Here is a 114,770-nt window from a genome sequence, read left to right on the forward strand (position 1 = left end):
GGATGCCGTGCAGTATAATTTTTAACACATTCTATGGTTATAAGTTAGTTATAAGTCCACTCAGATTCAAGAAGAGGGGACACGTACCCTACCGTCTGATAAATGTCAGGGTCCAATGGCAGAGGAGCACGTGGTGTAGATGTTGTTAAGGCTGCATTTGGAAAATGAAATCTCCTACACCTGGTTAGTTGGTAAAAACAGATTGTGTGAAGTCACTGTAAAGTGTACAGGTCAGCATCCCATGGAGAGATAAAGAAAGGAGGCAGAAACTGCAGAATGTCTTCATTCTTGCATTCACAAGAACAAAAGGATCCAAGAAACAGACATCAAGTCTGGGTAACTTTTAATTGTCTTTATTCTGCATTCTACACTCCAGGTTTGCTTGCTATGATGATCTCATAGTAATTCATCCATCATTTCACAAACTTTTGAGTGCCCGCTACATGTGCCAGAGGCTATTCTAGGCTCTTGGTGTCTATCAGTACATAAGTGTAACAAAAAGCCCACCATCAAGGAGAGTGTATTCTAATGGAGTCATGATATTAAAATAAGCAATGCGAATTAAGTAAATGGCAATTGGAGGCAAGGCCTCATGTGGTCTAAAACTAGTTCCACCCTGAAGGATGTTCTGGACTGAAGTTTTCCCAGGTGATTGTGCAACAGACCAAGTGGTGGGATCTTTGGGAAAGACATTTATAGTTAAAAGGGCTAATTTGTCCCAGGAGTTTAAGAAGGCTTCCGGATACCGCAAACTTCTTGCTTCTCCCAAATCATGTTGTCTCACATCCAACTGGTAACCTCTGTTCTACTTGTTGGCATCACTGTCCAACACCCCTAGGAGCCCCAGTAATTCACCCCACCCTGTATACACACCCTTTGCCATCTACTTCAGAGTTGCATAAAGACACCCTGCATTTTTCACGTGATTTGCCAATAGATTAAGGCGGGTAAAAATGTGTCAGTTTTAAGACCAGATCTAAAGAAGTCTTGCACGGGTTCACCTGGGCTCTTGCCCTGCTGCCACCGCCATGCAGGCATGCTGGGGTTGGCTGCAGGGTGAGAGACAGACATGTGAACCAGAGCCCAGCTGCACCGATTTCCCCAAGCAACAGCCAGCCCACCCCCAGACACATGAACGAGCCCAGCCAAGATCCCAGATGCATGAACAGTAAACTTACTGTTACAGGCTACAAGATTTTGTGGTTGCCTGCTATGCAGCATTTTGGGGCAACGGGTGGGGGGTTGACACAACTGAGAAAAGGCAGAGCTCCTTCTCGTGGAGACCTGCTTACTGGTCTTACTTTTTTTTTTTTTTTCTTTTTTGAAGTCAGTGAGCACAAGTCCCTGTCGTTGCTGCTGGTGTTACCCTGGTGCTGGGATTCGTGAAAGGAGTCAAAAGGAGCAGAGTAGCCTCTAGATGCATGACAGAGGGGAGGTGTGGAGGAATGAAGTGGAATACGGCTTCATTCCTGCCTGTGAAAGTGCATTTTAGGTCTCCTTGTGTGAAGGAACAAAAGTCACTCCAGTTTACCACCATTGAGGGATGAGGAAGAAATCCAGAAGAGAAACATTCCAGTTGCTCCTTTGATATGCTTAACCCATCAAGCTCCCTGCCTAAAAGTGGCCTTAGCTTTTTGTTTGTTTGTTTTTGTTTTTAATTGTAATTCAAAACAAACCTGTTTTGGCAGAATTATAGGAGGAGGGAGGCCACAGCATCCCCTACTTGGCTATCAATCCCGGCAGGAATCTCGCCAAACAGAGCTCCTTTTCCAGAATGCTTCGAGCAAGGATGGAGGGGCAGGCTATTTAATCTCTACTTCCAAATCATTGTGACAATTACCACTTTTGAGGAAAAAACTGCCTCCAAACAGAACTAGCCTTTCAGGTAAATGGAACAGTTGCTCTCTCCACCAAGCGTCAGAAACTTTTCCACGAGTCACTTATTCTTTCGTGTTTCACACAACAAATACCCCTGGGAGAGATGACCTCTTTGGCCTTCACTTGTCAACACTTTGGGAATGGAAGAATTATTTTAAAACAGCTGAGCAAAAGAAAGGCAACTTTTTTTGTGTGTAATTGTTCATTTTCTGTCTTTCTCAGTGGACGGCAGGGTCCAAGAGGTGTAGGACCCTGTCTGCTTTGTTTATCCATCTAGTTCCAGAGTCCAGGACACATATGAGACTCTCAATAACGCCTGAGGAAGGAAAGCAGCAGGGAAAAACAGGAGAAGGGAGGAAGGAGATAACTAAGGACCCGCAGAAAAGGGTAAAAATGCTGAATTAAAATTCGCACGCAGCATTTGCCCTTATATTCAGTTAATGACTTACGATGCATGCATGGGAGGGAGGGGTCTCTAGAGTAGGAGAAAGACAGAGCCGCCACCCTCTTACCTTAACCTGGTGTGGTTCTCTGCATTTTTACTCCTGTGTACTCCAAGAAGAACATGACAACCAAGGCCAAGAAAGTTTCCCTATGGGGCTTTCCACCGATTCCGTGCTTGAAACGTGATGTACTCAAAGCCCTCAGCCTTTGGGATGGAAACATTCAGAATGAGAACTCCAAAGTGACCAAAATGAGAAAACAAGTTTCTGGAGGGCTCTCCGTTTTTTCCTAGCCAACTCCCCCCCGCCTCCCCTACCTCGCCCCAGTTCAGTGGCTTCTCAACCTTTAATGTGCATGTGAATCACCTGGGGATCTTGCTAAATATGCTGATTTTGATTCGATAGCTTTGGAGCGAAGTCTGAGCTGCTGCGTTTTTAACACTCTCCCAGGTGATGCTGATCGGCTGACTCGAGGACCACACTTTGAGTGTAGTGTACTAGGGACTCGAGGTCTTCACCTCTAGCGTCAGGTGTGTGTGTGCCGAGCCTCAGCTTTCCGGATCGGTGTCCCGCACGTCCCCGGCCTTCCGCCGGGAAGGGAGGAGCCGGGGGCGGAGCGGGAGGAGTGGCGCGGGCCCCGCGTGGGTCCTGCCGGAGATCACCTCGGCCCCTTGGAGAGGCGGCCGAGCTGCGGCGGCGCAGGAGGGGGCGGGTTCGGCGAGGGCGCGGCCTCTCGGAGGGGGGCGTACGACGCGCGTCCCCAGCGCCCGCCTGGGCCACTCGGGAGCTTCCCGGCAGCCCGGTCCCCCACTTGGCAATCCGCTCCGTGCTTCTTCCTCGCGCCCGCCTCCTCTTGTCACCTCCCGTCTCAGCCTCCCTGCTCCATCCCCGCCGCATCAACCGCCGGCCGAGTGCCTCCGAGAGCGAGAGGTGGTGCGCGGGGCTGCAGGGCGCGCCCTCACGCGGACCCCGGCCCGGCTTTGGGGCACGGGCAGCAGCATGGACACCAAGCGCTGCTTCGCCAACCGCTTCGATGACTACCAGGGCAGTCTGCTGGCGGGCCAGTGCGAGGAGGCGGTGGCGCCCTTGGTCACCGCCACCATCGAGCGCATCCTTCAGGAGCTGCCCCCGCTCGGGGGCGGCGCTGAGGCCCGGGGGGCGGCGGCCGCGGCCAGCAGCTGCCAGGGCGGGCTGTACGGCGGCGTGGCCGGGGTGGCCTACATGCTCTACCACGTCTCGCAGAGCCCGCTCTTTGCCGGGGCCCGGGAGCGCTACCTGCGCTCGGCCAAGCGCCTCATAGACGCGTGCGCCCGCGCCGAGGAGTGGGGCGAACCGGACGCCGACACCCGCGCTGCCTTCCTGCTCGGGGGAGCGGGCGTGTACGCCGTCGCCACGCTCGTGTACCACGCCCTGGGCCGGTCCGACTACGTGCAGCCGCTGGGCAAGTTCCGGGCTCTGTGCGCCGTCTGCGCGCCGGTGTCCTTCCTGGAGTGCGGCTCCGACGAGCTGTTCGTGGGCCGCGCGGGCTACCTGTGCGCCGCGCTGGTGCTCAAGCAGAAACTCGCCCAGGAGGTAAGAGGCAGCCCCGGCCGCGGGGGGGCGCTCGCCGCCTGCCCGGCCCTTTCCCCGGAGTCCCGGCTGCGGGAGCAGCGCACCCCTACCCCCGTCCTCCGCACGCCTTGCTACTCTGGCGCTGTCGTTTCCTCAGTCTCCAGAGGTTCATCTGTTTTTGTCCGTCTACCACCCCCCCTTTTTCAGTCTCTCAATTGTTGGGATTCCGCGTCTTGGCGCTTTGTTCTTGTTTTACGCCGAACGTGGCATCTCCCCAGATGCCTCCTTGCCCAACAGCTTCCTGGAGGCCCTTTGGGGCGGGGGGAACTCCTCGAAAATGAAAGGGATTTCCCTTCTTTTGACCCTCCTGTCGAAAAGCTGAAGCACCCTCGAATGTCAAGACTGCTGGCAAAGTATTGGAAGTTTGGGGGGCTGCTTAGGTTTTCATGGTTTCCGTGGCTAACGTGGAGGTAAATGGCTTTGACGACAGCCCAGCCCCCTCCCTCCCGCCGGTCCCCCGCGCCGCTGTCTGTAACCCAGAATTACGGCCCAGCTGCGGGTCTGATGGGCTGACTGTGGTTGCTTACTATTCAGTTAATCTCAGGGCTCTTTTAAAATGCCTGTCTAATGGGGGTGTCCTCTTTGAGACGCATTAAAGGAGACAGAAGTTCACCCCATTGTAACCGAATGTGCATTTTTCATTCTAAAACACGTAGTTAGGATTGTCAAGATGACGACGTACTTAACAGGGCAGGTTTTCTTAATGAATAGCTTTCCAGTGGCTCCTTGAGGGTGAATTGGATTTCACAACTACATATTTTTTTTTCTGGATTCACTTTGAATACAGCATGTGACCATTAGAGGAGAATGTGCCAGTTCCTGTGGAGTAAGGGGGGAAAATCCTCCAAAGGATCATAGTAACTAGAACTGAGAGAGAGGCATTTTCATTCATAACCCAGTGGAGCCAATATTGTTCTAGGGAGGAAGTGACACATTCAACATGACTTTATTTGGGTGAAAGAGGCGTTTGAAGAAAAATTAAAGGTACACAGTGTTTTTAAAGTGTAATTAACTTAGATAACTTCTAAGATAACAGAGGCAGACTTGATTTTTTTTATTTATAGAAGGTGAGGTTGATACAAGTGAGAAAAAAATCAGTAAAGACTGTGCACTGTGCTAGCACGGTAGCAAAGATCTGTGTGACAACGTTGTCTTGAAATAGTTCACTCTGCTTCTGAGTCACTGTTATCTGCTAGCAGTTCCCCAAGGGCCCTTCCAGTTGTAGAAAACCTTTCAGAAGGCCACAGGGCTATTTACATATCATTTGCATTTCATTTGCATCTGCTCCTCAGACCTTGCAGTCTGGTGGTAGGCGATTTTCAAATTCAGGGCTTTTTTGGCCTGCTTTCCCTTTGTGTGCCTTGGGGTCTTCTCTCCAGATTGGGGTGGTGAAGAGTGGGAGACCCATTAGGTCATACAGATGGACACAGACCTCAAGGACTCATTGCCCCAAAACTGGTGGCCCAGGGCCAGTCTGCAACCCTGATCCAAACAGACATTTATTAAGACCTCTCTGCTGCCCTCCTGCCAAACCAAATCTGTCTTTTTATACTAATCAATTTGAGGTTCTTTGGCCCCTACTCCCAGGAGACAGAACAAGTTCTGAGGGTTGTTCAGCCTCTCCCCCAGCCGCCGCCGCCACCACCACCACCACCAAAACCAGCTCTTAACCTGAGCAAATACGCTAGTCTCCCTGCCAGCCTCAGCTGCAGTAATCTGAGAAATTCAGGCTTGAAAAGTGCAGGGCAGGGGCTAAGCACGCCTGGCTGGAAGCCCTTCTGAGGGGAAAATATGTCCCCTGCGCCATCCCCACTCCTGCACCCTAGCCAGCATATGGCTTTGCCCTCAGTAGATGATCCATAAACGTTGATTAAATTGAGTTGCCAACTTCTGTCATTTCTCTATAAATAATCTGTTATTATGTCCTGGGTTTCTTTCCTTCCAATGTCATTTATATTCACTTTGCTCTGGCAATTCCTTCAGTTATCACCCTAGTCTGTATCCTCCCCACACTACTTGGCACAGCTTTGGCACCTAATAAATAGTTGAATGAATGAAGCCCCATTTACTGGGATTAGTGCAATATACTCAGCTGAATTCTCTCAAGCCATTACATGTACCTCTTAGAAACCAATCTTAGAAGCACTTCATTATGCCATTTCCCCCACTCAGCATCCTGCAGTGGCTCCCTATTACCTTCTCTCCAGGGACTTCTCATCTTTCTCAGAGCTCAGATCCTTAAAATGGCCGACAAGGCCCCACATGATTTGGCCCCCCTGCAAACCTATTGCTCTTCTGCTCACTCTGCTTCAACCACACTGGCCTTCTTGCTGTGCCAGGCATTTCTTGTCTCGGGGTATTTGTACTCGCTGTTCCCTCTGCTTGGAATACTCTTCCCCTAGCTATTTTTATAGCTAGCTCTTTGACCTTGTATAGGTCGCTGCCTCATCAGTGAAGCCTTCCTTCCCTGTTCACCCTCTATGAAACTGCAACCTTGTCCCCTGACTTGATGCCCTTTACTTGTTTCATTTTACTTGTTTATGTCTTTTCCAATTAGCAGGTAAGCTCCATACGTGTAGAGAGGTTTTCTTTTATCGTTATAGTCTCATCATTAAGAGGGTACCTGGGACATATTCAAGTTCTCCCCTTTTCCTTTGGGATTATTGCAAATACTGTTTATGGCTTGCTTTGCCACTCATTCTGAATGGTGAATATGTCCTATTGGTCGGAATCCTTTCTTACCACCAAGGTCTCAGTAAATATGTGTTGCCCGAATAAGTGAATACCAGTTTCTTGGAAGTTTTGCCTGAGATCAAGCTTAACCTTGAGATCGGCGTTTGTTAAACTTGAACGTTCATGGGAATCACCTGCAGATCTTGTCAATAGAATACAGACCGATTCAGCAGGCCTGGCATTAGGCCTGAGATTCTGCATTTCTAGCAAGTTCCCAGGTGATGCTGCTGGTCCAGGGACCATGCTTTGAAGGAGCAAGGCGATGCAGTGCGGCACAGGATTGGGCATACCAGTCATGTCTGTTGAGCTTTGCTATAAGACACCATTCTTTGAAGCTTGATATATTTTTTTATAAGGTTGTCGTTGAGAATACTGATCACTCTATCCTATCATGCTTTCATTATAAGGTCCCACAAGGGGAATTTCTCTCAGTACTTAGAGTACAGAAATGGTTGTGCTCTTCCTGGAAATTGATTGAATTTTTTAATCTTCAGAATATGTCACGTAACTGACATGTTTCTCACTTGATGCTGGTTACTAGGAAGCCTGTGGCCAAAATTGCCCACATATCTGATTATAAAGTGCCTTATGTACTTACATATACTAGCATTTAATTTGGGTTAAATTTTTTTCTTCCTTAGTCTACACTTTTTTGACTTCCTTCCCTCTGATTTTATTATTTGTATCGATAAGATTCAGAGATGAGAAAAAACGTGTGTCGATGTATGTACAGAGACAGCGACAGGAAGAGTCGCTCTAACCAGGTAATATATTTTTGTTCAATTTGGCTCTCCTGGAAATACTCAAGGGAAGTAGCTTTGACGGTTTGTTAAGCAGATATCCTTGAGCAACGGGGCACTGAAGTCCTATGAAATCACACCATAAAAACTTATATTGGGTCCATTCTGCTTTCCAGATTGGGGGAAATGTAGCTGGGAAAAGTTAGAAATGGTGGAGGGATAAAGGGGAGGCCTAGGGACCACAGTTAAAATAATAGCTTTACCACTGGGTGACATTGGACAAATAATTTTATATCTCTGAGCCTCAATTTCCTCACTTCTAAAATGGATGAATGATAGCTTCCTTTTCACTTAATTCTGTCATTTATTCCTTCATTCCATGAATGTCAGGTTTTTACATGTACCAGGCCCCTTGCTAGATGCCAGGAGTTAGTAGTGAGCAAAAATCAATATAATTATGTTGTGGCAAGTGCTCTGAGGGAAGTAAACAGGAAATACCTGGGGGCAGGGCAGGACAGAACAGGAGAGGGGTGGGATGCTCCCTGGCAGAGGATAGCCAGGAAGACTGCTCTGTGGAGGTGATGTCCTGGCTCATCATTGAAGCCTGCTGCTTTAAGAGTAGGCATTCCAGACAGCAGAGACCAGAAGGATGAAGCCCCCAAGGTGCAAATCTGCTTGTAGATTTCAAAGAAGTGGAAGGCCGCCCAAGTAATGAGAGCAGAATGAGCCAGGGCTAGAAGGATGAGAGAGCCCTCAACCGACTGCGTAGGAGCTGTGAGCCGGCTCAAACAAGATCCTGCAGGGCCAGGTCAGTCAGGAGTTGAGGCTTGTCTCTGGTTTTAATGGTCATGTCTTCATCTTACTTACCTTTAAAAAGATCACCCTGGTTTTCTGCATGGACAGTGAATTGAACAGTCACAAGGGGGGCTAGTTTCATGGGGTCCAAACCCCTTTTGTGCCAAGGATCCCTTTGTAAATTTGGTGAAGCCATCGCTAGATCTTTTTCCTTTCGTTCCTTTTTTTTTTTTTTTTTTTTTTTTTTTAAGATTTATTTATTTGAGAGACAGGGAGACTGAGAGAGAAAGAAAGCACGAGCAGAGCAGAGGGAGAGGGAGCAGCAGGCCCCGGGCTGAGCAAGGACCCCGCCCAACATGGGGCTCGGTCCCAGGACTCTGGGATCATGACCTGAGCTGAAGGCAGCCACTTAACCGACTGAGCCACCCAGGCGCCTCCCATCAATACCTCCTAGAATAACATTTTTAGGTGCATAAAATCAAACACTTAGGGTTACAGAGGAAGCCAGTTATATCAACATTCAGTTAACAAAACGTTTGAAAAATTGTGATGCAGTAGCCTGTGTGTTTCTTTATTAACACGTTAAATAACAAGATTTCGCAGCAAGCCTACGGATTATGGTACCTTTGAAAGAGTGATGAGGGTCAGTGATATTTCGAGCTGTCTTCAACAACTGCAGTGTGATAGGAATATAGCTGTGATTTCTATAGGTGGCAAAGTCACAAGTACTTGAGTGGTTCGTGGTCTGCATTTGTAATGAAAGTAAATGTGAAATTGTTTAAATGAGATTTGAGGAAATACAGATGTGATTTTATTTCCCCAGCCAAAGGGGGCTGGTCTGGAAGTTGCTGTGGTGACTCACTTTAGATCAAGTGCCTTTGCTTGGCCCACAGTAGCTGCATAATGGAATCAGAGTTGTTCCCTTTTGCATCCATGAACAGAAAATCAAAAGTGATTCTGAACATCATATAGAAAATCACACCAGATACCAGGAATATATCTTCCTTCCATAATTATATATATCTATTGCTAGATTGTTAATTGGGTCCTTGGCTCATTCCTAAGGCAGGTGGTTGGCAGCTGTGTAAGTGGTGATGCTTTTAGCCGCAAATAGTAGACTGTCCAATAAAAAGTGATCTGAATAATGGGAACATCTAGTACCTCACTTTCTAAGGGGTGTAGAGCTAGGCCATTACAGATTGGCCCAGCAACTTGAGAAGGTCATCCGAACCCAAGCCCTTTCCAGCATTTTTCTCTGCAATTTTCAGTGTAGGAGTGTCCTACTCTCTAGGGTTGCAAGATGGCCACTGTCATTCCAGACATGATGCTCCCATTCAACTAAAGTAGAAAGGAAGAGTCTGAGGCTTTTTTCTTGCTTCTTTTAAAAAATCATGTAAAACATTTATACTTGAAGAATTTCCCTTCTGCCTCATTGTCCAGCACTTAGTCACTGGCCACTTCTGGTTTCAGGGGAGGCTGGGAAGATTATGTCCTTCATTTTTAACCTGGATCATTGAATGCAGGCTCTGACAAAAAAGAGGAAAGGAGAAGGAAAAAGCTGTTGCATGGATACCAAAATGTCTGCCTCCTGATGTCCCTTGGCAAGGTCTGTCTTATGACCTCCCACTTCCTTGGCTGTTGTGAATAATGTTGCCATGAACATGGGCATCCATGCATCTCTTTGAGATCCTGTTTTCATTTCCTTTGGATCAATATCTACAAGTGGAATTGCTGGGTCATAGGGTAATTCTTGTCTCTCTGATGACAGCCGTTCTAACAGGGGTGAAGTAAGACCCTATAGTGGTTCTGATTTCCATTTTCCTGGTGGCTAATGATGTTGAACACCTTTGCCGTTACCCATTGGCCATGGGTATGTCTTCTTCGGAAAAATGTACAGTTCTTCTGCCCATCTTTAAATCAAGTTGTTTATTTTGCTATTGAGCTGTATGGAGATGTTTATATATTTTTGATATTAACCTCCTATTCAAGTAGAGTTTGCATATATTTTCTTCTATTCCATAGGTTGCCTTTTCATTTTGTTCATGGTTTCCTTTGCTGTGCAGAAGCTTTTTAGTTTGATGTCATCCCATTTACTGATTTCTGCTTTTGTTCCTTGTGCTTTTGGGGTCCTATCCAGAAAATCATTGCTAAGACCATGTCAAGGGGCGTTTTTTTTTTTTTTTTAATTTTTCAAGATTTTATTTATTTATTTGACAGACAGAGATCACAAGTAGGCAGAAAGGCAGGCAAAGAGAGAGAGGAGGCAGAGTCCCTGCTGAGCAGAGAACTTGATGTGGGGCTCCATCCCAGGACTCAGAGATCATGACCTGAGCCGAAGGTAGAGGCTTAACCCACTGAGCCACCCAGGTGCCTCAAGGGGTGTTTTCTTTGCTTTCTTCATATTTCACAGTTTCAGGTCTTATGTTTAAGTCTTTAATCCGTTTTGAAATAATTTTTGTGAGTGGTGTAAGATAGGAGTTCAGTTTCATTTTTCTGCATGTGGTTATTCCGTTTTTCCAGCACCACTTACTGAAGAACTAGCTTTTCTCCATTGATTTGTCTTGGCTCCCATGTCAGATGTTAGTTGACCATATATGTGTGGATTTATTTCTGGACTCCTGATTTTTTTCATTGGTCTATATGTCTGTTTTTATGCTGGTACCATACCGTTTTTATTACTATAGCTTTGTGATATAGTTGAGAATCAGAAAGTGTGATGCCTTGAACTGTACAGTTCTGCCTTAGAATTGCTTTGGCTATTCAGGGTCTTTTGTGGTTTCATGTCTTTTAGGATTTTTCCTAGTACTATGTTGACTAGGTGTGGTGAGTGTGGGCACCTTTGTGTCTTGATCCTGATCTTGGAGGAAGAGTGGTCAACCTTTTATCATTGAGTATGATGTTTGTTAGCTGTGGGCTTCTCTTATATGGCCTTGATCATGTTGAGGTGTGTTCTTTCTATATCCAATTTGTTGAGAGTTTTTATCATAATTGGGTGTTGAATGTAGTCAAATGATTTTTCTGTATGTCTTGAGGTAATCCTATGATTTTTTTTGTCTTCTATTAATGTGCTCTATCACATTTAATAGCATATGCTGAACCATTCTTACATCACAGGGATGAATCCAATTTGGTCATGTTGTATGATCCTTTAATGTGTTGTTGAATGTGGTTTGCTAGTATTTTGTTGCAAATGTTTGCATCTTTATTCATTAGGGGTATTGGCCTATCTATAGTGCTTTTATCTGGCTTTGGTGTCAGGGTAATAATGGTCTCATAAAATGAATTGGAAGTGTCCCCTCCTTTTCAGTTCTTTGGGAGGAATTTGAGGATTGACATTCTTTTTTAACTGCTTGGTAGATTCCTTCAGAACCTGTGGGTCCTGGTCTGTCTCTGATGACAGGTTTTTGGTTACTGATTCCATCTCCTTACTCCTTATTGGTCTGTTTAGATTTTCTATTTCTTTTCTTTTTTTTTTTTTTTTTAAGATTTATTTGTTTGACAGATCACAGGTAGGTAGAGAGACAGGCAGAGAGAGAGAGGAAGGGAAGCAGGCTCCCTACTGAGCAGAGAGCCTGACATAGGGCACAATCCCAGGACACTGGGATCATGACCTGAGCTGAAGGCAGAGGCTTTAACCCACTGAGCCACCCGGGTGCCCCGATTTTCTATTCTTAATTTTTTTAAAAAAAGGTTTTATTTATTTGTGTGACAGAGCACAAGTAGGGGGAACAGCAGACGGAGAGGGAGAAGCAGACTCCTTGCTGAGCAGGGAGCTCGATGCAGGCCTCTATTCCAGGACTCTGGGATCCTGACCAAAGGCAAAGGCAGACGCTTAGCCAACTGAGCCACCCAGGCACCTCAGTTTTCTATTTTGTCATGATTCGATCTTGATAGATTGTGTGTTTCTATGAACTCATCCATTTCTTCTAGATTGTTCAATTTGTTGGTAGTATATAATTGTTCACAGTAGTCTCATACCCTTTGTATTGGGGTGGTGTCATTTACTATGTCTCTTTATTTCTGATTTTATTTGAGTCTGTTTTCTTTTATTCTAACTACAGGTTTGTCAGTTTTGTTTATCATTTCTAAGAATCAATTCTTAGTTAGTCTTTTCTATTGTGTTCCTGGTCTGTATTTTATTTCTGCTCTGTATAATGTTAGGTTGTTTGAGATTTTTTTCCCCCTAGTTTTTCTTAAAAATTATTACTGCCCTCATACTCAACGGGTAAAGCCAAACAATGAGAAGACACAGAAAGGTACATAACAGAATGTCTTTGAACATATTATCATTAATTTATCTTTTTAAGAAACATTCCATGTAAATTGCCTATATCTTTATCCATCTATGGAAATGATCATATTATATGTATTCTATAGTTTTCTTGCACATGACTGCATAGAAAGAGGTCTCATTCTTTATATTGGTTTGATTTAATGGCTATAGCACAATTTAACCATTAATGATTGATATTAAATTCAAGTGTTTTTCTTTTTTTCTGTCAAAACCGTGCTGTAAAGAATTCACACTTATACATATAACATGCATATATACATATGCAATACTTACATGTAATGTGTACAGACATATACATGTCTTTTAATGTATGTTTATGTATCTTCACCTTCTGTTACAAGTATGTATATGTAGGATAACTTTTTAAATTTATTTTTTAAGATTTTATTTATTTGCCAGAGAAAGAGCACATGCACCATCACAAGCAGGGGGAGTGGCAGGCAGAGGGAGAAGCAGGCTCCCTGCTGAGCAAGGGTGGTGACCCGAGTAGAAGGCAGGCAGAGGATTTACCTCTTAACTGACTGAGCCACCCCGGCGTCCCGAGGGTAAATTTAAAACACAACTGCTCCTTCAAAGTTTATAGATCGTTTCCATTTGATAGAGATGATCAAAACTGCTTTCCAGGAAGATTTTATCAATTTCCTTTCCCTCCATGTGTGTTGGGGAGTGCTGATGTTTCTACATTTTCAGTGATGGGTTTCATCAGACTTTTTAGTAGATGAGAAACTGATAGGTAGAAAATGAGGACGGAAGTTTCTAGGGCAGAAAATGAGTTTCTGTTGTTTCCTTCGACACTCAGCGAACAGAATGCATAGGCAGGGTTTCACTCATTCTGGGTTTGAGTGGTCTCTCCAAGCAGCTGTGTGTTATGCACTGCTTATGAAAACCCCACAACTTTGGCTTGAAATGACAGCAGGTTGGAGAGTGTGTTTTTTTGTAGGCCGAGTCCAGTTCCTCGTTGCCTGCTTACAGACCCACCCACAAGCGGGGCACATCTATGAGCTACAGCTTACATCCTCTGTTACTGTTGAGCCAGAACCCTGTGATTGCTAGAAGGATGTAGGGACAAACTTTATAAGTTTGATAAGCACTTTACATATTTTGTGTCCTTTAATACTACCAGCAACCTTATGACTCAGGCGCCATTGCTATCTCCATCGTACCCAGTGAGGGAACTGAGGTGCCCAGAAGCTAGGGAACTTCTTCCAGGTTACACCCCTAGTCAGTGGTAGAAATTGGGTTCTGCCCCTGCAGGCTGGTTGTCAAGTCTGTGCTTTCTGTTAGTGCTCCTTATACTTAACTGTGCGCACAGATCTCCTGGGGATCTTGTTAAAAACCAAGTTTTGATTCAGTAGGTCTAGGTTAAGGCCCAAGATGCGGCATCCCTAGCAAGTTCCCAGGTGATGTTGTGGCTACTGCTACTGGTTCACTGAGCAGACTTGAGAGTAAAAAGCTCTAAATCACTATTTTTCTTCCAATTTTATGGGATTGCCTATCAACAGATTTGATGGATTCCCCCCAAACTTCATGATTTTCATCATTTGTCCTTTGTGCTGAAAATGATTTCTTCCATAAATGCCAGACTATTAGCTCTTCAGGTCATAGTTAATGCTGAAGGAAAGATTCACTGCCTGGCACATCTCCTTGCAGGTTTAAGAACTCTGTTAACAATCTGTGAATGAATGTGTGGATTCCTTTTTTTTTTTTTCCTGATAAATATAATTTTGTACTATATATACAAGGTTTCTTTTTTTGGAGGGGAGCAGGGTGGGGGGTTTGGGTGAGCCTGGTGGTGGGTATTTAGGAGGGCACGTATTGCATAGAGCCCTGGGTGTGGTGCATAAACAATGAATTTTGGAACACTGAAAAAAAATAAAATTAAAAAAAGGAAAAATAAAATAATTTCTTTAAAGGCCCAAATACACCAAGTTCCAGCAGTTTTAAATTAGTTCATAATAATAGAAGAGACATGTCATTACATTTCCAGATCAGATAGAAAACATGATTTTGATGCTCATAGAACCCCTCTCATTTTAGAATCTTTTAATTAAATCTACCTGTGTGATATAAAGTAGTGCTGCCCCCACTCTAAATTAATTTAAATGGAAAACGCTTAGACCTTTTCCTTTTTATTTTTTATGGTACAGTGATTTAAAAAATCTACCCAGTAGGGGCACCTGAGTGGTTCAGTGGGTTAAAACCTCTGCCTTTGGCTCAGGTTACGATCTTAGCAGGGAGCCTGCTTCCTCCTCTCTCTCTGCCTGCCTCTCTGCCTACCTGTGATCTCTGTCTGTCAGATAAATAAATAAAATCTTTTAAAAAAATGTACCCAGTAATGCAGATTTCCTTAGAATTTATTTATACCTTCTCATCTGTTAAATACATTGCACCAAAATCTAAGCTTATTGTTGGCATTGTAATCATTTGGCGAGAACATGGTTTATAATTTTCTTTTTTTTTCCATAAACATATAATGTATTTTTAGCCCCAGGGGTACAGGTCTGTGAATCACCAGGTTTACACACTTCACAGCACTCACCATAGCACATACCCTCCCCAATGTCCATAACCCCACCACCCTCTCCCTACCCCTTCCCCCCAGCAATCCTCAGTTTGTTTTGTGACAGTAAGAGTGTCTTATGTTTTGTCTCCCGATCCCATCTTGTTTCATTTATTCTTTTCCTACCCCTCAAACCCCTCACGTTGCATCTTCTCTTCCTCATATCAGAGAGATCATATTATAGTTCTTTCTCCGATTGACTTAGTTTGCTCAGCATAATACCCTCTAGTTCCATCCACGTCGTTGCAAATGGCAAGATTTCATTTCTTTTGATGGCTACATAGTATTCCGTTGTATATATATACCACTTCTTTTTTTTTTTTAAAGATTTTATTTATTTATTTGACAGAGAGAGATCACAAGTAGGCAGAGAGAGAGAGGAGGAAGCAGGCTCCCTGCTGAGCAGAGAGCCTGATGCGGGACTCGATCCCAGGACCCTGAGATCATGACCTGAGCCAAAGGCAGCGGCTTAACCCACTGAGCCACCCAGGCGCCCCATACCACTTCTTCTTTATCCATTCATCTGTTGATGGACATCTAGGTTCTTTCCATAGTTTGGCTATTGTGGACATTGCCGCAATAAACATTCGGGTACATGTGCCCCTTCAGATCACTACATTTGTATCTTTAGGGCAAATACCCAGTAGTGCAATTGCTGGGTCATAGGGCAGTTCTATTTTCAACATTTTGAGGAACCTCCATGCTGTTTTCCAGAGTGGTTGCACCAGCTTGCATTCCCACCAACAGTGTAGGAGGGTTCCCCTTTCTCCACATCCTCGCCAGCATCTGTCATTTCCTGACTTGTTAATTTTAGCCATTCTGACTGGTGTGAGGTGGTATCTCATTGTGGTTTTGATTTGTATTTCCCTGATGCCGAGTGATATGGAGCACTTTTTCATGTGTCTGTTGGCCATCTGGATGTCTTCTTTGCAGAAATGTCTGTTCATGTCATCTGCCCGTTTCTTGATTGGATTATTCTTTGGATGTTGAGTTTGCTAAACTCTTTATAGATTTTGGACACTGGCCCTTTATCTGATATGTCATTTGCAAATATCTTCTCCCATTCTGTCAGTTGTCTTTTGGCTTTGTTAACTGTTTCCTTTACTGTGCAAAAGCTTTTGCTCTTGATGAAATTCCAATAGTTCATTTTTGCCTTGCCTTTGGCGATGTTCCTAGGAAGAAGTTGCAGTGGCTGAGGTTGAAGAGGTTGCTGCCTGTGTTCTCCTCAAGGATTTTGATGGATTCCTTTCTCACATTGAGGTCCTTCATCCATTTTGAGTCTATTTTTGTGTGTGGTATAAGGAAATGGTCCAATTTCATTTTTCTGCATGTGGCTGTCCAATTTCCCCAACACCATTTATTGAAGAGGCTGTCTTTTTTTCCATTGGACATTCTTTCCTGCTTTGTCGAAGATTAGTTGACCATAGAGTTGAGGGTCTATTTCTGGGCTCTCTATTCTGTTCCATTGATCTATGTGTCTGTTTTTATGCCAGTACCATACTGTCTTGATGATGACAGCTTTGTAATAGAGCTTGAAGTCCGGAATTGTCATGCCACCAACTTTGGCTTTCTTTTTCAATATTTCTTTGGCTATTCAAGGTCTTTTCTGGTTCCAGATAATTTTAGGATTATTTGTTCCATTTCTTTGGGAAAAAAAAAAGGATGGGATTTTGATAGGGATTGCACTAAATGTGTAGAATGCTTTAGGTAACATAGACATTTTCACAATATTTGTTCTTCCAATCCAGGAGCATGGACATTTTTCCATTTCTTTGTGTCTTCCTCAATTTCTTTCATGAGTACTTTATAGTTTTCTGAGTTTGCCTCTTTGGTTAGGTTTATTCCTAGGTATCTTATGGTTTGGGGTGCAATTGTAAATTGTAAATTGACTCCTTAATTTCTCTTTCTTCTGTCTTGTTGTTGGTGTAGAGAAATGCAACTGATTTCTGTGCATTGATTTTATATCCTGACACTGTACTGAATTCCTGTACAAGTTCTAGCAGATTTGGAGTGGAATCTTTTGGGTTTTCCACATGTAGTATCATATCATCTGCGAAGAGTGATAGTTTGACTTCTTCTTTGCTGATTTGGATGCCTTTAATTTCTTTTTGTTGTCTGATTGCTGAGGCTAGGACTTCTAGTACTATGTTGAATAGCAGCGGTGATAATGGACATCCCTGCCGTGTTCCTGACCTTAGCAGAAAAGCTCTCAGTTTTTCTCCATTGAGAGTGATATTTGCGGTGGGTTTTTCATAGATGGTTTTGATAATATTGAGGTATGTGCCCTCTATCCCTACACTTTGAAGAGTTTTGATCAGGAAGGGATGCTGTACTTTGTCAAATGCTTTTTTAGCATCTATTGAGAGTATCATATGGTTCTTGTTCTTCCCTTTATTAATGTATTGGTTTGTAATTTTCTTATTACTGATTAAATTGGAGGAAAATGTGCATAGTAAAAATTCTTTTAAATGGATTGAATTATTTTGCCAATAATTTAACCTCCCAGTGCTCTAAAAGAGGTTGTTTTAATGAAATTATACTGTATTTATTGACCTCTAAATGTGAATATGATAGATTGTATTAATTTTTTATTAACTTGGCTGTTTTCATTTTTGCTGGTTAATGAGTGATGTTCATCATATGACAGGCCCCTACAAAACACATGGTAGATTTCCTCTATGTGGCAGGGAGGTCCTTTAATAACCCCACATGGTGATGGTCTCTTGGTAAACTGGCCAGCAATCCATGGTGTGGTCCACTAAGTGTTTTTCTTCATGATTGGCTTTCACTGATTGATCTCTGACCTATATTCAGTAATTAAGAACAATACCTTGGATGTTTGGTTTGTCCCAAAGAAAAACATGTTGTTTTCATGCATTATTTATATCTAAGTACCACTTATCTTTGCCTCATTGTTTTCTTTGTGGATTGAGTTACTAGGGAAACCCACCAAGTTAACAGACTCATTATTCTTGGGGTGCTAGCCCCTTGGACAAATTAAATTTTCAAGAAGTCATTTGATCCATCTTCTTGAAAGCTGAACAAGGAAGTGCTTTTTTTAAGATCAGGTTTTCTTTTCTGAACAGCTTTATCCATTCAACAACCCAGACAAACGAATGACTTTGACACATTGAAGTGTGAGTGTTGTTACCTGGCCCATAAAGAAGCTTTTTCTCTGAAGAGAGACAGTCTTACAGACTTGATGGGTGAGAACATCATCTAAATTAGAGGTGGCAAAACAAATATTGGTCATAGCACTATATGCAGTTAGCTGTCACTGTGCCCATCTGCTGGCTCCATTGCTTTGCATGGAATGGATTTCCTGTGCTCAGTGGTGTGTTGAAATCTGGTGTCCATGGCAACCAGAACATCACCAATCTCAAAGCACTCACTGTGGGGACCAGCTGAATGTTCACTTATACAATGACTTTAGGAGGGAACCACGTTCCTAACAGACTTTATAGCTCTCGAAGGCTGAAGAGATCCAGTGCTCAGCCAGAAAGTAAGTATTATCCTCATGCACATTTCAGTAACATAATCTTACTATCTGAAATGTTCTTTCCTTGTGAGGCAAAGAGAATTACACACACATCACAAATCCCACCTGTTGAAATAGGTTGGACTCTCAATGAAGACATGAAAGCACTATGTTTAAGAGGAGAACTTACGGAGTCCGATAGCTTGGGGTTTGGATCCTGGCTCTACCACAATCATTGGTTGAGCTTTGCCAAGTTTCTTAGCATCTTGGAAGCTGAATTTCCTCGTGTGTGAAATGCAGTACTAGCAGCATTCACCCTGTAGGCGTAGGTGTGTTACGAAGATCCACTGAAAATGGGCCCGGAATGTGCTTAGCAGGGGGTCTGTCAGGCACAGGGTAAAGGCACCAAGTCAGCCATTATTAGCATTTTAAGTATGATAAGTATGATTTTCATTAATGCAAAGTGACACCCGGCGTTGGCTAAACATAGGTATGCTTTTTGGACATTGAGCCCGTCTGTCTAATGTTCTCCGCAGTGACATTCAGAGCTGCTCTGGCCCTGATCCCAACAGCAGAGCTCTGAGCTCTTCACACAGGCCATGCAGGAGATGAAGCTGAGCAGCTCAGAGAGCGCGTGTGAAAGCAAATGGAGTGGCCGGTCATCACCTCTGAAACACGAACCTATGCATGCTGCCCTCTGCACTTTGCTTTCTCTGGCAGGAGGGCTGTTTCTTTTTCGAAAATTTCAGGTCCTTTGCGGACTTATTCTAGGAATTGGCTTTCCTGAGTCTCTGATTTGTACTCCTCAGAGTAAATCACCTAATTGGCTTACAGCGGCAGGAAGTTGCTATTGCCAAGTGACGGTGGAATATTCCTTGGTCCATTCCCCCAGAATCTGGATGGCACATTGAACAAACTCTCTCTTGCTCTCAAGTTCTCATCTTTGCTTCTAAAGATCATTTGCTTGCATGGCACAAATTCAGAATTGGAGCGAAATTTCAATAGCTGTATCTCTGGTGAAGTGACAACATCAAATGAGTTTTCCTCAGCACATGTTCTGGATCATGTATACGTGGTAGCTTGTTTCAGAAAAGGATGAATACCAATTAAGGATCCTTTCCCGTGTTCCTTAGGCTTCTGGGCTCAGAAATGATGGTTTTTCTTGCATTAATGCACTTTTCTATTTGTGTTCCAAGACTGTGTGGTATAAGCTCACTGTCAGTTGCACAAACTTAAATCAACATTTTACTCTTTAGGTCCTAACTCCTATTTGTATTCATTTATATATTTATCTGGTTCTAATAATAAAAGTATAATTATGACTTCCTCCTATCCCTAATCATTGAGTGGTTATGTATATCCATTAGTTCTGCTTACAGTCTGCAATGCCATAGCAACTGGCTTTGGGTCTTGGCCTTTTTCTTTATGGGGGTCTGTTCTGTTTGTCTCTGACCTGTGGCCTTAGGTCGGTATTTCTCACATGCGAGCACACATTAGAATCCCTTAAAGGGCTTGTTATAACACAGGTGGCTGGGCTCCATTCCCAGAGTTTCTGATTCAGTAGGTCTGGAGTGGGGCCGGAGACTTTGCACTATTAACAACTTCCAGATGCTGCTGCTCATTTGGAGATGACATTTTTAGAACCACTGCCTGAGACTATTCCCTTAACCTTGAGCAAACATCTCAGAAATGGTGGGAACTAGAAGAAGGCATAGGGGGCTAATACCACAAACTTGTTACCACCACTGGAAAATAACTCAAAAGACAGGACTTACTATACGACAGGCACTCTGATAAGCATATTATATAACCTATTATGACTCAGAGGCTGCTTTTCATCACACAGCTGGCAAAGTTGCTTAACCCATGTTTGTCTGACTATAGAACTGCTTCACTTGTAGGGCTTTAAGTAAGGTCTGATTTCTGCATGTTTTTCTACTAACGTTTACCCTGCTAAGAGGAGAGTGAGTTGTACCCAAGACATCTGGAAGAGTAGACACTCTGAAGCTGAAGGTGTCACTGAAGTGTAACTTAGAATTGAATAAAAATGGCAGTTCAGGAGCTCGTTCTGCAATTGTCACAAACATCTGGAAGCCTCGGCTTCCTGGAACACTAGGAAGGTTCAGGAATGGGAGGTTCTCAAAACCCATGGTAGTACAGGAGCTTGAGCTTTCTGAATATAGTAGAACCAGTTGTAAGCTTGATAGAGTGATTAGACATCTAGAGCCTTTCCCAAACCCAAGCAACTAGATGATGGTCTCAGGCTAGTTCTCCAAAAGCCGTTTCTGGGCTGTAGACTGATGGGCAAGTGCTTCATTAAGAAAGGGCTTCTAAGGGACACCTGGATGGCTCAGTGGGTTAAGCGTCTGCCTTTGGCTCAGGTTGTGATCTCAGGGTCCTGCAGGGAGTCCCTCCCCCCACCTTTTCTCCGCCTCCCCCTGCTTGTTTCTCTCTCTCTCTCTCTCTCAAATAAATAAAATCTTTTTTTAAAAAGTGCTTCTTGGCGAAACCAGTATGGGAGGAGTGGGGGCAAGAGTAAAGGGCAGGAAGTCAAGCAAAAGTGAGATTTGGGCTAAGTCCCAGCTCTGTCTCATCCTGTAGGGGAGCTCTGGATTGTAAGTTACATCACAGGGTTTGTCCTGACCAGAGGCACACTCTTGCCCCAGTGAGTCACTACAGCTGGGGGTGCGGGCTGTCATCTCCACAGGTATGTCTGTTCTGTTGGCATGTGTCCAATGTGGCTCTTGTAGCCTAAAAGTTAGACCCTGGAAGAAGGCTACAGGTGAGGGTTGTTAGAAGCAAAACATATAGACACAGTCAGGGCTGGGGGGTGGGGGGCAGAGGTGGATTCACAGACTCCGTGGAAAGGATTTGAGGGGATCAAGTAGGAATACCCAGTTTCTGTATAGGGGCCCTCCGGACCTTAGGAGAACCTTGATCATCACTTTCTTGACAGACTGAATTAGAGAAGCTCTGAGCTTTGAGGCCCAGGTCACAGTCAAGGGCAGAGATGAGATACTTTGCTGAAAATAGCAACATTACATGCTGAATGGTGAGACCCCCCCCCCCAACACACACACACATACACCGTGCCCCCCCCACCCCGATCCAGGCAACATATTACAGGCCTAGCTTCTCAACTCGGCCCCCAGAACACTGGCAGACACACTCACCCCCCAGAAGTGGGCAGGCTAAAGGAGGGTCTGTGGTTGTCAAATAGATTCAACAAAAGCAACCACAAATACTGACATCTGTAGGTGTATCCCCTCCCAATGACAAAGCAGTTACACTGCCTTGTCACCCTATAGTCAGTGCCACCAATTGGCTAGCACTCTTCTTCGCCACCCCGGGTTCCCACTGAGCTTTTTAGGTTGAGACTTTTAAATAGGGCCTGTCAGAAGACATTTGAAGAAAGCATCTGATGTGAAGGACAGTGATCACAACATATAGGAAAGCCAAACTTGGAATAAACAGTTAATACTGGGAGCAGAAAACTTCCTGAGTGCCCAAATCTATAATTAATATTACCAGAGAGGAAAGCGATCACATATATGAAGTAAAGGCAGGATGTTATTGAAAGCAATATTCAGAGGACAGAAAAAGAACTCTTCGGAATTAAAAATATGATGGCAAGTAAAAATAATTTAGTAGAAGGTTTAGAATATTAAATCGAGGAAATGTCCCTGAAAGTTTAGCCAAAAGACAATGAGATTGATAAAGAGAAAAGACTGGGACGTCTGCGTAGCTCAGTCATTGAGCGTCTGCCTTCAGCTCTGGTCGTGATCCGGGGGTCCTGGGATCGAGTCCCACGTTGGGCTCCCTGCTCGGTGGGGGGCCTGCTTCTCCCTCTTCCACTCCTTCTGCTTGTGTTCCCTCTCTCGCTGTGCCTCTGTCAAATAAATAAATAAAATCTTTTAAAAAGAGAGAGAAAAGACTAGTTAGAGGAACTAGTAGTCAGTTCATCTAGTAGTCAGTCCCAATAAACTAGACCAAAGTATATGAAAAGACCAAAAAAATGACTCAAAAATATTTTTCACAGGTGCAAGGCTTGAGTTGTCAGCTTTCAGAGGCCCATCAACATGTTGCATGGAAAAAGAATAAAGAGATGTAAAGGCTTCCAAGGAGAAAAGCAAAACTGGTTCCATAAAAGGATTAGCACCAGGCTTTGAATAGCAACTTGGGAAGCTGCAAGACAATGGAGCAAGGCCTCCAAAATACACAGAGAAAATTACTTATCAACCAGAATTCTATAGCAACCGAAATGATCAAGTGTGAGAGTAGGAAAAAAAAATAACCTTGCAAGGTCTCAAAAGAACAATTAAAACTTTTTTTTTTTTCTTTCAAAAGCAGACATTCTTTTTTTCTTTCAAAAGTGTGAGACAGAAATAATCTAGCCTTGCAGGACATGTGTTAAAAGAGCTTAGAGGCCAGAGGTTGTAAATAAAGCAGCCACCATCTGGAACTCTGCAACAACTTTATAACTGGCTATATATCCATTGTAAAGGGGGGACTGGACCAAGGAATAGGAAACTACGGGAATCTCAAAATCTGGAACCCCAGTGCAGGTGAAATGATAGGAAACTTCCAGAGTGATGGTAGAGACAGCCCCAAATGACAGCTGGGTATCCAGGCTTGAAGGCAGCCAGTGAGTACTGAAGCAGAGCTACAGCTGGGATGTTGCCAAGATGGGGAAAAAAAAAAAAAATTGAAAGCTTACCTGATGTGTTTGGATATACCTAAGGGAGTTTTGTAGGTCAGTTGGAAAGTCTGGGCATGCATTTATTACAGACAGAAAACCAAACAATATGAAAAGAGAAGACAGTTATTAACCCTGTGGTGGGATAAACTAGGAGAAAGAAAATGGTGATTCATTGTACCTGGTTTTGCTGAGTATTAATTTAACCTAATGTTGTTTTGGTAAAAGATGTAATATAACTAGGGTGTTTGAGAAAGGGAATGTATGTATGGAGAGAGAATAAGAGAGCTAAATCTTCATCTTCCATGTTAGGAGATTAGTAGCACCTAAAATCGAAAAGCCAGGATATAGCTGTATAAGAAGAAATATGAAGAGAAGTAGCAAAAAGACAAGTGTTTTAAGTTTTTTTTTTTTTAATTTTTATTTTTTGACAGGGAGACGGACACATGCAGGGGGAGTGGGAGAGGGAGAAGCAGGCTTCCTGCTGAGTGGAGAGCCCCACGTGGGGCCCGATCCCAGGACCATGGGATCATGAGCCGAGCAAAGGCAAAGGCTTAATGACTGAGCCACCCAGGCACCCCTTAAGTTTTTGCCACAAAGGAACAGAAAGTGGATGGAGAGGGGTGGAGGGCAGGATCCCAATATTATCTTAAGGAACTCTGGTGTTTTTTTAAATTATTTTTATTAACATATAATGTATTATTAGCCCCAGGGGTACAGGTCTGTGAATCGCCAGGTTTACACACTTCACAGCACTCACCATAGCACATACCCTCCCCAATGTCCATACCCCAAAGGAACTGTTTTTTAAGCTATGCACATGTATTTTTTTGAGAAATACGAATACAAAGAAAATAACATTTTTAAAAATTAACCTTACTCGTGCTTTTTAGGTGTGACTTCTCCACAGTCTGTTCTGTTCTTCGTGTTTATGCTGTTCCTGCTCAGTGATGCAGGAATGTTCTGAGAGAACATCTATGGAATGTTACCTAGTAATGAAACAACGTGGTCATTTATAGGTCAAGTTTGTCAATAAATACTTCCTCATCAAAAATATGGCTTGATGTATCCTTTATAACCTTAGAAGACATACTAAATTAGGCTATAATGGTATTTTACTAGTTTGAATGATTGAATGGCTTTGTGTCAATTAAAATTTTCATATGGTTCAATTTTGCGTGCCCTCCTTAATAAAGGATTGAGGAAAATGAGGATCAGAGCTACATTTAAGCTTCTACCCCAGAAGAAGAGAGAACCCAGTTAAAATAATTAAAAGTGAAAAGATGATTAGAATACAGTAACGACTGATAAAACCATTTATGTAAAGTAGAGCAGGAATAACATTTTTTTCATGGCAGTGCCTCTAAGATGCTCCAAGATCCTAAAATGCTTCCAAGACATTGCAACCAGTAGTAACTAATAATTATATAGAACATTAAGTCTGCTCAGTACTTTTCACATAAACTGTTCCGTTTAATCCTCATAGTATCTTTTCAAGTTAGATATTATTACTACTTCCATTTTCAGAATAGAAAATAGAAAAGGTTGCAGAGAGGTTAAGTAACTTTCCCAAGGAGATTAGGGTTGATAAGTAGGATAAAGATAACGTTTTCAAGCATGATACTTTTGATAGGAACTAACCAGTTGGAAAGAGACGAGAGATCTAATTAGACTTTACCTATGGGACTTACCGTTCCCAGGTGATAAGGGACTGAATCTAGTCTAGAACTCAAGTTCTTCTCCAAGGTCCTGATCTTTCTGCTGCCCTGGGCTGGTGATACCATTCGTGTTAAAGTAAATTCTCCATTCCCTAAATATACAGATAAATGTTCACCGAACGGCAGATAATTGTTGGTGTTCATGGAGAGAACCCTTGAGGGAGTTGGCAGAGCCTCAAAATCCATCCTGGGGATCCAGGACTGAACTGGTTGTTCACTCTCACCACCCCCAACCCCGCCCCACCAATTCCTCACAGTAGCTAGAAAACTCAAAGAGAGGAGGTATCTGGAAGGCTTTTCAGGTACAGGTGTGCAGTGTCCAAAGAGAGCACGATCAACTGGTAGTGTGATGCCACCGAAGACCAGCACGGATGCTAACGCGTGAGGATCCAAGGTAGATGGCAAATTGTGAGATAAATAATTCTAAGCAGAAAGTTTCTAATACCACATTTGTTATTTTTCTGAGTTTCTTTTGTTATTTTTTCATAAGCCTTTTTTCTTAATCGAACCCTCCCGCAACCCCTCCCCCCGGCATCTCTGGCTGCGCTTCTGGGTGTTACGTTCACTGCACATTTCATGTTTGTTTTCATCCTACACGTTTCCGAGGGAACCTTTCCTGCAGCATACCTGGGCCAACTCCGAGCTGCTCATCTCCACTCCTTTCTTACTACTACTGAGTTGAATAATAAGCACATGCCTGGCAAACAGAAGATTCTTAGAACTTACTGAAGGAAAGGAGGAATGCAGATGGAATGCTTTTAATTTTATGAAAGTAAATAACCCCCTTTATTCGAGGCTCCAGAAGGAGCAACCCACATTGTGAAAGCAGCTCTTACCTTAATGCATTGTAGCTTTTATGGGTCTGACAGCAGAGCCACTTAGGATTAAGTATTTGATGGGCAGGATACTTGGTTAGTCATGAATTTTGTCATATTTTCACTCACAGCTTTGTGACAGCCAAAGGATGCTAAAATTCTACCACTTGCACATTACACTTAGGCATTTCTGGGCTGACACACAGACCTCTCTGATTGTTAACATTAAAGATAGCTTTCGGGAAACTGTAATTTTGGACTTGTATAATACCTGACATCTAAAAAGCTTTCTGTTTTGCTTTTTAAAAATAATCTATTATTTTATATTCACGTGGGTGATAAAGGTTGGAAAACATACAGAACGTTTTATCTTCTTCTGTTTAAAGTTTGCATTCGTGCTTTATAAACATTGACAGATGTAGACACTTAACCATTAGATGGCCTTCCCCCAATTTTTCTGGATTGTTTTGAAAGACTCAAGTTTTCCTGTAAAGAAGAAAATAACTTACTGTAGACAACTGTCAGTTTAATCGCATATTAAAATACTATCCTTCAAACAGTTGTTAAATATTTATGAACCATGTATGAATAGGAGGAGAAGAGTCAAAGGCAGTTTTCAGTTAAGTACACTTCCACAGCGAAGGAATGAATACCTCATCAAATCCTCCCCATAGCAAATAAACAGATATCTGAAGAGATAATTAAATCTAAGAAATGAGAAGGAAATAGGAAACTGAATTTTGATACGGCATACTATGACTTAATATTTCTCTTCATCTTAGCATGAGTTTTTAAAAGATTTTATTTATTTATTTGACAGATCACAAGTAGGCACAGAGGCAGGCGGGGGGGGGGGTGGGGGGAGCGGAGCAGGCTCCCCGCTGAGCAGAGAGCCCTGTGTAGGGCTCCATCCATGGACGCTGACATTATGACCTAAGCTGAAGGCAGAGGCTTAACCCACTGAGCCACCCAGGTGCCCCTTAACGTGAGCTTTTAATGAGCAAGGTGGTACCCGGAATGGTAGAGCCGTTTCTGATTTCTGCCATTGCGTATTGATCAACATGTAAATAACTCCCCATCAGCATTTGCAGCCGGAAACAATTCCCAGTTCTTCCTCTTGGTGCCGGGGACTTCTTAGAGATTCTAAGTAAGATGAATGTGTCAAATGGCTTTTAACATTTGGCCTTGAAGCTTAAAGCATTCTGTGCTTTCCATCAGGCAAGCTGTGTTCCCGTCCAAATGTTAATCAAAGGCAGAACAATACTCTTTGATTTCTGTTACTGCCTGGCGTTTTGTTTTTGTTTTTGTTTTGTTTTTTCTAGATTTCAGGCCAAACATGGTACCTTCTGAATAGGCCCTTGTTCTAAAGTTCTGTTCCCTGGCAGTTAATGCTATGGTGCTTTCAATGTGTTCACAGTTACCTCTGGATATCGACTGTCAGGGATTTCTTTGTTTTGGGCTTTCTGTAGTTTCACCATCATGTGTCGAGGAGTAGATTTCACTGTAATCCCACTACTTGTTTCTGTTGGGCTGCTTGTATTTGTGGATTCTTGTCTTTAATCAGTTCTGGAAAATTCTTAGCTGTTGTCCTTCAAATATCACTTCTCCATTTTTAAACAATTTTATTGAGATAGAATCCACACACCATACTATTCACACATGTGCAGTACACAGTTAATTGGTTTTAATATGTTCACAGGGTTGTGCTGCTGTTGTTGGGTCCCCCAAAAATGGGTACCCCAATAATGGGTCCGTGATTAAAGGAACGAGACTGATACAAAGCAAAAGTCAAGCAAAGCTTTATTTCGCACCAAGCATCAAGAATCAGACCGACCATCAAACAGACTGGTTGGGGCTGCCCCTTACAGAGAGGACGACCCCTCCCTGCTTTCCAGACTAACTTTTATAGAGCAAAGGCCATGTGGTTGGGCCTGGCCACACACAGGTGGCTAATTGAATTACAATTCACCCCACAGTAGCCATGGAAACTAGCACATCACCTTGGCAGCTAGGAGACAGTATGCGCCCCCACTGATTGAATACCTCCACCTGGCCTGACCCACTCTTGTACTTGGACTTTGTTACCAGGGACTGGTTTCCGGGACTTGTTTTTAAGTAAGTTTCCCTGGAGGAGGGTGACAAAGTCAATTTAAGTTTTACAACAAAATGGCAGTTCAACCAGGGTGGGGCTGCTCTGGCTGAATAGGCCCTTACAGCTGTCACCATGATCGATTTTAGAAGATTTTTTAAAAAAGATTTTATTTATTTACTTGGCAGAGAGAGACAGCGACAGAGGGAACACAGGCAGGGGCAGTGGGAGAGGGAGAACCAGGCTTCCCACCGAAAAGGAAGCCTAATATGGGGCTGGATCCCAGGACCCTGGAATCAAAAGCAGACACTTAATGACAAAACCACCCAGATGTCACTATTTTAGAACATTTTTATCACCCCAAAAGGAGACCCTGAAGCCAATTAGCACTCACTCCTCCATTATCTCCATTTCTTCCTCCTAGCCCACTGCCTTAGGCAACAATTACTCATTTTTTTTTCTTTATGGATTTGCCTTTTCTGAACATTCCATACAAATGGAATAGTAGAGTATGTGGCCTTTTGTGACTGGCTTCTTTCACTTAGAAAAATATTTTGGGGGCACCTGGGTGGCTCAGTGGGTTAAGCCTCTGCCTTCGGCTCAGGTCATGATCTCAGGGTCCCTGCATTGGGTTCTCTGCTTAGCAGGGAGCCTGCTTCCTCCTCTCTCTCTGCCTGCCTCTCTGCCTACTTGTGATTTCTCTGTCAAATAAATAAATAAAATCTTTTTAAAAAAATCTTTTCAAGGTCCATCCGTGTTCTGGCATGTATCAGTCCTTCATTCCTTTCTACTGCCAAATAATTTTTCCATTCTATAGATACATCACATTTTATTTGTCCTGTCATCAGCGGATGGTCATTCGAGTTATTTACAGTTACTGACTGTTGTGAATAATGCCTCTGAACATTCTTACGCAAGCTTTTTCGGGGACCTACGTTTTCATTTCTCTTGGGTATATACTTAAGAATAAAATTGCTCAGTCAAATGGTAACTTCGTTTTTAACATTTTAAGAAACTGACAGCCTGTTTTTCCAAAGCAGCTACACAATTTTTCCGTGACATCAGCAATGTAAGAGGGTTCTAGGTTCTGTACCATCTCGTTAAAACTTGTTATTACCAGGGGCGCCTGGGTGGCTCAGTGGTTAAGCCTCTGCCTTCAGCTCAAGTCATGGTCTTGGGGTCCTGGGATCGAGCCCCACATCGGGCTCTCTGCTCAGCAGGAGCCTGCTTCCCCCTCTCTCTCTCTGCCTGCCTCTCTGACTACTTGTGATCTCTGTAAAATAAATAAATAAAATCTTAAAAAAAAAACTTGTTATTACCAGACTTTTTGCTTATAGCCATGTGAAGTGGTACAGAATTGTGGATTTGATATGTATTTCCCTGATGACTATGGTTTTGAACATCTTTTCATGTGCTTATTGGCCATTTGCCCATCCTTGGAGAAATGTCCTTTTCATCCTTTGCCTATTTTTAATTACTTGGTTTTTATTACTGATTTGCAGAAGTTGTTTGCATATTTTGAATACAAGTCCCTTCCTTATCAGAAATAGGAATTGCAAATATGGTCTCCCATTGTGTGTCTTTTACCTGTATCGATGTAGCACAAAATTTTAATTTTTATGACGCCCAATTTATCTTTTTCATTTGTCCCTTGTGCTTTTGGTTTTATGTCTAAGAAGACTGCCTACCTCAAGTTTATGATGTTCCCCATTTTCCATACCAGGGCTTCTGTACCTTGGGTGCACATCAGAATCACCTGGGGAGATCTAAATACACCTGCCGCTCAGGTGGTGCTCTAGAACCATGAACTCAATCTGCTGGAGTGGGACCTAGGCAGCAGTAGTTTTATAGATCCCACAGGTGACTCCAATATGCAGCCAAGGTAGAGAACCAGGGCTCTATATCTCTCTGGGATCCAAATGGACCTTTTATTATCACTTCCTGCTGCTTCTCCTCGCTTTCACATTTGCCATTCCCTTGTTTTTGTGTGCTGCATTCTAGGTCGCCTCTTCACATCTCTCTTCTAGTTCACCAGTTCTCTCCTGAGCATTATTTCACCTGCCGTTTAACCAATCCATGCATTGAGTTTTTTGTCATTTTTTTTCTTTTCTGTACGTTCCAGGTGAGCCTTTCTCAAGCTTTTGTATTGCTTATGAAGTTTCGTAAATTTTACCCTTTTTTGGAGCATTTAATGCATCTGTTGGGAATAGAGGATCTGTTAATTTAAATATTGGAAATCCTTGGTGATCTAACTTCCTTGTTTGCTGTTCCTGCATATGGTCACTCATGGTGGCTTATTTCCTTGGGTCTTTGGTCTTTCACAGGGCACATGCATTCGGTTGACTTTAATATGTGGTGCCTAAATAGAGGATGCTTCTCTTTTTTTGTTGCTTTTCTTTTGACGATTTTATTTATTCACTTATTTGACAGATCACAAATAGGCAGAGGCAGGAAGAGAGAGAAGGGGAAGCAGGCTCCCTGCTGAGCAGAGAGCCCAATGCGGAGCTCCATCCCAGGACCCTGAGATCATGACCTGAGCCAAAGGCAGAGGCTTAACCCCCTGACCACCCAGGCACTAGAGGATGCTTCTTTACAGAGATTTGTGTTTGCTCTGTCTGGGATTCAGGAGTACTGGTGGCCTGGAACCACTTTGGCCTTTCTCCTGGGCCCCCAGCTTAATACAGGAGATACCAGCGTTAGCCCTCAGGACAACCTTCCGTGCTTATCACATATACTTCGGCTCAAGTTTTTGGTTTTACTTTTTTTTAGGGGAACATGAGGCTTCCCTTACTGTATTTGAGTCTCACTATGTACCGGCAAGTAAGCCTTGTGAAGGATATGGGGAATTTCATCAGTTACAAGATTTTGTCCTTTACAAGATGCATTTTGCTCATGTACCAATGAGAAAGAGAAAAACCAGTCCATTAAACGGACACAATACTTTTTATCAGTGAGGATTTTACACTTCCTGAAAGAGCTCTCTTTAGAGTTATTTAAACATGGACTTTTATCATAGATCATGCTGGTGGATACCTAAAAGGAAAATATAAGCAAAATAAATTTGTTATGATATTCATAAAACTTTCTCACATTCACACTTCAACAGGTCTGAGTTACTTTCTCCTTTGAGCCACTGATGGTCTGTGATTTTCCACAATATAGAGTCTCCTGTGCCATCGAAGGCACTGTGATGCAGCATTTCTTAAGAGAGTGTTCTACTTTGTCTCTTGCATTTTTTTCCAAGTCGTTGACACCCATTTGGGACATCCATACATAGACCATAAGAGCAAAATCCTGCTGCCTCCAGACAGATCGTGATTTTGAGATACATTTTAATTTCAGAGATGTTAAAATGTAGAAAATAGGTGCATCTTAGAATCGATAAGTCCGTTGTCAAAGGGAAAGGCCTTTATCTTTGTCTTGACCAGTGCTACTCACAATGTAGCTTGCAGGCCAGTACCATTCTGCACACTTGTTATTGGGCTAAAAGGATGTAAATGCAGAAATTGAGAGTAAGCACTTCATAACTTTTCAAGTAATTATACCAAATAATTTTTGTCAATCGGATCTAATAATTTTAAAAATGGGACTTGTATTTAATATGCATTAGAATTTAATTTTCCTGGCAATGTATCAGTATGTTATTTTAGAAATAAAAGAGACAAAGTTGTCCTTGACCAGTGATAGTTTGACTACCATTGATCCTAATGGTGCCCAAAGTTTAGCTTCCAGCAGAATCATCTGCAGAGCTTGGGGTGGGATTTGAGAATTTGCATTCCAGGTGATGCTGATGCTGCTGTTCTAGGAACCACACTTCCAGAACCACTGCCTTAGCCCACCACATTGCTAGAAGCAGGAATCTTATTTCCAAGAACTTCTGGCTTGGTTTGTAGGACAAGGAATCGCGATGCTCTCTTGGAAAGTTCATGCTTCCAGTGATCTTCATGAATTTAAAGTAAGTTCTTTGAACTTCACTTTCATGTCCTTTCCTAGGTGCACTGTTGAGAACACCACCAGTTTCAGGCCTGGCACGATCAATGTAGGCTACAGGGTAGATATGATCTTATTACATTAGATGTTCACACTCTTAGAAGAGCAAAAGATGCATTTTATTGTTTAAGTGAAGTGATTCCGTGATTTGGACGTAAATAAGATCCCAGTTCTCTTTGGTAATACCATGGACGATCTGTTAAAGCATTCTAGGGTCTGACAAAGTAGCACAAATGCCCAAGATAACCCTTTGCAGTGGCAGAGTGGCATAAACCAGACAGCATACCAGACTTCTGGGACATTCCTGTTGCTTTGTTGAAGTGACAGGAGGAAACATTTTATGAAAAATGTGTCTTGCATATCCATAGCATAGTTCCCAGCAACAAGTGTTGTTATCATTGTCATCTTGAAGAATATATGTTAACCTTAGAGACCTTGATAAATGACCTTTTAGGGGGAAATTAATATCTTTAGACCAGTTGAATATATTAATCATTGGTGGCATTGGCAGAGTAAATTTTCCTCCTGCTGCTGTGGCATATGCTGTAAGTCCTTGCAGTGTCCACAGGCAATGTTTATGGCCCTCCAAATATTAGACTATGCCTGCCATTTGCTGGGGTGGGAATAATTTACAAATCCTGCTTTCTCTTAAAGATCTAGGATGGGGGCCTGTGAGTCTGCATTTCTGAGAAGTTCCTGGGCAATGTCGCTGTTCCTGGTATGAGGACCACACATGGAGTGGCAAGATGCTAAACACTTTTGAACCACTTGCTTCCAGGGGGGTACCCCTTCTTTCAAACTAGCAAGTGGGGTGCTGGCATAGCCCTTCACCCAGAAGCTTAGCATGCTCCCCCGGAGTAGTCACTGCCCGCATCGCTTGGTTCCACTTAGGAAGAACATTCTGCTTACTCTGTGGACGGTATTTTCATCAGAAACCACTCCTTTTATGCCTGTGTCCTTTAAGATCTTTTCGCTTTGCTCATTAAAAATGTCAACTTTATTCTCGTGGAAAAATGTTGTCGAGGGAAGAGTTGTAATGAATGTCACATTGAAGGTGATCACATGGCATCGTATCAGAGGAAGAAAACCCCAAATCCCAAGGACAGTCCCATGATGCAGGCTTGTGCTGTGCCACTTAATAACGTCCTCAGAAGGCCAATAGCTTTCACTTTGCAAACCCAGCTTGAGGTCAGTGGTGCGTGAGGGTGAGTACTGCTTTAATAAAATAGTTTAATTGCTTGCTTTGGTCCTGGGTGAAATAGGATTGATGAGGGAGATGATGAGAGCCTGTGTGCAGCCATCACTCACTGTGAGGCCTCATGTGCTCCTATTCCCGAGGAGCAAAGTACAATATTCTAGCAGGGACTTCTGCAAACAATGAAATCAGCTCAGATCTGGGTGTGAAATCTGGACTCCTTTCCTACCGGAATGTATCAGTTAGTGACGCTTTTAGCAATAAGTGGTAGAAAGGCTGACTTACAGTGGCTTAAGCCAATAGGGTTATTATTTTAACATGAAAAGAAGTCTGCAGTCAGGTGTCTGCTGGCATTTGTTCAATGAGCTGAGCTGATGCTGTACTTTTTTTTGCCTTTCCCGTCTGAAGGTTGCAGAATCTGTGTGGAAGCTCCAGCCAGAATGTCTGTGTTCAAGGCAGGAAGAAGAGGGAAGGCCATACTGTGTCCGGATTTATCAGGGAAGCAATATCTGACTACGAGATCTCTAGCAAATTTCTTCTTCTGTCTGTTGACCCAGACTGTTGGGTGGCCACAGAGAGGAGCCTGGGAAAGCTTGAATTTATCTGGGCCACCTTGAAAACTGTCGGGGTTCTATCAGGTAGAAAAAGATATTGGGTAGACAACTAATCGTATGCCATACCAAAGGTAACTAGAAGTAAAATTTTTCCACCTTCTTTGACTTAAACTTAGGTGTCTTCTTAACAGAATCCAATATTCCTTATTAGGAAATAGAATATATGCTAGGGAGAGGTTTAGTAGAGGGAAGAATCAGGGGTCAAACAGCCTTTCAGCACCCAAACTTTATTTCTTTTGACTGAGATACATATATCTATATGTATCTCTCTCTCTCTATATATATATATACACACGTTGGGTTTTGAAGGCACAAATTACAGCTAAAATTGAGAAGAATGGTAAATGGACATTGTGCACACAAGGTAGCTTGGAGGTTCAACAACAATTTCCAATGTCATAAATATGGCGGCACCCCTTATCCTACAGTTTTATTAGAAAGTTCAAGCATTAAACAGCTTGTGTTGTCAGCTTAATGAATCCCTAATGATTCTGAAAGAAAAGCTTGTACTATTAATTATAATTAGAATGCCTCTTGGGACACTTCAAGATTCACTTCTTGATAAGGAGCAATCAATAAAGTCTTTCGATAAAGAATGAAACAACATGGAATGTGAAAATCAAGGGAGTATTATGTTCCTTTTAAAAATGTTCTTTGGACATTTATTCTTAAAATAATAGGTTTCCAGTGATGTTACTGTAGGTTTGCTGTTGATTTTTAGACATTTTACATCAAGTAGAGTTAATTAGACCTGTGTGAGATTATGATTTTCCACACTGTTGAGCTGGGTAACTGCTTTCCCCCCTCTTCTTTTTCATTTAACCTTATTAAAATAATTTAGTTGCTAGGAGTTAACTCTTCTTTTGAAGATGACGAAAAATGCAATTTTGAGGAGAGAGGGTGACGTATTTCTCTTGATTAAAAACACAGTGCGTATGGTCAAGATCAGGCTTTTCAGCTTGGCTTTGTAACATTTTGAAGGTGATTGCCTTATTTAATCCCCTTTCTCTGTGCTTTCTGGCTCTGAATTCACTCAAAACTTTTTATCTCTAGCCTGGTCACTGGATGTAAGGGAATGATGATTTCTGTGTTGTGCAGATTTTAGAATTTGGAGGAGAACAGTGAGATAAAAGACAACTTTTAATTTCCTTTCATTCATCTAGAGGAAATAGAAGTGTTTCACGGGTTCCCATAGAAAGTCTGGTAGGAGATGGTGATTGGGAAAAGATATGGGTGGGCCTCCTTTGATCTCTCTCAAATCAGGAGATTAGTTCTTACAGAGAATTCCCTTTCCTGCTTCCAAAACAGTGTAAAATAGCTCGAGTCCAGGTGTAAAGGATGGGCAGAGTCCTGGTAGGATTGTGTGGCAGAGAAACGACAACATAGAATCTCAGGGTTTTTTGTGTATCCCTTTGAGTGAATGAATGGGACTCATGCTCCCTGGGAGATGTGAACATTGGCGTGCTGGGCTCTAACTTCATGTTGGTTCCTCTGCCCTTTGGAAATACTTGTAAGCGTTATAGACTCTTTTGTGTTTGCACAGAGCTTAGAAACTGCTTCCACCACTGCCCTTGGCACTTTAAGTCCTGAGCTGAGTGCTCCTTGTGGGCGGACCCAAGAACTCAACCTCCAGAGGGCAGGGAGTATGTCCTGTCTTGTTTTCCATCATCGTTGGTACCAAATAAATGGATGCATGTGTGTGGAACCCGACTGCAACTCTATGTCCTTTTGTGATCCTCATTTTCATTGGAATGTTGTGCCTGCTTTCACTGTACTATTCAGCTTGTTTTGAGAGGCTTTTTGATATGACTTTGAGGGGTACTTGAAATATCTTGACCTTTTCTTTTCAGAGTACATTGATTAGAGGGGATACCTTGCGCAGCAGTAAAGCAAAAAAGAAAGTGTGGGAGGGAGTTGAAGAGGATGTGAGGAACGTTGAGGTTGACAGGCACAGACCTATTCAGATTTTGAATTAACCTTACATGTTGCTGCCTAAGAAACAAACAGTAAAATGGGCATCTCTGTTGTTTTTAGGAGATGAAAATATTCTCTTGGCTCCACGCAGCGTGGCTGTGATCTTGAAACACTGCCAGCCTCCCTGCTGGGCAGCCTGCCCACGCTTCGCCCAGGCACAGAGTTCTTTCTCAGCTGCTCTGGCATCTGTGCCCTTCCTGCTGTTCCCCACTTTGCCAAAGGCCAGCCTCCCTGAGCCATATGAGAATCTGCCCTTTGTTGTACTTGAGCAGAGGTTGTTTCCAACATTTCAATTGCTCTTCTCCTTGTGAGCCAGAGAGATAGAGAGAGAGAGAGAGAGAGAGAGACGCAGCATGACAGCTGTTCGATTCTTCAGCCAAAATGTAAGGGCTGTTACGAAGTGAAGCATCCCATCCTGGAAGCCCGTGGCCTCCCTCCAAGTCCTTCTGGCTTTAAAGTGGTAGTCAGGCCTGCCTTTGTGCAAAGAGCTACCGTGAGAGATTCTGCGGTGCTCTGAGCTCTGGAGCTCCTGTGAGGAGTCACCTGGAGAATTTTTTTTGGAGACACTCAATCTCGGTCAGTTACTGCTGCAAAACAAAACGACCTCACAACTTAGCGGTTCATGTTTTGTTTGTTATCGCTCACCAGTCCGTCTGATGGTAGATCTGGGCCAGGATTGCTCATATTTCTGCAGTTGGCTAAAAGGTCAGCCACAGCTGGTTGATGCAGGACGGTCCCATCTATGTGCCTTTCAGCAGGCTGGCTGTTGGCTGGAGTGATAGGGGTCCCGGCTTTCCAAGAGCGGGAACAGAAGCAGGCAAGGCCTCTTGAGGCATAGATTCAGAAGTGGTATTTCATCACTTCTGCTGCATGTTGACTAAAACAAGCGACATGACCGGCCCAGTTTTGAAGGACGGACTGTTGGACTCCACCCCTCGCTGAGAGGAACTACAAGGTAAAATTGCAAGGGCATGGATGCAGACAGGGAAAGGCTTGGTGGCAGGCTTTGCAATCTGTCCCAGTGTGTGGTATCAGAGACATCAGGATGTAGTGTGTTGGGCATGCACATGTGGATATGTCTTCTCAGGGTCCTAGATTTCTTTCTTTTTTTTTTTTTAAGATTTTATTTATTTGTTTGACACACAGAGAAAGATCACAAGTAGGCAGAGAGGCAGGCAGAGAGAGAGAGAGGAGGAAGCACGCTTCCTGCTGAGCAGAGAGCCCAATGTGGGGCTCTATCCCAGGACCCCAGGATCATGACCTAAGCCAAAGGCAGAGGCTTAACCCACTGAGCCACCCAGGCACCCCTCAGGGTTCTAGATTTCTGGGAGGTATGGGGCGATGTGTGTGTGCCCAAAAAGTTATGGGCAGGTTCTGAGTTTTCCACACTCCTGTCTCCCCTTTTCCCTCAACATATCTCATTAGGGCTGCCACAAATAATCTGAAATACCTTTCTTCACCTTGCAGGTATCACACCATTCCTCCCACAGCCCCTCCACATGGCCAATGCTAGGTATTAAATCTATGTAAGTGCAAGGTATGGCCAGAATGATTAGGTGGTATTCAGTGATGTGCTTTTGCTGTTTGCTCACATGAAAAGAAAAAAAAAAAAGATGGTGATGATTAATCCCAATTATTAAGCTATTATGTGGGTGTTTTAGACAGAATTCTTGACTTTAGTTTGAAATACAATGACTCAACACCTGAGATTTTCCTTCTCAGAGCAATACAGAATTTCATCTTATCAAGTATGCACATCTATGGTGTATCTAATTTTGTGTATTTCATTTTTGTTTCTGATGACTCTCATGGTGGCCTACAAGGCCCTGTAGGAGGGGCATCCTCCCTTCCTGGCCTCAGTTCATTGACCTCCTCTCCTACCTAGCTCCCCTTGGCTCTCATCACTCCAGGCACACCAGCCTCCTTCCTGCTCTTCAGACACATGGGCACCTGCTCTACATTTTCCTCTTGGCATCGATCACCTTCTAGTATACCAGATAATTTAGTCATTTATAGTATTAATTGCATATAGACCGAACCTCGTCCTCCTCCTGTGTGTTGGGGGGTCCCCAAGACCACCCCAGGATCGATGATTCTGTAGGAAAACCCAAAGCACTCAGGATGTAGTCATAACCATGGTTATGATTTATTGCAGCCAAAGGACACAAAGTCAAATCATCAAAGAGAAAAGGGGCTTGGAGTGAAGTCTGGGGAGGAGCTGGATGCAAGCTTCCAAAGATCGTCTCCCAGTGGAGTCCAAAAGTACGAGCTTAATTCTCCTAGCAGGGAGTTGCGACAGCACGTGGGAAATGTTGCCCATCACGGCAGCCCATTAGAGACTGAGTGCCCCAGGTTTGAGTCACATAGGGGGCTGGTCAAGGAGGCACCTTCTACGTGGTATGTACCCAAATTCCGGTCTCCCAGAAGGAAAGCAGGTGCTCACAAATAAACACTATTATTCACGCAAACCGTATAGGCATAGCGAGGCACACTTACTAGTCCTGGGAATGGCTGTCTAGAAATCCAAGTTCCAAAACTCCTGCTGAGGGCCAGCCTCGGAAGCAGACTTTTCTAAGGATGGCAGTGTCAAGCCTGCTGCGATGACTGTTTTCTCCATGCCACGCAACAATATAAGCTCCTTGAGGCCCGAGATCTTTGTTTTGTTCCATGATGGAGTTATCCCCTGGAACAGTGTTTGATGCATAGTAAGTGCTCAATAAATATTTACTGAATGAAGAACTGGAACCCAGACCCTTGAGTGGACTTTCTTTGTGGCAGAAATACTATGTGAAGGAGATAGAATCTAATGACTTACACCTCTGAGGCTTTGCCTGAACCATCCAGACAACTCTGTGTCCAGGGGGGCTTGAAATGAACTGAGCTTCTGCATCCTGATCTGATCCTCTGTTTCACCTGTAAGTCCCATCTCCACAAAGGGCCATTCTCATGATGGACTCATGCAGTGTGGGAGCCTGCAAGGACCTTCTCCCACATGAGTCCACTTGCCCAGAACAATGTGTGCAGAGGAACCTGGTTGGTTGCTTAGTGAGGACACTGATCTCTGGGTTTTTTTTTTTTTTTTAAGATTTTTATTTATTTATTTGACAGACAGAGATCACAAGTAGGCAGAGAGGCAAGCAGAGAGAGAGAAAGGGAAGCAGGCTCCCTGCTGAGCAGGGAACCTGATGAGGAGCTCAATCCCAGGACCCTGAGATCATGACCTGAGCCGAAGGCAGAGGCTTAACCCACTGAGCCACCCAGGTGCCCCCTGATCTCTTGATCTTGTTTTTCCCCTTTACCACATCTTTTTGTTTGTTTGTTTGTTTTTGTTTTTTGTTTTGTTTTGTTTTGTTTTTCCCATCCCACAGAGCCTAGCACAGTGCTAAGGAAATGTTATGTTTTCTTTAAACATCACTAGCTGCGAAGTGGTCTGGGTCACCAATTGACTCGTGTCCAGTTGTGACATTTATGCAGGCAATGTCTTAGTTTTTTTCTCTTAATGTTTATCTTTAAAGGCAAGTATACCACATTAAAGGAACTCCCCCCACCCCAAAACCATATACATATCCTTGTTTTTCTTGGTTTCCAGATCCTGAAACCATTTTTCACTGTGACCATGTAAGCTCTTTAGTTGAGTTGCCCTATTGTCACTGACTCTTCAGGTAAAAACCTCATATTTCATGTCCCACTCCCTCAGTATCAGAAGGATTAAGCTAATTTCAAAACTACTTGTATCAGGATTTCATTTCACCTGGAAAGTCTATTCATTTCATCAGAGCCTTGCTTGTCACAGTCTCAAGTTTGACAAATGGGCAGAATGAGTCATGTGCTGCAATTCGACAAGAAGCGCCCTGCCCACCTTCTATGTCTCTACTTAGGCTTGGTCTCAGCTCCAAAATACTGAGTTGAATTTATCAGCAGGAAAAATGAAAGGTCTTCAAATGCAGTATCATAGTACCATTTTAGAATACAAATGCTACGTAGCATTTGCTATCAAAATTAAGTTTTAATGTTTTTGCAAGAATGTGTTGAAACATCATTCTTAACAAGAGAATATCCTCATTTGGCATCTTAATAACAGTCCTAACGAATGCTGAGTCACTTCTGAACAGGGAAAATATTCTTCTGAATGGAAGGGGAATTGTGAATCTATTTTTAGCACAAATAAAAAATAATTGCTCATCAAGATTCCTGGACTGATCAGATGAATTAATATTTCTGGCCAAGAAATGATAAATTCTGAGGGAGATAAACTGTCAGGGAGCATTCACCAGCAACTTTAACAAATGGCTTGGTCTTGACAGAAACGTTGTAAATACAGCTTCTAACTGTTTAAAGTATTTAACCATTTTGACAAGATTGAGTTAGCCTTTCCTGAAAAGCTGACATGAAAAAACATGAATCATATGCCAATATATTAACTTGGCTAGTGCTCTTGAAGGTAGTGACTTTGTTACTTTCTAGAAGTAGTAAGGACCTAAGAGAAGTTCTGTCTCAAGGTTGTCTTTCTGTAGATGAGAAAACTGAGGTCCAGAGAGGTGCACTGTTTTGAAGAAGGCCACACAGTAAACTAATAGAGCACAAAACGGACCTTTCAGTTTCAGCTCACTGGACCATTCTGATCCAGTTTTGTTTTGTGCTTTGTCTTATTTTTTTAAGATTTTACTTATCCATTTGAGAGAGAGTGAGAGTAAGGGAGCATGAGCGGAGGGTTGGCAAAGGTAGAAGGAGAAGCAGGCTCCCTGAATGGGGGCTCAATCCTCCATCTCAGGACCTCGGAATCTCGACTTGAGCTGAAGGCAGGCACTTAACCCGCTTGACTGACTGAGCACCCAGGCACCGTATTCTGATCCAGTTTTATGCTCTAAGGCAGGGGTTCTCACAGTCCAGCCAGCATCAGGATCCCCTGGAGGGCTTGTTCATACACACATTGCTGGCCCCTACTGCCAAGTTCGTTTCGATAGATCTAGGATAGGGACATGGAATTTGCATTTTTATTAAGTTCTCAGGTAATGCTTGAGGGTCCTGATCCAGTGACCATACTTGGAGAACCACTGGGTTAAGGGTTGGAGGGAATGTCAGGAAACTGAGAATAAACGTGTAATTTTCTTGAGGGGGAAGAAGAAAGACTGATTTTAGCTAGTCCTGAGTATCTTTGTGCTGAGAGAATAGGTCTGTTAGTTATTTTACCTTTCCCATTGCACTTGAATTTTTTGTTAAGTGAGGGCTGTACTCTTTGCACAAATACCTGGTAAATGTCTTACCTGATTCAGATTATGACCCACTGGGTGGTTGGATAATGGGTGAAGGGGACCATAGCAAATCAAGATTAAGGAAGAGAAAATCCTTGAGAGCTACCTTCAAATATGGAATGATGGCTAACTGCAAACACCTTTTCAGAACCTAACCCCCCCAACCAGGAAATCATCAAATTGCCTTTATTCATCGTGAATATTTACATTAACATAGGAAAAAGGAGATCTAGAAGTGATGGCTGGAAACAAACAAACAAAAACCAGGCAATCGAGGTGACAAAGGGAATTAAAGTTAAAGGAGGAATTGGATTAAATTGCCAGAATTGTGCTTTCTCTTTTCCTTGGTGCTATAGAATTTTTAGCACTCAGTATTAAGGTTAAATCTAAAAACTAAATTCTCTCATAGATTCTAAACACATCTTTTCATTAACATAAGGTTTCTTATTTCCTGTTTTTATCTTTTTGTCCATATTCATTGGCTAGATTAAAATGGATGCCTTATAATATACTGAGACAACATCAAAATTGGTGGTAGCATCCTTTCTCCCCACCTCCTTCCAGAAACCTGCCTGCCTGCTTAAAAGAAACCCATATTTGTCTGCTCAGAGTCCCTCTTTGTTATCCCTTTCACCGTTCTAGAGTGGGCAGAAATGATTCCTTGCTGACCTAGAGGCTAAATCAAGGTTTTGGGAGAAGGGAAGAGATAACAGGGAAGGAAAGAAAAGAACCCAAGTAGATTCTGGGGCCAGAGAAATCATTTGTGTGTAAATGAAGCAGCTGTGAAGGACAAAGGGATTGGAGAATGGGGAAGGGGTTTGAGGAAGTGTTACTATGGGTTATGAATAGATTTATTGTACTTTGAAAGACAAGAAAAGAAAGGAGCTGCTCTCTGATGATCTGTAATTGCCAAAAGAGACTTTGCTCCAGGATTGGACCACATGGCTGCTTGGATTTATTAAGTTTACCCAAAGTACCTCAGACTCACTCTCTGCTCTAATAAAATTTGCAAGATGGAATTGAGGGAATCCATGGAAAATTAGGTTTCCAGGGAAACCGGCCTGGATGGGATAAGAGGAACACTATACCTATCTATCAATTAATAAATATTTACAGTCACGTGAAAGCTCGTGCTGTTGGCAAGATGGGAAACTTTCCTTGCTGCTCTAGCAGAACCAGTGGAAGAGGTAGGGCTGTGGAGGTCCAGGAGAGCGCTGATCCAGCTCTTTGCTCAGCAGGGAGCTTGCTCCCCCTCCACACCCCACCCCACCCCACTCCACCCCCGCCTGCCTCTCTGCCTACTTGTGATCTCTGTCTGTCAAATAAACAAATGAAATCTTAAAAAAAGGGGGGGGGGTGGAATACACTTTGGCTTCCAAAAGACGGTTTTGGTAAAAACTCTGAGTCCACTTTCCGTTCTTGGGAAACTGAGTGTATCAATTACCTACTGCTGCCTAACACACTGCCTCAAGAAACTGAGTAGTTCAGAATAAAAATAATTAATTTGGGTCAAAAATCTGAGATCTAGGTAGGGTTCATCTCAGGAGAGATGGCTTGTTTCTTGTCCTTCTGTGATCAACCGGGAAGGCTCAACTTGGGGGTAGGGGAACGATTTTCAAGATGGCTCACTCAGAAGGGTAGCAAGTTGGGGCTTGTTGTCTACTGGGAGCTCACCCGGGGTTGGGAGCCTTGGTTCCTCTCTGCACTGAACTTACCATGGAATGCTTGGGCTTTCTTCCAGTGTGGTGGCTGGATTAAGTGAGCATCCTGAGAATATGGTGGAAGTGCATGGCTCTTCGTGTCCCAGCCATGGATGTCATACAGTGTCGCTTCTGAAGTACGCTGTTGGCCAGAGCAGTCAGGATGGCTGTCGAAGATCAAGGGACAGGGGAATGCAAAGGAAAAGTCTGTGGATGGGCTATTGTGGACATTTTTGGTTAATGTAACCTGCCACGTAGGGAAACCTAAGGCACGTCTTGGGCTTTGAATTAACGTCTCCGTATTTGTCAACCTTGTTCCCTTTCCTTTTATCCATGCAGACAGAATGGTTGGCCCTTACAAATAGTCTAATCTCAGAAACAGCCCCATTTTTTTTTTTTGCTTGCATCTTTAAGAAGCCAATTTGGGCCATTTTTAAGCATTTCAGGCTAAAAACCTGGGAAGGAGAGATTAAAAAAGAATTCAGTAAGAGAATCAGAAGCTCCCCGTGTTAATCAGTGGCTTTCCCAGCTAGCAGCAGCCCTCCTGACGCACTAAGAGATTCATCAATTTTAGAACTTGACGTGTAGTAGCCACTATGTTCATTGTAGGTGCTTCCTGTCTTAGTTCGGGTTCCCCTAAAGTACACTCAGAGACAAGGTTTTGGAAGTGACTAGTTTACGGGGCAGGTGACCCCAGGAAGCACAGTGTGGGAGTCGAAAGTGAGGTAAAGAGGGGAAGAAAGCCCACGGAGGGCGATGATGATGAACACGATCTCCCAGATGATCCCGCTGCTTCAGTCCAAGACAGAGAGGCAGAGTGCTGAATGCCAATTATTTCCCTTATCTCTCACCACACCGCACTCCCGTGCTTTGTCCATCTGCTCCATGGCTGTGGCCGTTTCTTCTCTGTCTCCCATCCCAAACCATGGTTTAAGGTGCCTTTGCTTACCTACCTTGCCATGATTTGTATTCTGTTCCATCCTTCTCCTGGGTATAGCCCTAGTCGTCATGTTAACCGCAAGGATAAGGGCCCGCAGTCCCCTTCTGTTGTGGGAAATGGGAACGTTCCCTGAGTATCAGCAGTTATAGACGGTGTAAGAATTGAAGGGAAAGACTGCTGTAGGCCAGTGTGCCTACAGTGGTGCCGGCAGACGCCCGGCATCACTGGCGTGCTTGGCGTCAGTCCCTACAGGATGACAACGCACGGAGGTACCTGAGCATGTAGGCTTTGGATCCCGAATGCCTGCGTTGGGATCTCCGAGCTCTGCACTTGTGCATTCCCAGGCAAATTACCTGAACCTTCTGTGTCTCGTTTTCCTCATCTGTAAAGTGTGTCATGTGATTATACTGCGGATCAGCTGAGGTAGGAGATGCATCGGGAACGTTACATTGAGAGTTACTGAGCATTCTGTAATGTTTCGTTATTCTTGCTTATGTCTGACCTAGTGAGTCATAATCTCTGAGGACAGAGCCTGGAAACCGGCATTTCTAACCAGCCACTGCAGTTTGAACACCGCTGCTCCAGGCTGAGAGGCAAAGGCAGAGAGAGATCAGGTGATGTCAAGACAAGATTGATTTGCACGGTAACACCTCATTTCCTTAGCAACTTTGGGAAATGAGGAGTTTTCCTGTGAGTTCTCCAGATCCAGATGGCTGACACTTTTGTCTTGTTTTAAACATTCAATCTTTTTTTTTTTTCTTCTCTTTTTTGAAGAGAGAGGATGGGGGCAGGGGAAGGAGCAGAGGAAGAGAGAGACTCTTTTTTTTTTTTTTTTTTTAAAGATTTTAGTTATTTATTTGACAGAGATCACAAGTAGGCAGAGAGAGAAAGGGAAGCAGGCTTCCCACTGAGCAGAGAGCCCTCCATCCCAGGACCCTGGGACCACGACCCGAGCCGAAGGCAGAGGCTTTAGCCCCCTGAGCCACCCAGGTGCCCCAAGAGAGAGACTCTTGAGCAGGCTCCATGCCCAGTGTGGAACACGAGGCAGGGCTCAGTCTCACGACCCTGAGATCATGACCGGAACCAAAATCAAGAGTCAGATGCTTAACCAACTGAGCTACCCTGATGCCCCTGAACACTCAATCTTAAAAGCTAAAACTTGATGTATTATTCATTCTGAATTATAAATTCTATTACATGCTGACACGGAGAATTCTGGAAATAGTAGTGTTGTAGCAATATTTTCGAGGTGACTCAACATCAGAGAGCCAAACAAATAGTAAATATTTATTTACTCCCTTGCCTGTGTCCCCTCATGGTAGTCGGTGCTGGGGATACAATGAAAAACAGGACCAAATCTCTGCCTGCAAGATACTGTCTAGTGGGGAGAAGGCAGGAAGTGGAGATGACATGGCAAGAGAAGTGATAGAACAGAAGGCTGTTTTGCACTTCGTCATGGGGATGTCCTAATGAGGCTAATGAGGCGGGAAGGTATGTGGCCTTCGTGCTGGGTCGTTGGAGTGCTCAGGCCTGCTAGCTTATAGCTTCTGCATCCTTCCCTTGTTTTCATTGGACACTCTTTGTTTTGTCAATTTATCTGCCTTCAAACGACATTGCCATCCTCATGTAATGCACTGCCTCTAATCTGCTATGGGCTGGAAACCAGGTGCCTTAAGCTTGCTGGAACGGTGCCCTCTCAGAGAGGCCTTCTCTGACTTTGCCATCTGAAACAGCGTGGCTCATTCCCCCCAGGCCCCCTCCCCATACATTACAGCCCCATCCTCTACTTGATTTTTCTTCATGGCATTAATCACAATCGCAACCTCGTGATGACCTATTACATGTATTTCTTTATGTTCCATGCCGTATATTTTCATTAGAATATAAGTGCCAAGAGGGCAAGGGCTCTGTTGGTTTAGTACACCCTCTCTCTTCAGTACCTAACGCATGGCCAGGCTCAGGGTAGACCTTCAATAAATACTTACTGAGTGAACAATAATTGCAAATACACTTCTTTTTCTCTATTTTATTTTGAGGTATACCTTGCCTCCGGTCAAGTGCACCATCTGAAATATTCAGCTCAGTGACTGGAGTATGTATGTGCACATGTTATTACACCACCTGGACCAGGATGCAGAGCATTTCCAGAACCCACCCAGCAGGCCTCCTCAGGCTCTTCCCAGTTGGTCCCTCCACTGAGAGAGACCTGCTCTACCGACTGCTCTCACCACTGATTGGTTTTGCTCATTCCTGAGTTTCAGACACATGTAATAATGTAGTTTGTGCTCTTATGTCTGCCTTTCCAATGTGATCTGTGAGATTTTTCCGTGCTGAGTGTACCTGCAGCCCACACTTTATTTCGTCACTTGCAATGGTCACAGTAAATTTATTGCCATACGTTTAACCCATTCTGCTCGCATGCAGGTTGTTTCCAGGTTTGGCTGATAGGGAAGATGAGTCTGGGGGATGGCCCTTGCAAAGCTTTGAGTAAAGGCCATAGGTCAGTTCTACATTTCTGGGTCTGTCCCCTTTCTTTCTGCTACTTCCGGGTTCTGATTTATGCTGGACCTGTGATGAATGTCTGAAACTATCACATTTATAAAATCCCTAGATGGCCTGGTGGAGAATAAAAGCCACATTTCTGCTGGTTTATCCCATGACATAGAAGCAGAATGCTGATTAGCCATCCCAATTCTGGTATCCTTCCCTTCTCTTCCTCTTTTGCCCTTGATTCTTGTTCGCTTTCTGCTAATTCCCTCCAGTAACTGGGGGCACCTTTGGGCCTAATGTGTGTGTTTTTTTTTTAAAGATTTTATTTATTTATTTGACAGAGAGAGATCACAGTAGACAGAGAGGCAGGCAGAGAGAGAGAGAGGGAAGCAGGCTCCCTGCTGAGCAGAGAGCCCGATGCGGGACTCGATCCCAGGACCCTGAGATCATGACTTGAGCCGAAGGCAGCAGCTTAACCCACTGAGCCACCCAGGCGCCCGGGCCTAATGTGTTTTATAGCAGTGTTTCTCAACCATGGCTGCACATTATAATCACTCGGGGAACTTTAAGAATAATACCCATGCCTGAGCTTTACTCTAAAGCAATTAAATCTGTATCTCTGCCAGTGGGGCCTGGGTATTAGTGTTTTGGAAGAGTGCTCCAGATGATTCGAATAGGCAGCCAAGTTTAAGAACCATTGCAGGACACACCTTGGAAAGAGTGTAGATGTATAGAACCAAGTAACAACTAAGCCCTTTCCCCCCAAAACGAGCAAAATCAACTTGTTTCCACATAATTTACTTGATAGAGGTCTTTTGAATGCTGTCCACTTTATAAATTTCAAGGAGCGATATATGAAAACTGCTTGAAAATGAGGGAGCCAAGGAATGTGGCTTTTTACCCACACCATATTAGTCACTTTATGGCGTCTCGAGCAGTGTTAACTCAAGCTGGGCTCATGAATTATAGTTTAGATCCATCATTCAAAATCCAGGCTGTGGCATGGACACCTTGACTACAGCTGAGTGGGTGCCTCAGAAAGACCGTTACTGTGATGGCTTTTTTTTTTAAGATTTTATTTATTTATTTGACAGAGATCACAAATAGGCAGAGAAGCAGGCAGAGAGAGAGGAAGAAACAGGTTCCCTGCTGAGCAGAAAGCCCGATGTGGGGCTCGATCCCAGGACTCTGGGATCATGACCTGAGCCGAAGGCAGAGGCTTTAACCCACTGAGCCACCCAGGTGCCCTGTGATGGCTTTTTTTTAATGGGCATTGTGTGTAAGCAGAATTAGCACCAATGGGTCCTAAGTGTCATGAGGTCAGGGTCTATTTTTTTTTTCCTATTTATTTTTTTATTATTATTTTTTTAAAGATTTTATTTATTTATTTGACAGAGAGAGATCACAAGTAGGCAGAGAGGCAGGCAGAGAGAGAGAGGAGGAAGCAGGCTCCCTGATGAGGAGAGAGCCTGATGTGGGACTCGATCCCAGGACCCCGAGATCATGACCTGAGCCGAAGGCAGCAGCTTAACCCACTGAGCCACCCAGGCGCCCTCCTATTTATTTTTTAAGTAGGCTCCATGCCCAGCATGGAGCCCAATGCGGGGCTTGAACTCACAACTCTGAGATCAAGACCTGAGCTGAGGTCAAGAATCAGATGCCTAACCAACTGAGTCACCCAGACACCCTGGTCAAGGTCTATATTTATTTTTTTATTTTTTTAAACTTTATTTATTTGATCAACACACAGTGAAGAGAGAGCATGAGAGGGAGGTCAGAGGGGGAAGCAGACTCCCCTTGAAGCTGGGAGCCCGATGGCAAGACTCGATCCTGAGACTCCGGGATCATGATCCCAGCCGAAGGCAGTCGCCCAACCAACTGAGCCACCCAGATTCCCAAGGGTCGATTTTTAAATCAACTTTCCTGACAACACCCAACAGTGTTTTGTCCACTGCAGCTAATATCTACCAAGTACTTTGTTCATTTACTGAACTCCGCATTTACAACTCATTAATCTGTTAATCCTCACTATAATAGCAGTCTTACTGAATACTTATGTGCTATGCCCTTTTATAAGCTCTTCACATGTTTATTCATTTGCTCTTTTCAACACTAAGTCAAGTTTTTATTATCATCCCCATTTTATGGGTTAAGAAATGGAGGCACAATTTAAGGAGTCAGAGACAGTAACTAGTAGAGCTAGGATTCAGGTAGTTTGGGCTCAAGAGACATTTTTTTCTTTTTTTTCGTTGTTTGTTTAATATATATTTATAAATTTTGTCTGTAAACATGGATTAGAGAAAAAATTACATTAAGAAGGACTTTTGGAAAGTCAGCTTGGGATTTAGAGGGGTTTAAACTTATTTTAATTCCAGTGCAGTTAACATACAGTGCAATACTAGTTTCAGGTGTACAATATAGTGATTCAACACTTCCATACATCCCCCAGTGCTCATCATACCAAATGCCTTCCCTACTCCCCATCACCTGTTTCACCCATCCCCCTGTCCACCTCCCCTCTCGTAACCATCAGTTTGTTCTCTAGAGTTAAGAGTGTGTTTCTTGGTTTATCTGTCTGTCTGTCTGTCTGTATTTGTCTCTTTCTCCCACCCCCTGCCTTGTTCATTTGTTTTTCTTAAGTACCACATAGGAGTGAAATCATATGGTATTTGTCTTTCTCTGACTTAGCATTATATTGTGACTTCATGTCATTGCAAATGACAAGGTTTCATTCATTTTTATGGCTGAGTAATATTTCATTGTATATATATATATACACCACATCTTTATCCATTCATCAGTTGATGGACACTTGGGTTGCTTCCATAATTTGGCTATTGCAAATAATGCTGCTATAGATATGGGGGTGCACGCATGCTTTTGAAATCAGTGTTTTTGTATCCTTTGGGTGATACCTAGTAGTACAATTGCTGGGTCATAGGGTCATTCTATTTTTAACTTTTTGAGCAATGTCCATGCTGTTTTCCAGAATGGCTGCACCAGTTTGCATTCCCACCAACAGTGCATAAGAGTTCCTTTTTCTTCATGTCCTCACCAACACTTGTTTCTTATGTTGTTGATTTTAGCCATTCTGACAGGTATGAGGTGATATCTCATTGTAGTTTTGATTTCCATTTCCCTAATGATGTGTGATGTGGAGCAAACAATCTTAAAATTTACATGGAACCACAAAAGACCCCAAATCTCCAAAGCAGTTTGGAAAAAGAAAAACAAAGCTGGAGGTATCACAATTGTAGGCCTCAAGTTATATTACAAAGCTGTAGTCATCAAAACATTATGGTATTGGCACAAAAATAGACACACAGAGGAGTAGAACAGGATAGAAAACCCAGGAACAAACTCACAATTACATAGTTAATTAATCTTCAACAGAACAGGAAAGAATGTCCAATGGGAAAAAGACAAATCTCTTCAAATGGTATTGGGAAGAGTTGTCAGCTACATGCAGAAGAATGAAACTGGACCACCTTATATCATACACAAAAATAGACTCAAAATGGATGAAAGACCTAAATGTGGGACCTGAAACCATAAAAATTCTAGAAGAGAGCACAGGCGGAAATGTCTCAGACATCAGCCTTAGCAACAATTTTCTAGATAAGTCTCCTTTTCTTTTTTCTTTTTTTTAAAGATTTTATTTATTTTATTTGACAGAGATCACAAGCAGGCAGAGGCAGGCAGAGAGAGAGGAAGAGAAAGCAGGCTTCCTGCTGAGCAGAGAGCCCGATGCGGGGGCTCGATCCCAGGGTCCTGGGATCACGACCCTGGGATCACGACCTGAGCCGAAGGCAGAGGCCTTAACCCACTGAGCCACCCAGGAGCCCCCTAGATAAGTCTCCTGAGGCAAGGGAAACAAAAACAAAAAGAAACTATTGGGGTTACATCAAAATAGCTTCCAGACGGTGAAGGAAACAGTCAACAAAACTATCAGATGACCGAGGGAATACGAGAGGATACTTGCAAAGGACATATCCAGTAAGAGTTAATATCCAAAATATATAAAGAACTGATATAACTCCACATCCAAAAACCCAACAATCCAATTAAAAATTGGGCAGAAGACATGAACAGACCATTTCTCAAGAGACTCTGTTCTTACATATCCAGTGCTTGTCAAATTTTACCATGCATAGAAATCACCTGGGGATCTTGCTAAAGGGCAAATTCTGCAGGTCTCATAAGAACCTGGGTGGTGTTGATGCTCCAGGTTCATGGTCCACACTGTGAGGAACCAGGACATACTCTATGAGATAACTTCTATTACTGTCTCCATTTTCAGGTGATTACTCTGGGGCTCGGAGAGGGTAGTGTTTTCACCAGCAGATCCCCACTGTAAAGTCAGAAATTGGAATGTATTAAATAGAGCCCACACCATTTATCTTTCATTGGTACTTTTTAAACCTTGGAAGTGAATCTCCTATCAGCTTTTATCTTCATCACGTTTTCTTCTTATGTCCTAAATAGGTCGTTTCACCCTTGCTGTTAACAGAGAACAAAGAGGAAACAACTCAGCAAATTTTCACTGGGGATGTCTTTCTGTGGGTTTTTTTTTTTTTTTTTTAAACCATTGCCTTCGCTTTTGAAAAAGTGGCACAGACCTGGCATCCTACTGCTAGTACTTCTTGTTAAAATCTCTAAACAACATTCAGAAATTATGCTGCTGTCAAAAACTAATGATGTACTATATGATGACTAACATAATAAAAAATTATAAAAAAAGAAATGCTGCTACTTAAGGTTTGGTCATCAGCAAAGAGATTAATCTCTAGTTTTTGGGTGAAAGGAAATATTTCCTCTCGTGGCCTTGGCCCCCACACTATCCTAATACCATAGATTGCCTTCTTCCTGAGTGGCCTCCCTCAGAACAAGGCCCATCAGAAACAAAATAAGAATCCAATTTAATGTTCCTTGCAACAATTCAACCATTACAGGTTCCGGGAAGAGCTCTCTGTGTACTCCCACCACTCTGGGTAATGTTTTCTAACCAGATAATGCACGTATGTGACAAAGAGTTTTTGCCTGGAGGAAAATTTATTTACTTACTAGATTATTTTAAGTGGTACTTCTTGGCTCAGAGAACCAGAGGGAACAATGTGTATAATAAAAAATTCGTAACTCATAAAAATATGTGACTTCATGCAACAGGAATCAGGCGTGAAATCATAGTGTCTCTACATTGTAACGGGGTCCACTGTTAAGAAAAGGGCTCTTGGCTGCATCTTATTCACTCGAATTCTGAAACGGTGCAGAAATATCAGTTGAGGCAGTGGCTTGTGCCATATTTACCACTGTTGGGGAGAAGAAGAAACCACACCTGAAGTCTAGGGGCTGTATTCACGTCACTCATTCATTCCATTCAGATACCCAGTGAAGATCCTGGAGGGCTACTGGGCGAGGTGGCCTGGAGGTACCAAGGGGCATGAAATATGGTTCCTGACCTCCAGGAGTTCACAAAATCACTGGGGATACAAAACAATAAGGAAAGAGGTTAACGGAGGTGGTGTGTGACAAGGATTATAGAAATGGTGCCCTGTGTCTTATAGCAGCGTTTCCTCAGAGGGACCCTGCACGGTGCACCTGCATCATCTGAGAATTTTCTGAGATACATATTCTTGAGCTCTATCCCAGAACCACTGAATCAGATGCTCAGTGGTTGGGGCCAGGGATCTCCACTTCTAATGAGATCATAACACAGTTTGTATACACATTAAAGTTTTAGAAGCATTTTTAACACTTAACATTTCTAATCATCAGTGAGATGCTAATCAAAACCACACTGAGCTATCACCTCACACCTGTCAGAAGGGCTAGAATCAAAAAGGCAAGAGACAAGTGTTGAGAAAGATGTGGAGAAAAAGGAAACCTTGTGCACTGTTGGTGGGAATGTAAATTGGTGTAGCCACTGTAGTCCTTTCAAAAAATTAAAAGTAGAACTACCATATGATCCAGTAATTCCACTACTGGGTATATACCCAAAGAAAACAAACACTAATTTGAAAAGGCTACATGCACCCCTGTGTTTATTGCAGCATTATTTACAAAAGCCAAGATACAGAAACGACCCAGGTGACCACTGATCCATGAATGGATAAAGAAGATGTGGGGAGTATGTGTGTAGTGAAACACTACGCAGCCATAAGTAACCGTGAGATCTTGCCATTTGCAACAGCGTGGATGGGTGTAGAGGATATAATGCTGAGTGAAGTCAGTCAGACTGAGAAAGACAAATATGATTTTGCTTGTATGTGGAATCTAAACAAAACAAATGAATAAACAAAGAGCAGAAATAAGTACAGAGAACAAACTGGTGGTTGCTGGATGGGAGGGGTGGGAACTAAGCAAAATGGTTGAATGCGAGTGGGAGGTCCAGGCTTCCAGTTAGGGAATGAGTAAGTCACAGGGAGGAAAGGCACAGCATAAGCAGTATAGTCAATTGTACTGTAATAGCACTGTAGGCTGACAGATGGTAGCTACCCTTGTGGGGAACGTAGCGTAATATAGAGTCTTGTCAAATCGCTACGTTGTACACATGAAACTAATGTTACATTATCAAGTATACATCAATTAAAAAATTTAAAAGCACTGTTTTAAAAAAGATCACTTCTATCAGAGGAAGAACACAGGAAGGTCTTGTCCTCATGGGACTGTCATTTAAAAGAAAAATGAAATTTAAATATGAATTATCAAATGTGATAAGGAACATTAACAGCTATGACTGGAGGTACAAAGAAGATGGAAGTAAAGAGAGGAAAATTTTGTCTGCTTTGCAGGTGGGGATATCTTTGAATGTTCCCTGGAAGGGGCCTTGGAGGATGGGAAATGTATCAGTGAGGCGTGCATTTGACTGTAACAGAAAACTTAATTGGCAGTGAATTGAAGAGGGGGTTCTTTCTTATACAAGTAGTCAGGGGCTAGGTGACCTCCAGTGCTGATTCGGGTGTTCAAGGATGTCAGGGTTCTGGGTCAGTGTCTCTGCAGCTCTCTCTCTCTCTCTCTCTTAAGGGATCAGGGGTGCCTGGGTGGCTCAGTGGGTTGAGCCGCTGCCTTCGGCTCGGGTCATGATCTCAGGGTCCTGGGATGGAGTCCCGCATCGGGCTCTCTGCTCGGCGGGGAGCCTGCTTCCTCCTCTCTCTCTCTCTGCCTGCCTCTCTGCCTACTTGGGATCTCTGTCTGTCAAATAAATAAATAAAATCTTTAAAAAAATAAATTAAGGGATCATTGCCATACAACATCGTATTAGTTTTAGGTGTAGAATGTGAAGCTCTAAATATGTATATATTGCAAAATGATCATGGTTTCTTTCCATCATCATACATAGTTTTTTTTTTTCTTGTGATGATTAAGATTTACTCTATTAGCAAAGCTTTCAGTATGCAATACAGGATTATTACCTATAATCCCCATGCTGTATATTACATCTGCGTGACGTGCTTTATAACTGGAAGTTTGTACCTTTGACCCCCTTCACCCATTTTGCCCATCTCCTTCCTCCCACCTCTGATGATCACTATTCTGTCTCTGTACCTATGAGCTTGATTTTTTGTTGTTGTTTGCGGAGGGGGAGGTTAAAGATTCTGTATGTAAGTGAGATCATACAGTACTGTCCAGTCTTATTTCATTTAACATATTACCTTCAAGGTCCATGTTGCAAATGTGTAGTATGCCTCTCCCCTACCCCCTTACAATCACAAGATGGTTGTTGTAGCTCTGAGAATCACATCCTCATTCAACTATATTCATAGGCAAGAAGAGGATTGGAAGCGGGACATGTGGGACAAAGAATTCTGCTTTCTTATCAAGTAGGCAACCCTTTCCTAGCTGCCTCCCAGCAAACCTCCCCTTTGTCTCAATGACTAGAATTTGGGCATATAACCATCCACATGGGGAGCTGGTCTACTTTCTATGGCTTCTAAGAATTCTAGCCCAAGTAGAATTGGACTTCTTTTTGCAGGGAACAAGTATTTTTAAGTGGTAAAAAGACTATGGCACAGCAGGACTGTAGTTGGTGGAATCAAGAGAAAGGGCATTCCCAGGAGAGGGAAAGACATTAAGTATTTACATTAAGTGGATACACATTAAGTGGAGAGTGTATGAAGAATGATTACTAGATGAGGTTGACTGAAGCCAGGGGTCTTACAAAGGAGTGTCGAGGCATTTGTCTTTAATCTGGGGAACCCTTCATTTAATTGGAATCGGATGTGGAAATCCTTTTCAGAAAGGAGAGAAAAGCATAGCTGCTGTGGTCAGAAGGAAGATGGGAGCCCTGGAGCCAGCCTGCTCAGCCTCCGACCTGCTTCAGCTGAGAGGGCATCTTGGGGTTTTCGTTTTGGTTTTTTGTTGGTTCTGTTTTTTAACTAAGATGTAATTGACAATACAGTACTATATAAGTTTAAGGTATACAGATAATGAATTGACTTAAATGTGTTGTGGAATGATTAGTGGAGAGAGTTTAGTTGACATCCATCATCTCACGTAGATACCAAAAAAAGGAAGAATGTTTTTGTCCTTGCAGTGAGAACTTTTAGGATCTATTCTCTTAGCAACTTTCAAATATACCATATAGCAGTGTTAACTGCAGTGATCATGTAGTCCTAAAAGGGCATTCTTGAAGGTCAAACTGAAGAGACAGTGCACTGCTACTTTGACCCTGCCACCCCCAAGGTTCTCAGGGGCCTTCTGTGTCCTTGTAGGAGGAGGCAGTGAGGCATCTGGCAAGGTCACCCACTTGGCCTCAAGTTGGAACTTCATAGGTATCTCTGGACAACACAGTCACCCAGGCTGGGTATGTGTATTTGGTTTTAGGATATTGCTTTTTGTAAATACCACGTGTGGCCCTGCAGCTCTTAATCCTGTTCCTGACCTTGAACTGCTAAAAACTAGAGAGTGAGGGGGACATCATGGGGGAACACCCAGAGGAAGGGGAGCTCTGTTCCTTGCAAGAAATGGTGCTGTTCCTTACCTCTTGCCCTTACCACTCTCTGTTAGTTTCCTAGGGCTGTTGTAACAAAGTGCCATGAACTTGGTTTTATAAACAATAGGAATTTATTAGCTCATAGTTCTAGAGGACAGAGTCCAAGATGGGGGTATGAGGGCCCTGAGGTAGGATCTGTTCCATGCCTTTCCCCAAGCTTCTACTGTTTTGCTGTGGCATCACTTGCCTTGTGGATCTCTGCCTTCATCTTCCCATGGCGTGCTCTATGCCTTCATGTTGTCCTCCCTGTGTGCATGCCTGTGTCCAAACTTCTACTTTTTGTGAGAACACAAGTCCTATCAGATCAAGGCCCACCCCAGTGACCTCAACTTAATCATTAATTTCTTTTTTTTTTTCTTAAAGATTTTATTCATTTTATTTGACAGGTAGAGATCACAAGTAGGCAGAGAGGCAGGCAGAGAGAGAGAGGGAGGAGGAAGCAGGCTCCCTGCCAAGCAGAGAGCCTGATGGCGGGGCTCAATCCCAGGACCCTGGGATCTTGACCTGAGCCGAAGGCAGAGGCTTTATTTAACCCACTGAGCCACCCAGACGCCCCAATCATCAATTTCTAAATAAGGTCACATTCATAGGTACTGGAGATTAAGACTTCAACATGTCTTTTTGGATGGATACACTTTGACCCATAACACATCCCATATTGGAGACCTCCACTTCTCTTTCTCTGGGGCCTTCCCTCCCATTCTTGATCCCAGTGATGATGCCACAGGCCAGTCCATTAATTCTTATGCCAATGCCAATGCAATTTACTAGGGAAGGTGGGTTATTCCAAGGAATGTTTCACCCTCACTCTTCTGTTTGAAGACATAATTGTGTAGACGACTGTATGAAAAGACATGTGGGGCTAAGTTATATACCTATATGCAATCTTTTGCATGGGATCCTAAGTTCGAATTCAAAAAAGTAGAACCAAAAGACTGACTAATTATAGTCATTGCCACTGTTATCATCTGTATAGCACTTTCACACGGATTCTTGTTTAGAAGTATATTCCTTTCTGCTAGTAATCAGAACCCCTTTTTCCCATCCACTTTACTCCATAATAAATTCTCCTTGAAGGTGTGTTCTAATAGGATTATCTGACAAAAGTCCTTTACTTAGAGATGTAACTGGACCTTCCCAAATTTAGTAGAGTTCGTGGAACACTGAGCTGAAGTCCAAGTAAGGGGAGATGGAGAGAGATAGTAAACAAGACAGACAGTGAAGAAATACAAAGCGGAATTAAAAAAAACATTTTTTTTTTTGTAAGGGCACTGACAAAGGGAGTTAAAATTTGGTTGAGCCATTTTAAAATTATATGGCTCTATTTGGTGGCATATATTATTATTAAACTTTGAAACTTGCTAATTAAATACTACTTACTAGTGAGAAAATCTGCCCTTGATCAAGAGAGAAAAAGAAGTTACTCTGCAGACTGTGGTCTCGGCACTTTCTTGCATTCAACCGTGTCATCGGATGCTCTGACCATTTCCTCTTACACAGTGGAAATTTCCTGTCATTCCATTTTCCCTGCAAATGGAAGATAGCTGAACAGAACTTCCATTTACCCCTCCCTGTACTCAGACGCTCATTATGTCATCAAGTCTTCTCTCTCTTTTATCTCAGTCTATCAATAAGCTCCCTTCATTTCTCTTCTTCAGAGTGCTTGAAGCATGACACTTGGCCATTGCTCACAGTGTCACTCCTATCTAGAATGCTCTTTCCTCTTTGTTTTCTGCTAAAATACATCCCTTCCAACTTCGAGACTTAGCCAAGGTGAGAGCTCTGGGGCACATACAAAAAGGCATAAAATGGGGATGCCCCCAGAAGGGCTGTAAGCAGATCCTCAGGTGACACAGTTTAGTCTCCTTCTGTGTTTCTCTGCAGCCCTCTTACTCTGCCATGCCTGAAGTGCTCATCTTATTGACCAGTTGGAGTTTTCTGGAACTCTGCTCTCCTAAGATCTCCATAACTGGTCTGGTGAAATAGAGAGCATGGAAGTCTCCAGAGAAAGATGGCCTAAAGGCAAAAGAGCAGGTGACTCTTGGGGTCTCAGACGTGGAAAAACAACCAGGACCAACAGGGCTACATGTAGATTTACGTACCATTTCGGCTGCGGGAGGATGGAACACTTCCTAAAAAAAGAGAAGGAGGCAGATATTTGGGCCTGTGATGGAGTCAGTGAATTTCATCTCCCCACTTCCCATCAGGTCTAGGGGAACGGAGACTAGGTACAGAGACCTTGTGGTCTCATAGAAGGTAGGACACATTGATCTGGCCTGGCCCGTTGCAGATCTTAATTGCTGGTGACCCCACTTCCGGAACCAGAAATCCTAGCATTCCTTTGGCAGTCTTACTTCCCAGGGTCACAGAGAATTTGCAAGTGGGGTGAAGATTATAGGACTAACTGTGGCTAGGATGGAAAGATTTAACTATATTCCCAATACCTTTAGTCCAGTGATAACAGCTGTTGGAAACTGATAAGGTGTTGTATCCAGAGCAATCCTTTGGATCCTTGGTTATTCTTGAACATTGAACCCCACATGCCTGACTTAAAGGAGTATCCTTACTAAAGCTGAGAGGCCCTTGCTATCACCTGAACTCTTCTGGTACATTCCTGGAATTACCCAAAGGGCTAGGGAAGTGGCGGCAGACTCCTAGCACACAACTCCTTAATACTGATCCCCACAGATCACAGCCTTGTTTCTGTCACATCAATAGCTCCCCCATCTCATTTAAATCCAGATTAAGGAAAGCATTTAATACGAGATTTCAGCCTTTCTAAATTAGACCAAGCTGGCTTTGGAGATCTCGGTAACAAGCACCTTTGTATTATTCCTTCCATTATTCTGCTCCTCAGACAGTGTCTGCAGCTCTGGTGGGTGTATGTGTAGCTCTCAGTCTCTGAGGTCATGCACTGTGTCTTTTTTTTTTTTTTAAGATTTTATTTATTTATTTGACAGAGAGATCACAAGTAGGCAGAGAGGCAGGCAGAGAGAGAGGAGGAGAAGCAGGCTCCCTGCTGAGCAGAGAGCCCGATGTGGGGCTCCATCACAGGATCCTGGGATCATGACCTGGGCTGAAGGCAGAGGCTTAACCCACTGAGCCACCCAGGTGCCCCATGCACGGTGTCTTTTATTCTGTAGACTCTATACAGAGTTTGACACAGTACTTGCAAAATATACACATACTATTGCTTGATAAATAAATTTAAGATATTTGGTTAGTTCTGAAGATCACTTCTGTAGTCTTTCTCTAGCTATAGGTAGTGAGTTCTACAAAATTCCTTTGTTGAAGGCAATTCCAGTTGAAGGGGTCATCTTTATGGCAGAGTAAGTATGGATGGATCAAAAGCAGCCCATAAGAAATATTTTCACATTCACTGACATGTGACCTTACAAGCAGCTTTCCAAAAAAGGAGAATACCAATAATATCTTATCACCTTAAATTAGTATTTGGTGATTTTTTTTTCTTTATCTTTTCCTCAGTTCCCTTGAGAGTTCTATCTTTCTTCCCCCCAGTTTCAATAAAATGATATGTTGTGATATGTTGTGGAAGATAGATTTTCATTTGTTAAGACTTTTGACTGTGTCTAGTCCTGTCCAGGATCTCAGTCTTTCTGATTTTGTGACTTGAAATTGTTGACTTTGACCGCCCAAGTGGTCTACCTTAGTGAACCACTATACTCCAGGGATGGGGAGGCAGGCCCTGGGGGACTTGAGGTGGGAAAAGTGATGTTGGTGTGAATCCAGCTCAACTCCTGTCCCCAAACCTTCCCCCCGACCAACTGGTATCCCCTTGGCCCAGCACCCAGAGTTCAGGCCAAAGCAATACCATCCGCTTTTCTCACACACACCTCTCAGGTGCCTCCTGAGGATGGTTTACGGTACAGACGCGTAGGCCAACTTCTCCTCTTCCTTTGTCGTTCCCAAGACATCATTGCCAGAGCTTCTGTTCCTCTTTACCATCTGTTTTCCTTCCTGCTTCTCAGCTCCCTCTTCATCTGAGGAGCCTTACAGCACTGCCCTCCCACTTAGTATTTCCTAGTATCACACTTCTTAGAGTAGTGGAGAGGTGTCAGAATTCTATGTATGGGAGAGGAACTCCAGTTGGAGGGAAACTTGTGGAGTCATAGAAGAGAATTCCCAGGTTTTCTTTCATGTCAACAATTTAGCTCTTTTTATACCTCACAGCTTGTAGACCTTGTGTAAGTCCTCACCCTACTTCCTTAGTCTGGAAGCAGGAGAGGTTCCCTGTTGCCTCCCTGGCATTTCCCAAAAGGAGTTGTGAGATTAGGGATTATGCAAAAAGAGGGACCTTTGGTCAAATATTTTCTTTGCAAACTCTGACCCACTGTACTGAGAAATCACATGTTGTGTGTGTGTGGGGGGGGAATCTTTTTAAACCTAATATTTAGGTTATCTCAAATATTTAACCACAAGGACATGTGGTTAATGGTTTCCCCATTCTCCCAGTCATCCATCATCACGTGGTAAGACAGAATTTTGTAAGTACATGGATAACACATGAATTGCACTCTTCTTCATGGCTTCCAAGCCTGCCGCAAAGTGGACTGAATTTCTCTGTTCAACCTGAATGTTCTCTCTCTCTTTCACAACATGGTGTGCTATTCCACTAGTTTCTATTTTCTCAATTTGCTGGTAGTCCACCTCTGGGCCTTTGCTCATGCTGTTTTACCTCCCCGGGTACTCTTAACTTTAGGCACAGATCCCCGGTGAAGCCTCCTCAGGCTTCTCCTTCCTCCAAATGCCAGTAACTTGGTCTTCAGTACTGCATCGATTAAAACCAAAAGCTGTCCCCAACAACAAAACTATACGTTCCCCTAAGGCATGACCATATCATGTCCAGCTGCAATATTTCCCCTGAGTTGCTCTTGAGGATATAAGAAATGCGCTAAACAAACCTCTTCATTGATTGACAGGTAACAAGACTATTCATTCGACCATAGAAGTGGTACCTTTTGAAAGGCAGCTTTTCGTGGTTTTGTTTTCTTTTGTTTTGTTTCATTTGCATTGAGTACCAAAGTATAGCACAGCTACTCTGTGTTTACCCACATAAAAGCCCAACACGCTTATTTCCATTGTACTTTAAGGAGAGAATAATTGTTGTGGAGGTTTTTTTTTTTTTCTCCCAATTTGACTGAAGTGATTGCTTTCAAATTTCATAATGGCTCAATGTCTCAGAAACACTTTAATCCTCCTGGACCAGTCCCGGCATAGGTGTAACTGGAGGGTCTTGTCCATTTGGCCTCTCTGCAGTGGAAGATGAGCCATGAAGATAATGCAGACATTATCTTTCGTGTGTCCTCAGAGTTATGTAAATAGCCATACCTCCCTTCCTGACCGAGAAGCTGTCATTAGTTTGCTTTTCAGGTCATTCTCCGTCTACTGAATGAAATTCAATAGTCCTTGAAAAGTCAGCCTTCCACAGCCTAATCACTAGATCATTGTTAAAAAAAAAAAAAAAAAGTTATCCTTTTAAAAGCATTGATTTTTCTAAAGTAATAGGAAGGCTATTAGGCTTTCTTTTTGTTTTTCTGTACACCTTTAGGGACTATTCAATTTTTCTATTTATTCGTATTAATTAGATTTCCATTTTAAAAAAGACTGCGTGCTTTTGGTACACACACACACCCCCAGGTGTGCAAGGGGATATATCAAATAAGAGATCAGTGTTCCTCTCATCTCAGACTGACATTCTCTAGTTCTCATCCCCCAAAGCAGACAATTTGACCTGTTTCTTGCGAATTTTCCCAGAAATATTCTAGGCATGCCCACACACAGGCATGTGCGAGCAGAGCAGGTTACAGACGCTGCCGTGTACCCTACTTTTTGAATCCGACCCTGTCTGTCGAAGAACTCATCATGTTAACAAGTACAGATCTACTTTGTACAATTCGTGGCTGGACAGTATCGCATTGTCCAGGTGGTACCACAGTTCATTTAACCATACCCTCTTAATGGGCATTCTGGTTGTTTCTAGTGTTTTGCCATTGCTTATAACGCTGTCATGTATCAGACATACATCTGTGTATGCCTATAGCTAAGACAGTTGTTTCCCCAGTTTTTTTTCCAGTCTTTTTTTTTTATATAATTGACACCCATCACGGATAAGTTAAGGATATGCAGCACAATGGTTTGATTTACATATATTGTGAAACGATTATCAGTGTTTAGTTAACATCCATCATCTCATATTGATACAATAAAAAGAAAAAGCAGAAAAAGGAAAAAAATTTTGTCATAAGAACTTTTTTGTTGTTGTTATAAGAGTAATTAAGGATTTATTCTCTTAACAACTGTCCAGAAATCCTACAGCAGCCTTAGCTATGGTTGTTATGCTGCACATTATATCCCTACTACCTACTTGTAACTGGAAGCTTGTACCTTTGGACTCCCTTCCTCCAGGTCCTCCTTCCCTCCGCCTCCCACCTCTGGTAACCACAAATCTGCTCTCTTTTTCTATGGAGTTTTGTTTTGTTTTGTTCTGATATTCCACATGTAAGTGAGATCACACAGCATTTGTCTGACTTGTTCCCTTTGCATAATGGTCTCAGGATCCATCCATGTTGTCACAAATGGCAGGATTTCCTCCTTTTTTATGACTGAATAATATTCCATTGTATATACCAGATACCACAATTCTTTATCCATTCATCTGTCAGTGGTTTCTTATATCGTTTCCATGTGCTCAGCGTTTGATCAGTGTTGCCAAATGGCCTTTCAAAGAGGAAGTTTCTATTTACCCCCACCCCAAATAGTGTGTGAGATTGCTTGTTGCCCCACCAGTTACCTGTGCTATAAATTGCACTCACCTGTTTCTGCCACACTGCTAGATTAAAAATGGTATCTCATTTTCATTTATATTTTTCTAGTTTGAAGATAATTTTTGCCAAAGTTTGAAGTCTTTTGCATATCATTATGTGCAGATTCCTTTTTTATGTCCTTTTCTGTTTCTCCTTTGAACTGTTACTTTCTCTTGGTTTGTAAAATTTAAAACACTAATATTGGGGCACCTGGGTGGTTCAGTGGGTTGAAGCCTCTGCCTTTGGCTCGGGTCACGATCTCAGGGTTCTTGGATCAAGCCCCGCATCTGACTCTCTGCTCGGCAGGGAGCCTGCTTCCCCCCCCCCCCCTCTCTCTGCCTGCTTCTCTGCCTACTTGTAATCTCTGTCTTCCAAATAAACAAATAAAATCTTAAAACACTAACATTGTCTGTCACATATTTGGCAGCATATATAAAATCATCCCTGTGTGTTTTCTTCTACAACTTGTGTGATTGCTTTTTAAGTGTTTAAGTATTTTATTCATCTGGAAATCGTTTTATTATGGGAAATCATCACAAAAACAATACTACTTACATCATTATAAGTTTCAGGAGAACAGAGGCAGAGTTTTTTATTAATACCAGCTGTGGCCACAATATAACGGGTAGCACATTTCTGGCGATTTTTGTTTGTTTGTATCGACTTGTTCTCAAAAGATTCTATCACCTGAAGTTTGGGAGAGTAAGTGGTCATAACACACTTTATTGAGATGGCAGCAATTAGGCAACAGTAGCGGAGGTGATGGTGGCAGTTAAGGAGTCATTCTCAACGTCATCTCCATTGCTTCCCCCTCACAGTGCTCAGGGCTTTTGGCACCATAACAAATGTATCAACCCACATAGAACAACTTTCTGGTACTCCCATGTGAGAATTCGTCCCCTTTGAACTGCCTCTGAGTAGAGGAGCCCCACACTATTGTATAGCAGTCAAACTGAGGGCACCAGGGAAAGGGGGAGAGGGGAATGTCCTAGAAAATTCTTTGGAATCCTCTTAGTAGCTACCAGGCAGTACCATGTGCAGGTTCCCCTGGTTAGTTAACAGGTTGAACCTCTCCTCTACCACTAGTTTAGAATCTGTACTTGATAGACAGCTAGGGCTAGGTAAATTTCTTTTTTTTTCCCCAAGATTAAAAGGGTCTTCTTTTGATTTCGATGAAGTCCTAAAAGTTTATTTTCACTTTTGTTTCCTTTGCCTTTGGAGACATATCTTGAAAGAAGTTGCTGTGGCTGATACCGAAGAGATTACTGCCTATGTTCTCCTCTAGGATTCTGATGGATTCCTGTCTCATGTTGAGGTCTTTTATCCATTTTGAGTTTATCTTTGTGTACGGTGTAAGAGAATGGTCGAGTTTCATTCTTCTACATATAGTTGTCCAGTTTTCCCAGCACCATTTATTGAAGAGACTGTCTTTTTTACACTGTATACTTTTTCCTGTTTTGTCGAAGATTAATTGACCATAGAGTTGAGGGTCCATATCTGGGCTCTCTACTCTGTTCCACTGGTCTATGTGTCTGTTTTTATGCCAGTACCATGCTGTCTTGGTGACCACAGCTTTGTAGTAAAGCTTGAAATCAGGTAACGTGATGCCCCCAGTTTTAGTTTTGTTTTTCGGCATTTCCTTAGCGATTCAGGGTCTCTTCTGGTTCCATACAAATTTTTGGATTATTTGCTCCAGCTCTTTGAAAAATACCAGTGGAATTTTGATCGGAATGGCATTAAAAGTATAGAATGCTCTAGGCAGTATAGACATTTTAATAATGTTTATTTTTCCGATCCAAAAGCATGGAATGGTCTTCCATCTTTTTGTGTCTTTTTCAATTTTGCCTCCATCAGAAAGGATGAATACCCAACTTTTGTAGCAACATGGACAGGACTGGAAGAGATTATGCTGAGTGAAATAAGCAGAGAGAGTCAATTATCATATGGTTTCACTTATTTGTGGAGCATAACAAATAGCATGGAGGACAAGGGGAGTTAGAGAGGAGAAGGGAGTTGAGGGAAATTGGAAAGGGAGGTGAACCATGAGAGACTATGGACTCTAAAAAACAATCTGAGGGGTTTGAAGCGGCAGCGGGTGGGAGATTGGGGGAACCAGGTGGTGGGTATTAGAGAGGGCACGGATTGCATGAGGAACTGGGTGTGGTGCAAAAACAATGAATACTGTTATGCTGAAAATAAATTTTAAAAAAAGGTCTTCTTTTATTTTTGGTACATTTTTAATAGTATTTTTAAAAAACTTTTTAATTTTTTTAATAAACATATAATGTATTTTTATCCCCAGGGGTACAGGTCTGTGAATCGCCACATTCACACACTTCACAGCACTCACCATAGCACATACCCTCCCCAAGTCCATAACCCCACCCCCCTCTCCCTCCCCTCCTCCCCCCAGCAACCCTCAGTTTGTTTTGTGACAGTAAGAGTTTCTTATGGTTTGTCTCCTTCCCGATCCCATCTTGTTTCATTGATTCTTTTCCTACCTCCCAAACCCCCTACATTGCATCTCCACTTCCTCATATCAGGGAGATCATAGGATAGTTGTCTTTCTCCGATTGACTTATTCCGTTCAGCATAATACCCTCTAGTTCCATCCACATTGTCACAAATGGCAAGATTTCATTTCTTTTGATGGCTGCATAGTATTCCATCGTGTATATATACCACATTTTCTTGATCCATTCATCTGTTGAGGGACATCTAGGTTCTTTCCATAGTTTGGCTATTGTGGACATTGCTGCTATAAACATTCGGGTGCACGTGCCCCTTCAGATCACTACGTTTGTATCTTTAGGTAGATATCTAGTAGTGCAATTGCTGGGTCATAGGGTAGCTCTATTTTGAGGAACCTCCATGCTGTTTTCCAGAGTGGTTGCAACTTTTTTTAATTTTTTTATTTTTTAAGGGGCTGGGTAAATTTCAAAACATGGTTGCTATTATTTCAAAATACATAACAAACACCTTTAAATCTCAGTGGCTTGCAACAACAAACTTTTACTTGTACCTCGCTCATGGGGTAGCTCTGTGTGGGTTCAGGTCAGCTCCATGTATGTCCTCATTCCTATAGGGTTCTCGGTTAGCTGGAGGGTAATCTCATGGCAAGTGCAGAAGTACAAAAGGACAAGCCAAATCATACCATCATACTGAGCTCACCAAGGTCAAACTGAAGGAACTTCCAAGTGGTTCTACCTACTTATGATAGAACACAACCTAACACAACCTTGGGGTAATAAGAATAATGAACTTCGGAGCCTGACAACAATGGGATGGCAGATACTGTTAAATAGCCATTCAAAACCCTTTCTCTCTTTCTTCCAGGGTGGGGGACCCTAGTCCCCACAGTAGAGAATCATAATGCCAAATACTTTTCCAGCCTCACTTGTAGCATAGGTAGCCGAGTTACATGTTTCTGGCCAATGAGACATTGGAAGGACTCTGTGAGGTGCCTCTGGGAAATTACTTTCCTGTTTGAGTATGCCATTTACATTTTTTAAAAAAGATTTTATTTATTTATTTGATGGAGAGAGATCACAAGTAGGCAGAGAGAGAGGGGGAAACAGGCACCCCACTGAGCAGAGAGCCCGATGTGGGGCTCGATCCCAGGGCCCTGAGATCATGATCTGAGCCGAAGGCAGAGGCTTAACCCACTGAGCCACCCAGGAACCCCAAGTACGCCATTTAAATGCCCCAGTAGTCTCATCTACAAGTTGGGGCGAGGTATACCTCACAGAGTTGTATTAGTCAAATTTACTCTGTATCAAACAATCCCAAACCTCTGGCTTACAAGGACAGGCACTGGTTTTCCTCGCTGATCGTTTGCAGGTCATCTGGAGGTGGAGTGGCTCTGCTTCGGGCTACAGGTAGGGATCAGCCCAATTCCATGTATTTCAGGACAAGGCAAACTACACAGGCGTGTTTTAAGCATCTACTGTGGGGTCTCCTGCCTGGCTCAGGAAAGCATGAGACCCTCGATTTCAGGGTCATGGGTTCAAGCCCTTGGGATGGGTGTTGGGATTACTTAAAAATCTTTAAAAAGGAAAATAAGGCTTCTGTGTCCTTAGCATTCCTTTGATGAAAGCAGTTCTCATGGCAGAGCCCATCAGTAGGGCAGAGAGGCATGCTCCGCCCGAAATGAGAAATCCTGAAGCTACATAACAAAAGTATGGATGTGTAATCCTACTCCAGTAGAAGGAAGATTTAGAACTTCCTAGGTGTGTGAGCCTAAACAAATTGCTAGCTGACTCCCTATCAAGACAGCAAGGGCCTCTTTCCTCTGGGATGTTGCGAAGATTAAAAATAAACCATGTGCCATCAAGGAGGCCCTTAACCAAAGTTAGCCCTGCACCCCCACCACCAAACTCTGTTTCCTAAGCGGGTTCCTCCCAGAAACCAGGTGGGTGTTCCGTGACATGTGGATGAGAAGTCACCAAAACAGAAGGCTTCCCGAGGGAGGAGGCAGAGCATTTATTCACTAAGCAAGCATTCATGGAACACCTGAAGTCATTATTTCAAGGCCATTGTCACGCTTTCATGCTTCAATAAACCGTGACTGGTTTTTGGTTTTGGTTTTTTTGCGCGGCTGGGGCAAATGACCCTTTACCCCACAAGAGCATATGAACACTGGTATTTCAGGGTTGATTTTGGTTATTTCATAGGCTCCCTCTGCTGGAGGAAAACGGCATCTTCTTTTCTGAAGATGAAGTTCCTTTACCTTTAATTGAAAAGCAACTGTAATAAAAAAAATTTGCTGCATTGCTAACCTGGCTTTTCATATAGTGTTTCTGCTGCCACGACCTAAACTTACCTGCTACGGAGCTCTAACACCGACTGGCACTTCTTGCCTTTTCAAAGCAGAGCCTTACAAAAAAGTCTGATTTTAAAGAGTTTACAGAAATGTGAATTGTTAATAAGCAGGTTCATGTTTCCTGTAAGTAATGCCCTTCTTACTTCAATTCTAACCTTCTCAGTTTTAGAACATCTGGGAGTATTATGGGAAGGCTGTGCCGGGCCTATTTAGAGGTGCTTGCTAAAAGAAAATTAGCCTGAGTCACCAGGTTTGTTAGGTAGGTAGACTATAATTGTCTCTAGAAAAAGTGAGGATTGATGCAAAGCCAACACTTCCCCTGCCAGGGGTAGCCACACTATCTTAGGGCATGCACGTTTTCAGGGCTATCAAAATTAGATTTTTATGTGAACTTATTTTTTTAGAGAGCCATTGTTCGTTGCTTAATGTGTACAGAGTTTCACTTTATTTCTGGCTAGGCAGTGTGCCAAATATGTCTCCTTTGCCTTTGTCACCTCTTTATCTTTTTGGAGTTGCTTTTTTGGATTTAAATAACTCAGGAGTGTATTCAGTGAGTTCTGAACTGGCTGAGTCAACGAAGCTTCTAGGTGATGGTATTGAGGGAAATCTTTTTTTTAAAAATTAACATATAATATATTATTTGCTTCAGGGGTACAGGTCTATGAATCATCAGGCTTACACATTTCACAGCACTTCCCATAGCACATACCCTCCCCAATGTCATCACCTTGCCACCCTATTCCTACCCCCTCAACCCCAGCAACCCTCAGTTTGTTTCCTGAGATTAAGACTCTCAGGGTTTGTTTCCCTCCCCAGTCCCATCTTGTTTAATTTTTTCCCTCTCTACCCACCATGACCCCCCTCCCTGAGTCTCAAATTCCTCATATCAGGGAGATCATATGATAGTTGTCTTTCTCTGGTTGACTTATTTCATTTAGCATGATACCCTCTAGTTCCACCCACATCGTTGCAAATGGCAAGATTTCATTTCTTTTTATGGCTGCATAATATTCCACTGTATGTATATATCTTCTTTATCCATTCATCTGTTGATGCACACCTAGGTTCTTTCCATAGTTCGGCTATTGTGGACATTGTGGCTATGAACATTTATCGAGGGGAATCTTACCGTAAACGGGAACTCCAATGTACGTGGGGCAGCATCAGCACATCCATTGCAACCACGGCCAAAAACTGTGTTCTCCTATGGCTTTGAAACCCAGAGCATGGTCCAGCATGACATGGGGACAGATTGGTTAAAAATGCAAGATACTGGCCCTTCTCCTAGACCTACTGAATTTGGCTGTGCACCTGCACCAGCTCTCCAGGGCATTCCTGTGCCCATTAAGATCTGAGAAGCACTGGTCCACAGTGAGGGGAAATCGCCGGGTAATGCCAACCCCAAGGTATGCGATATAGCACTGGCACCTCAGAATCTGTCATAGCCAGAGACACCTTACTCCTGCCCTCCACTGAGGTCTGTGACTAACACCCATGGGCCCAGGGCCAGCTCCACCCATTGGCCCTGTGACGCCGGGCCGTGAGCCCACAACCCCTGCCCTGCAGTCAGTGCTTACTAGCCTTGTTAACTGGCACTTGCAGACTTTGACCTCATGGACTCTGACTTCCTGGACCTAGCCATCTACCCTCCCCTGACTTAGCTGACTGTTACAGTCTATTTATCACTGGGCGTCTTTGGCCCAAGCTCCTGCTTTCCCAGCTAGGATGGAGCCAGGCCCAAGTGATGACACATATTACTGCTGAAATTGCATTGAAAGAAACTGGCGGGGGTGGGGGGGGCGCCTAGATGGCTCAGTTGGTTAAGCAACTGCCTTTGGCTCAGGTCATGATCCTGGAGTCCCTAGATCAAGTTCCACATAGGGCTCCCTGCTCAGCGGGAAGTTTGCTTCTCCCCCTGACCTTCCCCCACTTCATGCTCTCTCTCTCTTTCTCTCTCTCTCTCAAATAAATAAGTACATAAAAATCTTTAAAAAGAAAAAGGAAAGAAACGGTGGGTCTTCAGCAACTAAGGCCTTAAATGAGTCATAACTTTTAAGATCTCAGATGATAGAAATTAAAATTGAAGTAGCTTAATTTTAAAACTGGGGGGCACTACTAGGGGTCAAATATCATGACGTGATTTCGGGGATATACCTGCTCTAAAAGCATAACTCGAAATGGATCAGGAGGAACATTGTACACATCCAATCTGAGGGATAGCCAAGAAAATAAATTGCTTATACTTTAAAAATGTCAAAATCAAGAAAGACAAAGCCTGGGGATCTGTTCCAGATAATGAAGTCCAAAGGACATGAAAGTTCAATGCAATGTGTGATTCTGGATTGGATCCTATAATAGGAGGAAAAAAAACTCTTTAGGAGGATTTATTGGGATTATTGGAAAAGTTTAATGTGGACTGTAGATTAGATAGCATTGTATCAGTGTTTGATTTCTTTGTTTTGATAATTATGCTATAGTTGGATAAGAGAATGTCCTCGTTTGTAGGAAATGCATACTGAAGTATTTGGGGGTAAAGACAGCTTAACTCTAAAATACCCCCTCCAAGACCAGAGAAGAATGGAGCAAATGTGACAAAATGCTAACAAAACATGACTATGGGGGCACCTGGGTGGCTCAGAGGGTTGAGCCTCTGCCTTCCGCTGGGCTTGAAGCGGGAGGGCCTGCTTCCCTTCCTCTGTCTCTCTCTCTCTCTGCCTGCGTCTCTGCCTACTTGTGATCTCTCTGTCAAATAAATAAATAAATAAATAAAATCTTTTTTAAAAAAGTGATTATGGGTACATGCTATATGGGAAAGTTTGTACTATTCTTATTCTTATACATAACCTTTTGGAATTCTGTACTAAAAATTTACAAAAATAAAAATAAGGGGAAGGGGCGCCTGGGTGGCTCAATGGTTAAAGCCTCTGCCTTCGGCTCAGGTCATGATCCCAGGGTGCTGGGATCGAGCCCCGAATCGGGCTCTCTGCTCAGCAGGGAGCCTGCATCCCTTCCTTCCTCTCTCTGCCTGCCTCTCTGCCTACTTGTGATCTCTGTCTGTCAAATAAATAAATAAAATATTTTTAAAAAATTAATAAAGGGAGAGTTTTATCAGCAGAACACTGGGGAACTTCAGAGAATTAAAGGAAGAAATGTAAGACTCAGGGCAACACTGGAGAACTGGGCGTGAAGGCTTAATGCCACCAGAGCAAATTCTGATCTGGAGAAGCTTCTTGAACAGAGTAATAGAAACCTGGAAACTTAGAGCAAGAAAAGGGCTTTTAGGGTCCCTAAACATCTCCCATTTCACAGATGAGAAAACTGAGATCCGGACAGCAAAAGTGACTTGCTAATGACAGATAATTAATATAATTTCTAATTACAGGTATTTAGAACTCCTTTTGCCATGGGTTTATAAGTGGATCCCTAAAGTTTGTGGCTTTTCCTTATACTTTTAACATAGAATATGAGTTGAAGCAGGAACAAGATTAACATGAATGATACGCTGTAACATGAACATATGTTTGATGAACAAATATCTAAACAAGATCCCCCCCACGTGATGAACATATCCCCCCAATTTTGCTAGTAATATATTTATGATAAGTATTTAAGTGTGTATTTAAGAGTGGTAATAGTCTTTTAACAATTTTATTTGTATGTGAAAATCAGCTAGAAGATTCGACTTTCTCTACTTATCACGTGCATGAGGACATTCTGTCCTTTTCCATGGCATTTTTCTCACCTCACCGAACACATCATCTTCCGGTTGCAAAGTAGCACCGGTCCAGACTTGATTGTTGGAAATGTCCCTGTGATTTGGAGAGACTGTGATTGCAGTCCATTTAGAAAGGATAATCTCGGGCATGGAGGGGCACCTAAAAGCCATCTAGTCCCACCCATCTCTTCTAATGGTGAAAACTGCCTGCAGTTGGTAATTCAGACTCTCTCCCGCACCTATTTTGCACTAGGCAATGGACTTAAAATGGAATAGTATCTATTAACATATACCGAAGTAATTATCTTTGACATCACTTCTGAAATAGCGGTATATTTAGAGAAAACAGAGCTACTTTAATCATCCTTCCTATAATCCTGTATTATCTGTATAGAAGAGGCATTTGTGTAGTGCTTGGATAATGAGTCTGGGAGCCGATAAACCTGCCTTGACCAATTACCTCCATGACAGCTTTTGAAATTGAATGCAAATCCTAGCTGAAGGATCCTGCGTAGTGGAGTGCAAAATTGAATATGTATAATACAGTGGCTTAGTGTGTGGTGAGAAGCAATGAATTAAAAAAAAAAAATAAGTATGTTTTCTGTCACCTGTGTTCAGACATGATCACAAATGGCTCACATAAATTTTTCCAAAGAATATGAATCCCTATAGTTTGCTATGGTGACAGACACTGTCTGTTGCCCACCAGATATCCATTTTCCACCTCATCCTTACTAACGGAACCCTAATCTCATTTAACATAGCAGTGTTCTCAGATAATTACTTGATTTTCCAATCTCTTTGTGAAGGTGGCTGTGCCACACAGTACTAGCTAATGACATGTCAGTGTAAGTCGACTTGTGAGTTCCGGGAGACCTTTTGCTTCACTGAATTAAAAAAAAAAAAAAGGAATGGATATGACTGGTGTTGCCCTTCCCCATTTCTTCCTGCCTTGGATATAAACATGGTGTTTGGAGTTACAGCAGCCTTTTTGTGCCTGTGGGCGAAGCTGAGGGGAGGGAAGGAGAATTGTGACATTCTGACTGACGTCACAAACCACTAAACAGTATCAGCCGTGCGCTACTTCCGGACCTTGTTATGTGAGAAAAAATAACCTCTTACTTGATTAAGCCACTGGAAGTCAGAATTTCTAATAATTTCACTTAAATGCATCCCGATACAAGTATAGTAGACCCTTCTGGGCAAGTGTGGGTAGCTCCGGATATCCCCAGTTCTCAGTGAAACAGTCTTGCTCCCTCTCTGGCTGGACTTCTGTACCCGTGTTGATGCAGTTGGGGTAAATCTACTTGCCAGAGGCCGAGCCAATCAGATTCCCTCCCTGGAGGTTGACATTCAGTTTCAGTGGTTCTGATTGATCCCGCAGTGTGGCTAAATTTGAAGGACATTATAAAACTTGGAAGTCAGGTATGTGTTATGTTGTGATAGGAGGTCATTTGCAGCCGTAGAGAGGTAGGAAAAAATGAATCGGTGGAAAGTGAAAGAGGCAGAGTCCAGTGTCATCAAGAGAGAGAACACTACCCGGGGCCTGGTACATTTCTGGTCTAAGTATTTGACCCTTTGTAGTTTTGGCTGCCCTTAGATTCCAGGAACTCTCCAGCATCCTTCCAGAGAGCCAGGCAGCCCTGTGTGATTAGCAAGGTAGTGCTCCGCAGAAGAGGTAATGTACTTTTTCTGCAATTCATTTGCCCAGAAAGGGACAGATCTCACACACAAGACTTAGGAAGGCCCTTCTTCAGGACAACTAGTAAGGTTAGTGTCTTATAACCAATGGATCTTGACATTCAGACAAAATGTATCAATGACCAGTGAAACCATTTCTTCTGGTACTTGACAGATACGTTGTTCAATACCCTGATTTATTTTGCTATTAAAAATTATAGTTTGGGGGTGCTTGGGTGGCTCAGTGGGTTAAAGCTTCTGCCTTCGGCTCAGGTCATGGTCCCAGGATCCTGGGATCGAGCTCCGCATCAGGCTCTCTGCTCTGTGGGGAGCCTGCTTCCCTCTCTTTCTGCCTGCCTCTCTGCCTACTTGTGATCTCTCTCTCTGTCAAATAAATACATAAAATCTTTTTTAAAAATACATTTTACACATAGCAATATGTACAAATCCTAAACGCATAATTTAGTGATATCACTGTATGACTCATATACTCACTCTCCAGATTAAGGAAAGGAACACTTCTATAATCGCAGAAATTTCCTTCATACCACTCAGTACCACTTGCCCCCAACCCCCAACAAAGGACTTGGGGCAGTAACCACCCTTCTGTATCACTGTCATTTGTTTTGCCTTCTTCTTGAACTTCATATAAATGGGGTCCTACAGCAAGTAGTCTTTTGTTCAACATGCTCATGAGATCCAGCTGCGTGGCCGCATGTGTCAGTGATTAGTTCTCTTTTTATTGTTGAGTAGCGTTCCATATTGTGAATATACCACAATTCATTCATTCATTCTTCCCTCAGAGGACATTTAGGGTGCTTCCAAGTCTTATGAATAAAGCCTGTGAATAAACTCTTGTGAGTTTATTCTGGCACAAAGTGGACCTACCTGCTTCTTTCCTTGGGCACTGATGAATTGTAGCAAAAGTTCAAATTATACATTTTTCCCAGTAATAAACATATCTATAAATTTATATAGATATATAGATCACATGCATGCACCTGCACAAATTTTGTCTCGAGTTGTTCCTTTCTGGTGTAATTAGGAGGGCTATTTTGTAAGTACCTCTTCATAATTAATTAGACATTTAATGTACCTATCCATTTGACATAGAGACACGGAGCTACTCTCTCAGTATTGTGAGGATGCCTGCTTTGGTTGATTCAAAACTTGCTAAATGGTCAGTAGTATTTTGTGTTGCAACTAATGAAGCAAACTTATAGGAAAGGTACCTGGCATTAAACTTGTAACTGAAAGTCTAGTCTGTGACCAGGTATAAATACAGCAAAGCTACGTGAACCACATAAGATTAAGCCGAGTCCTTTGTTCCAACCACCTGTGCAATTTGCAATATTAAATAGTGCTAGATTTGCAATGCAAAGCCCTGTAAAGCAATGCCTGTGTCCCAGCATCATGAGTGGGGCTTTTACAAAACAGGAGTGTCCAGCCCTACCCCACCTCCCATAACATCTTGGTCTACAGTGGGGCCTTGGTTTTCAAACCCGTTCATGTAATTATAGGCTATAGCAGCTGGCCAGCAGAAAATTTCTTTCCTGTGTCCATCATCACGATTCTGGTGATTACCCTCAGCTGAACACTGGTGCCTGTGAATGGATTTTATCTCCTGTTAAACTTTCCCCAGGCAACATGAGATGAGGCATACAATTTACTCTTTATGAAGACAGCCACATTAAAATGATAACAAATGATGGAGAGTGGCTGAATAAGACATATTCAGGGTAATAAAATATGGAGCACAAGATGAATTTATTCAGGCCAGACTTTATACTAGGCTAGGCTTTATACTTAAATACTGAATTTATTCAAGCTAGGCTTTATTTATACTAGGCTGTAATCTCCACTGATGGCAGGAATTTGTCTCTCTTGTTCACTGATGTTCTCCTGGTGAGCCATAGGAGGGCTCAGTGAATATGTACGGAATAAACCGTGTATAAGACAAGGACCTTATTTACTAACTTACACGGTTATAACTCCTGCTTTGCGTAGCACGGGCTATATATCCCAGGTGCTCCCCTCAGCCTCGCTAAGGACCACGAAAAAGCCTCCTTAGCTCCATTCATTTGGCAGCGACCAACTTGGAATCTGTGGAAGCTCAAATCTAATGAAGAGGATTTGGGGACCTTCTCGTCCTTAACAGAGAAAAGGTGTCGATTTAATTCATTCTTCTGTCTTCAGCCACACAGCAGGCTCCTCCTAAGATTCTCTATTCCTTCTCGTTCCCTTAGGCGTAAAATGAAGATCGAAATGAGCCACCGTGACACTTTTGTTCATCGTGGCCGCCTGATCCCTAACCAGGGGTGGTGGTGGCTGCTCCCTTCACATCTTCATGCGCAGATGACCCCAAATCTCCTTTTTCGGTGTGTCGGTTATGTAGAAAGTGATTTGATCTGAATTTTATAATCTGGCTCTCCTAAGATCCCTAGCTTAAACTTTCTGAATAGAAACCAGACAACATTTTCCCTTGCAAGCACCTGAAGACCCATTGTCAGCATAACAAAACTACTTTGGACGAGATTACACAGAGGGTTCTCTACAATACCTATGTGAATACGAAGGGAGGAAAGAAAGTTATGCACATACTTACAAAACATATAAATCATGAACCAGAAAGGTCGTGGGAAGTCTCTTGGTCAGCAGTGTCATTTCATAGATGAAAACCATGAAGCCAAAGAGGTTAAGTCACTTGCCTGGGATCATATAATGACAAAGCCAGAATTTCTGAATTTCTTAGCCATGGTCACCCACCCCCCCCAACCCCAGCAGCTTTAGGTTTCATTTTGCACACAGGGAAGGTACCACTCATGCCAAACCCACACTCTATCACACTGGTTCCTTCAGCCCCAAAGAACAGATTTACTAAAGTGCATTTTAAGATATTGGGGGGGAAAAGATCTAAGCAGTTTTAAAGAAACTCTGCCTTACCTCCCCTGTTTCTGACCTCCAAGGCAGCCATCAATCCTGTAGGCCCACACCAAAAAGCTTGGCAGAAGAAACCCTTTTGGCCTGTTCTGTCAGAAGTACCTAGGTGAAAGAGTTATTGAGCCTTAAAATGTCACAAGTTGTTTAGATATTATTCTTATATGGCCATTTTCACGAGTAGCTCTCTAAAGTGACAAAGTAGGCAGCCCGTAATATAATCGCTGAAGTTGAGGTGACACTAGTTCCTGGAAAAGCAGGTAATTGCTTCACAACACTTGTTGCTGAGGCTCCCGCGGGCTTCCTCTCTGTCTTCCCAAATCGACTTTGAGGATTTCAAGATCTACTGTCATGGCAGCAGATGGGAGAGTGCCCATTGTCCTTGACCTAGAGCAGGATAAGTGGAAGGAGAAGGGAGATCATCCAGGGCTGTGACAGCAAAGGTGACAGCTTGCTCCCCAGGCTTTGTCTCTGGGCTCTAGGATAGCACTTAAGAAAAATCAATCACAACTTTGTGAGTGCCGCCGGGCCGGGGCTGGAAACTGCAGTTAAATTTCTCCGCCTAAGACAACCTCACTTTAAAGAGCTGTGATACTAGATGTTTCCATGGAAACAGGTACGAGTGGACAAAAACTGCTTTACAAGGAAATGAATGCTAGCCATCCTGTTAGGTTGGCACTTTCTGGCTACCAAGTTGATGTGAGTAACCCAATGAACAGTGACTTTTTAAAATTAACATATAATATATAACTCGTTTGAAGGGTACAGGTCTGTGATTCACCAGTTTTAGACAATTCACAGCACTCACCAATGCACATACCCTCCCCAGTGTCCATCACCCAGCCACCCCATCCCTCCCACCCCCCTCCCCTCCAGCAACCCTCAGTTTGGAACAGTGACTTTTATTTATTTATTTATTTTTAAAGATTTTATTTATTTATTTGACAGAGAAAGAGATCACAAGTAGGCAGAGAGGCAGGCAGAGAGGGGCGGGGAGGCAGGCTCCCTGCCAAGCAGAAAGCCCGATACAGGGCTCAATCCCAGGACCCTGGGACCATGACCTGAGCCAAAGGCAGAGGCTTAACCCATTGAGCCACCCAGGTGCCCCTGGAACAGTGACTTTTAGAAAGGGAATAATTTTTCTCTTGTAACAAGAGTCTGGAGATAGGTAGTCCTGGTTGGTATACAGAGATGCTCAATGATAGCCACAAACCCCAGGATCTTTTCTTTCTTCCCCATCATTTTTTGAATGTTGGCCTTTGATCCATGTGTTCATTGCCTAGGGTACAAAATGGTTGCTATAGCTCCAGGCCTCACATAAATATCCAAGACACCAAAAAAGAGGAAAGACAGGTAACAGCCAAGTCTATCCACTTTATTTCCATTTATCATGAAATAATAAGATTTCTAAGAAGCTCCTGCCCCGGAATATTTCCCCACTGATCAAAATGAGGCTACATAGCCAAGCCTAGCTTCAAGGAAGGCTGAGAATGGAGTATCTGGCAAGAGACAAAAAGATTGATGTGATTGGCTGAGGCTATTCACTATTTATACCCGAGAGCTAAACACAACTGTCACCCTAATAAAATTGAGATCTAGTTATCAAAGAATAAGGGGAGAGTGGGTGTTGAGTATCTAACTAATGGTGGAAGCCACAAATATGTAATCAGAATTCGCCTTTCCAAATAGGAAAGGCCTTTACCATATACCTGATTGTACTCAACTACTCATCTCTGTATTTTTGAATTCACTAGTGCAGCATTGTACACCTAGCAAGCACTTGAAAAAATGTCTGTTGAATCACAGTTTGAGAATACTGCAATGACTCATTCATTCAGCAGCGGCTTAGAGGAGGGTCTGCTGTGAAATGTCAATTATGCATCTGGCATTCATAACGGAGCCGTTCACTTTAGAGGCATCAGGAGGCCAGAGATGACGGATACTCAAGTAGCCAGTAAGGAGAGGCAAAAACAATTGCTAGTTCTTTAAGCTTTCTACTTAGGAAGAAAGTACATAAGAGAATATGCGCCTTGACAATGCCTGGGACAGAGGACAGGTTAAACATGCATCATGATCTCATTGCAAAGGACCTTTGGCCTAGCCTGTGCAGAATGAAACCACTGAAACAGACCATCACAGCCACATCCCAGAATTAGAACCCAGATAGTTAGACACAGATTTGTAAATAGCTGTCATGAACTGTTAAATCACAAAATAAAAAAACACTCTTGCTGAGAGGCACATTAAAAACCAATGCAACTCCTTGTTTTTTGTTTTTTGTTTTTGTTTTTGTTTTTGTTTTCAGAAAAGGAAACTAAGGTCCAGAAGGTTTATGTGATTGGCCTAAAGTTACATAGTTCATGACAGAGACTTGTCTAGAAACCAGATAAACTTGAGAACTGTTTTCCAGAAGCAAAGAAACGTGTCTTGGGGTAAGTAGGACAGTGAAAGGCTCAGAGTGTGGGGATGAGAAAAGTAAATACACAAACATGAAGGGCCATCCATTCCCAGTTCATAAATTAGAAGTTACAACAACTGAGGAATGCCAGCTGACACAAGCTGGTCCTGGAGTGGAACATGGGGGATGAGAGGTGAGCAACAGCAAGGTTCTTTTATGAGAGAGATCTGGAGTGATCCTGATCTCAAGGTCATTGGTGCTGAATGGTGGGAGTTGAGTGACTAATTGACCTTTGGATAGTTTCCATGTGTTGTGCATGTGCTTTATGCTAGGAATTGTGCTAAGTGTCCTATGCGGAACACTCTCAGCTATGCAGTGAGATGGGTAGGTCTTGTTGCTGCTTTTTACGAATGAGTAAACTGAGGCTTAGAAATTTTCAGAAGCACCCCCCCACCCCATTTATCCACAGGGCATATGTTTTAAGCCCCCCAGTGGATGCCTGAAACCATGGATAGTACTGAACCCCATATACACGATGCTTTTCCCTATACATACCCAGCTGTAATAAAGTTTAATTTACAAATTTGGCACAGTAAAGGGTTAATATCAAAGCTAACAGTAAAATAGAACGATTACAACAAAAGAGAGCAATATAAGTTATACAAATGTGGTCTCTCTCCGAATACCGTATTATCCTTCACTCACACTTCTTGTGCTGATGGGAGATGATAAGACGCCGATGTGATGAGGGAAGGTGAATGACGGAGGCACTGTGACTTAGTGATAGGCCACTGTTGCCTTCCGATGATTCATCAGAAAGAGGATCACTTCTTTGGGACTGTGCTTGGCTGCGGGTGACTGACACCACAGGAAGCAAAACCTCAGATATGGGGAGATTTGCTGTTTAAGTAACTGCTTCAACCCATCATGCTAGAAAGTGGGGAAGCGAAGTCTAGAACTCGGGTCTGTCTGAACCTCAAAGCCCCTATTTTTCTATCATCCTGCTCTGCCCCTTCTTTCGTTCCAGAGCCAAACAAGAGCCAGTATGGAGCCCCGAGGAGCCTCAGGGGTCAGTCACCTGGTACAGTGCCGTGCAGTGGGTTCTCAGACCAGCAGCGTGCCCACCGCCTGAGAGCTTGTTACCAACGAGACCTCAGGCCCCGTTCCACAGCTGAGGAGTCAGACTCTCTGAGGGGAAGGCTCAGGAGGCTGTGTTCTAGCTAGCTGGCTAGGTGATTTTAAAGCACCCTAAAATTTAAGAAGCCTTGACTTAGCAGGTAGATTTTAGTGCAGTCTCTTTCTGTTAAAGGTGAGGAGGCACACCTGGGGAACTTCGTCAGTTAAGCAGCTGACTCTTGATTTCTGCTCAGGTCGTGATCTCAGGGTCATGAGATCGAGTCCCGCTCTGGGCTCCATGCTGGGCATGGTGCCTGCCTAAGATTCTCTTCTCCCTGAGAGGGGAACCCTCTTGCACTGTTGGTGGGAATGCAAAGTGGTGCAGCCCCTCTGGAAAACAGTATGGAGGTTCCTCAGAAAGTTAAGAGTAGAGCTACCTTATGACCCAGCAGTCGCAGTACTGGGTATTTATCCAAACGATACAAACAGTGACTCGAAGGGGCACGTGCACCCCAATGTTTATGGCAGCAATGTCCACAATAGCCAAAACACTGAAAGAGCCCAGATGTCTATCAACAGATGAATGGATAACAAAGAGGTGGCGTATATACAGTGGAGTGTTCTACAGCCATCAGAAAGAATGACTCTCGCCATTTGCAACGACATGGCTGGAACTAGAGGGCATTACACTAAACGAAGTCAGTCAGTCGGAGAAAGACCATATGATTTCTCTCATATGTGAAATTTAAGAAACAAAATAGAGGATCATAGGAGAAAGGAGGGAAAAATGAAACAAGATGAAATCAGAGAGGGAGACAAACCATAAGAGACTCTTAATCTCAGGAAACAAACTGAGGGTTGCTGGAGGGGAAGGGGGTGGGGATGGGGCATGGGGTAACTGGTTGACGAGCATTAAGGAGGACACGTGATGGGATGAGCACTGGGGGTTGTATGCAACTGATGGATCACTAAATTCTGTCTCTGAAATTAGTAACACAGTATATGTTAATTTAAAAATATATCCTTTAGGACGTCTGGGTGGCTCATTCGTTAAGTGGCTGCCTTCAGCTCAGATCATGATCCCAGGGTCCTGGGATGGAGCCCCACATTGGGCTCCCTGCTCAGCAGGAGGCCTACTTCTCCCTCTCCCACTCCCCCTGCTTGTGTTCTCTCTCTCTCTCTCTCTGGCAAATAAATAAATAAAATCTTAAAAACATAAAAAAATTTTAATTTAAAAAATGTAAATAAAAATTTTTTAAAAATCCTTTCTCCCTTTCCCTCTGCCCTTCCTCCCCTAAAAAAAAAAATGAGGAAACAAGAGTTCTGATGACTGAGCCATGGTTACTGGGGCAGAGTAGGATCTCAAGCCCAGGCCTCCTGAATCCCAGGGCAGTGTACTGTCTGCTGTGTTCTATGATTTCTCCTTGACTGTCCTACAATATGTGCACTGGTGCCTGTGCTGGAAACACTGGATGAGGTTCAGTGGACCTTTGACCCAGCCCAGCATACCCATTCATGTGGCATATCCGGTTTCTCCCTCCACTCCCCTATGAGTCACACCAAGGGTGTTTCCCTATACCTGAGAATATCTTTTGTTTGGGAGGTCTTTTGTTCTTCCTCCCTTTAGCTTTTCTCTTCTTCTTCATCATGATCGTCGTCATCATCATCATAGTATTATTATTATTTTGCTTTAAGAACTATTTTTGCATTTGTTCACTATTTCATAGCAGTGATTCTCAAACTTGAGCATACTTTGGAATCACCTGGGGAGCTTTTAAAAAAATCCTGATTCCTGGGTCTGACACCCAGATTGTCTCCTGTATTTGGTTTGGGGTGTGGCCAGGGCATCAGGATTTTTAAAAGCTCCCCAGGTGATAGCACTGTGCAGGCAACCATCGGCAACTGCTTTTTTATGAGTCTCACCAAGACCTGAGGAGGTAGGGGGGCAAGTCCTTCTGATGCCCTTTCCATAGATAAGGAAGCTCGGGCTCTGAGACATTCAGTATCTTACAGAAAACAGTGACATCATCTAGTGGCACTTGGTGCCGACTGGGTTACCAGGTAGTTGTAATAAATCTTTAAAGCCAGCAGTCAGTCTGCAAGAATGGGGTAAAATCTGTTTGTCTTTTCTGGCTTCCAGTGTTTTCTGGGCGCATGTTTCCTGACATGAGAAGAGGAAAGAAGCAACTTTGGAATGGTGTCTGGAACCAAATGTTTATAACTGGAATTCCCTGCTGAATGCCTTTAATAACTAGAAGATAATCACTAACTAGAGCATCCCCCCTCCCGTTCCTCATCACCCAGCATAATAATGGTCAGGGAACATCAGGAAAACCAGATGGAAGGGACTTGCTCATTCTGCACCAGCACACGTGCCCTGTTTGGAGACTAATTAAGAAAATAACAAACCTGGCCGCATTGGCTAGAAGAACTCTCCACTGGGGTTTGTAAATTTGGACACGTTTTTCCTACACACAGCATATTGGAAGAGAATTTCCCGTTGTTGCTGCTTCTCTTCGCGGAGTATTCTGATGATTTAAATTATGGTGTGCAGTGTTTCTTGCCAGGTGCTCTCTCTTACTTCTGTGAATGTCTTTGGGAACTTACTACAGTTCCTTCAGTTTATCTTTCACCCTTCCTAGGAGAAATCCTCGGCTGCAACCAGCCTCTCTATTCCCATAATCCCTTGCTACTTCAGGTGCTCTCCCTGGACCAGCAGCAGCAGCACTATCTGGGAGCTTGTTAGAAATGTGGAATCCTGGTCCCATCCCAGAGCGACTGAATCAGAATCTGCATTTTAACAAGAGCACCAGGTAATTTGTACGCTGTGGTTTGAGAGACATTGCTCTAATACCCAGAGTTTTCCCCACCATCCCACAACTTAAAATGCCCACCCTTCCAGCTCCTTCTATTTACCTACTTCCTACTTGTCCTTCAAAGCTTAACTCGGATCCCTCTCCATCTGTGAGGCCCCCAATATTTATTGCCCCCACCTTATCCCCCTATAGGTCATGACTTTTCGAATCAAAACAAATGTTGAATGTTTCATTGTTCAAATGGTTCACGTAGCCCTGGAATAAATCCCACTTGGTCGTGGTGAATAATCTTTTTAATGTACTGTTGAATCCTATTGGCTAGTATTTTGTTGAGTATTTTCGCATCTGTGTTCATCAAGGATATTGGTCTATAGCTCTCTTTTTTGGTGGGATCCTTGTCTGCTTTTGGGATCAAGGTGGAAATACAAATCAAAACCACAATGAGATATCACCTCACACCAGTCAGAATGGCTAAAATCAACAAGTCAGGAAATGACAGATGCTGGCGAGGATGCGGAGAAAGGGGAACCCTCCTACACTGTTGGTGGGAATGCAAGCTGGTGCAGCCACTCTGGAAAACAGCATGGAGGTTCCTCAAAATGTTGAAAATAGAACTGCCCTATGACCCAGCAATTGCACTATTGGGTATTTACCCTAAAGATACAAACGTAGTGATCCAAAGGGGCACGTGCACCCGAATGTTTATAGCAGCAATGTCCACAATAGCCAAACCATGGAAAGAACCTAGATGTCCATCAACAGATGAATGGATCAAGAAGATGTGGTATATATACACAATGGAATACTATGCAGCCATCAAAAGAAATGAAATCTTGCCATTTGCGACAACATGGATGGAACTAGAGCGTATCATGCTTAGCGAAATAAGTCAAGCAGAGAAAGACAACTATCATATGATCTCCCTGATATGAGGAAGTGGTGATGCAACATGGGGGCTTAAGTGGGTAGGAGAAGAATCAATGAAACAAGATGGGATTGGGAGGGAGACAAACCATAAGTGACTCTTAATCTCACAAAACAAACTGAGGGTTGCTGGGGGAGGGGGTTTGGGAGAAGGGGGTGGGATTATGGACATTGGGGAGGGTATGTGCTTTGGTGAGTGCTGTGAAGTGTGTAAACCTGGTGATTCACAGACCTGTACCCCTGGGGATAAAAATATATGTTTATAAAAAATAAAAAATTAATTTAAAAAAATGGTTCACGTATAAGGTTGAATGTTTCATTGTTTAAATGGTTCAAGTATTATTAGTGTGTTTGTTTAGAATGTTAGAAATTTTGTGTTTTGCAAAATTACACTATAAACAACAGTAGCTGACACACTTAAGCTAATCATAACCAGTAATAACAATGATCAGTCAGGTTAGACCAGGTTATGTTGCAATAAGCAGAACCTCCAAGTCTTAGTGACTAAAAAGAACAACATTCCGTTTCTTGCTTATAGCATATGTCCAGTGTGGGCAGCTGGGGACTCTGTACCATGTTTTCTTAATCTGGACCCAGGCTGATGGAACCTCCAAAGACTGGAGATTCAGTGGTTTCATTGGTGGAAGCCTGCAAAAATTACCTGCTTCTTAGTGGGTTTTGCTGTAGAGCAGTACACATTGTATTTGCACACATTCCACTGGCAAAATAAATGACACGTCTCTGTCCAATTTCAAGAGAGCCAGGAAGTGCAATCTCACCCTAGACCTAATAGAAAATCTGGAATATTGGTGAAAAGCTTTTGCATCTATTACAAACAACAATGAAAACTCTAGGGGCACCTGGGTGGCTCAGTGGGTTAAGCCTCTGCCTTTGGCTCAGGTCATGATCTCAGGGTCCTGGGATCGAGTCCCGCATTTGGCTCTCTGCTCAGCGGGGAGCCTGCTTCCTCTTCTCTCTGCCTGCCTCTCTGCCTACTTGTGATCTCTGTCTGCCAAATAAATAAATAAAATCTTAAAAAAAAAAAAACAATGAAAACTCTAAGACACTGTTTACCATTTCCTCACCGGGAGAAAAGGCAGAATACAAAGCAGGGGATTACATGTGGACAGAAAAATGAACAAATCTGAAAGTAAAAATAGAATTTAATAGATAAACATATAAGGATGGCACTTCCTTAATCTTTCTTTTTTTAAAAAATTAGTCTAATTATTAAGATTACATCTTCCCCCAGAAGATGTGCCTTGCACAGGCTTTGCACAAAATAGGAATTATTCGATTCATCAAAATCTCTTTCCTGCTTGAAAGCTATCCCTTAGCCCTGTCATGTATCTTTAAGCTTCTTCTCTCTCAAAGGAGTTTCCCTCAGTTTTTGTCTTCTCAATGTTTGAGGTAAACCTCCACCCACTCCAGAGATCTTCTGAAAGCCTGCCTCTTCTCTGTGACCTAGTAGGTTCCAACCAAACCACAACCCCCAAAAGGCATAAAAAGTATTAAAAAAAAAAAGACAAAAAACCTAGCCGATTGTGAATATTGACTTTGTACAATAAAGTTCCCTAACTTTTTAATTTGAAATTATTTGCATTGAGAATTTTTTAAAATGAGTCTCCTTTTGGGGATGGGATATTTTTCCCTGCTTCACCATGGTGTGCACAGGAAACTTAGGATTGTCTCTGGCTCTCTCCTGGGATGTGCTATGCAGTGCTATCTCTTTTACTGGCCCTAAACCCTCAGACAAGAGACACATCTTTGAGGCTTCCATCTCCCCAATTGCAGGAGGGAGCAGAGGGCACACATCCTAGCTATCTATAAATCCCCAAACCTATCTGGTGGATTATAAGACCTCTCCTAAGGCTTGGCACAAGGTGGGGTAGGAAGGAAAGCCAAAACTCCATACTGACTTTCAACTTCCTGGTTTCCTTTCTGTGTCAACTCTTCCTACCTTAAACAGCTTTTAGTTCCATCCTGACTCTGTATGTCCTTCAACAGTATTCTTTATGGTATCAGCTTTAAGTTGGAAAATACCCAGGTTCTGACAACTCAAAAGCTTTTTCCTCAAAGCTTTTGTCTGTGGGCGTCATGTCATTTTGATATTCCTTAGTAGTCAAATGACTTGTTTCTTTTCTCTGAGCAGAAGCCCAGACTGCCACGTATGGTGGTAACAAAGAATTGGGGCCAAATAAATTGCTGGAGGGAAACACATAAATTAATATCAGATTCTTACTGTGTGTTTGGTGCGATCTAGGAGTGGCTTTCTGCATTCCGTGTAGATGAGCAATCACACACTCAGGACATTTTGGACCATTGCTTTGATCACGTTGGCAGTGGTTGATCTATAGCTACCAAAGACCTCCACTTCAGAGGGCCTGTGGGCAGGCTTGCCTGGGAAAGAGGCCTGTGGTGAAGGAAGCTTTCTGTGGCTTGTTCATTTCATCCATTTCCTTAATGAAAGTCTCTGCTGGCCATGGAGATGGCTCAGTTACCATACAACCCTCAGGTGGGGTGAAGAAACATAGCATGGGCTTGAACTTCCTCTCAGCTCTTCAAACGCAGAGCCCAACCCCATAGGAACTATTTCACCACAGACACCTCTGTGTGAGGATCGGTGAAGGGAATCAGTTCAACTAATGAAACTTTAAATCAAACTTGCTTTGTATTTTTGAGGTATCATAATTTATTTTAAATCAACGTAGAAGACAATTTATTTGAAGAACCAAATCCATCCAAGATAACAACGCACACATAGGCCTTAGGTGCTACAAATACAAGAGAGGGAATTTAGGTTTGTTTCGGCAAAGGCCCGATGGGCAGGGAGGCCCTCTCTGCCATCTTATCACTCCCCCCCTCCCCCCAATGCAAATGCCACTTCCTCATTCCCTGGGCCTTGTTGTTTCCGAAGCACCGTGGCCCTCTTCTCAGAAACACGGAGGCCATCTTAGAGGTAGTGTGTGTGCTTAAGAGCACGTTCCTGTGTGTTGTCTCCGGGCTGAAGAGATGCCTGAGAGAGCAGACAGATGAGGAAAGGACAAGCCCCTCCCACCGCATCTCTTCTTTCTGTGCTATTTGCTCAGGGGGAAGAAAACTGCACGCTCTTCCTCAGTATTCCTCCTCCACACACTTTTGACGAGCACTGTTTTCACTTTTTATTTGCTGATCAATGAGCCCAAGGGTAGGTCTTGTCTGTTCCCAGAGATAAAGAACTGCATGCATAACTGGTCTTTATCCAGTCAAACGAGCACCGTTTCTCTTTGTTTTTCACAGTGTTTCTGAGAGATAAGAGGAAACCATGCAGACATGATGCATGACCAGGGAGGTTTTGAAATACTTTGTAAACTCTATTCTGAGCTGTGGACACACATACACACACACACAGAGAGAGAGAGAGAGAGAAACATGAATAAATGCTCAGCTGAGGAAAGAATAAGCTGATTTTCAATTAGTAGCATAAAAGTAAAATAAGGAGAATTTTAGTAATTCAAATGAATACGTACCCTGAAGATTCAATGATCTTTTCCTATCGAAGAAATATTTCTTTTCATATGGATTCAGGACCGATATTGGTAGACAGAACCTAAGTTCATCTGAAGAGCCAGATATATTGCCAGGAAGATGTGGGTTGGGACCAGGTTAGAGTCCTATGAAATGCATGCTGTTCGAGGCTCTTAGCATGTTTCTGAGAGCAGGCCAACCTGGAGGCGTGGTTGGAGGGGGAATAGAAGCTTTTAAGTAGAGTAAGACTCAATGTAACATCAGCTAGCACTGATAAAGGCACAAAGGGAAAGAGGTTTTCAACAGCAAATGAAAATTTAGGGTAGCAACTTGAATAGAGGCAGGGTACAAAATCCTTTAGGAGAAATTTGCTGCTCAGCTCTGCTCAGACCCAAGGTTGAGCCTTGAAATGATGGCAGTGATGTCTGGGAAGATAGAGTCTTCGGGAATTTTAGGCAGAAAGGAGGAGTACAGCCAAGAGACAGAGGTAGGTTGCTTATAGAAGGTAAATTTAAGTTGAAAGCCACAACATCATTATTGCTGAGCAACCAGAAGGAAATGAGTTAGTAAAGTCTTGGTGAAGCTGAACCGTGCTTCCTTGTCTGTATTACGTACTCTGCATTACTCTGTCCACTCTGTCCACCCTTAAGCTCATGGACTTAAATTGCTCTATGGTAGACTTTTGGCTATATCTTATCTCCAGTGCTGGAAGTGAGTTCCCTGTAGGGAAAAAAACATGTCCCAGGTTTTCTAGAATTTCCCCCATAATACCGGGTATAGGACCTCACTGGAATGGTCACTCAGTAAGTGTTAATTTGGCAGAATTAATTAATGAACAGCCTCCTATTTATGTAATTAATTTCCCAAATTAATTGCTAGATTGGAGGAGGCCAAAATCTGGATTATATTTTGCCCTTCTCATGTTGAGTAGATCAGAGGAGCAAAACCCTGCAAAGAAAGAAAGAGAGGCAGTGGGGAGAGGGAAAGAAAAAAATCAGTAGTACTTTATTTCAGAAGGAATTGGTGAGTATAATGGTAGATACCAGGCAGAAAGATTTGGTGTGTGAGTCTTAGGAGAGGAGCCAAAATCCAATGGACTTTTCTTTGATCTTAGAGTCATTCCGTCAGACCAAGGCTGAACTTCAGATGATTCTTGAAGGGGCAGGTAGGGGGCAGACCATGGCCACGGTTATTCTGACTGGTACTTTTCTGGTACAGGAGTGCGTTTCCGGAAGGTTGGCTTCATGAGAGCAGAGGTCTTGGCTATCTTTTCTTTGTCATACCTCCAGCATCTAGAACAGCTTTCCTGCCATGCAGTAGGGGCTTAAGAAATAATTGTGGAAGGAGGGGAAAGAGGAGGGCTCTGCTTTTCATGCCAGTAAAAACCTGGCGCTTATTTACTTCCAGAGGCCCCCTCAGGTTCGGTCTTAGGAACCTAGGATACCAAGAAGGTGAGAAGCCATAGTCTTGGGGCATCTTGATTATCTAGTAGAGAGAGACAGGGACAGAGGCATAACACCCCAGGTGGTAAGTGCTCCCCCAAAGAGTCATGGTGAGATAGAAGGAATGAGCCAGAGGGAGGTGGGCGGAACCTCTCATGCCTAAGTAGAATCCTAATAAACTCAACACTACTTTGTAGGCTCGAGAACATTTTCATCTCTAGGGTCCTAAAACGGACCATGGGTAGATTGAGTGAAATGTGGAAGCCTGCAAGTCATTGCGTGTCAGTCATCTTCTATTCAGAGTGCGTTTGACATTGGAAGTGAGTTTTGCCTTGGTACTTACTGGACTTTGGTTTCATTCTGGGGTGCAAAGGCCATCGTCTGTCATGCAGCGGCCTGTTGTAGCACTGTGGCTTTATAAGCAGTCTAAATGACACAAACCGAAGGTCCGTTGTCTGGGCCAGACCTGCGCCGCACACTGGGAGTGACAGCTTTGTTAAGCATGATCCATTAGGCCCAGTCTTTGTTCTTCTCTTGTGCAAGTTCTTGTTCCTGTGACAAGGATTAATAACATGACCACAGTAAAGTGGTCTTGGCATTTTATAAAAGCCTAGGGCAATAAAAGTGTGTGTTTCCCATCAACACAGCAAATTTTCTGAAGAGAGTGGATAAACTTGACAACAAAAAGAGAATCAGTTATTTAAAAAAAGAAGTCACTGCTGGCTAAGCTTGTTTTTGTAAGAGGAAAAGGATTTGGGGAATATGCTGATGGACCTTAATGAAAAAATCCAGTGTCTGTGGAAAAAAAGAAGATCTTGATTTGACTTTTGCTTCTTGATTTCCTTACTTAGGTACTGACCCCAGCACAGATCAAATCAATTTGCCAGGCGATTCTGGACTCTGGGAAGCAGTATGCCATGAAAAAAAGGAAACCATTCCCTCTGATGTATTCTTACTATGGAACTGAGTACTTGGGTGAGTGAAAGTGTTGGCAAAGCCCTCTAATATCCACACTGACTAAAAACTAGAAGATTCCATTTTTGTTATAGGTCATCACTATTCATTTAACTAGAAACACTTAAAAATGCTGTGTAAAAACAAATATTGACAGATTCTACAAATCACAATTTAATGTTTGTTCTCATAGTCTGACAGAAAGGTATTTTAATGATTTGCTTTCACTAAAGACTGAAGTCCATATTCTAGATTGTGAGTTGATGGGCTGAATGTCACCAAAAGTTTGTGACTGGTTTACACATTCTTTGCCAATGGTGCCTCAGCACAGGGGAACAGGATGAAGCCACTGACATTTCCAAGTGTTTAATATTCGTGGATTAATAAGAGACTCCTGATTCATAATGGCTACTTTTGTGATAAGAGGCCTGGAGAGTGAAGATTAGTTACTCCCCTCTTGAATCTCTCAGTGGCTGCCCATCACTCCTGAGTGTAACTTACAGGCCCCCCACTTTGCAGATCTCCCTTTCGTGGTTCTGCCCTGCCTAACCTCCTACAAGCAAAGTGCCCTCAGATCTTCCAAGTCTTTGTGCCTGTTGCTTTTGCCAGAATGCCCGGCCTCCCCCAACCCCTTCAACTTAGCTAGAATACTTACACCTAGACTTCAAGGCTGATCAGACATCAGAGCTGTGGAGAAACTTTGTGCTTTTGGAAAAAGGGTTTATTGAGTCCTCTCTGGAGAACCATTTACACATTTCAGGCTTTACCCTGAAGCAAAATCGGTTAGTGTCAGGTCACCCTGCTACACGTTTGCTGGAGCCTTCCTTTATCACATCACACTGTAATCAGTGGTTCGCCTGTCCAACCGCCTCAGCGGGCTTTATGCACCTTCAGGAGGAGGACTTTTGCCCACTCATCTTTGTGATCCCCGGACATTTGCCAATGACCCGCACATAAGGAGGGTGCCCAACTTCGCCAGCGAGCTTACAGACTAGAAGTTCTCTGAGAGTTTTCTCCAAGGAGCTTTAAGTTCCTATCTGACTTTCTCTAGAATCAGACCTTGAGATAAGGATTTGGGTATTAATTAATGGCTTATTTGGGAGGTGATCCTTGAAAGTGTCGCTAAAGGAATGAAGAGGTGAGATAGGGTAGAGAAAGAGGTTAATAAGGGATGTAAGAGTGAACAGCTGTGGATAACTGAGGCTTAGTTCTATTGGGGACCCTGAAGACTGTCTAGAACATGCCTCAGAATTGTTGTACCTCACTGGTGAGGGAGCTGAGATATTCATCTACCAACTCCCTGCTTCCTGGGTGAAGGGCTGTTCCCAGACCTGTTAATTCCCTAGGATTTCAGTCCTGCCCCTGTGGGCTGGGCATACCCCTGTGGCCAGAGAAAACCTCAGGCAGAAGGATAAATGCTTGAGGTAGAAGGTGAGGAGGAGAAGTGCCCCAGAATGGTGAGTGTGGGCGAGGTGATGGGTAGGGCACTGGCAGTGTCTGCTAGAGTTCCTTAATAGAGCTATTCCTTTCACTATCTATCTTCTTAGAGAAATTAACATTCTAGCCATTTACATGTATAGCACAAATCAGATTGCTATCTAATGCATAAATATTTTCCTGGGAAGCTTTTTTACCCAACAAAAATCCAGTGAAAGAAAGGTACCTTCAAGTATTATGACTAAATTTTAGGAAGAATTTTTATTTTATTTTATTTATTAGGGGGGACATTTTTATCCCCTATTAAAAAGTTTTATTTATTGGAGGGGCAAAGGGAGAGAGAGAGACTGTTAGTTAGACCTCTTGCTGAGTGCAAAGCCTGATGCAGGGCTTGATCTCAGGACCCTGAGATCATGACCTAAGCTGAAACCAAGAGTTGGATGCTTAACTGACCCGAGCCACCTAGGCGCCCCGGAAGAATCATTTTTGACTGGACAAAACTGAGGCCATTTTTGGAGAGTTCAAGTGCCTGAGTGCAAAGAGAAAGCTTTACTGTTACGGAGTTAAGTTTACTGTGTCTGCCTTCAAGTAATATTGCCATTCTTTTTTTTTTTAATACTATGATTATCTTTTCCCTAAATTAAATGAGCTGTGCTCCCAGTTATGTGAATTAATTATGCTTTGTTTCTTGATACAGGAGCAGCTCATGGCCTGTCGTCCATTCTCCAGATGCTTCTGTCTTACCACGAGCACCTCAAGCCCTCTGATCAGGAGCTGGTGTGGCAGAGCGTGGACTTCCTCATGGAGCAGGAACAGAACTGCAACTGGCCGCCTGAGCTCGGCGAGGCCATCGAGAGAGAGAACGAGCTGGTGCACTGGTGCCACGGAGCCCCAGGTCTCACCCACACTATTATCTGAAAACATTAGCCAAAGAGAGCTGTCTTTTCTGAGGAGTCAGGGTATTTCTCCTGTTAGGTCATCACTACATGAGCTAAAAAGGTCGAGACGAAGTTTGTCAAACCAAAAAAAGTCTTGATCTGTAAAGGATCTTCAGAACAGATGTTGTAATTTTTTTTTTTTAATTTTTATTTATTTGACACAGAGAGAGAAAGCGAGAGAGGGAACACAAACAGGGGGAATGGGAGAGGGAGAAGCAGACCCCCCACTGAACAGGAAACCCGATTCGGGGCTCGATCCCAGGGTCCTAGGGATCATGACCTGAGCCGAAGGCAGCCGCTTTAACAGCTGAGCCACCCAGGCACCCCTGATGCTGTAATTTTAAAAATATATGATCTATAGCTATTTGTGTATAGGTTAAACTAGCACTGTCCTATAACATATAATATGAACCACATAAGAAATTAAATTTTTAGGGGCGCCTGGGTGGCTCAGTGGGTTAAGCCGCTGCCTTCGGCTCAGGTCATGATCTCAGGGTCCTGGGATCGAGTCCCGCATCGGGCTCTCTGCTCGGCAGGGAGCCTGCTTCCCTCTCTCTCTCTCTGCCTGCCTCTCCATCTACTTGTGATTTCTCTCTGTCAAATAAATAAATAAAATCTTTAAAAAAAAAAAAAAAAAAGAAAAAAAAAAGAAATTAAATTTTTAGTAGCCCCATTAAAAATGTAAACAGAAACTAGTGAAAGGAATCTTAATAGTATATATTTTATAACCCAGTATACCCCAAGTATTATTTCCACATGCAACCAATTTGAAACTCGAGATATTTCAGTTTTTTCCATATTAAAGTGTTTGAAAGCTAGTGTATATTTTATATTAACACCCCATCTCAATTCCCACTAGCCACATGGCAAGGGCTCAATATCTGTGCTGAACAGTATAAATCTGGAGGCTGCTAATTCAAGATGTGGGCCCTGGACCAGGGGCAGGGGCAACGTGGGAGCTGGTTAGAAATGCAGAACCTCAGGCTCCATCCCAGACGCACTGAATCAGAATCTGCATGTTAACAAGATCCCTGCATGATTTATATGCACATTAAAGTTCGAGATGCACTATTCCATAATTTTTCAATGAGGATTTCCATCATCACCTAATAAAAAGTCTAGAGAACTGAGGAGCCATCTGCAGTGAACTCTCTGGAATTGAGCCTAGAAACTTATCAGACTCCATCTCTTCTTTTTTTTCCTTCCTTCCTTCCTTCCTTTCTTTCTTTAAATCCCATTATACTGTTAATTAGGCTTCCTGAGGAACAACTTGAAAGAAATTAAATTCAAATAAATCAATTAATTTCAGTTAATTGGCCAAGGGAGAGATTGAAAATACCAAAATAACACAAAAGTTTTAGATTAGGAGTCGATATAATTTTCTTTTCTTTGCCAAAGATTTTATTTATTTATTTGAGAGAGAGAATGAGAGTCAGCAGGAGGAGGGCCAGAGGGAGAAGCAGGCTCCCCGCAGGGAGCCTGGCACAAGGCTCAATCCCAGGACTCCGAGATCATGACCTGAGCCAAAGGCAGACGCGTAACTGACTGAGAGCCACCCTGGTGCCCCAGGAGTGGATTTAATTTTCAAGGCTATGCTTCAGTGCCATGATATATTCGATTTCTCTTTAGTCTGTTACCTGATTTTTATGATTTCCTTTCCACTCCTTACCTAATTAATCTTCTGTAATCCAACTGCAATTTCATTTTCTCTTCAATACAGTTTGAGTTGAAGAGGAAATTTTAGCTCACTGGCCATGCTCTCTCTGCCTGCCACATTCACCTAAGGAAGGGACTTCAAAGCCTCTTGTGTGTGCTCGTACCAGCGCGTTGCGCATTACATCCAGGCTAATTCCCGCTGGTGATGACTTGAGCCCATTTCTTCTGGCTTTGAACTTTCTGGAGAAAAACAAGTTATTTACCATTCTGGAAATAATATCGCTTCATGTTAGGCTCAGCACTCCCATATCCCATTTCCCTTTAATCATTCTCAGGGATGGTATCTGGCTATCCTCCAAGCACCCCCAGAATCCTTGAATTTTGGAGGTGTCCCAAGTTAAATACAGAATATTTTAGAGGCAGGGCACCTGGATGGCTCAATGGGTTAAGCAGCTGCCTTCGGCTCAGGTCATGATCTCAGGGTCCTGGGATCGAGCCCCGCATGGGGCTTTCTGCTCCGCAGGGAGCCTGCTTCCCTCTCTCTCTCTCTCTCTCTGCCTGCCTCTCTGCCTGCTTGTGATCTCTGTCTGTCAAATAAATAAATAAAATCTTTAAAAAAAAAAGAATATTTTAGAGGGACTCAATGTACTAGGAAAAGCATTGCGAAGGACGGGAAGATAATCCTTTAAAATGAGTGACTGGGTCAGTTAATCGATGGGGGTGTCTTTGTGGAGCGGTTATTCCATCCTCTTTGTACACCACATTCCTTCTGTCTTTGTAAATCCTGTACTGTAACCGTATGGTGTAGGATTTATCACCTTGGGGGCTTTATTTGTCCTCATATATCATTCACGTTCTGTGTCTTCGTAAGATTAAACATAAGGTGCAGAGCAAACTCATTAAACCAACCCCCATATCCACTGAACTACCAGAAATAAGCCAACTCACAAATGAATAGAGAACCAACTGGGGGCCCATTCTGCATGCCAACCTGCACTCCCCCCTCAAGGGTATTGGTCTTCCTTTTATGAGATGTCCTGAAAACAGCGTAAGTGTGATTATAAATCTGGTGAGTACACGTTAAAGACCACCAAGATGGCAACACTTGAACTCCCTCAAAATTCTAACAAAAGATGACTTAGAAAAATTATTTTCACTTGTTGGAGGGAAACGTTTTTTGAGAGTAGATTTATGAACAGCGCAGATGGTTTGGGGCAGCAGACTGAGTCCGTGAATAAAAACCTGCCGGAGATAATGCAAATGTGGAACTTCATCAGCTCTACCTGATCTCCCCCTATAACTGTTTCCTATCAACTAGTTCTTCACCCCACCTCTACAGGTGACAGACAGCCCTCGTTATTATGTAGGCAGTATGGAAATAGTTCTTGCCTCGAGGTTAATAACTTTGGGTTCTAATCGCAGCTCCAACGCTAACCACTAAATGACCTTGAGAAAACCACTCTGTGCCTTTCGTGGCTTTGTTTCTCCATCTGTGAAAAGAGTATGTGGAGACGGAACAGTGAAAGTCAGTCTTTTGATCACTGCAGATCCCCTTCGTTCTGTGGACCTTTGCCCCTCCTGATGGACACGCCCCAAAAGATCTGCAGATGCCTCGCATTTAGAAATAACCAGTGTAGTGTCTTGTTTTTCTCACTAAATGCGCCAAAGTATAGCAGGCAGATCCATCTGACCTCTTCATAGCCTTAATGATTCTGAAATACAGGATGAGAGCCATTTACAAAATCATTAAACAAATGCCACGGCTAAAATAAACTCTGGGTTGCGTTATGTTACATCATTACCGTGGTAACACTGTGCATTTCCTTTCCGCTGTGTGAAACACAGGTGTGGCTAGTTTTTAAAATCATTTCACAAGGGCTCCTGGGTATGTGACTTTGACTAGAGAACAAGGGCTTCTCCAGGGTGGGTGTCATTGGTCACTAAGGGTTGTCACACACCGTGCGAGGCGGGTCTCATTGAAATGACAGACCCAGAACGGACCTGTGCGGTGATGCTCCAATCTGTTCAAACTACGTGTACCAAGCGAGCTGTCACGAGGCTCTGCTAGATTGCGAGCTTTCACAGGCTTAGCTTCTCAAACCATACTTCTATAGTAATAATTTCTTTCCCCAGCGTTTGGTAAACATGTGTATCGTTGCTGACTTAGGTTTCTTATCGGTGCACAATAATCAGTGTTCTGGTGACAAAATGACACAGTTCCTATCAAAAGCAAAGAAACCCAACATTCCTTCCTTTTAGATTAAGCAGCCTTATTATGGATTTCAGTAGGTCAGGTTAGAAGACAAGGCGTTTAGAAGTCTTTCAAGGTCCTTTCCATGTACCACTGTGTGATTCAGGCTGTAGGAAAGGTCCTTTGTCTCTGGCCAGAACCATCGGATCGATAGCTATTAAGCTGACTTGGGCTAATGGCCTGGCACAGCCATCGGACCCTATCGGCCCTTCTTGCTTCCACACCTCGTCTCCGCAGTGGTGTCAGCCTGTGCTGGGGTGAGAAAGGAGACATTATAAAGCCAGCAGGTGTTTGTGGAGCCCTTGCCATGTCAATCACCAGGCCATAGAACAGGGGACCAAAGGTGGACAAAATAGAGTTCCCGCCCGTGGGTAATTTGCACTATTCTAGGGGAATAGAAACATAGTTGTAATATGATATTGTATCAGTGCTCAGGTTTGTGTAGGGAATGATGGGAACTCAGAAAAGGGATTCCTGGTACCCCTCCAGGTTTAGGAAAGGCTTCCTGGAGGCAGTGATGCCTAAGGTGAGCTGGCCAGGGCAAGAAAGTTGGGAAGATTATACCAAGAAAAGTCAGTCAGAGGCTTGGAACTACATAGTAAAGGAAGGGGAACTGTGGGGAGTGTTAGTTTTACTGAAGCAAAGAGCTTCAAGTAGGTAATGGAGGAGACATTGGCAGTGAACAGAACACGACCTGAGTCACAGAGGGCTCTTTGTACCTCAGCTGGAGACTAGCTTCACCTGGCTTCTGAGTGGATGCTAAGAGGCATAGATGACACCTCAGAGTTGGTCCGTCCTGAGGCAGCGGAGCTGACCTTTGGTCTCCCCGTGTTTTGGTCTCCCCGTGTTAGCCAGTCTTTGGCTGAAATCTCCTGGGGAGGTGGGCTTATAGCATAGCCTCTCCTTTGGCTGAGTGCAAATCTCCCAAGAAGCGGGCAGCTGAGAGCTTTATTAGCAGCATCTAGGAAATGCAGCACCTGCAGGTAAGGTAGAGGCAATCCAGCAGAGCACCAAGGGCTCCCAGTTCACCTGTCGAAATCCTCCTCCTCTTTGATAGTCAGACCAGATGGTGTCACTCCCCCTAGTGGGCCTTTCCTACCTCTAGGGGTGGGTTAGGAGCCTTCCTGTGTGTTCCATGACAGCTCTACTTCCCCTCAGATAACTTAGTGCCTCCAGTTAGATCGTAAGCATTATGAAGGGAAGGGTTTTTTAAAACCTTAGCACCTACTACTGTACTTGGTATACAGTAGATGCTCAGTTACTACCTAAACAACGACCACATCCTTTGAGCCTTTTATTAGCCTCTTTGCCATCTTTCTAACATGATCAGCTTATAGTTACCCCGTTGTGCTTGTTTAGGTCTCTCTTGACACCAGTGTGGGACATTTTCTCTAATACTAACCACATTATTAAAAATAAAAACCAACGAATCTACAACAAAATCCCTCCCACTGGGAGGGATTGCCCACAGAATACAGTCCATGCTGCCTAAGTGGACTTGTAAAACCATCCATAACGTGAACCCAATCCACACTTCCATCTCCCTGTCCTGTTGGTTAGAACACTGCACTACGTCTTCATGCGGATTGTGTGCCGTGGCTCCAAATCTTTGCCCTTGTTGATCCTGATGCCTAGAATGCTCTCTCTAACTCATTTTGGGCCTAGAGTTTCCTATGCATCCTGCAAAATCCTAAAGAAAGCCCTGCTTCTATCCCAGGCCTCTCCCAACTGTCTCCCTCAGGGAACTTCCACTTTTTTGATTCCTGTAGGGTTATTGACAACACCATTCAATTTAGGCTCCAACAGCATGATGAAATGTATGTCCTATGATGTATTGTTCACATGCACAAACTTTTCTCTCCCTTTCTAGACAGTACCTTCCTTAAGGTCAGGAATCTTGTTTAGCATTTATTTCATAGAACCCAAGGCCAGGATTGGTTACATAATTTGGGGGGGCCCAGCGCAAAGTGAAAATGCAGCCTTCTTTAAAAAAACCAATTACTAACTTCAAGATGGTAACAGCAGAGTATTAAACCCAGCTTGAGGTCTTCTGGAGGCCCTTGGAGACTATATAGGTCACATACCCATGAAACAAGTCCTGCTTAGGGCTATGTATGCAGTAATCAATGATCACTTAAAAATGAATGGATACAGTGAATGAAAAAATGTGTAATTAACTAAGTTCAATTCTTTTAAAATCTTCTTTTAGCTTGTGGAAGACACTTTGTTCCTAGAACTGAAGAAGGACAATAGGCTATAGGTGACCATTGTCAGTAGTTGACCAGAAAGCCTTAGCTGAGAAGAGCTTCTGGTTATGTGTTAACCATAGGAAGTGTTAGAGAATAAATTCTAAAAGAGAACACAATCTTGACTCATACAAACATAAAATAAACATAGGTCAACAATTTTATTTAGCTCATTAATTAATGAAGGAGCCGGAAAGGTGTTAGAGCTGGTTTCAAAGGAAAATTACAGGAGCAGACATATTTACGAGCCATTGGGAGTGCCGACGTGGATTTGCTTACTAGATGCAAAACCAGCTGCTACCACAAAGGCTGAGGGAAGTCAAAACCACCTCTCCCAGAGAGAATGCGATTTTCTAGGAATAGGAATGATTTACATTACTATCAGTTGTCTACAAGGTAATTTCTGTCTCCACAGAGTTGTATAATAGCCTGGTGGAAAGACAGTGAGAGGCCAAGATAACCCTGATGGAAATCCAGTCTTTCCCTCTTTAGGAGAGAGGTAGAGGCCATGTGGGAGAGGGAGAGATCTGGTGTTACTAATCTCTCTGAATATGAGCATCTGGAACTTGGGGGAACTCATTTTCATGAATAGCTGTCGCTCCTCTTGTTTCTGTTCCCGCCTGTGTAATTGAGATTGCCTCTGCTGAGGGGGTTTGGAAGGCAGATGTCTTCCTTTGGAACAATCGAGTAGGGAAGGACTCGCTCCATGGCTGGAGTAGAAGTCTTGGCCAGGTCGTTTGGGATCATTGTTTTTTCTGGAAGGACTCCCAGTTTTGCCTGAAGAAAATGTGTATAGTTATAAGCACGTTAACAGTGGAAATGCCGAACCTCTGAGGGGGCATGGGCAGACTGTATAAACTCTTAGCCATTTCAAATAGCCAGATATGCCGAATGCTTAGCAGAGTATCCATCGTTAAATCTTAACCCATTTGTCAATTATGGGTTGTATCACTCTTGTTCTTGTTGCTCTGTCTCTGGGGGCCAATACCACGATACAATTCAAACAACTAAATCTCGCAGGTAAAATAAGACTAGAAGATTCTAGAGCACTGTTACTGAAAACGTGGTTTCCAGAAGGGCGCTTGTTAGAAAAACATAATCTCAGGCCTCACCTCAGACCCACCATATTAGCACGGGTGTTAGACACTGGTGATGTGTGAGCCTTTTACAGAGTGTTGGAGAAGTTCCCCGTAGGATAAGGCTCCAAAGTCACCTCTAATATCTCCAATGTTTTCACAGGAATTGCCTATCTGTTTGCCAAAGCTTATCTGGTTTCCAAAAAACCACAGTACCTGGACACCTGTATCCGGTGTGGGGAACTTACGTGGCAGAAGGGCCTGCTGAAGAAGGGGCCAGGGATTTGCCACGGGGTGGCCGGCAGCGCTTACGTCTTCCTGCTGCTCTATCGTCTCACCGGAAACTCCAAATACATCTACCGGGCGCAAAGGTCAGCTGATTGTCGCGTGGATTGTTCTTTGTTTTTTCCTAAACGTGAATCGAATTCATGTTCTGAATAGGAGAGAGTCCCATGGTTTGGAAAGTGAAAAATGCGTCAACTGTGCACTCTAGCAATGTGCTTCGCTTTCGAGGTGACAGTGTTACCACTTTCTTAGTTCTCCTCTCAGAGATCCAGTGTGTATGTGTATACAAGTGAATAGGCGGGCTGTATATCTGAAGTTTTGTCCCTCTTTTTTTATACAAGTTGTAGCACCTTGCTATCTGAGCAGTCACCCTAGACCAGTACACGAGCAACTCTTCACTGTTACTGTTGTGTAATATTACATCATACAAATGACCCAGAGTTTAGTTACCAGGTCCTTGTAGAGGGATATGTGCATTATTTCCAATATTTTACGTTACAAATCATGCTGTCATGAATAACCTTGTATATATATCATTTTTCCCATGTATGGGTCCATCTGAAAGATAAAGCCCTAGAAATGGAATTGCTGGGCCAAAGGGTATGTATATTTGAGATTGTTTTTTATTTCACATGACATCTGTCCTCTTAACATTTTCTTTAAATATGTATTTATGTATTTGAGAGAGAACACGAGCAGGAGGGGCAGAGGGAGAGGGATAGAATCTTAAGCAGACTCTGCACTGAATGCGGAGCCCCGTGCAGGGCTCGAACCCACAACTCTGAGATCGTGACCTGAGCCAAAACCAAGAGTCGAATGATTAACTGACTGTGCTCCCCAGGTGCCCCCCCTTAACATACTTTTAAGTGTTAGCTGTAGGCAGTGTTGTACAGTGCATCTCTAGAATTCATTCATCTTGCACAGCTGAAACTTTATACCCATTGAGCAACAACTTTCCGTGTTCCCCCTCTGTCTCCAGTGTCTGGCTACCACCATTCTATTCTTGACTTCTACGAATTGGGCTAGTGTAGATACCTCATATAAGTGTTACCATGCAGTATTTGTCTTTTTTGTAACCTGCTTATTTCACTTACCATAATGTCCTCATGTAGAACAGTATCTGACACATAACTGCAATGTAAGTGTTCACTGTTATTATTACTAAAAATTAGAGTTCTATCACTTGAGACATTTCTCAATGCATAAATGCATGTCCATATATCTATGCATATATAACCATGTATATATATATAAATATTAATAAGATCCTACTATTATGTATATATAATAGTACTATACATGTGATTTACAGTTAATGATTTTAAATTAACAATTTCCAAAGGACATCCTTCATTTCAGTTTCTGTAGATCTAGCTCATTGTTTAAATGACTGTACAGTTATTCATTATAGATGTACCATGATTAATTTCACCAGTCTTTAAGTAATGAACAGTTGGTACCTGTGTGATCTTTATAGATAACAAAAAAATTGTCCCAGATATCTAGTACATACATTTCTGTGTTCTTGTGCAAGCATTTCTTGTCACAGAAATTTTAGAATTGAAGTCATTAGACCCATTGGTATTCCTGGCCTATTCTTTTGCATATTTTTATCCTATTGTGATGCTTAGCTTGAGGATTGTAACTGTTACAATATATGCTGTGAACATTTTCCTATGTTGCCATTTCTCTTTCAACTTAGCTTGTGGTCTTTTGCCAGACCAAAATTTTGAATATTTTTCTTGATAAACTTTCAAGATTTCCGGATTTTGTGCTATACTTAAAAAAGACTGTTCCTACTCCAAGATTACAAAAACGTCAGTTTATTTGACTTTTAGTACCTTTGTGATTTTAACTTTTCACAAAAATAAACTTTATACCTCCTTCACTCATTTGTCCCACCCACTTAAAAGTTACCTTAACTTTCAAATCTTTGATTAATCTAGAACTTACTTTTTCTAATGGTGTTATCTGGGTATCTGTCTTTGTGTTTTTTAATGAAAAAACAAAACGTTCCAATAATATCTATTGACGAATTACCCCAATGATTTGAAATGTCAAATTTATCATAAGCTATTTATATAAATGTTTGTTTCTGGACTTGCCATATTTTATTATTCATTTTCTCTCATTCATTCTTCCCATTGTATTTTATTTTATTATTATTATTATTATTATTATTTTTAAAATATTTATTTATTTATTTGACAGGCAGATCACAAGTAGGCAGAGAAGCAGTCAGGGGTGGGGGGAAGCAGGGTCCCCGCTGCACAGAGAGCCCAATGCGGGGCTGGATCCCAGGACTCTGAGATCATGATCTGAGCCGAAGGCAGAGGCTTTAACCCACTGAGCGACCCAGGCACCCCCTTCACATTGTATTTTAGAATCAATTTTCAGATTTAAAAATATTCTGTGGCCATTTGATTGGAATTTCAATAAATTTATATGTTACTTTAGGGAGAATTAACATCTTTAGAATATTGTTTTCCTATCCAGGAATGTGGTATGTTTTCCCTTTATTTAAGTTTTTAGAAATGTCATTTGGTAAGGTTTTGATCTTATGAAGAAGCTCTTGCATGTTTCTTGTTAATTTTATTCCTAGGTGTTTTATGTTTCCAGGTTTGTGAGCACAATCTTTATTGCAGTTTAGCAAGCTAAGATGCACTTCTTTCCTAGAAATCTGCATTGTTATAAATGTCTTAGTTTTGATAGATGTCATGATATATCTGGCCATCTTTCTGAACTCCATTACTGTTTCTATTAGATTTTCATTAGAGTCCATTGGGTTTTCTAAATAGATGGACATATTTGCAAGTAATTACAATTTTGTTACTTGCTTCTTCCTTTGTATTCTCCCCCACCTCCCCCATTGCATGGGTTGGAATCTCCATAAAAATGTTCATTAATGGAGGCAATAGTAATGATGATTTTATTAAGAATGCTTCCATGTTTCACCATGACCTTTGAAATTTGCTTCTTAGGATGTATATCGTGTCAGATTATGACACTCCTCTGTTTAGGAAAATCCAGTGGCTTCCCATATGACTCAGAGTAAAAGCCGAAGTCTGTCCTCTGAACAAAAGGCGCTACAGGATCTTGCCTCCCATTGCCTCTGTGATGTCATCGTCTACTCTTTTCCACCTAGTTCTTTCTACCACAGTGGCTTCCTGTTGGTTCTTTGAAGGTGCCAAGTGCAACCTACCTCACAGTCTTTGAAGTTTTGGTTCCCCCACCTGTAATGCTCCCTTTCCTAGGCACCTGAATTCATTCAGACCTTCACTCTAAAGTCATTTTCTCACAAAGGTTTTCCCAAGCCAACTTAGCTAATATTCAATGTGTATATATATACACACATGTATATATGTGCATATATATACACACCACATATATATATACACACACACTTATACATACATTTATTCCAGGTGATATATATATTTTTTTTTATATATGTATAAATATAAATATATATATGAAATACCCTTTATGACATTTTCCAGTAGGAACTAAAGGAAAAATACTAACATATGTCAGGCCTCCATTTGGAGCTTCATTGTTCAGGAATTCCTTTAACATATTTTCATTCATGGCTCCCTAATCTGTTTGGTTGCAGCCTGACCCTTTATTTCCCAAATGTAGAAAAAGAAAGTCCTTTTGAATTCTGTCTAGACTAATGCAGTATCACCTTTGGGACTGGTTTCCTCAGAGATTGTCAGGCCCTAGAAAGCCTAGTAAAAAAGGACCAAAACAACCCCTCTATTTTTCTGGCAGACCCATCCTAGCTTACAGAGTTTTAGTTATGAGGTTCTGGGGCCCAGGGCCCTTCAGACAGGTTCCATTTTTCACTTCCAGGTAGAGCCTGAAAATGTGCGGGTCATATCTGAATATTTGTGGAACATTGCATTTAATTGCTTTAGTGTACTGAAATTTCCATTTTATTGTAATTCAAAGTTAAATATTCTATGGCCCAAACTGGGGAAACCTCCCAAATTTTGGCAGTTCCTAAAACACTAATGTCAGACTATATGTACCTTCCTGTAATAAACATTACTTGGTCACCGGTTGAAATGTATAGTTGGAGAAAAATAGTTGATAATGGTTTCGGTTTCTTCCATCATATTTAATTATTTAGGGTTTCTGCCTCTTCTTGAATTAATTTTTGTAGTGAATATATTTCTATAAAAGCTTTTAGTTCATATGGATTTTCAAATGTTTGATGTAAAACCTTAACAGTGTAGTTCCATGGTATTTTAAATTTCCCATGCCTGTGATTATGTACCTTTTTGCATTCCTAATGGTTTTCCTTTTTGGTCAGACACCAGCATTTTGTCTATGTCATTCAGCCTTTTAAGGAACTGGCTTTTGGTTTTGTTTATTGATTCTTTTTGTGCTTCATTTGCTTCTTCATTCATAGAAACTTTCTGCCTTTATTTTTTCTAGTGTTCCTTTCCTTTTGTATTTTCTACTGTTAAAAATGCTTCATTAGAATACCTTACATCTTTCTGATAATAACAATAATGAAATTCTCAGATGAATGAATTTCCCAGAGTTCAATTCTTGTCTAATCAATAGGTTTTGATATGTAATGTTCTCAGTGTCTATAGTTCTTTTTAGTTCTAGAATTACCATTCTGACTTCTATTTTGACAGCATTTTTTAGAAAATTGAATTTGCTAGCTTGAATTTTGCATCACTGGGTAGAATTGGGGAGCAATCATTTTCATCTTGTTTATCTTTTTTTAATTCAAATTCCATTAGTCATTTTCACTTGAATGGGATAACACACTATACCCGTCAGAACACAATGAAACTGCTACTCCCATATATTGCTGGTCTATTTACTCTTATAAAATGCTATATATCATTTAGAAATTATTTTGAAAAGCACAAAAAAGTGTTTATCATATTACATTAAGTAAAATGTAGGATACTAAATATTATACAGACTATAATTTCAATACTGTGCTAAATAAATCAAAGCTTAGGGGGGAAAAGGGTCAGGAGGAGAAAGAGCAAAATTAACTATGGGTTTCTTTTCAGGTACGGTGGAATGTTTGTCTCTGTTTCACAAACATTCCACTATGTTTATGTGAAAAACGATATTTACCATATATCAGATGCTTGCCATATGCTCAGAGCCTAATATATGGTATCTTTAATCTTTACAGGTCATCTTACACAACTCTGCAACTTCACCATTTTAAAGTCAGATTAAGAAATTTGCCAAAGGTCATATAACATGAAATTATCAGAGTTGGGGATCTCAGCTCCAAAGCCCTTCCTCTTTCTGCTCTACCAGGGCTTCGTAATCTAGGGTTTGTGAATTTACTTGAGAAAAGCCTTATATTTCAAACTGAAATGGAGCATTACCTTCAATTCTGGACGTGGGTAATAAGCCACAGGAGAATTAGTGCTAGCCGTGACTCTCACCAGTAGAAGTCACAGCTATTCTCATGCCATATTGCTCTTGTTGCAGATATTATGAAATATATTTGACTCTCGTAACTACTAAAAATGTCAGCAGTTATTGGACTCACTGCGAGATCTTGTGCTTTAATGTGTTAATGAAGAATCCATATATTATTATTTCACAAATTTGGTTTTACAACTTTTGCTAACTGTGCCTTGATAGAACTAATTTCCTTGGGAATCCTGTGTGTTTTATTTTCTGTATTTGAAGACTTTTTTTCTGGGAGGAGTACAGACTGTGAAATGATCCATGGCACCGGAAAGCTTATGGCTCCTCGAAGCTATACTTTGAAGTTTCATGGCATAATGACAAATTTCGAATTAACTCTCAAGAGACATCATCATTCTACTGTTTAAAATTTTAAACTCCATTTAAAAATTGTTGCATATTCAGGAAAACAGTTGAGAGAAAAATTGTACCGAACAGAATTGCAATATGTTTCCTGTTGACTTATTTTAAGCTGCTGTTGATAAATCCAAGAGCCCTAAAAAGATCAAATAAGTAATTACTCTTCATGGGCGCCCCCCCCCAAAATACACTCACTCACACACACACACACACACACACACACACTCACACAGTAGCAATAATCTAAATTTATGGCAGTATCAGCTCTCAGGCCTTACCCATCTGTGAGTTCCTCTGTATTGGTGATTGCGTCATTAACAGAAACCAATAGAGCAGGTCCGAAAAGACAGAACACAGGTCACAACACTTTCAAAGTTCTTAAGTACTATAAATGTTACTCATTGTAAAGAATTTGAATAGGATCTGTGGCAAATGCAGGTAGAAGAAAAAGGATCTTTCATTGAGAATCTGGAGGCTAGTGATTTGTTTTTAAGGCAGATGTCCTAAAAATAATCTATCTTGTAGCTGAGTTTGCTATTTGATGTCATGATTATAAAATGTTGCTCGCCTTTTCCCATTCATCTTATTCCTTTGTTTGCCCAAAGCACAGATTGTATAAAATCTTGCCCATTTATTTTCACAGTCTCTGCTCTCTGTCACATATAAATGAAACCTAGCTCAGAAATGATATGACTGCAGAAACACAGCGTATTTACTCTTTTAAAGGAACAGTCATACATCAGTTTGCTTCTATTCCAAGTAAATAAAAATATGGTTATTTATCTGTCTCTTTTACTTTTAATTATGAATGGCAGAAGGAATGAAATCCACAGAAAATACCAAACTGCTTTGCTTTGCAAACTCTGACAGTAGTTGAATTTGCTTGTCAACACAATTTGTTGTGAAACACACACAATTATATAACAGATCTTCTCTCTCTTTTTTTTTAAACAGAGAAAAAGTCTTTCTTGAAATATTAAGCAACTCAAGGCCAATAATCTGGAAACCCTCGTGTTAAAACTGTTCATATGTTCTTCTTCTTCTCATAGGTTTGCTGAGTTTTTATTTACGGAGGAATTCAAGGCCGGCTCTCGTGTCCTTGAAAGTATATACAGCTTGTATGAGGGATTCTCCGGGACCGTGTGCTTTCTGATCGATCTGCTGCAGCCCAATCAGGCTGAGTTCCCTCTCTTCAGCGTCTTTGTCTAGAAGGCTCCATCTCCCACTGTGGCCCTGCAGAAGGTCCCTGAGATTTCCCGAGCCTACCCGAGGCAGTTTCCACATAAGCCACATTCAATGGTATCACAACCATGAGCCTTAACATTGCCGCCAGAAGGAAGGAAGGCAGGGAGAAGGCAGGTGAATGCAACATGATACCAGACGGAAGGAGGAACAGTTTGAGAACCTGCAGAATTAAGACCCCACAGCTCTTCTAAACACCGCAGAGACTTAAAGTTTCCGGGAATAGTTGTGAAACCAGAGATCAGAGGAAAAAAGGAAAGAGAAATCATCCGTTTTTCAGTTATGGCATAGAAAACAAAGCTGAAATGTGGACTATGTCGATAAGATGCCAGTACTTTTGCAATTGGAAAGAGAATTTGGCCATTTGTGGGTGCCCTCCACCCCTACATTCAGAAATAAACACAATAAAAAAACAAAGTAATTGCCCAGCTGCAAATTGCTAGGAAAGATAAAATGTCAGATTGCTGAAGGACAAAAAAGGAAACTCTTGGTTGTCCTAGGCCTTTACTTATTCAAATTCATGTTTTTACTGAATGGAGAAATTTGCAGATGAATCTCTATCTTTAATCATTATCTGGGCCCTTCAAAGGAAACATATCATAACCTTTTATTTTTGAAGATTTCGTTTTTAAGTAATCGCTATGCCCAGTGTGGGGCTCAAACTCACAAAACTCAGTTTAAGTCCTGAAATTTGAAGGGTCTAACATCTCTTTTGGGCCTAACATCTCTTTTCCTCGTTCCCTTTTCTTTCCTAAAGCTCAATTAGAATAGTAAAATTCATAGACTAGCAAATACTGTAGCAAGTGTTGCAGTCAAGTATTTTTCTCAATTTGAAATGTGAGCTGTGTCTTCTCTATTGTTAATTTGTATTAAAATGCTTATGTAATCCCTATGAAGCTATTAGCTGAACTGTAAAATACACTTGTGGCAAAAATTGCTCATCTCAAAGATCAGGGTAGCCACTACAAAGTTATGTCGTTTCTGCCTTTCATGGAATACTAGGTCTCCTGGGACAGGCAGACCCTGGCTGAGAATGAGACCTAGTGATGGTGAAAAGAACATTGCCAAAGTTCATGCTGTTAGATTAAGAGATGAGTGAACTCGTTGGCTGATCGCCGTAGTCCTCAAGACACAGGCTCCACTAGAAACTGTCTACAGTCCCCACTGAGCCAAGCTGTCATATTAAATTCTACCCTGCTATAGACATGTAGAAATTGTAAAACTACTTCAGGTAAATAGGGGTTTTCAGAATACAGTATGAACACCTGTCAGGTCAACGTGAGCTTACCCAGTTCCTAGAATTTGGTTACTGGCGATTTCATACATCGGAGTAAGGAGGGACTTGTGTGCCATACAAGATTTAAGAATTATTGAAATAGTCATCAAATATTTGCATATATGTGATAGATGAAAAATATATGTGTGTATTCTACATCTATCTCCATGTAAACCCAAACACTTATTAATTCAGTAATTCCTAACTTCTTGCTTTATAGATAAACTGGGAGGAGTTGGGAATACTCTGTTGCCTAAAATGTGTGTGTGTTTGTGTGTGTGTGTGTTGACATGTATGTGTGTGCCATGTGCTGTGTGTGTGTGTGTGTGTGTGTGCATTTGTGCACACTTATTTTCCTGGGAAGAGGTTCTCTAGCATTTACAAGATTCTCAAAGAATCTGTTGGCGCTCATCAGAACAAGCAAGGACAAAATGGTTTTGAAAAACATGCACCTTTTTCATTTATTATTTCATTTTCATATCCTCAGATATAAATAGATGAAATTGGCTTCACTTGTTCATTTTGAAAATACTCAGGCTGGAGCAACATCACATAAATAACAGCTTCAGATGACTCTCAAAGCTGGGTTCTAGAAATTCTTTCAGGAATAGTCGAGGCCCTCTCAGAATGCCTTAAGGCAAAATGCCTTCTGTGGAATAGTCTCCTTTTGAAATGATAGTGGTATACCTGTTTTTCAGCATCTGGTTTCAATGCATTCTCTTTGGCCTCTAAAGGCTGAAAGTAATAAGCATCCAATATACCGGGCTTTGTGCAATACATGTTTTTTTCATCATCCGCCAAACCTTCAAGATGATTTAGGTAATTGATCCAAAGTCTCACAGCTGGGACGGGGCAGAATGAAAATTCAAATCCGGGGTTTCCCTTCACGAGTATGTTTGTTCAGTCTTCTAGACTAGAATCTGGGGATACAGCAGTAAACCAAAGTCCCTTCTGGAAGATACCTTTGGTTTCTGTTTGCTGATCCTTTCACCGTTCATTTTGACACCTGAAATCTAAAGCCCTAAGAAGGGATAATGTAGTTTGACATATGAGTTTCATTTCTAGGAACTTCAGGACAACTGGACACATTCATCCTCGCCCACCCTCTTAAGGTCTAGCAGGGTAACCATGACATTGTGCTGACCCTTCCGAAAAGGCAACCCTTTTGTGTGTCAAATCCAAGCAAAGGAAGGCCATGTTTGAGTGTTTCTTTATGAGTTGACACCTGGCTAAATGAGAAACAAGGGTAAGCTTGTTTAGCACTTAAACATGCTGAAAGTTTTCATTTTCCTGAAAGAGTTGAATTGTAGCTTTTGCGAGACCCTCTTCTATCTTGTATTCTCAAGAAAAGGGAAAACACCCTTAAGTGTTGCAGTAGAAAGCATGGCATGTCACTTCTTATTTCCTTAACCAACTTGTTCCCTTCTAAGCAGTTACATCCTTTTCGGAATACGTGCTTAGGCAGGTTGCCTGGTGAAGGCTGCAGGGACATTTTCACCACCACTAGTGTAATTTTAACATTAGTTACTATATGTGACATGAATAGTTATAAACCCCGAAGGTAACAGTGGAAATATGTGAGGATAGACTGAAAGCATCTCTCCACAGTGGGGGGACTGGAATATACTTTAAGAATGGGAAGTTTTGGAGAATATTACAACTCTGTGAATTTGTTTCATTAACACAATTATGGACCTTCTCTTCCACACATACTCCCAAATATCATATATTTTGCCCAATCGTATTTCAGCCATCAGTTTTTACTTTTTTGCTCCATTTGTAACCTAATAACTGAGGTTCAACAAGCAGGTTTTTCAGCATAGATACCCTCTATGATTCTTCAGGCAACTGACGACACTACTAGGATAAAGTATTTACTTTCTGGTCATTTGAGAAACAGTCATTTTGTTAGACTGTGTTAAATAGCAACTCTTTCATGGCACTATATAATTAACTTCCTTTGACGCACTAAGATTTTAATCAAGGTAGTATTCAAATTGTTTCAATTCCTGTAGAGAACAAATCTCAATAATTTCAGTGCAACTTATGCAAGCTTGTGATTTATAACCATGCTGAGGAACACATAAAGGGAAAAAAACATTAGTATTGCAAAGAGCCTTCTCCACCTCAGGACAAGCCTCCATCCTTGTCCTGAGGATTGCCAATGATAAAAATGGATATAAAAGAGTTTTGTAACATGCAGGTCCTTTATGTATTTTAAAGGGAACCTAGGTAGGTTTTTTTTAAAAAGTTTTTATTTATTTATTTGACAGAGAGAGAAATCACAAGTAGGCAGAGAGTGGAGGGAAGCAGTCTCCCTACTGAGCAGAGAGCCCAATGCGGGCCTCGATTCCAGGACCCTGGGATCATGACCTGAGCCGAAGGCAGAGGCTTTAACCCACTGAGCCACCCAGGCACCCAGGAACCTAGATTTTAAGTACCTATAATGTGTGTAGAAAACTGTGCTTGATTTTGGCCTCAAATAAGCATTTTAGCCAAGTGGAATCTCCATATGTGGATACAGTGCTTGGGGTCTGGATCACTTGATGGGTAAAAATGAATATATTATATTCTTTTTTTTTAAGATTTTATATATTTATTTATTTGACACACAGAGAGAGATCACAAGCAGGCAGATAGAGAGAGGGGGAAGTAGGCTCCCTGCTGAGCAGAGAGATCATGACCTGAGCCAAAGGCAGAAGCTTAACTCACTCAGCCACCCATGCGCCCCTGAATGTATTTTATTCTAGAACCAATCCTGACCATAGTATTTGTGCCTCCTGACTCATTGGGGCTTAGTAAATAGGAATAGGCTGGTTTAGCTCGAGCTCCTTTTAATGCAAATATTTATTTTGCTTGCTGGAAACAAAGGATTACAGTGCCAGTAATGTGAGAAAAGGAGCTGGCAGGCGAGCTCTGCAGAGCAAAAATGAACTGGGAAACAAAGTATTTTTGGTTGAGTTTGTAATTCAGGCCTCAGTGTAATTCAGGCCTCAGAACTGTGTGACATATAGCAATAGAAGCATACTCTCAATTACATATGAGGCCTTTGGGGGATCTGGGTTGTTTATTTAACACTGTCCCAAATTAATAGCTAAATGAACAGCCTCAGATTTGCCAAGACCATGTTAACTTGGCATAAACTTGGCCAGGAAAGCAAATCGAAAGGCAGCCACAGGTAGGTGGGGAAGCTGGCTGGTGTTCCAAATGTTGTGGGTTTTATTGCTTCCTGGGACCTCTAATTCCCACTCCCCCACCCCCATCACCAGCCTCCCCTGCCATTCAGCAACTTCATGTCCTCCCTTTGGTCTTTAAATAGTACATTCTGATGTTTATTTTTTCCTGTGTGTGCTTAATCATGTGATCTCCTTTTGCCTGGGAGGGCAGGGTTTCTCCTTATCTCTTCCATCCAGGTCGGTTTGTAGCTAAAAGCTCCAGGCTCCATGAGGCTGGACTCCCCTCTGGACAGAAGGGCTGACCTCAAGGTCAGCCGCAGCAGGAGTTGGGCCCATTGTGCAGTGGGGTCGCAGGTCCAGGACAGTTCACCCTGAGCACAGCTGTGCAGGAGGATAGAATGGCAGCTGCATTGTCCTGCTTCTCCTCCATAAAGAAACCTCCTCATTGTATTTGTAGTCTTGTGGAAAATGCCAGAGTTGATGCTACATTAAGTATCTGGGCCTCCAGCATTACCATAAATCTCCTACCCGGCTGTGGGGGCGGGGTGCCCTCTCTCCCTCTTTCTTTAATTGGAAGTGCTAATGAATTGAGGCCTGATGGATGATGCCTCTAGGGGTAGAAAAACGTTTTAAAAAATTCCCTTCAAATATTGAACCTTGTCATTTCCACCTAGACTCTTCCACAAATGGCAAAGTCCCTGACCTGATCCGCAGAAATGCTTGCATCTTTGTTTGCCTTCAGGTACCTGTTACTTCCACCTCTGAACTGAATCTGAAAAATCATTTAAAAGGAAAACCAAATCATATTTTTGTTCTTTGGAGCAGTTTGTTGGTGAGTCATAACGATGGAAGGAGCAGGCTAGCTTTCCTTTTCTTGCCTTTCTACACCCGGTGCAGGATCGAGGAAGAAGAGAAGGAGAAAAGATACACGAGGTGAGGCTTGACTGTGGAGGACCGTGAAAACAGTTTGCAAGCCCTTCCTGTTTATTTGCTCTTTGGTTTTTCTTAGCCCTGCCTCACCCCATACGAAATTGCGTGTGTGTGTGTGTGTGTGTGTGTGTGTGTGTGACAGAGAGAGAGAGAGAGAGAGAGAGAGAGAGAGAGATAGTGAGTGTCTGACTTAGGGAGAGTCAATATCACATATTATATAAAACCCAACAGCTCTTAGATATATTTGAATGGTGAATTAGTATATGCTGATTAATGAATGGATCTTCACTGTATGTTAACTGCCCGCTAATAAATTAGTGCATAATTAATGAGGGCCCTAGTTACACTTCTAGTTGTCTATCTTCAGCATTTATTTTCATTAAAACTTCTGCCAGGTTAGAGCCATTAGTAGCCAACTGTAGGCGACAACAGATGTGAGTTTCACAAAGAGCCGAAAGCACGAGTCAGATACAATTTAAAATTTTTCTAGTAGCCACATTTAAAAAGGAAAAACAAAAAGATGAAATCAATTTGAATAATGTATCTGATTTAGCTCAATGTTTCCTGAATATTCTCATCTCAACATGTAATCAGTACACAATTATTAATGAGATATTTTATCTTTTATTGTTGTTGTTATGAATCTTCAAAATCTGGTGTGTATTTTATACTTACTGCACGTTGCAAATCAGACCAGCCACATTTCACAGGACTCACCAGCCACATGTGGGCTGGCCACTGCTGAATATCAGAGGGCTGGCATTCACTGCTGCTTCACAGTCCTGATGAGGTTTTCCCACAGCTGATGTATGTTTTTGTTGTTACAAGAGGAAATGGAGACAAACCACTGCATGTTATTTGAGTCCTGCGGTGTTTCCCCAAATTCTGAACACTAATACCAAGAGCTGCCCTGGGGAAAAATAGATTCTGTGATTAAATAAGTTAGGCAAGTTCTGATCTTTTGCCCCCTTTTGGAGATTTTTATGGTGTATTAACATATCACAGACTGAGAAAGCCCTCTTGGATAAAGAAACCTGTTTGAAGTTGTTGAGCTGTGTCTGTAAGTTTCAACCTCCTGATTGTCCCTGTGGCCCAGCTGCCAATGTAAAAACATGGTTAGTCTGACATGCTATGTTTATGGTATACTTGCAAAATTTGTCTTTTCTACAGTGGAGTTTTAATACTCCTCCCTACACCCCGGCCCATTAAAGATATCAGAATGATATCTAATGATATCTATTAGATATCTAATGATATCTAATGATATCTATTAGATATCTAATGATATCTAATGATATCTATTAGATATCTAATGATATCTAATATTCTGTCCCAGAATATTAATCCCTATTAATTATCTTGTCCTCAGAGACCTGAGATCATTCTTTACTACACTTTTGGGGACAAGAATTCTGAAAAATCCTTTAAGTGTCTCTACATGAGAAAAGCTTTTGTGTCTTCCCCTCCTTCTCCACTTTTCTTGGAGCCTATCTCTACTTATTCTTTGTATTCAGAATCACTGGAGAACCAAGATCCATTTCCTTGTTCTAGAACCCCGTAGTAAACTGAAACCAGCAGATGGCTTTAATGTCTTGCACATGGATGTAGATCTTCAGAAAGGACCCAAATACACACCTTCCTCTCATACTTTCAGAAATTATGAGCACTCTAGAAAGATGAGGAGAGAAACATCTGAATGTGTATAATACAGCCTTTTAAGTAGAGTAATACCGTCCTGCTATTGCTTTCTATTTTGTGTGTGGTGTTGATTTACATGCTTTAATGTGTACTGTTTTTGCAAAGTGTGTAAGCTTAACAGCTGTCAATCTTCAGCAAATGATCTTTTTGCCTTTGTTTTAGTGGGACCTCTGATGCCGCCCCCATACGTTTTGCTTTGTTATCTGTGCTTAAGTGGCAATTACCAGTTATCAACTTCTGTCGCTGAATTTGGTCCAAGTTGACTGCAGTAACTCTTAATAATGTGTATGTATTCAAATAAGATTGATCTTAACGATCAGTTTTGTCTCTTGTTTTTTCGGACTTTAGTATTTCAGTAGTAGAAACGTCTTCTGAAAACTAACAGCAGAATCCCTTTGCTCTTGAAAATGCAAAATATACCATCGGGTTTATATAGACTCTCCAGGAGTAGGAGTGGAACATTTGAAATGCAAGAGTTTGGTTTTAGAATCTGTCTGATCATGAAGGGCAGCCCCTTCTCTAAAAAGGAAACAGCTTTCCCAACTTTGAACATCTGGGGGAGCTCTACTTGGAAAGGCAGTCTGAGTTTTAATCTCATGGATTTAATGGCGCTAAATTAACAAACATTTTTAAAATGGATTTTGTAGAATTTAATTATTAAGGAAACACTTTGCAAAGCCATATAATGGGGAATAGTCAAGCACCACATGTTAGTTTTGGAATGTGTATTTACCAAGTGAATAGGATTTACTTCACCAAAAAGAGTTTTTGCACAATTCACAATACTTACAGAAGTATGATTGTATCAATGGAGAAAAAAAGCTCACCCTCCTAATGATACATTTCACATTCTCTAGTAAACTAGTGCAATTCTTTATTATTTTAGGGGATACAAAAGTATAATCTGTCAATAGAATATAACTGCTTATTCCTAATTGTATCTAGGAATGAATACATACTATTATTTAAAGTAGTCTTAAATTTTGAAGAACTGATCAATAAATTAATATTATTAATAAAATTGTACTCTTTGCAATACACTCGCCTCAGCACAAATGCAGATTTAACATAAAATTATAAAAAATACACCAAATAATAGAGATTAGTTGTTATTACTTTAAACTTCTAATTCCCATTAACGTTATCTCTTGCATATAACTAAAATTTTGAAAGTCTTGCACACAAAATGAGAGGCTTCTTCAAAAATGTCTTTTTGCCAAAAACAGGTTCTACGACCTCTTGCTAATTATATTATATTTCTTTAGGGGTACTTTGAGGCACGTTCAAAGACGTATTGTTAGCAGTTAGGTCTAAATTTAAAGCAGAACATTCTGCCAGATATTTTACTATATCACAAAATGTTGTAGTACTGTATTTTACAATGAAACCAAATTCTCAAGTATTCTGGTATGTTAATATTATTATACCAAAAAACCACTTTCTATAAGTCTATTATTATGTACATAATATTTAAAAAAATGGGTATTTCAGTCCTAGAAAGAAAGTATAATGTAATACGTGACATTAAATTGATCTTTAGTCAAAGTTCGCTTAGGTATTACAGGGAAAGAGCAATCAGAGGCTTGAATGTATACATTATTCTCAAGGACAAAATGGTAAATGATAATACATAAAGACACGGTCACTGGGGCAAGTTAGCTGGGGTGCACACTGAGAAGGATCAACTTGAAAATGCTCATTAGATTTTAGCTGTTGCTATTGGTTGTTCCCGGAGGGGAAAGTGCTACAGTCAGTTGATCTTGCCTCCCCTTCGTGTGGGGGGAGTTTCTCACCGCCTTAGCGTGGTATAATGAAATCTCTTTAGAAGCAAGCTTGAGTCAGAAGCTTAGAGAAGCACCTTACTGTTTTAAAAACTGCTGTTACAATGTTCTAAGCACTGTGATCTTTCCAAATGTGTTTTCTGTATTTTGTACTGTAGAAAATAATTCACCATAAACTGGGCTCTATAGTGTTTAAAGCAATGTTATTTATTGGCTTATCCTTCCCCATATTTATGTACAGTCTACTTAATCATATGGAACCTGTGATAATCCTTTGCCTTAAATTACAATTCAATGCTAAATATTGAGTGCGCTCTAATTAATAATTCTAAGCTACAAATTAATTTGTCCTTTAAAGCTTAATACGGTGTCAAATAAAATATTACCCAAATATTCTGTGGAGTGTTGCTGCCTATTCTGTGTTTGTGACAGTGTGTGTATCTTGATCCAGGACATGGTGGCCTGCTGGGTTCTATAAATAGATATTAGTAATCCTTTCAGAGAATGGGCCTGCTACCTCTCAGCTGTCGGCTGTATCCTCCCCTCAACCCTTGTAAATAGATTTTCCCATGCCACACAAGAATGAAGAAAAACAGCCCTTCGTGTTCTCTCCCTCTACAATTTTTGTCTTGATGTCTTCTGAATCTTCATATTCTATTTGTGTCGACATCATTTTCCTAAATAGAAAAATGACAGATATGCCTTATGATTGATGGACTGCCCTAATTTCAGCTGGGAAAGGGACCTTGTAATTATTAAGGTCTAATCCCTTATGTAACAGGTTAGGACCAGAGTTTTAGGGAGATTTAGTGACTTGCTCAAACTCTGA

At 42.3% G+C, this 114,770-nt stretch overlaps 1 protein-coding gene across 1 annotated transcript; it reads left to right on the forward strand.

Moving 5' to 3' along the window:
• Positions 1–2,933: 2,933 nt before the first annotated feature.
• Positions 2,934–105,497, forward strand: LANCL3 (LanC like family member 3). The gene is made up of 5 exons (XM_059157821.1): positions 2,934–3,893; positions 88,030–88,153; positions 90,267–90,464; positions 97,900–98,107; positions 104,888–105,497. Exons 1-5 carry the CDS (start codon positions 3,321–3,323, stop codon positions 105,045–105,047), a joined length of 1,263 nt encoding a protein of 420 aa, XP_059013804.1. The 5' UTR covers positions 2,934–3,320; the 3' UTR covers positions 105,048–105,497.
• The last annotated feature ends 9,273 nt before the right edge of the window (positions 105,498–114,770 follow it).

Source organism: Mustela lutreola, chromosome X, assembly GCF_030435805.1.
Source record: "Mustela lutreola isolate mMusLut2 chromosome X, mMusLut2.pri, whole genome shotgun sequence".
Classification (NCBI taxonomy): Eukaryota; Metazoa; Chordata; class Mammalia; order Carnivora; family Mustelidae; genus Mustela; species Mustela lutreola.

Bases quoted from the DNA above. Each gene is read 5' to 3' on its own strand.
- LANCL3 (XM_059157821.1), top strand. From the start codon at position 3,321: ATGGACACCAAGCGCTGCTTCGCCAACCGCTTCGATGACTACCAGGGC. The intron at 3,894-88,029 runs GTAAGAGGCAGC...TTCCTTACTTAG, and splicing joins AGCAGAAACTCGCCCAGGAG to GTACTGACCCCAGCACAGAT. The intron at 88,154-90,266 runs GTGAGTGAAAGT...TTCTTGATACAG, and splicing joins CTATGGAACTGAGTACTTGG to GAGCAGCTCATGGCCTGTCG.